General features: G+C 38.2%; 7 protein-coding genes across 8 annotated transcripts; 2 read left to right on the forward strand and 5 right to left on the reverse strand.

The window, feature by feature from the left end:
• Positions 1 to 36,421: 36,421 nt before the first annotated feature.
• Positions 36,422 to 38,345, forward strand: LOC121982102 (cytochrome P450 94A1-like). Its single transcript, XM_042535010.1, has one exon. The coding sequence runs from the start codon at positions 36,538 to 36,540 to the stop codon at positions 38,146 to 38,148; it is 1,611 nt and encodes a 536-aa protein (XP_042390944.1). The 5' UTR covers positions 36,422 to 36,537; the 3' UTR covers positions 38,149 to 38,345.
• Positions 38,346 to 59,539: 21,194 nt separating this feature from the next.
• LOC121982103 (probable prolyl 4-hydroxylase 4) lies at positions 59,540 to 63,765 on the reverse strand. The gene is made up of 7 exons (XM_042535011.1): positions 63,511 to 63,765; positions 63,375 to 63,432; positions 63,188 to 63,292; positions 61,270 to 61,327; positions 60,432 to 60,607; positions 60,155 to 60,224; positions 59,540 to 60,027 (listed from the first exon to the last, which is right to left on the reverse strand). Exons 1-7 carry the CDS (start codon positions 63,735 to 63,737, stop codon positions 59,732 to 59,734), a joined length of 990 nt encoding a protein of 329 aa, XP_042390945.1. The 5' UTR covers positions 63,738 to 63,765; the 3' UTR covers positions 59,540 to 59,731.
• Positions 63,766 to 64,669: 904 nt separating this feature from the next.
• LOC121982104 (uncharacterized protein At4g15545-like) lies at positions 64,670 to 83,126 on the reverse strand. 2 transcript variants are annotated; one of them, XM_042535012.1, is made up of 10 exons: positions 82,973 to 83,126; positions 82,556 to 82,899; positions 82,404 to 82,472; positions 71,134 to 71,190; positions 70,900 to 70,963; positions 70,675 to 70,776; positions 70,390 to 70,596; positions 65,650 to 65,692; positions 65,177 to 65,255; positions 64,670 to 65,084 (listed from the first exon to the last, which is right to left on the reverse strand). In XM_042535012.1, exons 2-10 carry the CDS (start codon positions 82,829 to 82,831, stop codon positions 64,992 to 64,994), a joined length of 990 nt encoding a protein of 329 aa, XP_042390946.1. In that variant the 5' UTR covers positions 82,832 to 82,899; positions 82,973 to 83,126; the 3' UTR covers positions 64,670 to 64,991. The 2 variants fall into 2 exon arrangements, with proteins under 2 accessions (XP_042390946.1, XP_042390947.1); XM_042535013.1 differs by having other exon boundaries at positions 82,977 to 83,111.
• A 1,949-nt stretch (positions 83,127 to 85,075) lies between these two features.
• LOC121980087 lies at positions 85,076 to 99,260 on the reverse strand. Its single transcript, XM_042532055.1, has 6 exons — positions 98,953 to 99,260; positions 88,732 to 88,948; positions 88,233 to 88,320; positions 88,081 to 88,133; positions 85,843 to 86,178; positions 85,076 to 85,576 (listed from the first exon to the last, which is right to left on the reverse strand). The coding sequence occupies exons 1-6, from the start codon at positions 99,258 to 99,260 to the stop codon at positions 85,076 to 85,078; spliced, it is 1,503 nt and encodes a 500-aa protein (XP_042387989.1).
• Positions 99,261 to 105,704: 6,444 nt separating this feature from the next.
• Positions 105,705 to 108,344, reverse strand: LOC121982106. The gene is made up of 4 exons (XM_042535014.1): positions 107,407 to 108,344; positions 106,513 to 106,720; positions 106,245 to 106,374; positions 105,705 to 106,163 (listed from the first exon to the last, which is right to left on the reverse strand). The coding sequence occupies exons 1-4, from the start codon at positions 108,327 to 108,329 to the stop codon at positions 105,922 to 105,924; spliced, it is 1,503 nt and encodes a 500-aa protein (XP_042390948.1). The 5' UTR covers positions 108,330 to 108,344; the 3' UTR covers positions 105,705 to 105,921.
• A 2,379-nt stretch (positions 108,345 to 110,723) lies between these two features.
• LOC121983315 (probable protein phosphatase 2C 35) lies at positions 110,724 to 112,056 on the reverse strand. Its single transcript, XM_042536254.1, has 2 exons — positions 111,059 to 112,056; positions 110,724 to 110,974 (listed from the first exon to the last, which is right to left on the reverse strand). The coding sequence occupies exons 1-2, from the start codon at positions 112,052 to 112,054 to the stop codon at positions 110,804 to 110,806; spliced, it is 1,167 nt and encodes a 388-aa protein (XP_042392188.1). The 5' UTR covers positions 112,055 to 112,056; the 3' UTR covers positions 110,724 to 110,803.
• Positions 112,057 to 114,489: 2,433 nt separating this feature from the next.
• On the forward strand, positions 114,490 to 116,230 carry LOC121982107 (probable galacturonosyltransferase-like 4). The gene has a single exon (XM_042535015.1). The coding sequence runs from the start codon at positions 114,924 to 114,926 to the stop codon at positions 115,977 to 115,979; it is 1,056 nt and encodes a 351-aa protein (XP_042390949.1). The 5' UTR covers positions 114,490 to 114,923; the 3' UTR covers positions 115,980 to 116,230.
• Positions 116,231 to 144,179: the final 27,949 nt, after the last annotated feature.

Raw genomic sequence — 144,179 nt, forward strand, 5'->3', positions numbered from 1 at the left:
GGGGAGGCAAGTGATCCGGTAGTAAGAACAGGGGACCCCGCCCTGTAGAGTCAACGCCACGTGGAAGCCACAGTGGCAGTTGTCCGTCCGGAGAGGCCGAGTCCGACCGGATGATCGGCCGGCTGATGGATTCGAACGCCCGGAGAGGGGTGGGGTCCGATCGGCTTGCCGACCGGACGATATTCGGTTGATGGTTAAAGGCGCCCTGTCGAAATCAGGGTTCCGGCGCTCAGTGGAAAAGGTCGTGGGTCGAGCGGACCTCACGCTCGGCCAAAGCCATAAGGTAACACTGCTAATAGTCCCCATAAAGCACGTGAGGGAGGACCTCCCCAAGTAAACCACCGCATATGTCCGGCCGGATGTTGAGGGAGCTGTCCGCCCGGAAGCCAGATTTGGAGCAAAGGGGAAAAGGACAAGGAACGTCTTTTTCTGACAGCAGGTATGTTTCACGTGTGGGCCATGCTCCAAATCTTGTGACAGGGGATTCCGCTGTCCCATCGAGGACATGCTGGGACTGTAGCAGTATGGGTCAGGTAAACTCACTGACAAGTCCTTACTGGAGTATGGGCCATGGACACGTGTACACCTCGGTAAGTGTACACTCACTTCTTCGCTGCCCTATATAAAGGCCCTCATTCTTCGCCGGAGGTACGCATTCTACCAACTTTGGAGCCACCTTCTTTACTACTTGCTTGCCTGACTTGAGCGTCGGAGGGTCGTCGCCGGGAACCCCTGCCCGGCCCGACTTCTGTGCAGGATCGCCGGAGCTTCGGAGGCCTGCGTCATCGGCTAGGAGAGCGCCACGTGCCCAGCGTCCTTTGGTTCGGCGATTCGGACAGGATCACTTGTAATATAATCAAATTTGTAATGTAATGTAATGTAATGTAATCTTGATTACATTACTACGTTTGATAATGAAATGTATGTAATTTTTGATTATAAAGATGATTACATTCTTTTGTTTGGTGTTCATTATTTTTATAAGGAATGTAATTCGTATTATTATAAAATGACAAAAATATCCGACTTCTACCGGCGGATGCTACATCTTTGTCGGAGCTTGTGGTGGCCGCTACCGCCCATCGTTGGCTGTCGCCGGCCATCGCCGTCGGTCGTCGGCGGTCGCCGATCGCCGGCGCCCCCATGCGCCGATCGTCGGCCGGTCGTCGGCCGGTCGCCGGTCGTCGGCCATCGCCGGTCGTCGCCCGATCGCCGGTCGTCGCCCGATCGCCGGTCGGTCGTCGGTCGTTGACCGCCGGTCATCAGCCGCCTGGGGCGATGGTGGGCAGTGACAGTGGCGACGAGTGAAGATGGGTGACGACAGACTATGGGTATATTTGATATTCAAATTTTTGTTAAAAGATGACCTTGTAATGTAATCGGATTACAATGTGTTTGTTTTGTAATCCAGATTACAAAACTTCATTACATTACAAGTTAAAAATGAAACCAAACAAAATAATCATCCTTGTAATGTAATCTGGATTACATTACATTACAATACAAGTTAAAAATGAAACCAAACAAAATAATCATCTTATAATGTAATCTGGATTACATTACAAGGCAGATTACACCCTACCAAACACAGCCTTAGTGTGTCTGGGATATTTTTTTATTTTACCTCTTATATTTCAAAATATTATATTCTCCCCTTATAACTTACAAAATTAAACTACAAAAATATCTATGATATGACAGTATCTTCTTTCATACCAATTTTAAAAATTTTCGGTAGCACCTACTACATAGGTAAGGTATGTTCAAGATTGAGAATTATTTATTAATCAAGATTAAATTATTGTTAATAAATAAATATAAGAAATAAGAAAGTCATGTGTCTAGGTATCTATATCTTTAATTGACGTTGATATGACACATCCAATCATATAAAATTTTTCCACTTGTTACTGAATAAATTTGAGAATAATAGATGGACCAGAAGACAACACAACATCTTGAGTAGTTCGAGCGTCATCGATATTTATTTGTGCTACATAAAAATTGAACTCATATTGTATGGAAAATTCGTCCATTCATCATCGCATCAAATCCCGAAGGTAATAAATAAATAAATAAACATGTTGCCAGGAGAATTAAAGTCACTATCATAACCTTCTTTTTATCATCATCATCAACCCCAAGACTATAGTACAATAGAAGAGCATCTAATTATCACCCAGATATTCATAATTTGACTCCTAATTATGATATATTTATAGGAATTTTTTCAACAAGTGAGACTTGCAATTAAGGGATGCTGGAATTTAGGCTGTCTGCCACGAATACTTTCCGATTTACCCTAACGGTTAATCCAATCGCCCCAGATTCAATATTACCTGACCTGATTAATCATTTTTTTCTTTACCATCATCATCGTAACTTGAAAAATTCACAATTTGGGTAGTATGAAATGAGTCCCACATGCCTACGTTCGCGACTCCATCGTAATCTCTTGGGTTGCATGAAGTCATCATTATTCCTAATATTGGTACAATTGACTTATAATCAAGATTGATAAACCTCCAGTTGGATTTCGATATTTGATCAATATATTTATTGATACTATAATAACAATCACAATCAAATCTTACCCTACTAGGTAAAATCTGCTATATGAATCATTCTACACTATTAGGTTATATCCCCTACTATATCATCATCTATACTTAAATAAATTTTATCTTATTTTATTATTGCTAACCAAATCTTTTTTTTTATCCTCCTTTTCTTCATTTGATGTGTGTATTTGTCATAGTTTTACATCGTCTAATCGAAGTATTTATTAGTCATCCAAGTACATGTCCATATCATTTTAAACGTATCTCTCGAAATTTTTTCTCAATATATGCAACTCTGATTTTTCTCTCTAATGCTCTCATATCTTATTCTGTTAATCCTTATATGCCCACATATATACCTAAATATCCTTATCTTTGCAACTCTCATTTTCTACTTATGTGCTTGAGTCATAGCCCAACATACAACACTACATAACATAGCAAGTTTAACCACTATTTTATGGAACTTTCATTTAAGTTTTAGAGGTACTTATGATCACATAAAACACTCGACATCCTCCTTCATTTCAACCATCCTGCTTCTATTTTATATAAGACATCTATCTCAATCTCTCCATCGTTTTATAAAAATGATCATAAATACTTAAAGCTCTTAGTTCCAGATAACTCGTCATCTCCTATCTTAATAATTATCTCATTACGTCTAATATATGTAAAATTAAATTTTATATATTTTGTCTTTACTCTACTGAACCTAAAAGATTTCCCCTCTAATATTTTCTACCAAGATTCTATTCTATCATTTACTCCTTTACGTGTCTCATCTATGAAAATAATATACATCACGGTAATGTATTTTGAATATGTAAATATCCCGTGGTAGTTTTGATGTGATCAACCAAGTTAAGTTAGGTCCTGTTATCTTTTAATGTCTTGTGTCTAAGTGTGCAGGAACTTATGAGCACAGGAAGTCGAGCGAAAGACGCAGCTAGTGAGAAGGACGACACGGGAGAGAGCCAAGGGGCTCGGTGCGTCCGAGGTATAAGGCACTGCGGAAGAGTACACTGGTAGATAAGAAGGAAGTGTGCAACGTTTCCTAGGGATGAGAAGCTGAAGCGGAAGGTTGCTTAAGAAGGCCGGAAAATGGATTTGGGTGAGCTCTATCTCATATGGCCGAAATCACCCAAGCAAGTGGAGCACATTGGCGGATGAGAAGGAAGCGCGCGGTGTTTCCAAGGGACCAGAAGACTGAGTGGAAGGTTGCTCGAGAAGGTCGGAAAATGGATTTGAGTGAGCCCTATTCTAGATGGACGAAATCACCCAAGCGAGCGAAGCCGGAGCAGAAGACTTGAACAAAAAGTCAACTCATAGTTGACTTTGGTCTAAGCGCCCGGACCCGTTCGGGTGTCGAGAGCGCCCTCAGTGTGGATCAAGTTTAACATGGTCCAATCTCCCGGACCAAAATAGTTAACGAAAATGCTAGCTGTCACGATCCGTTGTAACAAGGATAAAAGTTTATCCACGTCCAGGAGCCCGAATCAACTTTATAAATACAGCCTTGATCTCAGTAGTTCAAAAACAACACTTGTAATTGATTTCCTTGTTTATTCTACTATTGTGTGAGTGCTTTAACTACTGTAAGAGGATTCTCCGTCTGAAGGAGATTTATACTGGCTTTCAATATCTTGGATTAGCAATCTCCTGATTACAAACCAAGTAAAATCTCTGTGCCTCTTCTTTTCTTGTAATTAGTTTATTTTTGTACAAGTGTCTGTTTATTTTAATCAAGTCATAAAGATCAAGAAAGGTATTCCTGTTTTAAATTGTGCAGGACAATTCACCCCCTCTTGTTGGCCTCTAAGGGTCCAACAAGTGGTATCAGAGAAAGGTCATTTCAAAAGGACTAACAGCCCATTGAAGCACAAGAAATGGTCGGTGCAAGTATCTATCCATTAGTGTTCGAGGGGGAGTTCACGTTTTGGAGACATCGAATGGAGGTATATTTTAAAACCAATTTCAATATTTTACTAACTATCAAGTATGATTTTGATATGCCCAAAAGAGAAGAAGGAAAAGACCTTGAGGAGCATCGATGGACTGAAAATCAGCGCAATAATTTCATAGCAAATGGTAAAGCTGAGTTCCACCTTCTGAGCATTCTGCCTGTCCAAGATCTCAACAAAATCGATAAATATAAGAGTGCAAAAGAACTTTGGGAAAAGTTTTTAAAACTCTACAAAGAACCAAAAGAAGTTGAATCCAACTCCTCGATAGACACCGAGTCATCGTCAAAAGAATCCATGACCGAGGAGAGGAAATTACCGAAACAGCTCTCATAGCTGAATATCTACCTGAAGACAAAGAAAGCTCATCCGAGATGTGCATAGATGAAGGGGGAGAGACTTCGAAAAAAAACAACGATGAAGGGGGAACATCGAACAACGAAATAACAGTAAGTAAGGTATATTCCTGATCCCTTGAAGAACTATTTAATTTTATCAAAATGTCTTCTAAAAATATAGTTAATTTAAAAAAAAATGTAAAATTAAAATTGACTTTAACATATGCATGCAGACTAGAGGATTTTGATAATTTTAAAATAAAAAATAAAAAATTAATAGCATAAATAAATTAATTAAAAAATGACTATGCATGTTCGAATATTCCATGAAATTTCAAAGATCATCGAAGGATTAACTAGTATTTTAGATACCATAAAAGTTAAATTGTAAAAGTAGATAGACAATTAATTTCTAAGAAATTTTTGATAAATCTAGTTGGAAGAACCTATATGGGTTCGAAAATTATGTTTAAATTAATTCTTTTTTTTTTTTGTATATTATACTTTGAATTGATTTAATTTTTTTCTTAGAATTATCAAATAAATTATTTACATAATATCTATTAGAAATTAATTAGAATTTGATTTTTTTTTAAACAAGAGAATTTTATTTAAGTGTGTTTGTTGTTCGAGGGTGCTCGCTCATGTGCCTCTGCTTCTTCATGATAAGTATTAATGCAATAAAGATAATCATAAGATAAATGCAATAGTAATACATGATGTAATTCTTTTTACGAACTTTGCTTATATTTCACAACAAATTGCCATCCTATCAGTCATTTCCGATCAACTCACTAAAATTTGTCCATCACAAGAGGCCAAGGATCAATCCAAACTTTGAAATGATTACAATAAAGATATCCCCTCGAATAGAAATGAAATGCAAAGCTCGAGGAGAAGAAATTATCAAGGAGTTCTATGTTGAAGTTTTCAACTTGGATTATAAGACCTTTGAAGATTTTTGTTTGGCACTTGAGCGCTTGGTCAATAAAGCACATAGAATATTCTTATACACCCTTAACTACTCAATAACTCTCAAATTTTAATATAGATATCATTTTAATGCCCACATTCAGTCCACCTCTATTAGCCATGATCGTAAGCAACCAACGACTATATTAACAATTAACTTGAAATCTGAGCTAGTCCACCTTTCCTACTCTTAACTCTCTAATTTTTATATAGATATTATTTTAATGGCCACGTTCTGTCCACCTCCACTAGCCATGATCGTAAGCAACCAACTATTATATTAATAATTAACTTGAAATCTGAGCTAGTCCACCTTTCCTACTCTTACGGAAAGAGCCGTTATATACTTAGAGCATCTTCAATGGTTAAATCTTTCAATAAATTTTTTTTTATAGTTTCCAATATACCACATCAATGTCACATCACAAATATAAAAAACTTTTAAAATATCTCCAATGATTAAACTTTTCAATGAGCTTTTTTATAATTTTCAATATGCCACATCATGTCACATCACAAGCATAAATATCTACTATATCTCCACAATGAACAAACTTCCATACAATTTTTTGTGTGTGTCCTATATTATAAATCATATATTGTTATTTATTAATTTTTTATTTAATATATCTATATATTTTCCATTTAATATTTTAATTAATTTATGATTTTGATTTTATTTATTTATAATTTTTAATTAATAAATTTATGATTTTAGTTTAATTATAATCATTTCTATATTTTTAACTTATCTCAAATATAGTTATTTTTAAAAGAAAAAAATCATTTTAATTATTATTAACTATTTATGAAATAAAATATTATAATTAAATATTACACCAAATCATTTATTTTTAATTATTTAGATATAATCACTTTCAAGAGAAAAAAATAGATTTAAAAACTCAAATATATTTTTAAATTAAAAATCTCAAACTTCACTTACACAATCATAAAATCTCTTTTTAATTAGATTTTTCAATTTTACAAATCTTTTACAAAATTTGCATCGAAGATTCTCGTCATCAGCGTAAGTTACTTAATTTGTGGGTCCTACATTACAAATCATACATCTTTATTTTTATTTTTTCATTTAATATCTCTATATAATTTTTACTTAATATTTTATTTAATTCTCATCTTTAAATTAATTTATTTGTAATTTTTAATTAATAAATTAATAAACTTATGATTTTTAATTTAATTTAATTTAATTTGTCATTTTTATTTAATATTTAATTAACTTATGAATTTTAATTTAATTATAGTCATTTGTATTTTTTTTAACTTACCAAATATATTTATTTTCAAAAGAAAAGTGTATAATTTAACTATTAAATAAAATATTTAATGATTTAAAAAAAATTAAACATGCAATATTAATTTTTCAATGATTAATAGCTCCATCTTCAAAAGAAAAAAAGCAGGTTTGAAATATCAAACCTGCTCTTAAAATAAAAACCTCAAAGCTTATGTCTTCACTCATTAGAACTTTTTTGTTAAGCTTTTTCAATTTTACAAACCTGTTAAAAAAGCTAGATGCTCTTATATTAGAGTAAATATCTCTCATAATTTACTAAGCATGGGGTCAATCTGAAATGGCCGTTGAGATACAGTTTTACTTTTTGTTCTAACTCGATGAAATTAAATCTGATCTAATTGATTGCTCATGTCTTTAATTGAATTTGATTGAACATTTAAGTTCTACTTGACTATTGCTCAAGTAGAACAAAGTGGGACTGGGCTCGGGGAGTAATCCAATAGTAAGAATTAGCTATTGGATTATTAAAAAAAACCATTATGTTCATTGAACCTTGCATTTAGTCTATGCTTAGTTAATTAAATAATACCATCCAGTTAATTAAATCTTAATCATTCCTCTAAATTTTCTGATCCGCAATCTTTGGTCTCCTCCTGGTCCCTTCCATCATTTGCACATCAGATAACAGTCGAAATCCGGTAAAATTAATTATGATTTCTCCTAGGTTCATCTTCCCACCTAGGTTATAGTTGTTGAGAATATGCCCATAAAACAGATATTTATTATTAATTACTGAATTAAATAAAATAAACATTTATTTTATTGTTTGATTATTTTATGCTTATTTGTATAAAAATGAATATCTGTATAAAATCTATAATATATTGATGTAACTATGCTTTTAGTATATAAGATTGTTATATACAAGAGGATTAAAATCATAGATAATATATTTAAAATGTTCATGGTTTATTAAAGTATGGATCTTTAATTGGAAATCATGAATGCAGTTTGCTGACATTATGAATATGATAGTCTTATCCGGACAATCAGTATAATGACACTAAGCAGAGACATTTTATATAATATGATTATATAGGATAAGAATCAGATGTGATTTAAGTGTCTATGTTTAAGTACCGTTACAAAGACTCGAATCAACATAGCTAAGATGATCATATGTAGATCAATCTAAATCCTGAGTTGTCATAGACTCCTTGTTTGTATTAACAAGTCTCTTGATTTGTTTGTTAAAATCTATTTTAAATAATAGGTGTAACACTTACATTTTGGAGACTCAGTTATACATTCAGCTGGGAATATGATTTATAGATACGGAATCCGTAACTTCCGAAAGGATGCTAAAATGGTTCTCTTGAGTGTTGATTCTAGCACTGAATAGTTTGAGCGCTCTAATTCATAATTAGATTATGAATTAACTATTCACTAGTGAATCAATGGTACTTAAGGTTTTAGATACAAATAGAGAGGTAAAAAGGTAATTTCGCCTAGCTCTATTTGTGAACCATGAACGGAGGGTTGATCGACATGTAATGATTATATCAATAGACTGTTCAAATCTTTTAAGTAAATATGTTCTATAATTCTCAAGAGTGCAATTCCAGATTTTAGTGGAATAATCTCGGAATTAATAAATCAGATAATTAGTTAAAGAGCTTTAATTAATTGTATCTAAATTTATTAGAGCTTGAAATTATGGGTCCATGGTCCCCAAACCATCTTCGTATAATCATGATGGATACTCTTAAATAATTAATTTGATTAATTATTTATTCTCACAAAATTTATTAACTAATAAATTGTTTATTATTTTTACTAAAAGGAGATATTCTATTTGTAATTTAATTACAAATAAAATATAAAAGAGAGAGAAATCAAATATTCAGATATTCTATTTGTAATTTAATTACGAATAAAAAATAAAAGAGAGAAATTAATATTTGCAAATATTATATCTTTTCTCTCCCACTTTATAATATATGTTTTCCCTCTTTCTCTCCCATGTTCATAATACACGTTCCCCTCTCTCTCCTTACTATATCATACATCTCTCTTTCTCTCTCGGAAAAAAAAGGAGATGAGAAAGAATGAAAAAGAGAATTTTTGGTGAAAAATTCTATAGTTCATTTTGTGAGAAAAGTTAAAAGAGTTAACCCACACTTTTGTCCATCCGTTGATTCAAAGAATTGGAGAGGAAGATCGTGGCATTGGAAGAACTCCGGCAACCTGTGAAGAACTCCGGCAACCTACGAATCTTAGGCGGGAACTCAAGGTAAAGATTTTATTTTTGTAGAATTATAAAGAAAATATTATAATGTTTGCATGTTGAATTATAAGAGATTTATAATTAACAAGATCTTTTGTTCGATCTAAACAAAATTGTTTTGTTGTGAAAAATTTTAAAAGACGTTTAATCTATTTTTCACGCCTGCCGTTGCGCATCGAACAATTAAATACCAACATATGGTATCAGAGCCAGGTTATTGAAAAACATTATGATATTTTAATTATATGAATGATCACATGATTTGTTCGATATTTGATTGAATGTCATGTATTATATTTTTTTAATGCATGTTAGTGATTGACTAATTTTATGACTCCGTTTGTTTCTGATTTTATTATTAAGATCAGGCTAAAATTATTTTCTTTGGTTTTATGGATGGGTAGTTTTCTAATTCCACCGTACACTTATTAGCCTAAAAGATCCACTGTTCTAGTATAAAATTGTTTTATTTAAACTAGTTGATATATTTAATAGTTTTGATAATTAATGTAATTATCAAAAGTTAAATATTTCGATTACTTCAGTGGACAAAATTGAATTATCCATTTTTAAATATTTAATAGTTTTGATAATTAATATAACTATCAAAAGTGAGATATAGTTTTGATAATTAATATAATCATCAAACCAGAAGGGATATAATTATTTTATTCGAAATAATTAATTTATTTAATAGTTTTGATAATTAGTGTAATTATCGAAAGTTAAATAATTGGATTCAAAAGTTGATAAAATTAATTCAATTAGTTAATTTTATAATTTGACAAAATAGTTCAAGGTCATGAACTATTAATTAGAGGCAATTAAAGATTACAATTTTATCTCAATTCCATATATTATTCAATGATGTTTTATGTTCATAATAGCAATATGTCATTTAGAATTAGATGGGTCTATTCTGTGCATTATAGCATATCGCATGTTGCATATTGCAAACATCATGTATAATTGTAATTCATAAATTGTTTATGTTACAATTAATTAGAATTATTGAGAATTCTATAGACCTAGGTAATTATGACATGAGATGTCTAATTAATAATATGATTATTAAAATCTAGGATTAGTGGATAATTAGTTATCTAAGAAATTATATAATGAGTAATTATTTATTGGTCTCCCTCGTTGGTCTAGCACCGTGAGAGTTAGAATGGCACCTCTTAACGCTTTGATTTCGTTACCCTACGGGTGGTGTCCATTTTGATTCAATATCAAGGCTAGATTTCTGATGATAGAATTTTTAATGTATTTTAAGTTTGACCTGCCGTTACGGCGGCACTCTTGAGTTAAGTCTAAAATTTGAAACGAAGGTTTTTACTCATAAAGATATGAGATCAAAATTGTTGATTATATCTTTGACCAATTTTTTTTTTCCGGTAGTTAATATGTGTGTGAATAAAAGTTATTTTGGTACACATATGTTAATCAAGAAGAGTCTTGGTTTGACTAAGCAAGCAATGTGACCTTCCCAACGATGGCATCATTCTTCGTGGATAGTTGAATTATCGAAGGAATAGTGTATGGGATTTTTTATTTTATCCTTGCATTCTTACATCATGTTTACTATTCCTAAATATATACATATGGACATTTTTTTTGTCAAACAATTTAATCATGCTATTTATTTGAATTCAACAATAATGTCAATGGGAAATCCAATTATGTCTTTACTCGCAAACAATACTTTGACTGGGGAAAACTTTCCTAAGTGGAAAAGCAATATTAATATCGTGTTGGTCAGTGAGAACAATAGGTTTGTTCTTACAGAGGAATGTCCACCGGTACCACCTGCAAATGTCGCTCGTGCTGTTAGAGAACTGTATGATCGTTGGATTGCGTCCAACAATAAGGCTAAGGCATATATGCTTGCGAGCATGTCTGATGCACTAAGAAGCAAGATGGAGCCCAAAGAATGTTGGGTTTTTCGGGCCGCGAAAACCGCTTTTCGCGTCACGGAAACCCCGAATCACCCAAAGCCGTAGATCCGTGCAAAGAAAAACCGAATGAAATACAAGTACGAGTTTCAAAAACTTTAGATCTACTCCTAGATCTATGTGTTGAGAGCTTTTACCTTTGAAGCGTGCCCTCGCAAAATCCCGATCTCGAGAGTGTCAACGTAGACACTCCTCTAATGATATCCACACGAACAAGGAGTGTCTCTCACACTCAAAGGATGGAGAAGAGAGCCCCAAGTGTGCTAGCACTTTCTAGAGCTCTCGAATGGGATTGGAAAGGAAGAAAAAGAGGATGCAAAAAGAATGTCATACACTTAAGATGTAGTATCCCTCCTTTGTGACCTTCACTCTTCCTTTGCTCTTGGAATTCACTCAACCACCTTCTCCTCTCCATGGAAGTCACGGCAACACACAAGGAGAAGCAAGCATCCAAGGAAGAAGAAGCTAGAAAATGAATGCAAATCAATTGCATTCACACACCATCAAGTGTGTGACCGGCCACACAAATGTAACCCCCTCATTTAATGTGGCAGGCCACATTAAAAGGAATGAGTGTGTAACCTCCATGAGGTGGCACACCATTATGAGGTGGTGATGATGTGGCAAGGATGTGTCATGCCATGTAGGATGAGTCAACCTACATGATGTGGCAATGCATCAAGTCAAACTTGATGTTTCAACTTCCATTTGGTCAAGTCAAAATTGACCAATTTCTTCCTTGTTGAGTTAAATCCAACCTTTGATTCAAGTCAATTTCAATTTAATGAATCTCAATTCATTAATATAAATTGACTCAATGAGTCAAATTTAAATTAGACTCATTCAACAATTGAATCTAATTGAGTCTAACTCAATAAGTCTAATTTGAATCCAATCTTTGGTGCATCATATGAACCTAATCCAATTGGTTCATCATATGAACCTAATCTCCATCCACTTGTTCTTTGTGTGTGACCCAATAGGTTCTTGTAACGTTGGCAATGTTTCTAAACTCCTTTAGAAACATAAGCAATGAGCGGCATCTAGCAATACATCATTGCTACCCAAGTTACAAGAAATGTTGAGATCCAACATCATCTTGTGACTACTAATTGTGACTCCTCACAATATATGACAAGTGTCCTTCTATCCTAGACATCTAGATTGATCAATATGAGGCATAGACCGTGTCATCCTCTAATCAATCTAAATCTTGAACTCCAAGTAGACTCACTCAATCAAATGAGCTCAACATCTAATGTTGACTCATTTGGGCATGGCCATGCACTTAGTGGTCTCACTCTATCAAGAATACTGATGTCGCTCCCGTCATATGGGAGGGATAGATCCCATCTACATCACTCACATCCCTCTGCATAATTCGTTATATACCCAGTAATCGCCTTTATAGTCCACCCAGTTACGGGTGACGTTTGACGAAACCAAAGTACATAACTCCTTATGTAGGGATCCATGGTGACTTCAGGTCTAAGGACTAATAGTCATACTAATAGCCACATGAGAAAGTATATGACACTCATATAACAATCCATGATACTTTCTCATGGCGGGTCATTCAGTATACATTCTCCAATGTATACCCATGTGTCAGCTTGATATCTCTATATCCATGACTTGTGAGATCAAGTTATCGAGCTGACCTACATGCTAGTCTTATTGCATTAACATTGTCCCTGAATGTTAATACTCGACTAGGAATGATTTAGAGTAGTGTTCCCTATATCATCTCACTATCGATTCAACTAATCGATTGATATAGGTATGGACCTTCTACTCAAGGACGCTATTATACTTAGTCTATTTGGCACTAATACAAATAAGTATAATAACCAAACAAATGCCTTTATTAATATACAAGAATATGATACAATGAGTCCATACAATCATCAAATGATTGGCTCTAGGGCTCTAACTAACAAAGAATGTGCTTTTGAGATCATGGAATCTCTGCAAGAAATGTTTAGGCAACAATCTGAGCAAGCTCGTCATGAGGCCACAAGAAAGTACACAAATGCAAGAATGATTCTTGGCACTCATGTTCGTGATCATGTCATGCAGATGACAAATTATTTTTCTGAGGCTGAGATGCATGGGGCTGTAATTGATGAGGGTACACAAGTGAGCATAATTTTGAATTCGCTCTCTAGTGACTTCATCCCGTTCACGAGCAACTATATTATGAATAAGCTGAATTATGGGATGACTCAACTGCTGAATGAACTACAAACCTTTGAAGTTATCTTAGGACTGGTGAAGAACAAGGCTGAAGCAAATATTGTTTATAACCCCAATTCTTCAAAAGGTTTGAAGAAAAAAATGGCTAAAGGTGGTAAATCTGGTGGTAAATTCAAAAAGACAAAGGATGGGTCTAAGAACAACAAAACCAGATGCAAGAAGGCCAAGAAGAAACCTAAATGAAAATGTTTCCACTGCGGTGTAGATGGACACTGGAAAAGGAACTGTCCAAAATACCTCACGGAGTTGAAGGAGAAGAAGAAAGGTAAATTTGATTTACTTGTCTTAGAAGCTTGTTTAGTAGAGGATGACTCCTCCTTCTGGATAGTTGATTCAGAAGCCACTAATCATGTTTGTTCTTCTATGCAACTACTTAGTTCTTTAAGGGAGCTTGCAGATGGGGAGTTGACACTTAGAGTTGGCAATGGGGCATTAGTTTTAGTCAAGGCAGTGGGAGTCACCCGTTTAAATTTTAAAAATAAATATTTAGTGTTGAACGATGTTTATTTTATTCCTGGATTTTGTAGGAATTTAATTTCTATTTCAAAATTGCATGAACAATTATTTGGTATTTCCTTTTATGAAAATGGAATTTCTATTTCAAGAAATGGTCTTGAAATTTGTCATGCAGGAATGAAAAACGGGTTATATGTCCTTAAGCCTTGTGAAAATTTATCATTAAATACTGAACTATTCAAAGTAGCTTATCCAAAATCTAACAAAAGGCAAAAGCTTACAAATAGTGATGAAACATATCTATGGCACCTTAGGTTAGGTCATATCAATTTAGATAAGCTAAATAGACTAACAAAGGATGGTCCTTTGAGGGAGTTAATTGTTAACACTCTACCAGTTTGTGAATCTTGTCTAGAAGGGAAAATGACTAAAAGACCTTTCTTTTCGAAGGGCGAAAGGGCCAAAGAACCACTTGAGTTAGTGCATACTGATGTGTGTAGACCATTGAATGTCCACGCACGAGGAGGTTATCATTATTTCGTCACATTTATAGATAATTATTCGAGATATGGATATGTTTACCTAATGCAAAGGAAATCAAAAACTTTTGGAAAGTTTAAGGAGTTTCTAGCTGAAGCTGAAAAACAATTAGGTAAATCACTAAAAATACTTTGATCAGATCGAGGAGGTGAGTACCTTGATACCGAGTTCAAGAATCACCTAATTGAGAAAGGGATTATATCCCATCTCTCGGCTCCTAGAACTCTGCAACAAAATGGTGTTGTCGAAAGAAGGAATCGAACTTTGTTAGATATGGTTAGATCCATGATGAGTTATGCCTCGCTACCTACATCTTTTTGGGGATACGCTTTACAAACAGCGGTCTATATTTTGAATGTGGTACCATCAAAATCAGTCCCTAAGACCCCAATAGAAATGTGGAATGAGCGTAAACCTAGTTTGCGCCATTTTAGAATTTGGGGATGTCCAGCACATGTACTAAAAGGGAAATCTGGAAAATTGGAACCATGAACAGAAGTGTGTTTGTTTGTTGGCTACCCAAAAGGCACGAGAGGAGGTTTGTTTTTAAGCCCACAAGAAAAGAAAGTATTTGTATCAACACATGCTACTTTCCTTGAGAACGACTATATGACAAACTTCAAACCTCGAAGTAAAGTTGTACTCGAGGAATTGCTAAATGATCAGATCATTTCACAACCGATGATTGTTGAAGATAATAGGAAAGAAAAAGAAACCACTATTCCTAATCAGGAAAGTTTGGTACCTAGACGAAGTGGGAGAGTTGTTAGAACTCCTGCCCGCTACAGACAGGACGGTGAAACAAATATTGTTGTAGTTGATACCAATGATGATGATCCATCATCATATCAACATGCAATGAATGATCTTGATAAGGAAAAATGGCAAGAAGCCATGAACCAAGAAATAGAGTCAATGTACTCTAATTCGGTCTGGGAACTTGTAGATCCACCTGAAGATGTCAGGCCCATAGGATGTAAATGGATCTTCAAGAAAAAGAGAGGTGTGAATGGAGAAGTAGAGACTTTCAAAGCTAGACTAGTGGCAAAGGGTTATACCCAAAAGGAAGGAGTTGATTATGAAGAAACTTTCTCTCCGGTTGCCATGATAAAGTCTATCCGCATTCTCTTGTCCATTACCACTTGTCTTGACTATGAGATTTGGCAAATGGATGTCAAGACAGCTTTTTTGAATGGTCATCTTGAAGAAATTATCTATAGGGTGCAACCAGAAGGGTTCGTAGTTAAAGATCATGAGAAGAAAGTTTGCAAGCTACAAAGGTCCATTTACGGACTTAAGCAAGCATCTAGATCATGGAATCTTAGGTTTGATGAGATTATTAAGACCTATGGATTCCAACAAAATATTGATGAACCTTGTGTTTACAAGCTCATCAATGCTAAAAGTGTGGTTTTCTTAGCCCTTTACGTAGATGACATTTTACTCATTGGGAATGATATAAAAGTGTTATCTCATGTAAAGACTTGGTTGACTGAGCAATTCCAAATGAAAGATTTGGGAGAAGCAAGTTATGTTCTTGGGATCCAAATTATTCGGGATAGGAAGAATAAACTCCTAGCATTATCTCAAGCAACTTATATTAATAAGGTGCTCACACGTTTTTCGATGCAAAATTCCAAGAAAGGTCTCTTACCAACCCGACATGGAATTACTCTTTCGAAGGCACAATGTCCCAAAACATTGCAAGAGGAAGAGCATATGAGACGTATCCCATATGCATCAACAGTGGGGAGCCTTATGTATGCTATGTTGTGCACTAGGCCTGATATTTGCTATGCATTGGGAATGGTTAGTCGGTACCAGTCAAACCCAGGATTAGATCATTGGGTTGTAGTAAAACATATTCTCAAGTACTTGCGAAGAATAAGAGACTATATGCTTGTCTATTCAGGAGGAGTACTGAATCCCTTGGGATATACTGATTCTGATTTCCAGTCAGATAAGGACTCTCGAAAGTTGACGTCTGGATCAATATTTATTCTTGGTGGAGGAGCAATTGTTTGGAGAAGCATTAAACAATCCAGCATAGCAGATTCTACCATGGAGGCGGAATATATAGCAACTTGTGAAGCCGCTAAGGAATCAGTTTGGCTGAAAAAGTTCTACTCTGATCTGGAAATAGTTCCAGATATGGATAAACCATTAACCCTATATTGTGACAATAGTGGGGCTGTGGCAAATTCAAAAGAACCACGGAGTCATAAAAGAAGCAAGCACATAGAAAGAAAGTATCATCTCCTTAGGGAGATTGTACGTCGAGGAGATGTCGACGTTATGAATATAGCGTCGAAAGAGAACCTTGCAGATCCGTTCACCAAGGCATTACCTGAAAAAATGTTCATAGGTCACTTAGAGGGAATGGGTCTTAGAGATATGTCTCATCTGTTTTAGGTCAAGTGGGAGTTTGTTGGGAATATGCCCATAAAACAGATATTTATTATTAATTGCTGAATTAAATAAAAGAAACATTTATTTTATTGTTTGATTGTTTTATGCTTATTTGTATAAAAATAAATATCTGTATAAAATCCATAATATATTGATGTAACTATGATTTTAGTATATAAGATTGTTATATACAAGAGGATTAAAATCATAGATAATATATTTAAAATGTCCATGGTTGATTAAAGTATGGATCTTAATTGGAAATCATGAATGCAGTTTGTTGACATTATGAATATGATAGTCTTATCCGGACAATCAGTGTAATGACACTAAGCAGAGGCATTTTATATAATATGATTATATAGGACAAGGACCAGATGTGATTTAAGTGTTTATGTTTAAGTACCGTTAAACTCGAATCAACATCGCTAAGATGATCATATGTAGATCAATCTAAATCCTGAGTTGTCATAGACTCCTTGTTTGTATTAACAAGTCTCTTGATTTGTTTGTTAAAATCTATTTTAAATAATAGGTGTAACACTTACATTTTGGAGACTCAGTTATACATTCAGCTGGGAATATGATTTATAGATACGGAATCCGTAACTTCCGAAAAGATGCTAAAATGGTTCTCTTGAGTGTTGATTCTAGCACTGAATAGTTTGAGCGCTCTAATTCATAATTAGATTATGAATTAACTATTCACTAGTGAATCAATGGTACTTAAGGTTTTAGATACAAATAGAGAGGTAAAAAGGTAATTTCGCCTAGCTTTATTTGTGAACCATGAACGGAGGGTTGATCGACATGTAATGATTATATCAATGAGCTGTTCAAATCTTTTGAGTAAATATGTTCCATAATTCTCAAGAGTACAATTCCGGATTTTAGTGGAATAATCTCGGAATTAATAATTAGATAATTAGTTAAAGAGCTTTAATTAATTGTATCTAAATTTATTGGAGCTTCAAATTATGGGTCCATGGTCCCCAAACCATCTTCGTATAATCATGATGGATACTCTTAAATAATTAATTTGATTAATTATTTATTCTCACAAAATTTATTAACTAATAAATTGTTTATTATTTTTACTAAAATGAGATATTCTATTTGTAATTTGATTACGAATAAAATATAAAAAGGAGAGAAATCAAATATTCAGATATTCTATTTGTAATTTAATTACGAATAAAATATAAAAGAGAGAAATTAATATTTGCGAATATTATATCTTTTCTCTCCCACTTTATAATACATGTTTCCCTCTTTCTCTCCCATGTTCATAATACACGTTTCCCTCTCTCTCCTTACTATATTATACATCTCTCTTTCTCTCTCGGAAAAAAAAGGAGATGAGAAAGAATGAAAAAGAGAATTTTTGGTGAAAAATTCTATAGTTCATTTTGTGAGAAAAGTTAAAAGAGTTAGTCCACACTTTTGTCCATCCGTTGATTCAAAGAATTGGAGAGGAAGATCGTGGCATTGGAAGAACTCCGACAACTTGTGAAGAACTCCGGTGACCTGCGAATCTTAGGCGGGAACTCAAGGTAAAGATTATATTTTTGTAGAATTATAAAGAAAATATTATAATGTTTGCATGTTGAATTATAAGAGATTTTATAATTAACAAGATCTTTCGTTCGATCTAAACAAAATTGTTTTGTTGTGAAAAATTTTAAAAGACGTTTAATCTATTTTTCACACCTTCCGTTGCGCATCAAACAATTAAATACCAACAATAGTTTAGGTCGAGTCAGGCGACCGGAGGCCACCAGCAGTTGGACAGACTGTATGGCGCTGACTAGTGGGAGGCCCGTCCACCGGCGACGGCCTCTGACTCGATCCAAACTATAACCTAGATGAGAAGATGAATCCAGGGGAGATCACAGTTAATTTTAACTAGATTCCGATCATAATCCGACATGCAAATGATGAAAATGATCAGAAAAAAAATCAGGAATTATGAACCAGAAAATCTAAACTCCCTTCACTAATTAGCTTTACATTCCTATAAGCCCACCATGAAGTCTTAGGGTTGAATGAGTTTATACTACTACTCAGAACGTGTTGTCCCTTGTTTAACTGCTTTACATAAGTCACTAGGTAGTTTGTTTATACTTAACTAAATACATCATCCCGGATGATATTGCTCAAAAATAAAAATCAATCAAGATAATTTTACACTCATTATGAAATAACTTTACTCTCATAATCTTTCAACTTTACACTCATTATGAAATAACTTTACTCTCATAATCTTTCATAGCTTCCATACCTCTAAGTCTTCAACCTCACGTGGACTATCCTCATTCTTGAGTTAACCTCATTTCAAGCCTTCACTTCATTGGATGTGTAACGACCACCCTTCTTACTACTACTACTACTCTCTAAGAGTGACCGTTACTTATCTACTACTCTACTTAACCGGTTTATTAAAAATCACATGGAAAACCCTACCGAAAAATTTCGACAGAATCTCCCCTGTACCGGTGACCATTTTCCATAATACAAGCATAATATACTCAGCCACAGGCGGCTGGAAATATATCTCAATTAACCACGCAGTTTAATAATTCAAATCATGCAGATAATGAAAAACTGAAAACATACTTCTTACTACATAATTTTCTTATCAACTTAATAAGAAATTAAACTAAACAAATTCTTAAACTAAATGAGTTCTTTAGCTAAGTCCCAAGGACCTCCATAGTCCACCCATCACACACTCCTCTTGCATCTCCTTGTCGCCTTCCTTCATTGTATCTTTTCTTTCCCTTTATCTGCAGTAGGAGGAAATGCAGTCTATAAGCATAAAGCTTAGTGAGTGCTATCTACTCACAAAAACTCGATATGCATGTATATAAATAAGAACATGCTAAATCTGAATGCTAACATATAAAACTACTCATGCTCATATATAGCAAAGGAAATCATGCTAACTGAAATACTAAACATGTATAGTTTATCATGCTCATAAACTAATAAAAGAAGCATACTAAACATGTAAAACTACTAAACATGTAAAACTACTAAACATGTAAAGCTAAACATGTAAAGCTAAACATGCTCATAAGAATAAAACTATAACAGCATGCTGAAAGCAAATAAAACTAAACATGCTGAATAATCTAATAGCAAGAAACAAATAAAACTACTACTGAATGCTTCAAACAACAAGAAACTAAACTTTCTAATTCTAAACATATTTGAAGCTTGTTTCATTTGTTTCAAAACTTATACTTTAATACTTCAAAATAATAATAAACTTCTTTTGGGCCCGGCATTGTACCACTTTGCGCGCATTCTTAGTAAGAATCGAGGTAGCTAATCCCGAAACTACTAAGATACTTCTAGGCCTTGTGCCTAGGGGCATCTTGGAGCCCATCCCTTGGACCTTGTGTCCGGTACATGCCCTTTAAAAGTAAAATACTTATTATCTTAATTACTTCTTCTTTAAATGCCTTGGCATTTTAATAAGCACCTTGTGTGCCAAAAATCCCTAAAGTCTTGACTTTGGGATCTACTTAAGGCCTTAGCCTTTTTCTTTCTTTTCTTTATCTTTCTTATACTTGTTAATACTTCTAACAGAATACTTCTTTAAAGAGAAACTGAAATGTTTAAGCAAATTCTATCTTTGAAATGCTTAAACCAAAAAAAAACTGCCTACTATGCTAATAAAATTCTGCATATTAAGCTTAATAAAAATCTGTCCTAAAATTGAAGTTCTGCATGCAATACTTATCAAAATCTGCAAGCAATGCTTTTGAAAATCTACTTGTTAAAAATCTGCATACTATACTTATAAAAATCTACATGCTATACTTATAAAAATCTGCTTATTAAAAGTCTGCATACTATACTCAACAAATCTGCTCATGCACATCTATTAGCAAAGGAAAAGAAATCTGCTCATGCTCGAATATTAGCAAAATGGTAAACTGATCATGCTTAATTATTAGCAAATGGATAATTGCTCATGCTTTACTAACAACAAGGGAAAAATCTAAACGGCATAGAAAACTTTTAAAACATGTTGTGATAAGAGCAAAGAAAGTTAATCTAATCTTACTAATCATGCTACAAAATAGAGCAAAAAGAAAACTAATTTGATCTTGCTAAATGACACAAACGTAACGAAAATGCTAATGTTTGCATGCTGGAACTTACGGCTGTTCATGCTCTTGAAATGCCAAGAACTGAATCTGTTCATTAATAAGGAACATAAGGAGACATGCTTGAAGATGTAATTAATCAGGCTCTTCAATGGCAAAGAAATTCAAGCACAAAACATAACTCAAAGAACTAAAACAGCACGCCAAATGAATGCCTAGTGTTGTCTTGAATCTAATCCGAAGGCTTTTAAGTAAAGATTTCTCTCACAGCAGTATCATAATTCTAAGTGCTACACTTAGGTTCAAAACTGAACAGCAAGGGCTGTTCTTGCCCACTAACAAACTAACAGATCCAAGGATCTCCTAGAACAAACAAAGCCTCTTTAAACATACTACAACAGAACATAAAGGAGCAAATAAAACTCGAAATTACTAGCAGATTCTGTATAGCTTATTCCGAAAACAAAGAAGGATACTAAAGCCCTAAGAATCATCTTGTACAACATGTTCCGGAATGTTAAAGAATCTGTTCATGCTCGGCAAGGAAAAGAAGAAGGCAAAAATCGCGGAACAACTCCTACTGCAGGTGAGTAGCAACTCACCTTGCTTCTTTAACTTACAACCGACGAAGATGAAGGTTCTAGGGTTCGGATAACTTGAGTTTTCGGCTTCTTCTTGCGCCCACAGATCCTCCTCGACGATGGTGATCGCACACAGTTGAGGACCCGCCGGAAAGTCCCTTCGCCGGCGCCGAAGACAAAGCTAGGGCTTCGTTTTCGCCCAAGCACAGAACGGCGCCGCTCTGTCGCGTGAGAAACAGAGAAGAAGAGGAGAAAGTTAGGTCACGGGAGAAAATAAAACTCCCTTTATAACTAGGATATTCGATTACTAACTATACCTTAAATCAATTTGTTCTCATATCTAGTTAACAAATCGAGCACAGCTCGGTTGGTCGGGCCGAGTTTTGCTTGGGCCGAAGAGCTGGGTTAGAACCCCAGCTTCTACCAACATATTTTTCTTTTCTTTTCTTTTATTTTTTAAAACTTCTTCCTCTGGATAAAAATACCAAACGAACTCCAAAAATTGCATAAAAATACTCTAAAAATTTCTAAAAATCTCTAGAATATTTTAAAAGCATTTCCAAATATTTTTAAGGATATTTAGAACTCAAAATAAGGAAAATTGGGTCGTTACAGGATGCCCCAAATTCCCATAGCTTATTATTTTTTGCTCACCTATGCAAACAAAATTAGTGCTTATTTGTCCAAGTTCTATTCCTAAACCAAATAATAATAATAAAAAATAAATAACAATAATATAATAAATTTTGAGAAAATGGACATTCATTCACTTTGTGAGTTTAATAGCAGCAAAGATGCTCACTGCCACTTGGATGGAGCTTCGATCGACTGCTTCGCCTCTTCCTCTTCTCCCTCTCCATCCTCTATGCTTCTTCTTCGTCTTCAATCGCTCCACTTCCGACAACGTCCCAGCGTACCCTCCCGGCTTCGAGCTGTACCCTCTCCTCGGCCACCTCTCACAGTTCGTCAAGAATCGTCACCGTCTTCCCGATTGGTTCGCCGAGTGCCTCGCGGCTAGGCTCTCCAATTCCTATTAGGAAATAATTATTATAAGTAAATAGTTATTTATTTTCTAATTATTAGGAAATAATTATTATTAGAAAATAGTTATTTATTTTCTAGTTATTAGAGAAAAATAATTATTATTAGGAAATACTTATTATTTTTCTAATTTATGTATTTTTCTATTTTCACTTGTAATGGTATTTATATATATCATAGCTATTATTAATAATATGTGTGAATTCTATTGTCAATATGATATCAGAGTTCTCAGCTTAACAGCAACCTTTTTTCTCTTCTCTTTCTTTCTTTCTTCTCTCCACAATACCTACCAGCCGCCTTCTACAATATTTGTCGCCGATGACATCAACCGCCGGCTCCAACCGCCTTCTATAATGGCTGCCGCCGACGACATCACCCACCGGCTATCTCTCACAAATACTCCTTATTCTCCTACCTCTCTTGTGGTTCTCAACATCGATGTGATGGCACCGTTGAAACTCACCACCTCTAATTATTTTGCCTGGCGCTTGCAGTTCATGTCTCTTCTATTTGGATATGACTTACTAGGTTTTGTTGATGGCTCACATCCCTGCCCCCCTACGCAGATAACGCCTACAGATGTCACGCTCCCTCAAGCAAATCCTGATAATATTATCTAGCTCTGCTAGGATCAACTTCTCCTCAACGCTATTATAGGGAGTGATGCTTCTTCTGTTGACGTCATAGTATGTAAACTTCATGAAAAATTTACGATTAAGGATCTTGGGGCTCTTTCCCTCTATGCGGTATTGAAATTCGTCCAACCTCAAATGGTCTTCTGTTATCTTAGCAAAAGTATGTCACTGATCTTCTCTCCAAATACAACATGCTTGATTCCAAGTCGGTCTCCACTCCTATTGCTGCTGGCTCTCGTCTTACTTTGCATGATGGGTCTTCATCTTTTGATACGACTAAGTTCCAACAAATAGTTGGAGGCTTACAATATCTCCGTATGACTCGTCCTGATATTTCCTTTGCGGTCAATAAACTTTCACAGTTTATGGATGCTCCTTCAAAGACGCATTGGGGTGCTGTGAAGCGTCTACTTCGGTATCTCAATAGTACTAGGGATCTTGGCATTCGTCTTCTTACGAATACACCTTTTACTCTTCATGGTTTCTCCGATACAGATTGGGTAGGAGATCCAGATGATCGGTGTTCTACGGGTGCATTTATTATTTTCTCTAGGTGCTAATCTGTTTCCTAGAAATATACCAAACAACGTACGATTGCATGCTCTTCGACTGAAGCTGAATATCGTGTCTTTGCCTCTACAACAACTGAGATCTAATGGATTAAGTCACTTTTGACAAATCTGCTCCTTCCGGTTACCACGCCTGTTGTGTTTTTTACTAATAATTTGGGTGCCACGTATCTTTCAGTTTATCCTGTTTTTCACTCTCGGATGAAGCATCTAGCTATTAACTATCATTTTGTTCGTGATCTGGTGCAGACCTCCGAACTACGAGTTACTCATATTCATGCTGATGATCAGTTGGCTGATGCACTTACAAAATCGCTTTCTCGACTTCGGTTGTTTGCTATTTGCAGCAAGATTGATGTCATTTCTGGGACACTATCTTGAGAGGGTGTATTAGGAAATAATTATTATAAGTAAATACTTATTTATTTTCTAATTATTAGGAAATAATTATTATTAAAAAATTGTTATTTGTTTCCTAGTTATTAGAGAATAATTATTATTAGGAAATACTTATTGTTTTTCTAATTTATGTATTTTTCTATTTTCACTTGTAATGGTATTTTTATATATCATATGCTATTATTAATAATATGTGTAAATTCTATCGTCAATATGATATTAGAGCTCTAAGCTTAACAGCAACCTTTTTTTTTCTTTTCTTTCTTTCTTTCTTTTCTCCACAATACCTACCAGCCGCCTTCTACAATATTTGTCGTCGATGACATCAACCGCCGGCTCCAACCGCCTTCTATAATGGTTGCCGCTGACGACATCACCCGACGGCTATCTCTCACAAATACTCATGATTCTCCTGCCTCTCTTGTGGTTCTCAACGTCGATGCTAAGGCACCGTTGAAACTCACCACCTCTAATTATATATTTTGCCTGGCGCTTGCAGTTCATGTCTCTTCTATTTGGATATGACTTACTAGGTTTTGTTGATGGCTCACATCCCTGCCCCCCTACGCAGATAACGCCTACAGATGTCACGCTCCCTCAAGTGAATCCTAATAATATTATCTAGCTCTGCCAAGATCAACTTCTCCTCAACGCTATTAGAGGGAGTAATGCTTCTTCTATTGACGTCATAGTATGTAAACTTCATGAAAAATTTACGATTAAGGATCTTGGGACTCTTTCCCTCTTATGCGGTATTGAAATTCGCCCAACTTCAAATGGTCTTCTGTTATCTTAGCAAAAGTATGTCACTGATCTTCTCTCCAAATACAACATGCTTGATTCCAAGTCGGTCTCCACTCCTATTGCTGCTGGCTCTCGTCTTACTTTGCATGATGGGTCTTCATCTTTTGATACGACTAAGTTCCGACAAATAGTTGGAGGCTTACAATATCTCCGTATGACTCGTCCTGATATTTCCTTTGCGGTCAATAAACTTTCACAGTTTATGGATGCTCCTTCAAAGACGCATTGGGGTGCTGTGAAGCGTCTACTTCGGTATCTCAATAGTACTAGGGATCTTGGCATTCGTCTTCTTACGAATACACCTTTTACTCTTCATGGTTTCTCCGATACAGATTGGGTAGGAGATCCAGATGATCGGTGTTCTACGGGTGCATTTATTATTTTCTCTAGGTGCTAATCTGTTTCCTAGAAATATACCAAACAACGTACGATTGCATGCTCTTCGACTGAGGCTGAATATCGTGTCTTTGCCTCTACAACAACTGAGATCTAATGGATTAAGTCACTTTTGACAAATCTGCTCCTTCCGGTTACCACGCCTGTTGTGTTTTTTACTAATAATTTGGGTGCCACGTATCTTTCAGTTTATCCTGTTTTTCACTCTCGGATGAAGCATCTAGCTATTAACTATCATTTTGTTCGTGATCTGGTGCAGACCTCCGAACTACGAGTTACTCATATTCATGCTGATGATCAGTTGGCTGATGCACTTACAAAATCGCTTTCTCGACTTCGGTTGTTTGCTATTTGCAGCAAGATTGATGTCATTTCTGGGACACTATCTTGAGAGGGTGTATTAGGAAATAATTATTATTAAAAAATAGTTATTTGTTTCCTAGTTATTAGAGAATAATTATTATTAGGAAATACTTATTGTTTTTCTAATTTATGTATTTTTTTATTTTCACTTGTAATGGTATTTTTATATATCATATGCTATTATTAATAATATGTGTAAATTCTATCGTCAATATGATATTAGAGCTCTAAGCTTAACAACAACCTTTTTTTTTTCTTCTCTTTCTTTCTTTCTTTTCTCCACAATACCTACCAGCCGCCTTCTACAATATTTGTGAAGCGTCAAAGACGCATTGGGGTGTTGTAAATTAATCTTTCTTTCTTTCTTTCTTTCACAGATTATGCATGCTCCTTCAAAGACGCATTGGGGTGTTGTGAAGCGTCTACTTCGGTATCTCAATAGCACTAGGGATCTTGGCATTTGTCTTCTTACGGATACACCTTTTACTCTTCATGGTTTCTCCGATGCAGGTTGGGTAGGAGATCCAGATGATCGGTGTTCTTTGGGTGCATTTATTATTTTCTCTAGGTGCTAATCTGTTTCCTAGAAATATACCAAACAACGTACGATTGCATGCTCTTCGACTGAGGCTGAATATCGTGTCTTTGCCTCTACAACAACTGAGATCTAATGGATTAAGTCACTTTTGACAGATCTGCTTCTTCCGGTTACCACGCCTGTTGTGCTTTTTACTAATGATTTGGGTGTCACGTATCTTTCAGTTTATCCTGTTTTTCACTCTCGGATGAAGCATCTAGCTATTAACTATCATTTTGTTCGTGATCTGGTGCATACCTCCGAACTACGAGTTACTCATATTCATGCTGATGATCAGTTGGCTGATGCACTTACAAAATCGCTTTCTCGACTTCGGTTGTTTGCTATTTGCAGCAAGATTGATGTCATTTCTGGGACACTATCTTGAGAGGGTGTATTAGGAAATAATTATTATAAGTAAATACTTATTTATTTTCTAATTATTAGGAAATAATTATTATTAAAAAATTGTTATTTGTTTCCTAGTTATTAGAGAATAATTATTATTAGGAAATACTTATTGTTTTTCTAATTTATGTATTTTTCTATTTTCCCTTGTAATGTTATTTTTATATATCATATGCTATCATTAATAATATGTGTAAATTCTATCGTCAATATGATATTAGAGCTCTAAGTTTAACAGCAACCTTTTTTTTCTTCTCTTTCTTTCTTTCTTTTCTTCACAATACCTACCAGCCGCCTTCTACAATGGTTGTCGTCGACGACATCAACCGCCGGCTCCAACCACCTTCTATAATGGTTGCCGCCGACGACATCACCCGACGGCTATCTCTCACAAATACTCATGATTCTCCTGCCTCTCTTGTGGTTCTCAACGTCGATGCTAAGGCACCGTTGAAACTCACCACCTCTAATTATATATTTTGCCTGGCGCTTGCAGTTCATGTCTCTTCTATTTGGATATGACTTACTAGGTTTTGTTGATGGCTCACATCCCCGCCCCCCTACGTAGATAACGCCTACAGATGTCACGCTCCCTCAAGCGAATCCTAATAATATTATCTAGCTCTGCCAAGATCAACTTCTCCTCAACGCTATTATAGGGAGTGATGCTTCTTTTGTTGACGTCATAGTATGTAAACTTCATGAAAAATTTACGATTAAGGATCTTGGGGCTCTTTCCCTCTTATGCGGTATTGAAATTCGCCCAACTTCAAATGGTCTTCTGTTATCTTAGCAAAAGTATGTCACTGATTTTCTCTCCAAATACAACATGCTTGATTCCAAGCCGGTCTCCACTCCTATTGCTGCTGACTCTCGTCTTACTTTGCATGATGGGTCTTCATCTTTTGATACGACTAAGTTCCGACAAGTAGTTGGAGGCTTACAATATCTCCGTATGACTCGTCCTGATATTTCCTTTGCGGTCAATAAACTTTCACAGTTTATGCATGCTCTTTCAAAGACGCATTGGGGTGATGTGAAGCGTCTACTTCGGTATCTCAATAGTACTAGGGATCTTGGCATTCGTCTTCTTACGGATACATCTTTTATTCTTCATGGGTTCTTCGATGCAGATTGAGTAGGAGATTCAGATGATCGGTGTTCTACGAGTGCATTTATTATTTTTCTAGGTGCTAATCTGTTTCCTAGAAATATACCAAACAACGCACGATTGCATGCTCTTCGACTGAAGCTGAATATCGTGTCATTGCCTCTGTAGCAACTGAGATCTAATGGATTAAGTCACTTTTGACAAATTTGCTTCTTTCGGTTACCACGCATGTTGTGCTTTTTACTTATAATTTGGGTGTCACGTATCTTTCAGTTTATCTTGTTTTTCACTCTCGGATGGAGCATCTGGCTATTGACTATCATTTTGTTCGTGATCTGGTGCAAACCTCCGAACTACGAGTTACTCATATTCACGTTGACGATCAGTTTGCTGATACACTTACAAAATCGCTTTCTCTACCTCGGTTGTTTGCTATTGCAACAGGATTGGTGTCATTTTTGGGATATCATCTTAAGAGGGTGTATTAGGAAATAATTATTATAAGTAAATACTTATTTATTTTCTAATTATTAGGGAATAATTATTATTAGAAAATAGTTATTTGTTTTTTAGTTATTAGAGAATAATTATTATTAGGAAATACTTATTATTTTCTTAATTTATGTATTTTTTTTCTATTTTTACTTGTAATGATAATTATATATACTATATATTATTATGTGTGAATTTTATCGTCAATAATTCCTTCATCCTCTGTCGCCCAGACAGCGTCCGCGACCACATGACAGCCAACCCCGTCCATGTAGAGCACATCCTCTGCGACCGCTTCGAGCTCTACCCTAAAGGACCCCGCTTCATTTCTTTACTCCATGACTTCCTCGGTGACGACATCTTCAATTCCAACGGAGAAGCGTGGCGCCTCCAACACAAGACTACCAGCTTCGAGTTTAACAACAAATCACTCAGCTCCTTCGTCCTCATATCGTCCACGACGAGCTTCTCGCCCGTCTTCTACCCCGCCTCAACCAAGTCGCCACACAAGGTCCTCGACCTCCAGGATCTCCTGGAGCACTTCTCGTTCGACAACATATGCAAGGTCGCCTTCAACCAAGACCCTGCTTGTCTCTCCCCCGACATCGCAGTCGCTGCGCAGGACCCCTTCTCCTCCCGCTTTGCGTGCGCCTTCAACGATGCATCCGACAAGCTCCAGTCGGTTCTGATATGTCGAAGAAGCTGTTCGGTGTGGGTTTAGAGCGGCGTCTCAAAGAGATGATTACTACCATGCACGAGTTCGCCATGAAAATTATCCGAGCGAAGAAGAAAGAGAAGCAGACATACTTTGTTTCGAAGCCATCTTCTTTATTCAAAGCAGATGATTTGCTATCCCATTTTGTGGCCAACGAGGACCACTCTGAAGACTTCCTTCGAGACATCGTCGTCAGCTTTATGCTCGCAGGGAAGGACACCACCTCCTCCGCCCTCACCTGGTTCTTCTGGCTCCTTTCCTCGCACCCCAAGGTGGAGGCCAAGATCCTGGCCGAGATCAAGTCCATCCACGCGCGGCGCCACTCCTTTGACGACGATGCGTTCAGCTTCGAGGATCTCCGCGAGATGAACTACCTGCATGCCTCCATCACGGAGTCAATGCAGTTGTACGCTCCAGTGCCCTTCAACTCACTTCACTGCCTGGCCGACGACGTGCTCCCGGACGGGACAGCGGTGAAGAAGGGGTGGTTCGTGTCCTACGCATCGTACTCGATGGGTCGGATGGAGGCCCTATGGGGGTCGAATTTCGATGAGTTCAAGCCGGAAAGGTCGTTGGAGGCGGAGACAGGTACGTTCTGGCCAGAGAGTCCTTTCAAGTACCCAGTGTTCCAGGGGGGCCGCAGATGTGCCTGGGGAAGGAGTAAAAGAGATAAAACAGAATTATCAAAATTGACCGGATCAAATTACCAAATCAAATCATATTAGTATTTGAATTGTTCTAATAATTCTGTTATAATTATTAGAATAATTCTCAGAATTATTCTTAGAATAATTCTGTTATTTATTAATTGGTCAATTGACCAAGTACGTTTAAACATTATATATTGTATTGTCCTTAGGGCAAATATTAATGAACAACAAGATTTATTATTGCCACCACCTCTTCCTATTATTCTTCTATCATGGTATCAGAGCCTTTGCTCTTCTTCCTCTTCATAGCACCACCACCTCATATTATTATTCTTTTTCCCTCAAGGCAACAATTTCTCTCATGACAATTCACTTTTCTTATCTCTCTCCTATCTCTTATTTTTTAATTAATCCTTCTTTTTCTTTTTTGTTTTCTTTTGCTCTCGTTGAGGATTTCTCTTCTTCTTTCGTTTTCTTCAATTCCACCGTCTTCTATCAGCAAGGAGGAATAATTGAAACAGATACATGAAGGTATTATTTATAGACGGCAGCAACTTCTTCTTTCCTTCAGTGCCGCCGCTGCTCACCGAGGGAACACAGTGCCGCTGCAACTTCCGTCTCTGCCCAGTAAGCCTTTGGTAGGGGATCTCTGTTCTCTCAGCATCCCAGAAGAGAAGCTCCGACTATCTATTTCCTGCTTGTCCTGGTTTTCTGCCACAAGAAGCTCCGACTGTTCACATTGGCCACAACGCATATTTGTTCTCTTCTTCACCACAGATAAGTTTGCATTACACAGCTCATTCCTTTTATAATGTCAGAACTTTCTTCTCCATCTTCCACCACAGAAACAAATTTTGCGACACAATTCTCTTCCTTACCCCTAAATGCCATGTCTTATTTACCCATCAAACTCACCAATGATAATTATATGCTTTGGAAGATGCAATTTATTTCGCTACTTCGTGTTCATGATTTACTCGGAATCATTGATGGCACTTCTCTTAAACCGCAAGAAGATGATTCAGGCTATACTATATGGAATAAGAAGGATCAACTAATTATGACATGACTAATTTCAACAATTAGTGAGCCTATACTTCCTGCGATTGTAGGGCTTGTCAGCTCTCGTCAAATATGGGAAACTCTTGCTCGAACCTTTGCTTCACAGTCTCAAGCACGTGTTCTTCAACTTCACATGCAATTACAATCAGTGCACCGAGGAGACAAATCCATCAATGAATATATGCAATCAATTAGAACCATTGTCAATAATTTAGCTGCGATTGGCAATCCAATTTCAGATCCAGATTTATTAATACATGTTCTTGCAGGATTGGGGCCTCAATATGATAGCTTTATTCCTAGCATAACTACTCGCATCGATCAAGTGTCACTTGATACCCTTCATGGCTTGCTCTCTTCACATGAGATACTTCTACAATTACAATCTCAAAGGGTTTCAGATTCTATTGCTCTTACGGCATGCAAGCCTGATAGTACTATCCACCAAGGAAATCAAGGAGGTCGAGGACAAGGACAAGGACGAGGACAAGGTCGAGGACGAGGTCAAGGACAAGGACGAGGTCAAGGCCGAGGACGAGGACGAGGACGTTGTCAAATTTGTTTCAAGATTGGTCACTTTGCTCATCAATGTTATAAGAGATATGATCCAAATTTTACTGGAGGTTTTGCATCCACATCTCAAGCATCAACCTCAACTTCATCATATCACCCAGGGGCATTTTCTCTTGCAAGCAATCCTTATGTACCTACGACAAATTCTTCAGTCTCAGGATGGCATCCAGATTCTGGAGCAACTCATCATGTTACATCAGATTATGACATTCTTACAGAGGCCTCCTCCTATCATGGTCCTGATACTGTACAAGTAGGCAACGGTTCAGGTTTGCAAATTGCTCACCTTGGAAACACATTTTTTCATTCATCTGGTCGACTCTTTTCCATGCGCAATACACTTCATGTTCCTTCCATCACTAAAAATTTACTTTCAGTCCGTCAATTTGCTCTTGATAATAATGTGTTTTTTGAATTTCACCCTCACTATTGTCTTGTGAAGGATCCCACAACCAAAACCACCCTATTCAAAGGAGAAATTAGAGATGGTCTCTACTATCTTCAACCTACATCCGCCAAAGCTCTAGTTGGAGAACGCACAAATAAAACCTCCTGGCATGCAAGACTTAGTCATCCATCTCTACGTCTTGTTCAAGGAATCATTAATCGGTTTGGCCTACCGACATCTTTATCATTCTCATCTCATTCTTGTGAAGCATGTTTGAAAGCAAAAAGTCATAAATTGCCCTTTGTTTCTTCTTCTCATGTGTCTAGTTTTCCTTTAGAACTTATTCACTCTGATGTTTGGGGCTCTGCTCCTATTTTGTCAAATCAAGGTTTTCTCTATTATGTGATTTTTATTGATGACTTTAGCAAGTTTACTTGGATATTTTTCATGAAACAGAAATCTGATCTTTTTGATATCTTTTGTCAATTCCAAAGACACGTAGAACGTTTCTTTGACCGAAAAATACTTTCTCTCCACTCTGATTGGGGTGGAGAATATCAAGTGCTTCATCGTTATCTGGGCTCTTTGGGCATTCTTCATCGAGTCTCATGTCCTCACACTCCCGAACAAAATGGCTCTGCAGAAAGGAAACATCGCCATATAATCGAAACTGCCTTAACTCTTCTCAATCATACATCAGTTCCACTCAAATTTTTGGGATGACGCGGTTCAAACTGCTGTTTATCTTATTAATCGTTTACCTACTCCATTGCTTCACCATAAAAGCCCTATGGAAAAACTCCATAATCAGTCTCCTGACTATACCTTCTTACGTATCTTCGGTTGTGCATGTTATCCATGGCTACGACCTTACTCCAAACATAAACTTGATCCTCGTTCTCAACAGTGTGTTTTCCTTGGTTATAGTAATTTGTACCATGGGTACCGTTGTCTACATATACCGACAGGGTGCATATATATATCTCGGCATGTTGTTTTTGATGAATCTCTGTTTCCTTTTACAGCCACAACAACAACTCCATCCTCAAGCAGTGGTACCTTCTTACCACCACCTAATATCCCGTCTGAATTACCACAGGTTGCTCGTCTAATTAAACACACTGGAAATGTGAGAAGAGATGGCATCCTGGGTTCTGCTCCAGAATTCTCTACAAATTCTCCTAGATCACCAGAATTGACTCGAGTGGCTACTCCATTAAGACCAGGGCATACTGATGAGAGGAATAATGCTGTGGAACCTATTCCGTGTCCAATCTCGGAAACCTCGCCAGCTATGGATAATATACTCTCTAGCTCTGGATCATCAAATAATACAAGTCCATCATCAGAATCACCATGTCAAACTACTTCCTCTTCCTCATCAACAAGTGATTCGAATGATGGTCGTCCTTGTCGCATGCTTCCCTTAAGTGACATATATGCACGATGCCCTCAAATAACAACTCGACATCCTCTTCCTCGAGCTTTATTGGTTTCTTCAAAGTCTATTGAACCGACTTGTTTTACACAGGCAAACAAGGATCCAAATTGGCGTAATGCAATGGCTATAGAATTTGATGCACTTCTTCGCAATGGAACATGGAATCTAGTTCCGCATACTCCCTCCATGAATGTGGTGGGCTCTAAATGGGTATTTCGTCTTAAGCATCGAGCTGATGGTTCTCTTGAACGACACAAAGCTTGACTCGTAGCCAAAGGATTTAGTCAACAACCAGGTATTGACTTCAATGATACTTTTAGCCCAGTCATCAAAATTACATCTGTCAGACTATTGTTATCAATAGCTGTTAGTTCTAATTGGCCCGTACGACAATTAGACATTTCAAATGCGTTTCTCCATGGTCATCTTGAGGAAACTATTTTCATGGAGCAACCGCCTGGGTTCATTCATCCACAATTTCCATCTCATGTTTGTCAAATCAAGAAATCCTTATACGGTCTTCGACAAGCTCCTCGTGCATGGTTTCATCGATTATCTAATTGGTTACAAACTCAAGGATTTTTTGGATCGAAGACTGACTCGTCTTTATTTTACAAAAATCATGATGGATTTATGATATTTTTTCTTATTTATGTGGATGACATTCTGATAACCGGCAATGATCACAAGGGTATCACAACTTTATTAAGTCTTCTAAATCAAGAGTTTTCTACTCGAGATTTGGGTATTGCTCGTTTTTTTCTTAGTATTGAGCTTATTCCACATGAGGATGACTATCTTCTCTCTCAGAGCAAATACATTACTGGACTTCTTCAAAGAGCCAAAATGGATGGAGCACGTCCGGTCTCTACACCAATTGCTATAAACAACTTTCCAACTTCATCCTCTCCTGCTCTATCTGATCCACAAATTTATCGAAGTATTGTTGGGGTCTTACAATATGTCACTATTACACGCCCTGATATTACTTTTGCGGTAAATCGTGCTTGTCAATTCATGCATGCTCCAACTGAACAAAATTGGGATAATGTAAAAAGAATATTTCGCTATCTCAAAGGTACTATTCTACATGGTCTTCTTTTATATCGACAATCGTCTCGAGATTTACATGCATATAGTGATGCGGATTGGGCAAGTTCTCCTGAAGATAGACGCTCTACTAGTGGATATGCAATATTTCTTGAACGAAATCTTATCTCATGGAATTCAAAAAAGCAACCTACGGTATCTCGTTCAGCCTGAGGTAGAATATAAAGCTATAGCAAATACAACGTCAGAAATTATTTGGCATCAATCACTTCTCTCCGAACTTCATCTTGCATCAAATATTGCACCAAAAATTTGGTGCGACAATATTGGAGCAACATATCTCACAGCAAATCCAATCTTTCATGCTCGTACAAAACATGTGGAAATTGATTTTCATTTTATTCGTGAACGTGTGACAACTCAGCAGTTATCCGTCTCTTATATTTCTACTGAAGATCAAATCGCTGATATCTTTACCAAGTCACTATCCAGACAACGCTTCAACAAGTTAGCAAGCAAACTCAACATCAGAGATCTCCCGTTGAGTTTGTCGGGGGGTAAAAGAGATAAAACAGAATTATCAAAATTGACCGGATCAAATTACCAAATCAAATCATATTAGTATTTGAATTGTTCTAATAATTCTGTTATAATTATTAGAATAATTCTCAGAATTATTCTTAGAATAATTCTGTTATTTATTAATTGGTCAATTGACCAAGTATGTTTGAACATTATATATTGTATTGTCCTTAGGGCAAATATTAATGAACAACAAGATTTATTATTGCCACCACCTCTTCCTATTATTCTTCTATCAAGGAGATGGCGTACATACAGATGAAGTCATTCGCGGCATGCGTGCTGGAGAGGTTCGTATTGACAGTGGCGAGGGAAAAGGAGGCGTTGCCGCGGTAGAAAATGGTGACGCTGTCGCTGAAAATGAAGCGTAAATCTTAGTTCAAGCTGGTGCGCGTGATGGGAGGGAGAACTCCTAATTGCTGGGTAAATCTTAGTTATTCTCATTGATTATTTCTGGAGTGATCGGTTCTTTTCTATAGAATTTTTCTACCAATCATCAAGGTAAATCGGGAAGTGTATGCGGTAGTTAATCCAGAAGTTCAACATCTTTTGATCACGTCCCTCATTTAGAGAAATTTTTTTTACAAATATGTCATAGTTAAAATTTGAATCATGAATATTCGGATAATAATCTAGATGTCATATTGCAGCATCATGCCTCGAGGACACTGGATAAATAGTAAAAGATTGCAGTTCGAGTGATTTAAATAGAAGTTATAGAAAATAATGATAATGAAGATATAGAAAAAATGATGATGAAAATTATAATGAATGAATCAATTTACTAGGGAGACGCCTTTTTATATATAAAAAAATCAATATAGGGCAAAATAGACGTATTTTCTTTACTTTTGCCCTTTTAATTTTCTCCTCCCTCCGCTCAATTTCAATAGCTAAAAGGGCAATAGTTATGTTTGACCCAAGTTTTTCTTTCTCTGAGTACTTAATAATTCCTCTACTGTATTTTATTCCCCTCCTAAATCATTAGTCAAACATAACTAAATCCTTACCAATATAGGGCAAAATAAAACTGATTGTTTTAATTGGACAACAAGTTTCACGTGCCAATTCTCGGATAACAAGCCAAACATAATTAAATCCTTACCAACTACAGAAAAGAATATAACATTTAGTCAAACACAAATCCGACATAACTTCATTTGCAACCTTCCTTTGTTGATTCAAGGAATTTTTTGACCGTGAAATTTGTTATTTTATTTTTAGTTTTATAAAAGTAGAAAAACTAAAAAAAAATTATAAAGTATAAACTTTTATATTCTCCCATAAACTATGTTTGATTTTTCTCAAAAATAAGAAAAAAAGTAATGACATTTTTAGAAAAAATAAGTAAAACTAGAAGAAAAATAGTGGGATATCTTTAACAAGCAAACAAAAAGAGCGCTTATTTGTCCAAGTTCCCTTCCTAATAAATAACAATAACAATAATATAATAAATTTTGAGAAATGGGTTTCAATTTCTTTAAAGCCGACGCGTTGTCGGTCCTCTGCGTTATCACCAGCATCTTTCTCCTGGATCGTTCATTCACTTTGCGAGATTAATTGCAGCAAAGCTCACGATCATGTTCATTGCAACGTTGATGGAGCTTCGATTCCTACCGCCTCAATCCCAATCCATTCTCCTCTTCCTCTTCTCCCTCTCCATCCTCTACTTCTTCTTCTTCATCTTCCGTCGCTCCACTCCCGACGGCGTCCCGGCGTACCCTCCCGGCCTCGAGCCGTATCCTCTCCTCGGCCACCTCCCCCAGTTCGTCAAGAACCGTCGCCGCCTTCTCGATTGGTTCGCAGAGTGCATCGCGGCTACGCCCTCCAATTCCTTCGTCCTCTGCCGCCCTGGCGGCGTCCGTGGCCTCATGACAGCCAACCCCGTCCATGTAGAGCACATCCTCCGCGGCCGCTTCGAGCTCTACCCCAAGGGACCCCGCGTCACCTCCTTACTCCATGACTTCCTCGGCGACGGCATCTTCAATTCCGACGGCGAATCGTGGCGCCTCCAGCGTAAGACTGCCAGCTTCGAGTTCAACACTAAGTCGCTCCGCTCCTTCGTACTACGCGTCGTCCGCGACGAGCTCCTCGCCCGCCTCCTACCCCGCCTCAACCAAGCCGCAGCACAAGGCGTTGTCCTCGACCTCCAGGATCTCCTGGAGCGCTTCGCGTTCGACAACATCTGCAAGGTCGCCTTCAACCAAGACCCCGCCTGTCTCTCCCCCGACACCGCCACCGCAGCGCAGGACCCCTTCTCCTCCCGCTTTGCGAGCGCCTTCAACGACGCCTCCGACATCACCTCCGGCCGGTTCCGATACGCCGTGCCGAAATTCTGGATGGTGAAGAAGCTGTTCGGCGTGGGTTCAGAGCGCCGTCTCAAAGAGGCGATTACTACCGTGCACGAGTTCGCCGTGAAAACTATTCGAGCAAAGACGAAAGAGAAGCAGACATACTCTGTTTCGAAGCCATCTTCTCTGTTCAAAGCAGATGATTTGCTATCCCGCTTCGTGGCCAACGAGGACCACTCCGAAGACTTCCTTCGAGACATCGTCGTCAGCTTTATGCTCGCAGGGAAGGACACCACCTCCTCCGCCCTCACCTGGTTCTTCTGGCTCCTTTCCTCGCACCCCGAGGTGGAGGCCAAGATCCTGGCCGAGATCAAGTCCATCCGCGCGCGCCGCCACTCCTCTGACGACGATGAGTTCGGCTTCGAGGATCTCCGCGAGATGAACTACCTGCATGCCTCCATCACGGAGTCGATGCGGTTGTACCCTCCGGTGCCCTTGAACTCGCTTCACTGCCTGGACGACGACGTGTTCCCGGACGGGACGGCGGTGAAAAAGGGGTGGTTCGTGTCCTACTCGTCGTATTCGATGGGGAGGATGGAGGCCTTATGGGGGTCGGATTTCGAGGAGTTCAAGCCCGAAAGGTGGTTGGAGGCGGAGACTGGGTCGTTCCGGCCGGAGAGCCCTTTCAAGTACCCAGTGTTCCACGGGGGGCCGCGGATGTGCCTAGGGAAGGAGATGGCGTACATCCAGATGAAGTCAATCGCGGCGTGCGTGCTGGAGAGGTTCGTGGTGACGGTGGCGAGGGAAAAGGAGGCGCCGCCGCCGGAGAAAATGGCGACTCTGACGCTAAAAATGAAGGGCGGCCTGCCGGTGCACGTGATGGGTAGGCAGAACTGCTAGCGCTGATTGCGTGGTGGGGATTGCCTGCATACCCATCATAATTTATTATGATCCTAATACGATTATTATAAATAATATTTAATAACAGTTTTATATCATATTTTATATTATTTTATATTTATTATTATAAACTAGCATGAAAACACCAATGTATTGTAAGGTTGTACCAATAGATCTAAATATTAATAATTATTGAATATCTTCCATTCCGATATAACTAATTATGTGTTAAAATAACTTACTTACCCTAAACGCCCCTCACTATCAACTTTACGGTGAGACGAAGGGAATAAATTATGATGATTGAACATATATATATATATATATATAATTATGATGTTTTAATTGCTAGTTTCTTATTGTTAATGCTAATTGACCTTCAATTAGGCATCTTTTCACATTGCGTATCGAAGGGATGTTTCACCAAGGTTGATAATTAATATAAGTGTTGCTCAAAACTATACTATAAAAATTTAGCTTATGTTTAATTTAATAGTACATTTCTCCCCAAAACTATAGGTCAAATGGTTTATTTTCACATTACCAAATAACCCATATAGTAAAATGAAAGGCACCATGCCTATTCAAGGTAGGGATGCTAGTGGGTAAGATTTGGATCAGATTGTATCTTTCATCTTTATTCATATTTATTAATTCATTCTAATTTCATCATATATTCAACTTTTATTTTCAATCCCATATCCGTTTATCGTACCTAAATATTTTATTACCACCTATAGTTGTATTTCTTCAAATTTGAATTATTCAATGAAGCTACAAAATTTTAAAATAAACTATTGCGTTGCGTGTGTAATATAATAATATATAAATTATTTGGGTTTTTAAAAATTAATTATTTGGGTAAGATTCGTCAGACCCATACAATAGTGACGCTAGAGAATCCTGTAACGGATTTCCCTATCTAAAAAATTATTTTAATTTAATATTATACTTGTCTTAGTAAAAAAAACTAAGAAAAGTTTATTTTTTAAAATCGTCGACCTAAAATATTTATAGAAGTTTCTTTAATCATAGTATTTTCAATTCTAAGATATGGGACTAAAGAAAACTATATTTTTTTATATAAAACAACCAAAGAAAATTAATGATGAGAAAAATTCATAATAATACGCTGTAGCTGAGTCTCGAACTCTAGATTACTAATTGTTTCACTTGTGGAATTACTAATAAACCTTGGAATTATTTTTAGTGTAAATAGAAAAAAGGACATTAACGTAAATGTATTTTAGGCTTCACCAAAGTTAGTTAGTAAAGAGGAGAGATTTTTAATAAAATAGTAAGATTATATCTATAATCATAATAATAAGAAAGAAATTAGCTTTTTTTTTATTTTTATTTTCTATTTCGGTTGCAACGACATTACGTAATTAGTGGGTCTAGGATATATTTTTTTATTTTGCCTCTTATATTTCAAAATATTATATTTTTCCCTTCTAATTTACAAAATTAAACTACAAAAATCTTAATCTTAAAGCAATATCTTCTTTCATTCAAAATTTAAAATTTTCGGTAGCACCTATTACATGTGTAACGTAAGTTCAAGATACAGAATGACCTCCCCCACATGCAATCATCACAGTGCATGGTAAAGTCATTCCTAATCTAGGGTATCTTGAATGGTTAAAATTTTTAATAAAATTTTTTATAGTTTTCAATATGCCACATCAATACTTATAAAAAGCTCTTAAGCCATCTCCAATGATTAAATTTTTCAATTAAATTTTTTATAATTTTTAATATGTCACATCATGCCACATCATAAATATAAATACCTTCTATTATCTCCACAATAAAAAAAACTCCATACAATTTTTTTTGTATGTCCTACATTATAAATTATAAATTTTTATTTATTAATTTTTCATTAATATGTCTATATAATTTTTATTTAATTTTTAATTAATTTATGATTTTGATTTAACTTATTTATAATTAATAAATTTATGATTTTAATTTAATTAAATTTATGATTTTAATTTAATTAAATTTATAATTTTAAATTAATTAATTAATGATTTTATCATTTCTATATTTTTTTAACTTATCTCAAATATATTTATTTTCAAAAGAAAAAAAATACCACTTTAATTATTATTAACTATTTATGAAATAAAACATTATAATTAAATGTTACATCAAATAATTTATTTTTAATTATTTGAAAATAATCATGCACATTAATTATCAATTTCATTTTCAAGAGAAAAAAAATAGATTTATTCAAACCTGTTCTTGAATTAAAAACCTTAAATCTTAACTACATAATTATAAAAAAAAAAAATTGATAAAATTTTTTAATTTTATAAACCTTTCATAAATCTTACATTGGAGATACTTTTAGGAATTTATCTCTCTACAATTGTGTCGTTCCCAGGCAACCTATGACTTTTGGCCACTAAAATACAAAATTATTTATTAATAAAGATTGAATTATTAATAAGTATGTTTATTCATGCTTTGAGACCTTCGATGGATGAGCCTTCGAGATCTTCGATGGGTGAGCCTTCAATAAGATGAAAGCGATGTTGATCAGAGTCGCTAATGTTATGTTTAATCTAGAGTGTGAATAAGGAAAAGAAAGAATCAACGATAGAAAGTTATCTTTGGAAGAAGAGAAAAGAAAGGATGAAGAAATCTTTTCCTTTCCACACTTGTTTACCTTGATAGAGGAAGGTGAATACTTGTGATGTAATTTTGTAAATAAAAAAGGGTACATGCGTCATTTTTTTGGTACATAGTATAATTTTGTGAGTTAAAAAGACTACATGCATCATTTTTTTTGTATATGATGTAATTTTGTGAATGTAAAAGAGGTACATGCGCATTTTTTTTTCCATCCACTGTTTTCCATCCGATTTTGAGTTGATCGATTTTGGCTCCAAAATTATCCGCTGATGGATTACATTACTTTTTCTTAGAAAAATTTTAATGAAGTAAACAACGAAAATTTTTCCACCATGGAAATTTTTTCTTAATTTTACTTTCCACTCTCCCAAATAAACAGAGCCTAAATCCCGGAGGGGAGAGATCTCCCAGAGAATGTCTTAGAAGGAAATAAATGGAGAGAAGAGGTAAGAATAATAGTCATGGGTGGCCGATGTTGCCATTTCGATAATCATGTAAATTTCGACGGAGAATAAATATGCAAACCTACCTTTGTTTGCCTTTGTGGACCTTTTTTATAATACTGTCATCATGTATCTCTCTCCTTTATATTAATGATGTATTAATCATGAACATGTATCATATTATAATAAGGGGAGTGTCATATCGTATCTACTAACATCATACAGATCAAGATACAACTTTCATATGCTCTGACAATCCACATGTTATGTTAGTACATGTATCATTTTTCATGATGGGCTGGCCTTGAGGCCCTTGAGCTATAAGATAATTGAGCATGAGATTGAGGGTCTATTAAATAGGAGAACGTTGAATTATTAAGGCTAAATGGAAATGGACAAGGCAATATGCCTCGTCGGTACAAGAGGTGAGCCCCTGGTCAACCTTACCACCCGGGAATAATAAAGCTCCTCCAGTCGGAGGGATCAATCAGGGATAGGGATAGTGGGGCACACCCTATCGAAGAGGGGTGAAGTGTGTTTGATCAGTGAGGATGATTTGGGAGAAATAGAGGTCGCCCGATTGATGAGACCGACTGAGGTGGGGCAGAGAGCGTCCAATTAGTAGAATCGACCAGAGAGAGGCGGAGAGCATCTGGTAGGTAGAACCGATCGGAAATAAATGGAGCCCTCCAATAGGGGTCCCAAAGGGTTACCTGAGCGAGTTTGTCCTTCATTAATTGTTGAGATTTTCGAACCGTAAAAATCACTTTTTTCGTTGCAGAAACCTCGAAATCTCATGCCACCAGATCCGTACGAATATTAAATTTTACATGTACAAGTTTTCTAATCCTAGATCTACACTAGATATACATGGTAAAGAAGTTATACCTTTGATGCGAAGCCCTTCGCTTATCCCGCTCGTCCAAGGTTCGCCGGATCTCAAGGGTGTCAAGTGAACACCCCTCTATGTGTATCTACACGAACAAAAGGTGGAAAAAAACACCTAGAGTGTGCTAGCACTCTTGGATGTTTCCGCCAAGGAGGAGAGGGAGAGAAGAAGAATCAAGAAAGAATAATGATGATCGATAATAAAATAAGAGTAAAAAAAATGACTTAAGTATTTTCATCTAATGAAAATACTTAATGCTCATTAACACCATTAATGAGCCTCATTAATGAGCCTTAATGAGTATTTAATGAATATTCATTTTTTATTAAATGGTCATTTTGAAACTCATTCGAAATTTGAATCTAAAATTCAAATTGAATTCCATTTATCATTAAATTCAAAATTCAATGAATATCATCATTAAGCCTCACTTGAGTCTAACTCAAGTCTAGCCTCACTTGAGTCTAACTCAAGTCTAACTCAATCGAGTCTTACTCAATTAATCAAATTTGGATTACTCTTAATCCAATTTGGTTCATCACATGAACCTAATCCTCTTGGTTCATCATATGAACCGAATTTCCATCTAATTGCCCTTTGTGTGTGACCATATAGGTTCTTGTAACGTTGGCAATGCTCCTAAACGCATTTAGAAGCATAAGTAACGAGCGGTATCTAGCAACACATCATTACTACCCAAGTTACAAAAATGTTGAGATCCAACATCATCTTTGTGACTACTAATTGTGACTCTTCACAATATATGACAAGTGCCCCTCTATCCTCGACATCTAGGTTGATCAATTTGAGGCATAGACGGTGTCATCCTCTGATCAATCTAAATCTTGAACTCCAAGTAGACTCACTATAATCAAATGAGCTCAATATCTCATATTGACTCATTTGGGCATGGTCATGCACTTAGTGGTCTCACTCTATCAAGAATAACGATGTCACTCCCGTTATATAGGAGGGATAGATCTCATCTACTTCACTCACATCCCTCCACATAATTTGTTACATACCCAATAATCGTCTTTATAGTCCACCCAGTTACGGGTGACGTTTGACGAAGCCAAAGTATGCAACTCCTTATGTAGGGAACCATGGTAACTTTAGGTCCAAAGACTAATAGTCATACTAATAATCACATGAGAAAGTATATGACACTCATATAACAATCCATGATACTTTCTCATGGCGGGTCATTCAGTATACATTCTCTAATGCATACCCATATGTCAATTTGATATCTCTATATCCATGACTTGTGAGATCAAGTCATCGAGTTGACCTACATGCTAGTCTCGTCGCATTAACATTGTCCCTGAATGTTAATACTTGACTAGGAATGATTAAGAGTAGTGTTCACTACAAAAAAATTGGACATTAGGACCAAAATATTAGCAGCGGTTGATGAAGCGGTTGTAAAAGCATACCCAATAGAATCGGTTAAGTGTAACCGCTCTTAAAACCGCTTCAATTGAGTTTTTTTGAAGCGGTTGGTAAACCGTTGCTATTGGACACGTATATAACCGGTTATTAGAACCGTTTCTATAAGTTTCTTTTAGAAGCGGTTCTAAACCGCTTCTAAAGGTTACATACGACCGCTTCTAAAGGGTACATACGAGATTAATAAAAAAAACATGCTCGCATCTCATATTATTTTCACAATTTCAACAAACCTTTCTTTTTCAGCTACCCTCTTTGTTCCAGCGACCTTCTCTTTTCTATCGACCATCTATGTTCCAACGATCCTTTCTATTCTAGCAACCCATCAGATTAATTATACCCTAACATCATCCTTCGACATCCACATCATAAATCACCTTTGATTTTATTTCTCGAGGTAATTTCTTGGTTTAGTTTTCATATGGTAACAATGTTTTTATATGTTAATGGTGATAAAAATTATAATCAATTAGGGTTTAATTTGTGTTGGCCGGTAGATTTGTAAATTTTTCCAATAAATCCCTTTAATTTAATTTGTCTTTTTCTACAAATTATCCGTATTATTTTTCATTAAATATTGAAATATGTTGATAGAATATAATTTGGTGGTTCTATTGAAGGTTGCTATTGAAGGTTGGAGCAAATGTCTTTTGTCGCTTGAAGCAAATGTCTTTTGTCGTTTGGAGCACATGCCTTTTGTTGTTTGGAGCACATGTCTTTTGATGTTTTTTTGGTGGAGAAAACTTGTTATTGAAGGTTGTATATATTTTGGAGATTGAAAAAAATATTGTGTTTTTGTTATAGTGTGGAGTTAAATGTTATATGTTATGAATATTTTGAAATGAAATACAAATTGTATGCGTTGATTTGGTAATCCAATTTATATTTATGTGTTATGGAAATAAATTAGGTGATCCGGTGGTAAGAATCCGGAACCCCATAACGAGGGGTCAACGCCACGGGGAGGTCAAAGGGCCCAGTCGCCCGCCGGAGAAGGACGAGCCGACCGGATTTGGAAGAAAGGGACATCTGGTAGTAAAAGGCACCCTGGTAGGGACCAGGGTTCCGACGCTCACTGAAACAGTACATAATGACCGAGCGGAGGGACGTGCCGCCCGGCCGACGCAGGGAATTAAGGCCGTCCGGACGCCGTTCTTCGCCCGGTCGGCCGGACGGACGTCCCGGCCGGGCGGTGGGTAAAGGAAGGGAACACCCTCTGACAGCCGTCAAGTCGCATGGCTACGTCATACTCCTAGTCTGGTAATGGGGTGTCCTGTTGTCCCATCGAAGACATGCTCGGACTGTAGCAGTATGGTGTCAGGTAAGCTCTCTGACAAGTGCATACCGAAGTATGGGTTGCTGACACGTCTACACCTCGGTGAACGTGCATTAGTTCTCTCCTCGCTCTATAAATAGAGCCTCTCACTTCGCCGCAGGTACGCACAAGAAACATCTCTGAAGCCCCCCTTTTACACTGTTTGCTTGCCTGACTTGAGCGTCGGAGGGTCGCCGCCGGGAACCTTTCCTTGCCCGACTTCTGTGCAGGTTCGCCGGAGCTTCGCGTGACCCGACGGAGGCCTACGCCATCGACTAGAAGCGCGCCACGTGCCCAGCGTCCTTTGGTTCGGCGATTCGGATAGGATCAATTTGGCGCCGTCTGTGGGAACGCTCCTGCATCCGATCGGAAACAATGGACGAGGCTGGACGACAACACATGGTGACGCTTTCAAACGAGGAACTCGACGCTCTGATCGAGACAAGGACCGCCAAGCTCGTGGTGCAAAAACAGAAAGCCGCATCCGAGCGGCCGGAGCAGCAAGCAACATCAGCATCTGGTGGTCGAGCGGAAGCACCACCTGCCACTGTCGCATTTCATCGGGCTCTGTTCCGCACCCCTGAAGCCGTACCAACTCACAGAGATAGGGGATCTTCTTCGGATGAAATGCCTAGACGAGATGACAGGAAGGGGAAAGCCCCCCGAGCGGATCAATCGCCAATTTTCAGAGGCTATTCTACGAGACCCTCTGCCCAAGCACTACATGCCTCCGACGATCGGCGAGTATAATGGGACAACCGACCCGGATGATCACCTGGGTAAGTTTGATAATACGGCAACCCTCCATCAATACACAGATGGAGTAAAGTGCCGAGTTTTTCTCACCACTCTCTCGGGATTGGCTCAACGGTGGTTCCGGAGGCTGCCGGACGGATCCATCACAAGCTTCAAGGACTTCCGGACGGCCTTCCTCCACCACTTCGCCAGCAGTCGGCGCTATCAAAAAACGAGCGTGAGCCTGTTCGCCATCAAGCAAGAGGCCCGGGAATCGCTTCGAGCTTACATCCAGCGATTCAACCAAGTAGCGATGGACATTCCAGCGGCCACTTCGGAAACCATGATGAACGCCTTCACAGAAGGCCTAGTGGATGGAGATTTCTTCCGATCGCTCATCCGAAAGCCGCCCCGGGATTATGATCACATGCTACATCGGGCTAACGAGTACATCAACGTGGAAGAAGCACAGGCAGCCAGGAAAAAAGAAACTCCAGCCGAACGGCCCCCTTAGTCCGAGCGGAAACAACATACCGCTCATCAGCTGCCCAGAGGACCAAGGGCTGAAGCAATCCGATCCCCCCACGTCAGGTCACATGTGCAAGAGGTAGCCACTGCTCGGCCCAAGCCAAAAAAGAGATGGACCCCAATGTTCTGCTCCTTCCACCGGACAGATACGCACAACACAAGGGATTGTCGAAGTCTTCCCTTCGTGGCTCATCCTGTGCCACGTAATGCTGGACGACGGTCTCCCTCAGTCGACAGGCGACAGAGAACTCAGGAAGCCGACCGGACGCGAGCTGACAGGCCACGGCAACAGAATCCCGATCGACATCGTTCTCCAAGGCAAGAGAATCGTCGAGCGTCCAAAGAACGGTCTCGACCATCCGTTCGGGAAGAGGAAAATAGAAGCAATACTTCCCGAGGCGATATCAACGTCATTGCTGGCGGGCCGACCGGAGGAGACTCCAACTGAGCTAGAAAGGCAAGCGCCCGGCAGCTCCAGATTCACGCAATCGGCTGTAGCCGAGGACGAGCGGAAGGACCCGAAATTAGTTTTGGGCCCGGGGACTTGGAAGGAGTTGAAGTACCCCACGACGATGCGCTGCTCATCAAAGCGGTAATAGCCAATTACACTATTCACCGCTTGTTTGTTGACACAGGGAGCTCAGTCAACATCATATTCAAGAGGGCTTTCGATCAGCTGCAAATTGATCGAGCCGAGCTGCTACCCATGACGACTCCGCTCTACGGGTTCACGGGTAACGAAGTTCAGCCGGTCGGCCAGATCCGGCTGGCTACCTCGCTGGGAGAAGAGCTGCTCAGGAGGACAAGAACAATAAACTTCGTGGTGGTTGACTCTCCCTCGTCCTACAACGTCATTTTGGGACGACCGGCGCTCAGCGAATTCCGGGCGGTCGTCTCAACCTTTCACCAGAGGATCAAGTTCCCCGTAGAGGACAAAGTAGGAGAAGTACGGGGAGATCAACTAGCAGCTCGGCGATGCTACATCGAAATGGTCCAAGCAGAGGCCTGTTCCGCTCGGAAGGCGCCCCGGGTCGAGGTAAACGCCATCACCGAAAAGCCACCCACTTTAATTTATGAGGAAAAAGAGGAAGTGCAAATTCATCCAACCCGGTCGGAGGCCACAACCTTTATTGCGTCCGATCTGGGGGAGAAGCAGAAAGAGGAGCTGATCCAATGCCTCAGAAGAAATCATGATGTCTTCGTCTGGTCGACACATGCGCTGCCCGGAATTTCGCCGAGCATCGCGCAGCACGAATTACATGTCCGACCGGACGCTCGGCCGGTCAAGCAAAGAAAAAGAGATTTCAGCACCGAGCAGAATGCCATCATCCGGGCGGAGGTGGAAAAGCTTCTGGAAGCCGGCCATATACGCGAGGTGCAGTTCCCGAGCTGGCTGGCGAACGTAGTATTAGTCTCCAAGCCGGGCAACAAATGGAGAGTGTGCATAGATTTTCGGGATCTTAACAAGGCTTGCCCGAAAGATTTTTATCCTCTGCCCCGGATAGATCAGTTGGTGGACTCTACGGCCGGCTACGAATTGATCTGTATGCTCGACGCCTACCAGGGCTATCACCAAGTGCCGCTCACCAGTGAAGATCAAGAAAAAGTCAGCTTCGTGACGGCCGACGGCACTTATTGCTATAATGTGATGCCGTTCGGATTGAAGAATGCTGGAGCCACATATCAGCGCTTGATGAATAAGATATTCAGAGAGCAGATCGGGCGGAACCTAGAAGTTTATGTGGACGACATTCTAATTAAGTCCGTCCGAGCGGCTGACCTCTTCAAGGACATGGAAGAAACCTTCCGAACGCTGCGCAGGTATGGAGTCAAGCTGAATCCTCAGAAGTGCCTGCTCGGAGCGAAAGGAGGACGTTTCTTGGGATACATAGTGACCGAGCGGGGCATCGAAGCCAATCCCAGCAAGGTGAAAGCTCTACAAGATATGCCACCTCCAAGAAATACAAGGGAAGTGCAGCGTTTGACCGGTCGGATAATCGCTCTGTCCAGATTCATCTCCAAAACCGCCGACCGGAGCCTCCCTTTCTTCAAAATTTTACGCAATGCCACTAAGTTTCAATGGGATAAAGAATGCGATCGGGCGTTCGAAGACTTGAAGATGTATCTGAACTCTCTCCCGGTATTAGCCAAACCGACGGCGGGTGAGCCACTTTATATGTATTTGTCTTCAACCGAGCATGCGATCGGCTCAGCTTTAGTAAGGTCGAGCGGAGAAGAGCCTGTATATTTTCTTAGTCACATTTTAAAAGATGCTGAATCTCGCTATACTGGGCTCGAAAAGCTAGCATTCGCTCTGGTCCTCGCCGCTCGGCGCCTTCGCCCATACTTCCTAGCGCACACAATCGTTGTCAAAACCAATAGCCCGCTCGGACGTGTGCTACTAAATCCAGAGGCATCCGGACGGCTCATCAAATGGACGACAGAAATGAGTGAATTTGACATCCAATATCAGCCCCGCTCGGCTATCAAAGCTCAATCCTTGGCCAATTTTGTGACTGAGGTGCAGAGGCCGGAGCCGGAAGCTATGTGGAGAATATATGTAGATGGATCATCCACTCGGCTTGGAAGTGGGATCGGAATATTACTGCTCTCTCCTCAAGAAGAAAAGATGCACTTATCCGTCCGGCTGGATTACAAAGCTACCAACAATGAGGCAGAGTATGAGGCCCTCATAGCTGGCTTGCAGGCTGCCCGGCATGTGGGAGCCGGTCGGGTAATCCTCCACTCGGATTCACAATTGGCTGCTCAGCAGCTCTCTGGCACCTTCGAAATCAATAGCGCTCGGCTTAAGCTCTACGCTGAAGCCTTTGAGAAGCTCAAAACTGATTTTAAAGAAGTTGTTGTCCATAAGATACCCAGAGCAGAAAATCAAGCAGCCGATGAACTGGCCAAGCTCGCGAGCTCAATAACGCCGGTCACCATTCAGCAGCCAATTGAAAAAGTACTGTTGGTGGCGCACGTCGACCGAATGGAGGGCCTTACATTTCCAAGCGATTGGCGGACACCCATCATAGAATTCCTTCGCTCGGGCGCCGCACCATCCAATGCGTACGAAGCCCGGTTGCTAAGAAGGAGGGCCGGTCGGTTCACACTTATCGGCGATCAGCTTTACAAGAAAGCTTTCTCGCGCCCGTTGTTGAAATGCGTGAGCTCGGAGAACTCGGCTTACATCCTCCAGGAAGTGCATCAAGGATCATGCGGGGGGCATCCGGGCGAACGCTCGTTAGCCAAGAAGATCCTCTTGGCCGGGTATTTTTGGCCAACTTTGCAAGCAGACGCCGCTCAGACAGTATCTACATGCCTTTCGTGCCAGAAATATCACAACTTCTCCCACCGACCGGCCGAAGAAATGAAGGCATCCACCGTTTCATGCCCGTTCGATCAATGGGGAATGGATATTGTCGGTCTATTTCCGATGGCGACCGGGCAGAGGAAATTTTTGCTAGTGGCGGTCGACTATTTTTCCAAGTGGGTGGAAGCCGAACCGCTGGCGAAGATCACCGAGCAGATGATCAAAAAATTCATCTGGCAACACATCATCTGTCGGTTCGGCATCCCTCGCCGATTGGTTTCCGACAATGGGCGGCAATTCACTGGCAAGGTGCTAGAGAACTGGTGCAAAAGTTACAGCATCGAGCAACATTTCACGTCCGTGGCCTATCCCCAGAGCAATGGTCAAGCCGAAGTAGCCAATCGGGAAATTCTTCGTATTCTGCGCGCTCGGCTCGACCATTTAGGAGGGAGTTGGTCGGATGAAGTGCCGGGCGTCTTGTGGGCCATCCGAACGACGCCGAAGACGGACGCCACACCGTTCCATTTGGTGTATGGCGGCGAGGCATTTCGGTTGAAGTCGGCGTTGAGTCCGTCGGATCGAGCTATGATGATGGGAACGCCGAGCGGAGGAACATGGGCTGGATTTGGTCGAAGAGGAGCGAGCTAGGGCGTCCGTGTGACTGCGGATGAAGCAGAACTACAACCGCCGAGTAATCCCCGGATCATTCCGATCTCGTCTGGAAGAAAGTCAAGCCTGTCGGCGACGTCGGCAAGCTTGAAGCTCCTGGGCGGGTTTCAAGGTTATAGAAAACTTGGAGGCTACTACTTGGAGGATGAGGACGGACGGCGAATCGACCGTGGAGTGCAAATCATCTCCACCCTATCGAAATTGATGAAAGATCGATTGTAATTTATTCTGGTGTATATGCTAGTCGCCTATGTACTTGTAATACAGGAAGCAAAAAGATGAGAACACATTGAGCATTCTCTGTCGAACGGATTACTGCGTGAAGACCCCTTGCCGTTCGGCCTGGGCATATAACTTATCCGAGCCAAGCGCTCGAATAGCGAGGCCCCCGAGCCGATCGGTCGGGAGATTTATATCCGAGCTGGGAGCTCGAGAACGTAGCCGATGGCAAGAGGGTTATATATTTAAACTCTCAGTTGTTGTACTCAGTTGATGCCATAAATATTATAAAGCGCGGGATATGATACGAAGGCCAAGGTCGCTCGGCCTGGTAAGGAGTTAGCCTTGAAAGGCCGACGAGCCCCGTCGTTAAAGATTGAGAGCCGCACCGACCGGCTATAAATATCCGCGCCGTCGAGCTCCGACGTTAAATATCGAGAGACGAGCCGGCGTCTATAAACGTCCGAGCGGAAGGCCGACGAGCCCCATCGTTAAAGATCGAGAGCCGCGCCGAATATCCGCGCCGTCGAGCTCCGACGTTAAATATCGAGAGACGAGCCGGCGTCTATAAACGTCCGAGCGGAAGGCCGACGAGCCCCGTCGTTAAAGATCGAGAGCCGCGCCGACCGACTATAAATATCTGCGCCGTCGAGCTCCGACGTTAAATATCGAGAGACGAGCCGGCGTCTATAAACGTCCGAGCGGAAGGCCGATGAGCCCCGTCGTTAAAGATCGAGAGCCGCGCCGACCGGCTATAAATATCCGCCGTCGAGCTCCGGCGTTAAATATCGAGACGAGCCGGCGTCTATAAACGTCCGAGCGGAAGGCCGATGAGCCCGTCGTTAAAGATCGAGAGCCGCGCCGGCTATAAATATCCGCCGTCGAGCTCCGGCGTTAAATATCGAGAGGAGCCGGCGTCTATAAACGTCCGAGCGGAAGGCCGACGAGCCCCGTCGTTAAAGATCGAGAGCCGCGCCGATCGGCTATAAATATCCGCGCCGTCGAGCTCCAACGTTAAATATCGAGAGACGAGCCGGCGTCTATAAATCCGCCGAGCCCCGTCATTAAAGATCGAGAGCCGCGCCGACCGGCTATAAATATCCGCGCCGTCAAGCTCCGACGTTAAATATCGAGAGACGAGCCGGCGTCTATAAACGTCCGAGCAGAATACCGATGAGCCCCGTCGTTAAAGATCGAGAGCCGCGCCGACCGGCTATAAATATCCGCGCCGTCGAGCTCCGACGTTAAATATTGAGAGACGAGCCGGCGTCTCTAAACGTCCGAGCGGCTCGCATGCGAAAATCCAGCGAAAACCTCTTTGAGGTGAGGCGCGAAGCAAAAGATGGTTAATCGGAATGGAGAAGGCAAACAAGCGACGTCTGCGCGCTGAGCGACTGCTCAGTCGCATGATGAAAGACATTAAAGACAGTTCATGTCTGGCATAGCGAGGTTCCGAGCTGAAGAGTTTTAAAGAAGGAAAAATTTCTCGCTAAAATAAAAAGTGAAAGGAACAGAAGATTATCTATTATGCAAGCCAAAAAAGTCATTACAGAGATAAGCCGGGCCGAGCGGCGGGAATACAAAAAAGTTTATAAAAACGCTCTTCACACATCAAAATCGAAAAGAGCGTCGGGGATGGTGTCCATCACGCTCGCTAGATCCTCGGGGGGGGATGGTCAGCTCGGCAGGCAGGTGACCTTTGGTCTTCAGATAGCCCACCGCCACCTTGATCACCTCCTCGAACGTGAGGGATATCTTGTCGGTGAACTTCTCTCCGAAGTCTTCCGAGCGGAGGAACGCCTTCCTCACTTCGTCCGAGCGGGCCGACTCCCCCTCTTTGTATTCCTTGAGCGTGGCGTGAGCAGCGTCACTGGCGGCTTGGAGCTCTTTCAAGTCTCCATCGAATCTTTGGAGATCCGCCGAGCGGCTCTCCTTCTCGGTGGTCAGCAAGGCGTCCAAGTCTTTGATGCGTTGCTCCAGCCCCCTGATCTCCACCTTCATCCGGTCCATATCATCGATGGCCTCGAGCTTCCGGGTGGTCGCCGTCTTGATATCTTTATCTCGTTGCTTGATCATCGCTTCAAGTCGGACGACCTTGCTCGCCAAATCGTTAGCCCTTTTCCGTTCGGCGTCCAGTAGTTTTTTGGCCTTCTCCAGAGCGGCCGTCGACTGCCCGTTGCCCCCCGCAGCTTTTTTCAACTCGTCCTCCAGTTCGGCCAATCGATCGCTAATAGCGATCTGCTCCACCCAGTTCTGCCAGCAAATGTGCGCAGGTTGAAAACATAATTCGAATATGCCAACCAAGAAAAAGAGAACATACCCCGGTGGCCTGTTGTAGGTTGCTGTCACCGAGCTGTCCGGGAGTCATCTTGGCTATTCGACGCCGAGCATCTATCCAAGCTTGTGCAAGAGGGCCCGTCAGAGTAATCTGCTGCTCGGGGACCACTGGCCGATCAGCAGCAGCCATGTACGCCTCTGAGGGGAGGCGCAGAACGGTCTTTATTAAATTCGAGCCGCTCGGCTCGCTCTGGGAAGCACCGGCCTTGCCGGTGGACGAGGAAGGAAGCTCGCCCAAACGCCTGATACGGCGCAAAGTTCTTGAAGGGCTGGAGGGCGGCACCTCCAAGCTGGCCCTCCGAGAACCCTGAGGGGTCGGGGTACTCTCGAGGGAAACCGTACCGGACAGCACCGGTACATCCGTGCCCCGCTCGGGTTGTGGCTCGTCAAAGGTAGAGGCAGGTGCGGAATCCGGTCGTCGACGTTTCCGAGTGCGTAGCGGCACATCATCGGCCGAGCGGTCCTCCACCACAGCTTCGGTAGGAGGTTCTATGCCGCCCGCGGCCTCATCAGGAGGAGCGGGGACGTCTGAAGCTTCAGGGACAGTTGGTGTCCCCGCACCTTCTTCGCCGGCCGGATCAGCCGGAGCAAGGCCCCGTTCGACGGCCTCCTTGCTCGTCACCGCCTCAATCTGAGCGGCCTTCAATTTGAGCCTCTCGGTAGCTTTGGCGCGCCACATGACTTCAGCTGCAGAAGCAGAAAATAAATCAGTTAGAACATAATAAAGGGGGAGATAAGGGAACTTACTCATGCTACAGGGCAGACCGGCTGGGGTAGAAGACAAGCCGAATATATGCATTACTCCCGGAAGGAGCATCTTGTCAATATGATAGCACTGACCGACTAGCCGTTCGGCTGCATAGAGATAGTCCGCGTCGCCTCTAAACTTGTCGAGCTCCGGTTGCGCGGGCATAGCTGTCTGCCACTTGGTGCGGAAAGTTGGCCGCTCGGGAAAACGTATATAGAAAAAATGCTCCTTCTAGTGTTTGTTGGAGCTCGGCATATGATCAAAAAGGACGAAGCCTATCCTAGACTGGAAAACAAAGGTACCCCACTCGGCTTGCTTGGGGTAGTAGAAGTAGTGGAAAATTTTTGGGGTTAAGGGGATGCCGTTCAGTTTGAACAAAACTATCACTCCGCTCAGCAGCCTAATAGAGTTAGGAACCACTTGGCCGAGCGGAATGCGAAAATAGTTGCAAACTTCTAAGAAAAACTTAGGGGGTGGAAAACGCAGTCCGGCCAGAAATTGGTCTCGGAAGAAAAGAACAGTGCCGGACGGCGGTTCATGAGGCCGATCGGCCGGCGTGGCTAGCACTATTTGATGGTCGGTCGGCAGGTCGTAAGTCCGAACGAGATGCAATGCGTCTTCCTCGTCAAAACGGCTCTCCATGGTCGTATACCACAGACCCGGAGCGCCGCCGGCCGACTGCGAGGTGCTGGTCATGATCGAAAGACAAGAATGCGGGATAAAAAAGGAGGGTTCAAGCAGAGAATGGAGGGAAACCAACTGAAGGGGACGAATAACAGAAAGAAGAAAACGTCGAGAGCAAGAAAAAGGGTCTTACAAGCGAGGGAGATAGTCAGAAGAAGCCGTATGGTCGCCGGAAAGCCTGAGCACAAGGTTGCCGGCGAAAGAAGGAGCAGCAGGGTGTCTGGAAATGAGGAGGATGAAATGCGGCGAGGAACATGGGTCGGGAGCTTTATATGGACGGCCGCCATTATTGTCCACCATCCGATCCAGGTCACGGATACCCAGATCATCATCCAGTCGTTCATTTCGAACGGCGGCTATCCCATCGGAAGTGACGCCACCGCCATACACTGACAAGCACACGATCGCCACGTGTCAACGGGATATTGGCCGCATTTAATGAGCTCCCCTTATCGTGCGCAGTGCACGTGATAAATAGTGGGGGGGGGGAGTATTGGACATGGATTCCGAGAGAAGCACAAGGCACGGACAAGACACTGCCGAACAGATGAGCATCCTTATGCCCGGCCGAGCGGACTAATGCAAGGGTCATGGCTCAGTCAGATCGGCAGTCCAGTCAGTCGGACCTCGCCTCCTTCGACTAGACTCGAGGGGGAGGCAAGTGATCCGGTGGTAAGAGTCCGGAACCCCATAACGAGGGGTCAACGCCACGGGGAGGTCAAAGGGCCCAGTCGCCCGCCGGAGAAGGACGAGCCGACCGGATTTGGAAGAAAGGGACATCTGGTAGTAAAAGGCACCCTGGTAGGGACCAGGGTTCCGACGCTCAATGAAACAGTACATAATGACCGAGCGGAGGGACGTGCCGCCCGGCCGACGTAGGGAATTAAGGCCGTCCGGACGCCGTTCTTCGCCCGGTCGGCCGGACGGACGTCCCAGCCGGGCGGTGGGTAAAGGAAGGGAACACCCTCTGACAGCCGTCAAGTCGCATGGCTACGTCATACTCCTAGTCTGGTAACGGGGTGTCCTGTTGTCCCATCGAAGACATGCTCGGACTGTAGCAGTATGGTGTCAGGTAAGCTCTCTGACAAGTGCATACCGAAGTATGGGTTGCTGACACGTCTACACCTCGGTGAACGTGCATTAGTTCTCTCCTCGCTCTATAAATAGAGCCTCTTACTTCGCCGCAGGTACGCGCAAGAAACATCTCTGAAGCCCCCCTTTTACACTGTTTGCTTGCCTGACTTGAGCGTCGGAGGGTCGCCGCCGGGAACCTTTCCCGGCCCGACTTCTGTGCAGGTTTGCCGGAGCTTCGCGTGACCCGACGGAGGCCTACGCCATCGACTAGAAGCGCGCCACGTGCCCAGCGTCCTTTGGTTCGGCGATTCGGACAGGATCATTAGGTTTGTGAAATAAAATATGAATTTTGTCAATTGATTTAATTTGAGCATTTGAAAATAAGATTTTGTCTATAAAATTGGTAATTCAATAATAGCAGCGGTTTTAACCGTTCCTATAGTTAGACCTCTAGAATAGGTTACAACCGCTTATAAAGGGCAGTTTTTTATATTGAAAAATTTTATAGAGGCGGTCATTAACCACTTCTATAGGTATGTATCAGGATCGGTTATTAACCGCTTCTATAGGTATCCATTAGGATCGGTCATTCACCGCTTCTATAGGTATGCTTTAGGATTGGTCAGTAACCGCTTCTATAGGTATTCATCAGGATCGGTCATTAACCGCTTCTATAGGTACCCATCAGAATCGGCTCTTAGTCCTGAACCACCGGTTAGCTGTACCGCATCTGTTGGCTTTAGCGTCGCCAACATCCGCAACGGTTTTGAACCGGTGCAATAGATTTAGAAGCGGTTGAAAACCGTTGCTATAGGTATCTTAAAACCGCTTCTAAAAGTTTATTTTTTTGTAGTGGTTCTCTATATTATCTCACTATCGATTCAACCAATCGATTGATATAGATAAGAATATTTTACTCAAGGACGCTATCATACTTAGTTATTGAGCATCAATACAAGTAAGTATAATAACCAAAACAAATGTCTTTATATACATAGGAATATGATACAATGAGTTCATACAACAATCATCACATGATTGACTCTAGAGCTCTAACTAACATTAACTTATCTTGACTTTGACCTCCGATCGAGGCCCAGAGGGCTACCTGAGCGGGTTTGCCCTTCCTTGACTTATCTTGACTTTGACCCTCATCCAGGCATGATATTTGACCCTGGATGCATGACACGTGGGACCTTTCCATTGTAAGATTATATTTATTTATTTATTTATAATTTTTATGGTAATTTGATCTTTTTCCCTTTTTATATTTAGGGTTTAGTGTTTCTTAACTTAACTATATAACACTTTATATTCTATATTTCTAAGAATCAATTTTGGATTCAATAATATGGTTAGTTTTTTCTTTTTCTTAATTTTACATGGTATCAAAGTGGTTCTCTTTCTTTGACCTAATTTTTCTATCATCCCTTGTTATTACTTCCTGTTGTTGTTGCCATCTTCTATTACTGCAGCCGATTTCTGTGTCGATGCCTTGTGTTGTCGATTTTAGCGTTGACACTCTTTTCTATCAATTTCGACGCTGACGCCCTGTGTTGCTAATTTTGATGCTGACGCTCTTTTCTACCGATTACCGTGTGATGCCCTATGCTGCTAATTTCGACGCTGGCACTCTTTTTTGTCGATTTCGGCGCAGACGCCCTTTGCTATTAATTTCAGTGCCAACATCTTTTTCTACCAATTTCGGTGCCGACACCCTATGATATCGATTTCTACGCCGACATCCTTTTCTACCTCGAATTTTTTGTGTGACAACGGGTCGTCCTGACCCCAATTTTTACAGATTATACAGATGTGTATCTTTACAGTTTGGTTATTTTGAGCATTATTCGTTCAATCATCATGTCTGGTCGTACAGATGTTTCATGGAAATCTTATCTGTATATGTTGGAACAATTTCAACAGTTCCTTCACAACCCTCTGTCATGTTAGCTTCTTCTCATATAGGTTTGTCATCATCTAGTATTTCAGGTATATCTTCATCCTCGTAGGTTTTGGACTCTGGTGCCTCCCATCATATGTCATCTAGTTTATCATCTTTTATTTTTTTTTCTCTAAGTTCATCTATATCTATTGTGGCAGCTGATAGTACTCTTATGTCATTAGTAAATATTGGTTCAATTGTTACATCTTGTTTATCTCTTACTAATGTTTATTATATTCCGAGTCTTACTTTAAATTTTGTTTCTGTTAGTCAATTATAAAGTCTAGATAGCTAGTCTTTTTTTTCTTCATCTAATTGTTATGTTCAGAACCCACAATTTCAGAGGTTGATTGAGACAAGTCGTAGGTAAGGAGAACTCTATGTTTTAGAGCAACTCAAAGTACCAGAAGTTGTAACTTTGAATGTGGATTTATCATATTTTTCATTTGAACCATTTATCTTGTGATTTTTATTTGTAGCACTCTTGTTTAGGTCATATTTCAACGTCTAATTTGCAATCTTTAGCTTCTACAAGAATATTAGGACCTTTAAAAAGTTTTGATATTTATGATTCTAGTAGTTATAAACTGTTGGACCCCGTGGTAGTTTTGATGTGGTCAACCAAGTTAGTTAGGTCTTGCGTTTTGTCTGAACCCTGTGTCTGAGTGTGCAGGAACTTAGGAGTACAGGAAGTCGAGCGGAAGACGCAGCTAGCGAGAAGGATGGCACGGGAAGGGAGCTGACGGGCTCAGTGCGTCCAAAGGACAAGAGATCTGCGGAAGAGTACTCCGGTGGAGCGAGAAGAACGTGCACGGCGTTCGAGGGACGAGAAGCCGGACGAAAGTCTGCTCGAGGAGAAGGCCGGGAACTAGGTTCGGGTGAGCCCTATTCCAGATGGCCGCAATCACCCAAGGAACCGAATCGGAGCAAGTCAACTGGGAGTTGACTTGTCAACGGTTCGGTCGACCGAACCTATTGATCGGTCGACCGAACCCTTCATTAACTGAAGCCAACCGCAGCATACACGTCGAATGCCACGTCAGAAGCTGACCGTTGGTGAAGCTGATCGGTCGACCGAACATCCTGATCGGTCGACTGAACCGAAGCTAATCCAGAGACCAAGTCGAGCAGTTTGATCAGGTCAACTCAGCTGGAGACCGCTGGCCGATCGGTCGACCGAACAAAAGGATCGGTCGACCGAACCTAGCTCGATCCACAGAGACTACACCTGGACGGAAAGCTGGGCAGGTACAGCAGGTTCGGTCGACCGATCCCTCTCGAGTTAAAACCTGATCCCGAAGATCAGGTCATCCGATAAGCTCTAGAACCCCTATATAAAGGTGGCTCTCGGGCAGCTTTAAAGAACAACGAATTCATACGAAAAAGCAACTCTGTAATTTCTGTTTAAGCAACTAGTGAACTTTCAAAGTGTAAAAGGTTGCTCCGCCTTCAGAGAAGGAGTTTTCTTACTGCGCCTTTCATCGCCCTGGATTAACAACCCTCTTGGTTGTAACCAGATTAAAACTCTGAGTTTTATTTCTTTTCTGTCATTTTGTTTTGTTATTAAGTGTTGCTTTATTTTAAGAGTTGAAAATTTTTGAGGAGGGTTATTTTTACTCGCAGGCAATTCACCCCCCTTTTGTCGATCCCCGCTGCACCATCAAAATAAATTGGCCAAATTTTCTGTCTTATCATTTTCTAAAAGTCTTTATTTTTCTTCTGCTTTATTTGATCTATAAGTCAAGGAAGGTATTTTTTTTTACAAGATAATTCATCCTCTTTTACCAACCATCAGGGACCAACAGATCTAGCCAAGTGAATAATTTTGATCAGTCTACTGACCTTTTAGGTTGGTTGGATCAATTAGACCAAGTTGATAGATTTGGCTCAACCAATCAAATTAGACAAATTAATTAAGAGATAAAATGGAATGAGATTAGTAGACTTAATTGAAACATATTGAATGGAATGTAGAAGAAAGTATATTAAATAGATAAGACAAGTTAAACTAATAAAAAAAAAGATGAACAAATGAGTCAAATATCAAATAAATTATTATACTAATTATACATTTTATTATTGCGACTAAACGACTAAATGAATTGGATCATTTTTTATTCTATTTTAAATTCTATTCCAATTTTATTTTGTTCTTTGTTACTTACTAATGAACCCCTTCTAAGAGGATGATCACCCGCCATTACCTAAGAATATCTACTGGAAATATATTTGACAGAAATATAAAAATGCAATTTTTATCCTTATCGTCAAAAGGTGCTCCTCAATGTATTGGATTTACTAGCTTTGAAAAAGAGAGAAGTTAAAATAGAATAAAAAGAGGCATGAGCATAACCATGTCCACTGATTTACAACATTAATATATAACTAATAAAATTACTATAAAATTTTCCTTCGTATTTCCAAAATTGACAAATATATTTTGTGAGAGCTCGATGCTCCAATGAAAAATACAGAGTACAAACAGAATTTGGGAACATATGAATGAGCAACAAAACTCTCGGTAAGCATGAAAAGTTGTTCAAAGACTGGACCAAAACAAAGATGAAAAGATAAGAAATAGGAATTCTAACAAACATTGCAGCTCATCCTGCAAAAGCCAGGCAATTCTGATGTTCCGACCATGTACTCCGGATTCTTTGTGCATTCTCCAAGCGCAGCCCACCTCGCGCAGTTGTTGTTCTCGTCAGTGCAATTTCCTTGGCTAGTGATGATTTTGTCAAAGGAGGCCACATGAATCCATTTTGTAGCTGACCATTTCTCGCCTTCTATTACGGGACATCCTGCATGGAGGCTAAGTGGATCGGTAGTAGCATCTGGATGAAGGCTGAAGAATAGAAGCGCATCCCCTCTCTTTGGCTTAACTAAAAGGCCAATCAGATGCAAAAACAAAAATCACTATTATTCACAATAAACAAGGTAATGCTCATTAAATCTTCATTACAGAGAAGAACAAAATATGAACGATTACACTATATCCTAAGCCATCACCTGCAACCCCTCGCCGTCCACACTCTGATAAGTCATCATCCTTAACATGTGCTCCACGTTGCGACAGCTCCTACTAGGCACAAAATAAAAGTCAGCACTAGCATAGCATGCAACTTATGTACACCAGTCAGGCAGCCAAGGAATAAAGGATTCAGTCGATTAGATTGACCACTTTGTTGGCTCATATAAGAGGAAATAGTCACATCTTGCCACAATATAATATCATGCTAACCAAAGTAGTAAAACCTAGCAAAGAGAAACGTAGCTGGCAACTAACCTGAGCTGAAGGAAACACAGTTTCCCCACCTTTGGCCACATCTGAGAGATACATGAGTACAGTAGCTATTCGATGACCACCACGAACAATATTAACTTTGTCCGAAAAGTAATCAAAATGGGGTTCATACTTCTGTCCCTGTTCATACCGTAAAACTTGTATGTCCTCTCCATTTTCTGGAATTCATCAAACAACTAATTAGTTAATCTTTCTTTAAAGTATAGAAATAGATAAAATCAACTTTGTATACAATGATCACATTGTCAATCACCCAACAGTAAGGTCTTCAAGTCATTACTTCCTATATGGTAGAATCCAAACAATTACAGAAAGAAATGGCAGATGTTTCCATGACAAGTCTGCTGATCTATAAGGAAAACCCTTCCTTACTTCTTCCCAGAAAAGACTAATCAAATGAACTCCCAGTTCTTATTTGGCAGCAGCAAAGAGCAACCTTGTGATTCCACTGACTGTTGGGTTTTACAAAACAAGAACTATTAAATCTATTAAATAATTATGGTCTTCACACTCAACAGAAATATTTTACTAGGCATGGCTCCTTTAGGGAGTCCTTTAAAATGAGAACACAGAAATGCAAATAACAAATTATCAATAAAAATTATTACTGCCTTTAATGTGCACAAGTGAAAAAGGACCAATAATAAAAAATGACAGGACAATCTCAAGAAGATTAATAGCATTAAAAATAAAAATTGACACAGAATACATGGAGTGGAGCTATAATAACAGATGTTTTTCCTGAGACATAAACTATTTTTATTTAATTTTATTTTTGAGGAAATACTTAACACTATCTTAAACCAAGTAGAAGGCAAACCTTTAGGAAGAAATGTCCATGCTGCAATTTTATCCTCTATACCTGAAACGATTGGATCCTGCAAAGGATTCATGTTAGTCACAACAAGCATCAACTACATTAAAACTTATCATCTCTTTTATCTTTTTTTCCCATTGTTTCCTTTTCTAACATCCATCCAATTTTCCACTTTGGTTGAAAATTCTACTTCTATAGATAATAGCAATCTAAACTCCTATATTTTCCATTCTTTCCAATCTGAGATTTACCCATCCATTCCATGAAGCATCACTAGGAAAGTGAGGTAAAAAAAATGCAATTGAACTACTTTTGATTTTCTTCACAGGAGCTTATTCCAATCATGTAAAAGCAGTAAGATACAATATCTTCATAGAGGAAGGAATTTGCATAGTAGGGTAATACCCTTAAAGCATTGTTTAATGTTTTGATTAACTCTTAACTTGAGCAAATAGAAATAACATCTATGTACCATACCTTTCATTGCTCAAAATAGTTCAGATGGATGCATAATAGTAAAACAAAAAGTTTATATATCCAAAGGCAAAGTTTTTGTTCTTTTTTTCCATGTACATCTGTAATTTGTATGAATGCAAGGAATGATGCAAATTTTGTATGCTAGTCCATCCCACTATGACATGATCGATGTGTGTTTATTATATTATGAAATTGTCACAAATCTTGTGTAAGTTCAACAGGATATTCTAATACACTTGTCTGGTGACAAGGGAAAAAATCCAAACTAATGCACTTTGGCTTGTATCCATTATCCCTTAATCTTCCTAATATTAGCCATTTTAGACAAATAAATATATTGATTGGGACTTTGGGATAAGTCATCATCAATAAATGCAAATATTTTGAATTTGATCACTCAAGTTTGAAGTTTTGATAATTTTATAGCCCATCATTTTTCTTTTTGAAAAAAAAAACTCAATTTATCCCTTGAAGTTTATATTTTAGATTCAATTTAATCCAATTTTCCTGAATTGCACAGTTTGTGATGATCAAGTGCAAGTCACATCCATATTCAATTTAATTTAAATAGACCAAATGGTATTATTAAATTTGTTGAGAGCAAACTATGTTTTAGTTTCAACCTGTTTCAGTTGCCCAAATTGTATCAAGTTTTTGAGGAAGAGCAAGTTAGTGTTCCTTTTAAATTCAGGTCCTAATTGATTATAGGGTCAAACTTCATGGGTAAATTTGAAATTACAATAAATGCTAACGTGATATCCAAGTGTGTGCCAAGACTGAATTCCTACCTTCGCACATTTATTTCACCTAATTGATTGTTGTGATGTTCTGCTTTGTTTGCACCATTTTTTCTATTTGGATTCCAGTAATGAATAAGTTTCTGATTTAACTTGCATACTAGACCATTAATATATAAATTTCCAAGTAACTTATGCCGTTGACATAAATAACTACCTAATAAACTTACAAGTTTTGTTTGATATTTTTTATTCTTACTACTTTGAAAATGTGTGTAGACAAAATTCAAACGCCTTGAATACTTTAATGTATAGAGAAGGCCTGCAAATAGTGCTCCCCAGTTTCCAAGGGTCGGACAATATCAAGCAAGAAAGGCCAGGATCGGAATGGAGCCACATTGGTGGGTTGGCATGTCCTAGAATATGAATTTACTACCACCAATTTAGATTTAAGTTTTTTAGCTAAAAATCTACTACCAAATTGGTGGGTTGGCATGTTTAAAGTTGGAACTGGCAAGTTGTGCATTTGGGATAATGGAATATGGAGCCAAGATGCGTCTACTACATTCTTTTTGCATTTAGCATTTGAACCATGTAGTTCAAATATCAAGCTGAGCCACTCCCCAGCAGGTTAGGTTATAACACGAACATAGCAAGAGAGTAACACGAGCACAATCCAATTCCTCGAGTGCTAATAGATTTCACACCTTTCCCTTTCTGATGAACATCCCGGAGCTAGTGCGGACTTCGCTCAACGTGCTTTTCCCTGACAAATTATCCGCCACCGCCGACCTCTTGAGCTCCGATCTCGCCTGGACAACAGGAAACCGATTCAGATGTCAGATCCGAACCAAAAGAAACACTAAAAAGACACATGAAAATTGAGCTACTCACGAGAGATATCAGGTGATCGCACTCTTCCTCGGTCAAGAAGCCTTCGTATACGAAAGCTCTGCCAAGCACGGATTTACTCTAAAATGGCGTAGATTCAACAGGGAAATGAGTGAAGAAATGGGGATTGAGCACTGACCTGGGCTTCCACGAGAGCATCCTGGATTTGGAGGGGTTGACGACGAGATCGGAGGAGGAATGCTGGAGGAGGAGCAGGAAGAAGAAAAGAGGGGAGAGAGATGAAACCATGTCCTTTCTTCCGTATTGGATTCTCTGTCGACGAAAGAGGGGAGAGAGGGCGAGAAATGGGACGGTGGAGGAAGCAGATCTGGTCTTCGGATCATGGGGTAGTTGTGGAACCGCCATCGTATTTCTTCATCCAACGGACTACTATTTTTCTTCTTTTTTTTTCCTAATAAAAGAAAAGGAGACTGTTATTGCCCTTTTATCGCATTCCTCTTTTCTAAAATTAATTTTATATTATTTTTTTATTAATCATGCATTATCTTTATTTTTACATTTAATTAAGTTTTAATCAAATCTTAAAATACCTTATATACTTATTTTAATTTGTATTAAGGATTCTAAATTTTTTGATACTTTAAAAGAGATTTAAGGATATTTTAGTAAATAAGGGTTGAACAATAAAAAATAGGAATTTGTTAGATAACTGTGAGCAAAATTAATTTTGAATCATTTAGAAACTTTGAGACATTATCAAAAACCATTCACTTTTCGAATATAAGAAGATTTTTTATTTTTTAACTATGTTCTTTGTCGGATATACTGGTACAAGCCGGTATGATATCATTTCCATGTTTCATATTCTATTTCTTTACTTTCTTCCATTTTCTATAACGTGAAAATACCTCAAGATCGACTTCTAAGTCAGTGTCATGTTCCGGATTTATTAGGCGAATCAGGAGAGAAGACAAACATACTCCACTTCCTCAGCTTGCAAAATTATATGAATGTATATATATGATTTCTGCCTCTAATTTATATCCTTGAATACCTAAATAGGCAAATTAAGTAACATGCTAAATAAATCGATTCAAACTAAAGAATTCTGTATAACTTAGCAGTTAAAACACTAAGGCTAATGCTCAACTGGCCGAGTTGCTAAAGCCAATGACAAGTTCTATTATTATTATTATTATTATTATTATTATTATTATTATTATTATTATTGTTGAGTGACAGCATTATGAATCTTTTGCACATACAAGTCAAACTTGCTATTCTTTCCAATGTTACATATGCCATCAGTTGTCATTTCAAACAGGGGAGCCTGGAAGGAGTTTAAACTTTAATTATTTGAATTATATCACACTATGATTACCTTTACATTAGGCAAACTTCAAGTCATACTTCAGAAAACAAGTAGACGAATTGAGGGCATTATTGGTTGTAGCGAACGTCCATTATTGCTTTTATTGCTTGGATGCGAGAAACAATAATAAGAACAAGGTGATTGCGTGGTACAAACTTTGTTTCCTGGATAGAGATATGAAAGAAGTCGCCAAGATACTTAAGCTGGACATCCGTCTTCAGCCAAACTAAGGCCTAACTTCCATGTACATTCCAAAGAAATAGGTAGTACTCGGCATTGCTTTGTTTTCAGTGGAGATTACGGGTGATCAGGCCCTCGAATATGGTATAGAGATCCTTGTTGTCTGGGCCAAAAATCTCCCCAGCCTTTCGTAGCGTTTCCTGGAAAGCAATTGAAATAAGTTTTGCAGTGGGCTGACAATGGAAAATTTGTAAGATGACTGACTGGGAGAGGCTTGTGGCAATCAGAATACCTCTCTCGACTGCTTGTGAGCATTCAATTCTTTGACATTGGACAGGAATGCACTGAACTGCTCGTAGGACAAACGATTCCTACATACATGTTCACAAGCCATCATAATCAAATATATACAATGAGCTATGGTCAAAACTGCTACTTCAAACTGTTGAGTCAGTCCCTCCTGTTGAACACATTGATTCGACAATAACAATTGGCACGACTACCATGTAACTCGAATACATATTTATGTTTAAGGGGAAAAAACAATATATGTTCTGCTAAAAATGCAAAAAAAGTTCAGTTGGTGTTTTAAAAATAGTTATATGCGCCACTTAATAACATATAAAAACAAAAAAGACATCTTGAAGACAGACATTAGTAGGAAAAAACTGTCAGTGGAATACCCTTTTATAGCTATAATAAGATATTTGTTGTCAGATCCGGAAAGCGGAACTAATGTACGAAAAACTAGAGCCTTTTACATACCGCACTTGACGAAAAAATTCTTTTCCATCAACCCGAGTTCGCCCTGAAACAAACCAGGATCTTGAATCAATGAGGAGAAAACATATTACAACATTTCTCCATCAAACTAATATTAATGCAGTGCATTCCCGGTCTACTATAAATTACAAAAAATATCATAATTATTTACCAGACATTGCAGAAAATTATTTGCCTCTTCAGCTCTGAATTTTTCTCATTCCATGTTTGAATTTTAGCGAGAACTCACAAAAAGAGGAAAAGGAGTCTTCATTGCTCGCTTAAATCCCACATTGAATCTTTCAGTCTAACCGTAAGTCTAGATATACCACTAGCTTGAGAAACACACATTCAACATTAGTGTCATTTGCTAGAGACCTGGCACTTCACCCATCACTCAATTTTATTTGATCATCATCAATCAAGAGATAAAGTAACCTCTACCAATTAGTGATAGCTCCAAATTTCCCTTTTATCGAATTTATGTTAATTCAGTAAAATATGATTAGTTATTTAAAGATGTAATAGATATAATCTATAAAGTTTCAGTAACCATATCAAATGCTAATTTGATATTATAGATAATTATGATGATATCTTATATGCTATCATTCTGATTTTATCAGTTTATTATTTATTATGTATCTACGGTATTATTAATAATTAGTGTCTAATGATATACAAGATATTCTTCTTATGATTTTTGAACATCATTTGCAATGTCATATATATAGCAATTTTTATTTTTATTTTTTATTTTTCCAATTGACTCTGATTTCATTAATTCCGCCCGTGGCGAACCAATCATAGCCGATTCCAAGCCCGGATAAAGGAGAAGGGTTGTGTTAAGTTGTCGCTCGTGACTAACTCTTGCATATTTAGTACTACACCCGAGTTCTGGAAATGTAGCGGTCCTTGGGTCCGATTGTAATGTCTCGACAAAGACCGTTACATCTCCAGAACTCGGGTGTAGTGCTAAATATGCAAGAGTTCATATTGCAGGGTCCAACTATAATGTATCAGCAAAGATCGCTATATTTCCATAAGAACTTGGGTGTAGTGTTAAATAGGTAAGAGATCTCACACCATAGGTTGGATAAGAACAAATATGATAGGAAAACTAATAATCTAAGATTTAGAACATGGAACATAGAAATCCTCACTGGTAAATCAATGGAAGTAGTAGATAATTAGTATTTTTTTACAAGAGACAAAATGGGTAGGCGAGAAGGCAAAACTAATAGAGAACTCGGGTTTTAAGTTATGGTACACAGGAAAGAGTAAAGCAAGAAATGGTGTGGGTATTGTTGTAGATAGTTCGTTAAAGTATAAAATTATATGAGTAGTTAGAAAAGGGGATCGAATTATAGCCCTTCAGATAATAGTGGCGAAAAAAACTATGAACATAATTAACATATATGCATCGCAAGTAGAATTAGATAAAGCTACCAAATCAAGATTTTGGGGCGACTTAGATGAAATATTACAAAAGATTCCATCAAATTAAATGATTTTAATAAGAGATTATCTAAATGGGCATGTCAGAGTGAAAAATGAGGAATATGAGAAGGAACATGGAGGTTATAGGTTTGGAATGAATAATAAAGAAGGAAAAAATTATATTAAGTTTTGCGATAGCATATCACCTTATATTAGTTAATACATTATTTAAGAAAAGGAAGGGGAGCCTTGGCGCAACGGTAAAGTTGTTGCCATGTGACCAAAAGGTCACGGGTTCGAATCCTGGAAACAGCCTCTTGCAAAAAGCAGGGTAAGGCTGCGTACAATGGATCCTTCCCTGGGACCCCGCATGGCGGGAGCTTCGTGCACCGGGCTGCCCTTTTTTTTTTTTTACATTATTTAAGAAAAGAAAAGAACACTTAGTCACATTCAAAAGTGAGAATAATAAATCACAAATTGACTTTCTTATAGTTAGGAAGAAGGATAGAAAGATTTGTAAAGATTGCAAGGTCATTCCTGGAGAAAGCTTAACTACCCAGCATAGGTTAGTAGTGTTAGATAGACGTCTCAAGCATAATATCAATAAAAAGAAAATATATATGACTCCTAGAATTAAGGAGTGGAAGTTAAAGGATTAGAAGCAAAATATATTTAAGGAGAAAGTAAGAGGTAGGAGTACAAGTATTAGGTGAAATATATGGTGACTCTAATATGACATGAGATAAGATGGTATCAAAGTTGAAAATAGTAGCTAACAGTGTACTCGGTGAGTCAAAGGAATATGCACTACTAAGTAAGGAATCTTGGCAGTGGAATGAGAAAGTACAAGAGAAAGTGGAGGAAAAATGAATAGCTTATCAGGAATTATATATTTGTAAGAATGAGGAAAACTTAAAAAAATATATAATAGCTAAGAAAGAAGCTAAGAGAGTAGTGAATGAAGCAAAGAATGAAATTTTTGAACGATTATATCAAAAATTGGATGCAAAAGAAGGGGAAAGAAACATTTATAGAATAGCTAAAGTGAGAAAATGGAAGACAAGGCATCTTATCCAAAAAAAATGTATTAAAATGAATGTAATAAGGTACTAGTAAACGATGGAGAAATAAAAGAGCGATGGAAGAAGTATTTTCATCAACTTTTAATGAAGGTTTAGGTGACCAACTTAACTTAGGTAATTTAAGTAAGGCAAATGAGCATAGAAATTTAAATTTTTATCATAGAATTTAAACTTCAGAAGTAGAACTAATTTTAAATGGGATATATAATGAAAAAGTCATTGGACCAGATGATATTTCGATAAAGGTATGAAAGTACATAGGGAAACAAGGTATTAAATGACTTACAAAATTATTTAACATGATATTGAAAACGAAAAAAAGTTTGATCAATGGAGGATAAGTACTCTAGTTCCCTTGTAAAAAAACATGGGAGACATACAAAATTGTGCAAACTATAGGAGTATTAAATTAATGAGTCATACCATGAAACTTTGAGAAAAAGTAATAGAAAAAATATTAAAGAAAAAGACCACGGTGACCAAAAAATCAATTTGGGTTCATGCTTGGAAGGTCGACAATAGAAGTTATACATCTTCTTAGACAATTAATTGAAAAATATCGGGAGCAAAAACAAAATCTACACATGGTATTCATTGACTTAGAAAAAACTTATGATAGAGTCCCAACAGAAATTACATGGAGAATTCTATAAAAGAGAGGTGTTAACGTAACATATATTGAACTAATTAAGAATATGTACGAGAATGTAACGATTAGAGTAAAGACTTCAGGTAGAGTAACTGAAACATTTCCAATAAAGATATGGTTATGTCAAGGATGGGCTCTAAGTCCCTATATTTTTACACTAATTATGGACGAACTCACTAGTGCATGTTGTTTGCAAATGATATTATTTTAGTAGATGAAACACGTGAAGGAGTAAATGCTAAATTAGAATCTTTGCGGGAAATACTAAAAGGGAAAGGTTTTAGACTTAGTAGAATAAAGATATAATATATGGAATTTAAGTTTAGCAATATTAGACATAATGAGACGATTATTAAGATAGGAGATGACGAGTTACCCGGAACCGAGAACTTTAGATATTAGGATCATTTTTACAAAATGATGGAGGATTAAGAGAGATGTCTTACATATAATATAATTATGATGGTTGAAATAAAGGAGAGTGTCGAGTGTTTTATATGAACATAAAGTACCTCTAAAACTTAAATAAAAATTCTAAAAAATCGTAGTTAGACCTGCTATGTTATATAAAGCTGAATATTGGACTATAACTCGAGCACATTAGCAAAAAATGAGTTACAGAGATGAGGATGTTAAGGTGGATGTGTGAACATACGAAAATAGACAAAATAAAAACTAAGAGCATTAGAGAGAAAGTCAGAGTTGCATCTATTGAGAGAAAACTCCGAGAGACACGTTTAAGATAGTATGGGCATGTACCAATAAATGTTCCAGTTAGGCGATGTGAAAGTATAACAAACACGCATATCAAACGAGGAAGACCAAAAAAGACTTGGTTAGCAATAATAAAATAAGATAAAATTTATTTAAATATAGATGATGATATAGTAGGAGATAGAGCTCAATAACGTAAAAGGATCCATATAGCCAACCTCATCTAGTGGGATAAGGTTTGGTTGTTGTTGTACTCTAATTTCATTGATCCTAATGATATGATACCAACATGGTACTTGGATAGTTTGCTATTTGATCCTTATATGGAGACCTATTTTGACAACCATGGTTCTAACTTCCAAATATAATGAAAAATATTGAACTAAGTATGGTCAAAGCTAGATTGCCATCATCACTTCAGGTTATAAATGACACTTAAATTTCAGAACGGGTAAGGTAATTATCTTATCATTAGGTGAATGAGAACATATTTTTTAATAATGAACACTAATAAAATATATAGATATTGGCCCTAGTCTAATGCAGTTCCTAAATATGTATTCAAGAACATCAACATCTCAGTATATTACTTTAAAAACTGACATCTCGATATGTTCCATCTCCATTAAAAATTTCTCCATCAATGAAACCATGCTATAATATCACTACATGCATTAAAAGTGGGCATGCTGATATTTTTTTATATTCAAATTTTATAGGATATCAATACTATGTTGCAGATCAATAACTTCTCCCTGAAGCAAAGAAACTTCGCAACTTATGGTGGCAAGTAGCATATGCAAAAAGCCTACACAAGTTCTGTACAATGATGAATCTTCAAGAAATTCAAAAACCTACCTGTTTGAGACACAGGATCAAAAGGAGAGCTCACTGAGCTTTGGTGACTTGCTGGCAAGGAAGAAAATACTGATGACCTATCATCAAACATGTTCCTTGTGGTAGCAACTGAGATGGAGTGCCGCCTCGGGGGTGAACCTGGAGGAGTAAGTCTTGGTGTGCCACCAAGTGATGATAAAAAACTAGCTGGTCTGCTCTCTTTAGATCCTGAAATGAGGAGAACAAGGAAAGTATGATAGCAATTCTGATGTGTTTCAAAGTGCTGCATGCATAGTATCTGCATACCATCTACTTCAGCAGAACCACCATGCTCTATAGCAGAATTTCCAGATACAGATAATTGGTTTTGGAGGGAAGACCTATTTGGGGTTAAAACAGTATCCTCATCTGAAATGTGTATCCCAGATCTTAGTCTACAAGTAGACCATGGAATTGATTTTTGAAAATACTAGTATATAAATAATGAAAAATATGCAAATTTTTTGTGACAATTACGACATCTGATAATACCATCAATATTAGAGAAACTAGCTGTTTCTGAAATCTTTGGCGCTACTCTGGCAACAATTCCTTGCTACACAGAAGGAAAGTAATCAAAGCAACTGCTTAGTGGCTACAAGTGGTATGCACTTATGACAAGGAAAATTTAAAAAGGACTAGATATAATATTTCTATTACCAAATACCAATAAAGTATTCATGAAATAAGTGACCAAATCAAGATTTTGAGAATACAAAAATTTACCGGACTGTCATCTTCTTCTTGAAGTGATTGCATGAGTGTCTTCTTGAAAATTTCCAACTACACAAACCAAAATTCAAGAGACTAATGAGAATAAATATACAACGCCAAAGAAAAAGTTGTGATAAGCGGTGGTCAATGATGTACATATAATAATGTGATTTTAGCATGAACTACTCACAAATTATTCATGTGATAGGATAAAAACTTAGATGGTGATGATTATATGTTCACAATAGAAAAATATGCTCTCTGATATAGAGCATGATTATGCTAATCCAGAAGGGAATTTTTCAAACCCTTTATTACGGGATGAAACATATTACCACAGGCAAAGCAGAAGTGAAGTCTGACCCAGTGGTAGATTGTGCTATATTTCTTACAATGTCATCCAAGCATTTGAGCCAATATGCATATAGCTTATTGATCATATGTGAAAACTCGACAATGCTTCATAATTATTAGTGCATTTTCATATTTGTCAATACATTTAATAAATCAAATTGCAGAATATCTATGCTAAAGCATTCTGAACATCAATACAACTTTAGTTTAAGAGCACAAAATGGAATTGACTAATAGCCACTAGGCCATATTTGTCCCAACTATTTTGGTTCCCTATATAAATCTTATCCCTCCATTTAGTTTTATGCAATACTATCTCATTACTTATAGAAAATATAACAAAATAATATGAGAAAACTGAAGGATTTCTAGCATAAGTTCATATTCAGAAGTCAATTTTTTCCTTTTTTATTTTTGCATGATTATTATGAAATTTATAGGATTAAAGAAGGGAACAGATCTTTTTAGATGGGTTCGTGTTAACCTTATCATGCTATGATGCCATTAGAAATTATATATTTATCAATTTAATATTCATGATAGCCTTAGATGGCGTCGGAGATAAGGTAATACGAATGCCTCAATGATACTTCAAGGATCTTAGTTTATTGCTAAATTGGTGAGAAATAAATAATCCTCAGATATAATGTCATTAATACCAATGAGTTGATGTGAAAAGGAAAGATTGACTACATTGTTACCAAGAGAGAGTTGAATCTGATTCAAAATGTCAAGGGACTTAGGTGGGAGGCCTCTTGGCATCTAAGCATCCTTAATAAGTCTCACTTAGTAATAATGTGGGGATAAAAGGTAATTCATCGTCCCCTTCTCAATTCCTTCTTCAATATATATTTCAACATGCCCCTTTAGAATCATTAGAAAAGGTGAGGCCGTTAACTTTGATATCATGTTAAAACTAATCCAACCAAAAATGTCAAGGCTTAGAAAGGAACCTCTTCATATTTAGGCATGCCTATTAAATCACACTTAGCAATGTAAAACTAAGAGGTGGAGTTCCATCCTCCTCCTTGCTTCCTTACTCCCTTTAATGTATTTTAACAATCAAATTCCTAAAATCATTTAATTGATAGTAAGATTAATATGTGGCTATCTTCATAGATAACATACTCATTATCACGGGAAAAAAACCAAATGTAATATGTGATTGAACATAACTCACTAGTTGGCACCGGGCAGGATAGCGATTATCCTATGGGCTGACGAGAAAAGGGAAATTGAGGAGAAGACAAGAAGAACTTTCTAAAAGGAAACTTTTATTAAAATTAGAGGGTTGGTTCCTCTATATTTAAATACGATTATGATATACACCACAACCTAAGACTTAAATAAAGAAAGAAATTACAATTAACAGAAAGAAATTACAATTAACATATCTTAATTCCAATCTTGTAAAGAAAGGAAATAGATTTCTACCCAAAAAGGAAAATAATTAACTTAACGATCTTAACTCAAATCAAGACGCGGATCAAGACAAATCCTCTTTAAAAAATACCAAGAATACGTAAATTACCCTAAATATCTAAAAAATAAAAATTACCAAAACTAACAAAAAACACTGAAAAGGATTTAAATGGTGGAATTTGGGGTTAAAAATTTAGCAGTTACGATTTCACCAATAACAAGCGTAGGTTTTTAAATTCTACACGTGTGGCGACAGACAGAGCCTGATTTCGAGTCACGAGTCAAAAGTTATGACCATTTGAAGTTTGAAGGCTTAAATTGGGCTTCATCATGGGTTGGGCATGCATCAGTCTCCCTGGCTTGAAAAGAACTTGCCCTCGAGTTCAGATTAACTTCATCAGTAACCGTCGAATAAGGAGTTAGGTGCTTCACATTGAAGACATCAGAAGTCTTCATATGACTAGAAAGGCGCAATCTATAGGCATTGTCGTTAATCTTCTGCAATATCTCGCATGATTCGATCTTTCTATCACTTAGCTTATTATACTCTCCAACAAGGAAACGATCACGAGTCAATACAACTCAGACAAATCTCCAATCTTAAAAAGTACCTGTCGACAATAACTATCGACCCGAGCCTTATACTTGGCATTGCTTTCCATAATTGTTAGTTTCACCTGCTCATGAATACCTTGAAGATGCTCTGCCATCTCATCTACTTTAGGATTAATTCGTCCTACACGTGGAACAGGGGCTAAATCTAGAACACCTAATGGATTCCGGTCATAGACAATCTCAGAAGGACTTAATCCCGTGGCCTTGTTTCTCGATCTGTTGTAGGCAAACTCTGCTTGGGGTAATGTCAAGTTTCACTGCTTTGGTTTAGTTCCTGTAAGGCATCTTAAAAGATTGCCTAGGTTCTTATTTACCACCTCGGTTTGTCCATTTGTCTGAAGGTGGTAAGCACTGCTAAAGTTTAATTGTGTGCCTAATTTCCCCCATAAGCTCTTCCAGAAGTGGCTGATGAATTTGGTATCTCGATTTGAAGTCATGGACCAAGGAACGCCATGTAAATGCACGATCTCCTTGAAGTAAAGATAGGCAATTCGAGCAATATCCATAGTCTTCCTGCAAGCTACGAAATGTGCCATCTTTAAGAATCTGTCAACGACAACAAGAATTGAATCTAAGGCTCGTTAGGTGCGGGGCAATCCCAATACAAAATTCATGCTGACATCGAGCCAAAGAGTTTCAGGAACGAGTAGGGGAGTGTACAAGCCCGCATTTGTTAGAACCCCCTTAGACCGCTGGCATACAGAACATTTGTCAACAAAGTGAGCCACATCGCTGGTCAACTTGGGCCAATAAAAATTGGCAGAGATAAGAGCCAACGTTTTATCACGTCCGAAGTGCCCCACATAATAAAGCTCGCTCATAATCTGCTGCCTTAGAGAGCAGTCTGAAATGCACAAATACAACCCACAAAACAAATAACCATTATGCAAAATAAAATCATGTCGGTAACCATCATGTACCTCTTAGAATATCCTTCCGAATGATGGGTCGGCTGTGTACATATCTAGAAAAACCCAAAGCCTGCAATGTTGGTACTCATGGTGATGAGTAATGAAGAACGTTGACTCAAGGCATCTGCAGCACGGTTCAGACTTCCAGCTTGGTGCCTTAGTGTAAAAGTAAACTCTTGTAAGTAAGTCACTCACTTGACATGTTGCCTGCTCAACTTGTGTTGATCATTGATGTACTTTAGTGCTTCATGATTAGTAAACAGGATGAATTCCTTCCGTACTAGGTAGTGTCGAGCTTCAAGGACTGCACAATGGCATAGAACTCCAAGTCATAGGTAGAATAATTTTTCTTAGACTCGGAAAGCTTCTCGCTAAAGAAAGCAACTGGTCGCCCAAACTCCCAACCCCCACCTCACCCCACCCACCCCCAATACCTATGCCGGATGCATCACAGTTGACCTCGAATAATCTGTCAAAATTAGGAAGGGCCAGAACTGGTGCTTCGATCACCCTTTATTTGACTAGTTGAAAGTTAACCTCTGCTTCTTCAGACCACTTGAAATCCTTTCCCTTAAGACACTCGATGATAAGAGCAATCAGAGTGCTAAAATTTCTGATGAATCGGCGGTAGAAAGAAGCTAAGCCATGGAAGCTTCTAACATCGTGCAAGGTCCTCGGTTAAGGTCACTCCAGGACTACATCTATCTTTGTTTAGTCTGCATGTACACCATCAGTAGATACAATAAAGTCGAGGAAAGTTATCCATGTAGTAAAGAACGAGCACTTCTTCTTGTTTACAAATAAACACTCCATGTTCAGCTTTTCGAAGACAGCACGGAGATAATCAAAGTGTGATACCCATGTCGGGCTGTAAACGAGGATGTCGTCAAAGTATACCACCACAAACTTTCCTATAAAGGACCGCAAGACCTGATGCATAAACCTCGTGAAGGTGCTGGGTGCATTGGATCGTCCAAAAGGTATAACCATCCACTCATATAATCCATGTTGCATCTTGAAGACCGTCTTCCATTCATCACCCGGTCTTATTCTGATTTGGTGATATCCGCTTTTAAGATCAATTTTTTAGAAGACCTTAGAACCAAATAACTGATCCAACATGTCGTCTAAGCGGGGAATTAGAAACATGTACTTCCCTGTAATCTTGTTGATAGCTCTGCTATCAACACACATATGCCACGAGCCATCTTTCTTCGATACTAGTAGGGCAGGAACTACACAGGGGCTCATACTCTATCGGATGTGTCCCTTTTCCAACAACTCCTCCACCTAATGCTACAATTCTTCTACTTCCTTAGGGCTAAGCCGATAAGTTGGTTGATTAGGCAAACCCAACCCCGGAACAAGGTCAATCTGATGTTGGATATCTCGCATAGGCAGTAACTCAGAAGGAAGATCCTTTGGCATCAGCTCATCAAAATCCACTTGTAGCTATTGTACTTCAGCTGGTAACTCCGTGTCCATGGTAGGAGCAATGCTTTGGCACGATAGCAAAGCATATACAACTTCATGCTCCACTTCATCTAAAAACCTGGATATAGAAAGCAAATTAGTATTTTTAGCTATCGGAATTGGAGTAGTTCCTTCCCGCCACGGCGCCAACACAATTCTTTTTCCCTTGATGTTAAGGATATAGGTATTCTTATGCCCATCATGAACAGCACTGCAATCATATTGCCAAGGTCGCCCTAATAAAACATGACATATGTCCATAACCATCATATCACACTAAGCACTATTAAAGTATTTGCCAATTGAATAGAAAAAGAGACATCGTTGGTCTACTGTTACCTCACTTTCTTTATTCAACTAAGATAACTTGTAGGGTTTAGGATGACGATCTGTCTTCAGTTGTAATTTCAGATATATGTTCTCACAACTACCATTGTCGATAATCATCTTGCAGACTTTATTCGCGATGGTTCAGGTAGTATGAAAAATATTGGTTCTCAACCAATCATCCCCCTCACCCTTAGGAGTCCGCAAACTCTTACGAATGACCAAGAACGACCAGTCTCATGGCCATCGTCATACATCACTTCGTCTGATGCTTCATACATCAGATCGCCCATTGCTGTTGTATCTTCTATCACATCTTCCTCGATCAACAAGTTTTTGCCCTTTGGATCAATAGAAGAGGGCTTCCTGCATTGGTGTGTCATATGTCCTTGTTCACCACATTGATAACATTTGATAGAGGCTTTAGAGTAGACCTGTGGTGACCGCTGTGGTGCCCACTGCGATGATTGTTGTGGTGGTTGCTGCTATGAAGGCAAGAATTTTGAGGGCGAGTTGGCCGACTATTTTGGTCTCTTCTCCCCACTGGTTTCCGATTTTGTTGCATTTTACCCGCTAGGGCACGCTGAAAAGCCTCTGACACCGTCGAGAGTGAATGAACACTAAGGGCATCTTGCAAGGTCAAGCGCAGACCCCCTAAGTAACGTGCCACCTTCTGCTTCTCCGTAGGTCGTTTTAGGCCATCAGTTGGGAAAAAAAAAAATTTGTATATTTGTTGACCGATCTCGTACCCTGTCTTAATGAGTGAAGCCATTGGAATAGAGTTTAGATGTAGCCATGTAGGCGAAGGGAAGGAAGTGTTCTGTCGTGTTTTCCTTCATATCTTCCCAGTCAATTATTTGGGATTTACCTTATTTGTCTCGAGAGTGCCGCATTTGTTCCCATCATGCTGATGCTCGCCCTTTTAGTCTGATGGCAATTAACTTCACCTTCATCCGATCTAGAACTCACTTGTAGTCGAAGATCTGCTCTACTTCGTTGATCCAGTCAATGAAGTCCTCTGCTCGCAATGAACCAAAAAATTCGGGCAAATCCTGAAATTCGAAGTCTCCAGCAGATTCCTCTCGTCCACGATGTTCCTAAGGAGAGTCCCGCCGGTGATATAGGTTCTCGAAGGAAGACTCAGATCCACGATCTAAAATTTCACAATCTTCAAGATCTCGTGTTGCCATACGCTGGTTAAATCGGCAATTTGCCTTCATAAATCCACAATCGTCATTATGTCCTAGATGCGATCACAGGGCTTAGCTTCCTCCGTCGAAGCCTGCCTGTTGTGGCGACTGCGACTACGACCACGACGACTCGCTATTGGATCTGACGATGACCTTCTCGTGCTCTGATACCAACTAGCGCCAAGCAGGATAACGATTATCATGTGGGCTGACGAGAAAAGGGAAATTGAGGAGAAGATTAGAAGAAGAACCTTCTAAAAGGAAACTTTTATTAAAATTAGAGGGTTGGTTCCTCTACATCTAAACAGGACTCTTATATAGACCACAACCTAAGACTTAAATAAGGAAAGAAATTACAATTGACATATCTTAATTCCAATCTTGTAAAAAAAGAAAATAGACTTTTACCCAAAAAGGAAAGTAATTAACTTAATGATCATAACTCAAATCAAGACACGGCTCAAGACAAATTCTCTCTAAAAAAATACCATGAATACATAAATTACCCTAAATACCCAAAAAAATAAAATAAATTACCAAAAATAGAAGAAAAAAAAAACCCTGAAAAGGGTTTAAACAGCGAAATTTGGGGCTGAAAATTTGGCAGTTACGATTTTACCAATAACAAATGTAGATTTTTAAATTTTGCACGCGTGGCAACAGACAAAGCCTAGTTCCGAGTCTCAAGTCAAAAGTTACGACCGTTTGAAGTTTGAAAACTCAAATTAAGCTTCATAATAGGTTGGGTCTGTATCACTAGTAGATGGGGAAAAGTAACACAACTATGCTTAAGTAAATCAATATGACTTGCACATTAATAAATATGTCATGGTCGGTCCTAAGTCTGGATAAAGGAGGAGGGTTGCGTTTTAAAACTTTGATAAATGTTCTATTAATAGATTCATTAAACTATTGTGATAATGCTAGGTTGTTCCTGGAAGGAACGCGTTGCAGGGTCCGACTGTAACGTCTCGACAAGAACCACTACATCTCCAGAACTCGGGTGTAGAGTTCGCGTTGCAAGGTCCGACTGTAATGTATCAGCAAGGACTCTACATCTCCATGAGAACTTTGGTGTAATGTTAAATAGGCAAGAGTTCTCACACCATATGTTGGATAAGAACAAATATGATAGGAAAACTAATAGTCTAAGATTTGGAACATGGAACATAGAAACCCTCCCTGGTAAATCAATGGAGGTAGTAAATATGATGATTAGAAGAAAAATTAGTATTTTGTGTGGACAAGAGACGAAATAGGTAGGCGAGAAGACAAAGATGATAAAGTACTCGAATTTTAAGTTATAATACAAAGGAAAGAGTAAAGCAAGAAATGATATGGGTATTGTTCTAAATAGTTCGTTAAAGCATAAAGTTGTATGAGTAGTTAGAAAAGGGGATCGAATTATAGCGCTTCAGATAATAATAGCGAAAGAAACTATGAACATAATTAGCGTATATGCACCGTAAGTAGGATTAGATGAAGCTACCAAAATAAGATTTTGGGACGACTTAGATGAAGTATTACAAAAGATTTCGTCAAATTAAATGATTTTAATAAGAGGTGATCTAAATGGGCATGTCAGAATGAAAAATAAGAAATATGAGAAGGAACATAACGGTTATGGGTTTGGAAGGGAAAACTATATTAGGTTTTGTGATAGTATATGACCTTCTATTAGCTAATGCATTGTTTAAGAAAAGAGAAGAACACTTTGTCACGTTCAAAAGTGGAAATAATAAATCAAAAATTAACTTTCTTATAGTTAGGAAAAAGGATAGAAAGATTTATAAAGATTACAAGGTCATTCATGGAGAAAGTTTAACTGCCCAGCATAGATTAGTACTGTTGGATATACGTGTCAAACATAATATCAATAAAAATATATATGACTCCTAGAATTAAGGGGTGGAAGTTAAAGGATTGGAAGCAAAATATATTTAAGGACAAGGTAGAAGTACGAGTATTAGGTGAAATATATGGTGACTCTAATACGACATGGGATAAGATAATATCAAACTTAAAAATAATAGCCAAGAGTGTACTCGGTGAGTCAAAGGGGCATGCACCACTAAATAAGGAATCTTGATGGTGGAATGAGAAAATACAAGAGAAAGTGAAATAAAAACGAATAGTTTATAAGGAATTATATATTTGTAAGAACGAGAAAAATTTTAAAAAATATACAATAGCCAAGAAAGGGCTAAGAAAGTAGTGAATAAAGCAAAGAATGAAACTTTTGAACGATTATATCAAAAATTGGATAGATAAGGGGAAAGAGACATTTATAGAATAACTAAAGTGAGAGAAAGGAAGGCTAAAGATGAATGTAATAGGGTACTAGTAAACGATTGAGAAATAAAAGAGTGGTGGAAGAGGTATTTTATTAACTTTTTAATGAAGGTTTAGGTGACTAACTTAAGTATAGAAATTTAAATTTTTATCGCAGAATTCAGACTTTAGAAGTAGAATAAGCTTTAAATGAGAAGTACAATGGAAAAGTCATTGGACAAGATGATATTCCGATAAAGATATGAAAGTGTCTAGAGAAACAAGGTATTGAATGAATTATAAAAGTATTTAACATGATACTGAAAATAAAAAAAAAATGTCTGATAAATGGAGGATAAGTATTATAGTTCCCTTGTATAAGAATAAGGGAGATGTACAAAATTGTGCAAACTATAAGGGTATTAAAGTAATGAGTCATACCATGAAACTTTGGGGAAAAGTAATAGAATAAAGATTAAGGAAGGAGACCACCGTGATCGAAAATCAATTTGGGTTCATGCATGTAAGGTCGACAATAGAAGCTATATATCTTCTTAGACAACTAATTGAAAAATATCGAGAGCAAAAACAAGATCTTCATTGCCTTAGAAAAAGCTTATGATAGAGTCAGAAATTATATAAAGAATTTTAGAAAAGAGAAGTACTAACGTAACATATATTGAACTAATTAAGAACATATATGAGAATATAATGATTAGAGTAAAGACTTCAGGCGGAATAACTGAAGTATTTCTAATAAAGATAGGGTTACGTCAAGGATCAGCTCTAAGTCTCTATCTTTTTACACTAATTACGGACGAACTCACTATATACATCCAAGATAGTACCGTGGTGCATGTTATTTGCAGATGATATTGTTTGGCAGATAAAACATGCAAAGGAGTAAATACTAAACTAGAATATTGGCATGAAATACTAGAAGGGAAAGGTTTTAGGCGTAGTAGAATAAAGATAGAATATATGAAATTTAAATTTAGAAATATTAGACGTAATGAGACAATTCTTAAGATAAGAGATGATGAGTTGTCCAGAACCGAGAGCTTTAAATATCTAGGATCATTTTTGCAAAATGATGGAGGGATTGAGAAAGATATCTTACATAGAATTCAAACAGGATGGTTGAAATGAAGGAGAGAGTCGGATGTTTTATGTGCCGTAAAGTACTTCTAAAATTTAAAGAAAAACTCTACAAATTCACAATTAGACCTGATATGTTATATGGAGCTGAATGTTGGACGACTCGAGCACATGAGCAGAAGATGAGAGTTGCAAAGATGAGGATGTTAAGTTAGATGTGTGAACATACGAGAATGGATAGAATAAGAAATGAGAGCATTAGAGAGAAAGTTGAAGTTACATCTATTGGGGGAAAACTCCGAGAGACACGTTTAAGTTTGTACGGGCATGTAATTAGACGGCCAATAAATGCTCCAGTTAAGCGATGTGAAACTATGACAAATACACATATCAAAAAAAGGAATACCAAAAAAAGATTTGGTTAGCAATAATAAAATAAGATAAAATTTATTTAAGTATAGATGATGATATAGTAGGAGATATAGCTCAATGGCGTAAAAAGACCCATATAGCCGACCCCAGCTAGTGGGATAAAGGCTTGGTTGTTGTTGTATCATGTAGCAAGTGGAAAAAGAGGAAATATCACAACTATAAAAGGAGTGAAGGTAATGAAAGTTTTGAGTAGAGAATTACGAACCTACCGAACAATATTAGTGTGTTCCCCATTGATTAATTACCATTAAACTAATTGAGATTATTTTCTATGTACTCTCACCAAATAAAGAGAGAGCAAAGTAGTACACAAGAATCCTTTGTCCTACAGATGCTACAGTTGGATTCCCAGTGAAATCTCAGTCTTTGGGAATAAACCATGCCTCATTGTTCCTCAACTGGTTATCGCTCCAGTTATACAAACATTTGACTAGGTCAAGTATCTCCAGTGTATTGAAATCATAGATACTGTAAATCAATCTCATATACTATGATAAAAGTCACCTACATGACACAAGTAGGAAAAAATCTGCATAAGCACACATGATCACTGACAGAGCAGAACAAAAGAACAAATAATAAATGAGAAGAATTAGAAACAAACACACAAAACAAGAATTGAAATACATGAAGCAGTGAAAAGAATAAGTTTCTGAATCAAAGTTGATCGAGAATAAAACCATTCCTGAACAACTAACAACAAAAAATCTAGATCAAACACTTTGGACTGAATTTAAGAGTTTTGCTATGACCCAAAAGTTAGGTCAGGACTGAAGACTTCTCAGTAGTGAAAATTGCAGCCATCAACAGCATAAACTTAGTAATGAAATAAATGTATCAAGCATCTTGATGTTTTTGGGTGATAACTAATAAATGTATCTTGCAATTGTCTACATAAGATAAATAGTCGAGACTAAATTTAAGACCAAAAACTGAAATATATGAGATTTCAATTGAGTCAAAAGATTGTTTTTCTCATTAAGAAAAAAAAAATTGACTACTCTCCTAATGAGATGTTTAAGATTGGATAGTGATTCTCCAACATCCCCTATCTAATTCTTCTTTCTCTAACCGAACTCATTTTCATCGAAGCAAAATGCTCATGCCGTGATTAATAGCAAGACAATATCAATGTCAACCTTTCATAGTCAAGGAAAAAAATATATTAAATGGATGATCAATACCCTACCCTGGACACATCTCGGTTGAGCTTCTTTACAGTGTTGGAGAGAGAAGCGTTATCATTCAAGAGCGTCTCCTGCGAAGACCGAAGCCCATGAAAACCATCCAAAAAACTACAAAAGAGGGACCATCGCCAAGAGGGGGAGGGAAAGGTCTAACCTTTTCGTCCTGGGCGTGGGCGAGCCGTTCGGAGAGCTCGGAGAGGGAAGCCTCGAGCGTCTCGAGCTTGGCGCGGAGCTCTGCGACGAGGTCATCGCGCTCGGAGAGCCGGAGGCGGAGGACGGAGACCTCGGACTCAAGTCCCGAGATGCGGGAGGCTAGGGCGATGGAGGTGATCTTGCGGGCCACGTCTAGCAGCTCGAAGGGGTCGGCAGGCAGCGCCGACAGCACTTCCTCGGGCAGATCGAAGTCGGGCGGCGCGGCCGCCCCTGCCATATGATTTCCTCAGTCCTTTTCTCCTCAATTCTCCTCCTCGATTCTCGTTCCCAAGTCGTTCGTATCAGCTGGAACCGATTGAAACAACTCAATAATTGGCACAAATTCCAGAACAAGATGGAGAAAAAGAAGATTTTTAACACTCGATAATTAAGATAAAAGTTGTGGAGACGATTTGCGCGGATGGATATCTTGTATTCTTGCGGGATTGAGTGCATGGCAGGGAAGGTATGGATTGGTATCGGATTGGGTGGAAGGGGATTGTATGGCTCCGGACCAATTTGGCATCCAGAAGTTGATATTTCATAGTTGAAAATTATATTTTTTTCAACAAATTAACTAAATTTTTAAAATTATTAAATCCCGTATCCTAATCTATTTTTACTTTATATTTACTTGTGCCTACTCCCAATTCAGAAAGATATGGAATTAGGTGTTATATATTTATTTATATTTTTTTTATTATATTTATATTCTTAAAATAATTTTTAAAATTCAAACATATTTAAAAAATTTAATTTATATTTAAAAAATAATTAATCTCAATATGACATATGAAATGATGTTTGTAAATATAAATATAATCAAGAGAAATAAATAAATTATGTCATTTGAGTTCTCTAGTTGAATCTAACGATTTCAATCAAAAATTAATTCATGAACTTAAAGAAATCAGAATAATATAAAATCAAATTTTATATGTTTGTATAATTCTTCTCATTATATTTATATCCTTATATATTATTTCCATATGTGATATTGAGAGTGATAATTTTTTAAACACGAATCATATTTTTTTAATTGAGTGTTATAATGTAGCAACAGTAATCTGAATAGATTTAAAAATGAAATTGGATTTAATTTGATAATTTTAAATTTTACCTATATGATTTGGTATTTGATAATTTTAACTATGATTAAGTAGTTTACCGTATATTTCAGATTTGAATTCCAAAACTACGTTAACGTATGATTTTGCAATTTTAATACAAGAAATATGATTAATTTCTTTAATCACCTTATTCGAGAAGGAAATTAGTACATACGATAAATTAATTAGAATTATTTAATTGTGTTTGGAACAATCCCCAACTAGCCTAGATTCTACCAGATAGATTCCAAATCCCATTTCGGGTTATATTATGCAATTCTCAATAGGATTTTTATATTTGTTACAATTGTCTTCTCTAACGTAATAATCAGAGGTTGATTCTCAAAAACTGATGATTTAGATTTACATTATTATATATCTGACGCCTGTGCACCTACATGTACCTCCCTCTATATCCGTTGAATTGACACTAGTGGGCATTAATGTAGCGGATCTACATTTATATTTGTTACAATTGTCCCAGGTTGGTATCGAATTGTCACTCAGGTATTCACAATTCGATTCTCAACTAGATATATTTATAAGGTTTTTTCTCTAAATGGGGTGCGCAATCCAAATGAGACCCATAACCACAAACTACTGGACTTCTGGGTTGTCTGCCACGAGCACTTCTCAATTTATCTTAGCGGGTCGACGAAAATTTTTTATAAAATCAAACCAATCCCAAATTTAATGTTGTCTGGTTCCATATTTTTTTTATATTTGCTATAATTTTCAATAGAAACAAGAAAGCTATTGATACGGGTTATGATGAGTGGACTTAGAAGGTAATGTGACGGTCAAAGTTCAGGTGAGGAGACGGTCAAAGTCAATGTAAGGTGACAGTCATACTCTTAAAGGAGTAAAATCCCTTCATCCGATTTTGATTTAATCACCTAGTGCTAAGCTTTTCAGATTCCACCAGACCGAGTTATAATCCGGTCGGGGAAAGATAATCAACCCTTAAGCTAAACGAATCGAGGAGTCTAGGATCTCAAGGGCGGCCAGATCTTAAGATAATCAAACTTAAGGTCGTTTGGCCATACATATCAGTCGGAATAACTGACTCACGTCGTAGCATATCAATCATAAGTAACAATGTGCATGTGCATCCGTCCAGTCTCAAGGTCATATGAGTATACATACCCAGTGGCGGATCTAGACAAATATTTAAAGGGGTGCTCAAAAAAGAGACTAAAAATATTTTTTACTATCAAATAAATATATCAAAAGATAAAAGTACTGAATTAATAATGTTAATGATACAGATATAAAAACATGTGCATACCAATAAAGTAATTATTTTTTGATACTTGAATATCAGATCCGGACATACAAACAAGAGGAGGCAATTGTACCCTACGAGTGTTCATCTATTGAAAATGTTGTAAAATTTGTTCATTTTCAATTGTGGCAAAAATATCCTTCTCGATGTATACTATCAAACTGTCATTCATCCACTCATCCCCCATCCTATTACGAAAATCAGTCTTGATAATTTTCATAGCAGAAAAAACCCTTTCAACAGAAGCAGTTGCAACTGGTAAAACCAATGCTAACTCGATCAAACGATAAACCAATGAAAAAACTGTATTATTGCCCGTTTCAACCATCTTTTTAGCAAGACTTCCCAAATCTTCAATCATAGAAAATTCACCTCGCACATTTTGAATGTAAGTCTCAAGTTGGTCCTCAAGTATTACACGATCAGTCAATGAAAAGTCCTCCGGATAAAGTTCAGCAAGGCGGAGTAGCTTACTAATATTAAATTGAGAAAAAGAGTCCTTTGGATCTAAGCAAACAATGCAAGTAAGTACCTCCGTACTTGATTCTGAAAACCGATTATTCATCTCTTGAACCATCATATCAAGAACCTAATATTGTAACAATAAAAAAAATGAATAAAAAACATTATTAGAAAATTAAAATTTAATAAAATAATTAGAAATAATACCTTACAAAAAATTTCAACACGATAGTGATGAATATTAGTAATCATTTGTCCATTACGTCTGCTGCGACCACGAGTTCTCATATTTTCTTCCATATTCGGTATTGGGATCATATGGTTACTACAAAATTTGTTGACGGCATCCAAAAAATTCTCCTATCCTTCCTCTCTCAATTTTTGTAATCGAACTTTCATTGTCTTGATCAAACTGATAGCTAGTACAATGTTTTGATCCTTTTGTTGTAAGGCAAGTGACAATTCATTTGTGATTCCCAATAAAGATTTCATCAAATGCATCACAAACACAAATTCATAACTCTCCATCTTATCAATCAAACTGGCGGCGATATTATTATTATCATCATTAGTGCCATCATCATACATATTTTCAAGCACTTGTAAAACAGAAGTCCATGTAGACATCAAACGGATAATAGTCATGTAATGTGAACCCCAATGAGTATCCCCTGGTCGTTTTAAACTGATCTCCTGATTTTTTCCTTTACCACTAACAATATCTCCTTTCTGCAAACATTCTACAAGTTTATCATGTTCAAGTTATCTATGTTAGTTAGAGTCCCAGAGCCAATCATTTGATGATTGTATTATGGATTTATTGTATCATATTCTTATATATAAATAAAGGCATTTGTTTTTGGTTATTATACTTACTTGTATTGGTGCCAAATAAACTAAGTATAATAGCGTCCTTGAGTAGAAGGTTCTCACCTATATCAATCGGTTAGTTGAACCGATAGTGAGATGATATAGGGAACACTACTCTTAATCATTCCTAGTCTAGTGTTAACATTCAGGGACAATGTTAATGCAATAAGACTAGCATGTAGGTCAACTCGATGACTTGATCTCATAAGTCATGGATATAGAGATATCAAGTTGACACATGGGTATGCATTGGAGAATGTATACTGAATGACCCGCCTTGAGAAAGTATCATGGATCGTTATATGAGTGTCATATACTTTCTCATGTGGCTATTTGTATAACTACTAGTCCTTAGACCTGAAGTCACCATGGTTCCCTACATAAGGAGTTATGTACTTTGGTTTCGTCAAACGTCGCCCATAACTGGATGGACTATAAAGGCGATTATTGGGTATGTAACGAATTATGTAGAGGGATGTGAGTGATGTAGATGGGATCTATCCCTCCTATATGACGGGAGCGACATCGATATTCTTGATAGAGTGAGACCACGAAGTGCATGACCATGCCCAAATGAGTCAATATGAGATATTGAGCTCATTTTATTTAGTGAGTCTACTTGGAGTTCAAGATTTAGATTGATTAGAGGATGACACGGTCTATGCCTCACATTGATCAATCTAGATGTCTTGGATAGAAGGACACTTGTCATATATTGTGAGGAGTCACAATTAGTAGTCACAAGGTAATGTTGGATCTCAACATTCTTGTAACTTGGGTAGTAATGATGTGTTGCTAGATATCGCTCATTACTTATGCTTCTAAATGGGTTTAGGGGCATTGCCAACGTTACAAGAACCTATAGATCCACACTAAGGACAATTAGACGGAGATTAGGTTCATATGATGAACCAAGAGGATTAGATTCATGTGATGAATCAAATTGGATTAAGAGTAATCCTAATTGGGCTAGTTGAGTTGGACTCAAGTTGATTCATGTGTTCAATGAGTCTAATTTAGATTATGACTCATTGAATCAATTTAATTAAATGAATTAGATTCATTATATTAAATTGGCTTGAATTAAATGGTTGGATTAAATCAACCATGAGAGAGATTAAGTCAAGTTTGACTTGACTTGAGAGGAAGATAAAGAGTCAAGTTTGACTTGACTTTGTGTCACCTCATTGGTGAGTTGGCATTGAGTGGGCCAATGATGATGCTCCACATCATCATGGTTACTTAAGTAGGATGCCACCTCATGGGAGGTACCAAGAGTTGTGACTCTTGGCATTCCATGGAGGTTACAACACCTCTTAATGTGGTCGGCCACATGAATTGCATTAGTGAGTTTTCATTTTGAGTAATTCTCAGTAATTCCATCATCTTCTTCCTCAAGCTCTCCCACTCCTTTCTTGGCCGAACACCATAGGTGCTAGCACACCTTTGTTTGGTCCCCTCCACCTAATTTTGTTCGTGTGGATACTTGTAGAGGGTTGTCTACTTTAACAATCTTGAGATCCGGCAAACCGTTGGACTAGCGGGATAGCAAAGGGCATCACATTGAGGGTAACACTCTTATCTAGTGTAGATCTAGACTTTAGAAACTCGTACTCGTATTTTGTTTTATTTTTCCTTCGCACGGATCTGGTGGCGGGGGTTTCGGGGTTTCCGCGACGCGAAAAAGCGGTTTTCGCAGCTCGAAAAATCCAACAGTCTAAACTTATCTTTTCTTTTGCATGAAGCTCCAGTAATATTCACAATCATAGTAACATATTGGAAGAAATCACTCACAATTCGATTGCTTTTAGCACCTGCAACAACAACTAGTTGAAGTTGGTGAGTAAAACAATGGACATACCTTGCAGATGAATTTTCCTTCAATATGAGAGCCTTCAATCCATTATACTCACCTCGCATATTTGAAGCTCCGTCATATCCTTGACCTCTTAATCTTGATAATGACAACTTATGTTTTGCAAACAATTCATCAATAGCCTTCTTCAACGAAATAGCAGAAGTATCAGACACATGTACAATAGCAAGAAATCTTTCAATAACACATCCATGTTAGTTCACGTATCTTAAAACAACTCTCATTTGCTCTTTGACTGAAATGTCTCGACACTCATCAACCATAAGAGAAAATATATTGTCTTTCATATCATTAAGAATGAAATTTGTGACTTCAGCAGCACAAGCCCGTGTTAAATCCTTTTGAACTGTTGGAGATTTCATTTGGTTGTTTCTAGGGGCATTTTCATTCATTGTCTTAGCAACCTCGTCATTTCTTTGGGTATACCACTCAATCAATTCAAGAAAGTTACCTTTATTTGAGGAACTCAATGACTCGTCATGTACATGGAAAGACAAACCTTGTTTCAAAAGAAAGCGTGTAACATCCAAAGTTACCGTTAATCGAGTGCTATATGCAATCTCCATTCCACGTCCCTGTGCTTGTAGCAAATGTGACACACTTTGTCGTTGATTTTGAAAAGCCTCAAGTTGTGTTCTTGCATCATTGTGAGCACTAGCTACACCACCAACATGCGTATTAAATAATTCCATTGCTTTTCTCCAATTATGCATCCCTGAATTAGTAAATGCCTCATCTCCAACTCGACATCCTCTATGAGAATTTTTAAAGAGATAGCACCAAAAACAAAAAACTGCATCTTTTGATATACTTCTATGTTCTTTACCAAATTGCCTTTGGGGATAACTATGACCAAATGATTGACAAGGTCCTCTAATCAAATATTCTCTTCGAATCTGATCTCTAATTGAAACATCAAATTCATTTATTGGTTTGCGTAGCCCAGGGTCACTAACAAAATCATCCTGGTTGAATTCAACACGGGAATATTTTTTCTTGCTATTTTCTTCCATAGAATTCTTAGAAGACTCAACACTTCATTTTAAAATTTTCTCCATAACCTATATCAATTCATCAAAATTATTGATTTATGCAATCAACATAACAATTGAACACTACCAAGTATAAATCATGAAATTAGGAATAAGATGAAATAAGGAACAAGACTCACCTAAAATTGAAGGGATTTTGCTTGCTGTGGAGGAACGGCGGCGGAGCACAGTGGTAGCGGCGTCAACGGAACAGGCGAAGTGCCTACAACATTCAAATGGTGCATTCAAAATTAGAAGTTCTATGTTGTCCAACAACATTTCACAAGTTGCTTATTCAACCGACAATATAATACACAGTTAAAAGTCGAATCAGGGATAATCGAGTTAGAAACACCAAAGAAGCATGAGATTTTTCTTAGTTGACCTGGTCATTCTTGTCTTCTTCATTAGTTAAAAAAATTACATCCAAAGCTCAACACCAATGAAGTAGGAGAAAAACAGAGTTCATATCATCATATGCAATTATCAAATGAAGCAGCTAGAATCAGGTGGATAATCGACTTACCTACAAGGACACAATCAGAAGAATAGACTTTGATCTTTTTAGATGAATGAATGTTAAAGATCTGAAAGTCAAAAAGATTGCATCTCAAGAGTATTCCCAGTGGAGTCAACTTTACTTCAGTGTATGTTTTTGCTTTGTTCTACTCGTGATGATGAAATATTAAAACAATGGGAATAGTAGATGTTCAAGATTGTGCTAGATGCGATTTTATTGTCACGAGGAAGATGGTACTCGAAGGATTATGAAACTCATGTTGAATCTAATTAACATATGTAGTTAACATTCAGATGAACCTAGCAAGATTTAAACTTACTGCACCGACGGATGCAAAAGGGCGCGAGGGGGTGAAGAAGAAAGGGTGCTCGGCGGCTTGTCTTTGGTTTTAAGAAGAAAGGCTGAAAGGGTGCTCGGCCTCAGCGGAAAAAGAAGTCGGCTACTGGAAAAAGGTTAGGGCAGGGATCGGGCAATGAGAAGGAGGAAAGTTATTTTTAATGTTACTTTTGAAAAGAGTCCAATAAATTTTAAAAATTACAAGAAGGTCCTTTAATTTTTTTTTTAATAATCACTTCACTTATTTCCAGAATCAAGGGGGGTGTAGAAGCACCCCCTCGCGCTCCCTTGGATCTGCCGGTGTACATACCCTAGTCATATAAAAATCCGGTCGAGCAAGGACATGACGTAGTTCGACTCAATATATCAATCAAGCTTATCAAAACATAGCTGCCTCTCTCAGTAGCCCATTATAAGCTGAAGCGAGAAAAGGACGATCGGACCTGTAGCATCTATCCTCACATTATCACACAAGCAAGATTTTAGCAAAGCAGATGTTATCAGAAGGACTTCTAAAGAGCATGGGGCACTATATTATTTCTCAAGCATATTTCTAATGTGACTAAGATATTATAACACCATCAAACGAATATCTCAAAACTGTGCAGAATATAATAGAGAGGCTTAATGACAGATCAAGATACATGCAGGACAATATACGGCAAAGCATATAATACAAAATGCAATCGAACAGTCCAATAGAAGCTGTCAGCTTAAAGACCGGCTGAGATATATTTAATAGATTACATCATTTTAACAAAGTGGTTGACTTAAAGACCGTCCAAGACCTATACAGTCAACAACACCATCCTAACAGGGCAGCCGACTTAAGAACCGGCCAGATTATATTCAGTTGACAACAGCATCTTAACAAAATGGCGAGTTGAAGGATCGATCGAACCATATTCAACAAACAGTATCCTGACAACTTGTCATAATATATAACAACTTTGCGTCAAAGGATATTCTTCTAGAAGCTTCTTTAAGAACCATCGTGTCTCCCATCAGCAGACCAGCAATAACAGTATATTCCTTCGACAACCCCAACAATAAAAGAAGTTGTAAACAGTCACTGACACATTATGATGAATTACTTAACAAACTTTGACACATTTCATCACCTCATAATCGCGGAGGTTATGTGAGGTGGTATATTATAAGGGAGTCATCTCCGTGATAAAGGTACGCTCACTGCAAGGTTCTAAAATTCGCTAGGCGCTAGTCGGGTGGCAGACCAGCGTCTAGGCCGCCTAGGCAAGGACTAGGTGCCGCTAGGTGGATTCCTCGGTATCCCTTGTTTTATGTGGATTGTGGACAATGTCATATGCAAATGTAAATGTTGTCTTAAACAATTTCATAGCAATGGAGATCTAACTATGTATGCTGAAATAGATGCATAATTTCCAATACCAAAAAATGAAAACTATAAAAGAAAACTAATAGTTTTGTGCAAAAAAAATATGACTCAGTAAATACAAGTAAAAGAAACAGTTGAACAGTAGAACATGCAGTAAATTATCATAATCATGTAGTAAACAGTAAAACATATATCCAACTTGAATTTTAAAACCTTGCTATAAGCTAAAACAACTTTAGTGGTGGAAAACATTAGAAAATAGTAGCAATAGTTCAATTCAAGATTATATCATTGTTAATCAGTAACCACTAAGCAAAATATAATTATTGAATAACATAAATTATGTCTTAACAAAATGAGTTCAAAATTACACAACTAATAATATCTCATAGACTCATATTTATTCTACTTCTTGTTCTCCATAATTTTCAATAACTTGTTCTTCATCGGACACAAACTCAATATCATTATTGTGATCCTCCTCTTCTTCTTCGGATGCAAAATCATCTTCATAAAGTTCTCTCACTCTAGAGCTTCTTCGGGGTTGTAGATTTTCATCTACTCCACTTGTTTCATCAACCATTTGCTAAGTAAGCCCAGAACCTAGTTCAATTTCATCATCTTCCCCACCATCTACAATCTAACCTTGTGCATATGAAGCATCTTTTGCAAGAAGAATATCGACATTCCTTTCTTCTTTTTTTTTTGTTCAACAATCTAGCATTAAATTGGACAAATACTAGATTGTTCAACTTGTTGGCATCCAACCTATTTCTTTTCTTTGTATGAATCTAAAAAAAAAGAGAAAGTAAATATTATAGTTAGTACCTGAATATAGAGTATAGACATTAAAAATTATAACCGATTTAATTAAAGACTAAAAGTTTAAAACTTACTCCTTCAAATGTACTTCAATTTCTTTCACACCCAAATGAACTTATAGTTAAGGAAAGTATCCTTAATGTCACCCTTAGCAAGTTAGGTGTGTGAGCACCACATGTACTCCACCATGCACATGGATTAAATGTATCATCATTTTTTTCACATGTTTTTGCTGCCAATGTTTTTCCAAATAACCCAGTCTTATCTCTATATTTTGAAAATTTCTTGTTAATAATTATATCTTGTAGATCTAACTCGTTGGCATCTAAAGTTTCCATGCATTCAAAAATCCCCATTGCGACCTCCTCATAAAGAGCAATAGAACTATCTTTATAGCAAAAATAAGGATTCAACAAAAAAGTAGTGGTATGCAATGATGTATCAAGTCTATCCTTCATTTTTTTACTCAATAATGACTATGATAAGCTGATAATTTGATTTCACGTTGTTTAGAGCCACCTTGATATCTTCTTTAGCTTGAAGAAGCTCCCCATATAGAAACTCCATCGATGGCTTTCTATCTCCATCTACCAATCGAAAAACTCTTACCAAAGGAGCAAATATTTTCAAATAAAGTGTCACACCATTCCAAAAACTCATGCTCATCACTGCAAAGTAAGTCAATTTTCCTTTGTTTGTTTTTGACCATTTACATTTTTCCCACATATCACTTATAAAAATGACCCTTAAACTAGCTTTTTTTTTCAATCAAACTTTGCAATGTGAGAAAATTTGATGCAAATCTGGTAACTTCTGGTCGGACTATGTCTCTCTTCTTCGTGAAACTTCTCATCAATGACAAAGTCTTATGGTGAGCATAGATGAAAAAGGTAAAAGACTTGGATTGCTCAATAACCTTTTTATATCGTGGGAGTTTGCCAATACTTTCCAGCATGAGATTAACCGTGTGAGTTATACATGAACTCCAAAAAATCCTAGGTCGTTTTTTTCTCATCAATTTAGCTGCAACCATATTGTTGGTGACATGTTAGGACCTTCGGACGCGGCTAGAGAGGGGGGGGTGTGAATAGCCGACCCCAAATTCACGTTTCTTCCTACAATTTGAGTTAGCGCAGCGGAAATAAAAAGTAGAAATGAAAATGGAGAAGATCAAACCTCAAACGCGACGATATAACGAGGTTCGGAGATGATACTCCTACTCTTCGGCGTGTCCGTAAGGTGGACGAATCCTATCAATCCGTCGGTGGATGAGACCCCGGAGAACCGGCTAATAAAAACTCCTTCTGGGTGGAGAAACCTCGCCACAATCTCTCTTGCAACAGCAATATCAGCGTACAAGAAATACAGCAAGAAGCCAAGAACAATATGAATGTAAAAACACTAGTTTGCTTGCCTTCTTGTCGACTGTTGATGAAGCAGCAACTTCACGGAGGCCAACCACAGTAGCAACTAGCAGTTGGAGACCCAACCGAGGGAAGTTCACACGAAGCTTCAGTAATGGAGAGCTCAACAAAGCTCAGATCGCAAGGAACAAGAAGGAGCCAGCAGAAGTAGCAGTCCCAACAGTAGAGGCCCTCTTATATGAACCTGCGAAGAAGAAGACACAGACAGAAATCTAGCCGCTGTGTCTCAACGGCTAGACCTGGACCGATCAGGCTCCACCCTGATCGGTCCAGGATGGATCTGATCGGTCAGGGGACCGATCAGGCCCTAGGCTGATCGGTCCCCAGACCGATCAGCGAGTTGGTTGCGAGCCTTGATCGGTCTGTGGACCGATCAGGCCATTCCTTCTCCCAATCTGTTTGGTTACTGATCGGTCACCAGATCGATCAGATGACCCAGTGTATCACTGGATCGGTCAGCAGACCGATCCAATTTCCCAGCCTTAAACCTAAAGCCTTCCTGATCTAGAGAACGAGCTACCGAGCCCTCTCCGACTTCCACGTCCGGTCCAGAGAACGAGCTACCGAGCCCTCTCTGACCTAGTCCAGAGAACGAGCTACCGAGCCCTCTCTGACCTAGTCCGGAGAACGAGCTACCGAGCCCTCTCCGACTCCATCCAGTCCAGAGAACGAGCTACCGAGCCCTCGCGATCGTAGAAGGGTGGAATCGTGACGTCTTCTCCAAGTTGATCCATTCTCTAACTCGTGCTCCCCCGGGTGTTAATCCGACGAAGAGCGACCTCGCTCTGATACCATTTGTTAGGACCTTCGGACGCGGCTAGAGAGGGGGGTGTGAATAGCCGACCCCAAATTCACGTTTCTTCCTACAATTTGAGTTAGCGCAGCGGAAATAAAAGATAGAAACGAAAATGGAGAAGATCAAACCTCAAACGCGACGATATAACGAGGTTCAGAGATGATACTCCTACTCCTCGGCGTGTCCGTAAGGTGGACGAATCCTATCAATCCGTCGGTGGATGAGACCCCGGAGAATCGGCTAATAAAAACTCCTTCTTGGTGGAGAAACCTCGCCACAATCTCTCTTGCAACAGCAAGATCAGTGTACAAGAAATACAGCAAGACGCCAAGAATAATATGAATGTAAAACACTAGTGTTTTCTCCGATCGTTGGGAAAGCTAAGACAAGCCATGTCCAACAAACAAAGATCAGTTGGAGTCCAGCCGAGGGAAGCTCACACGAAGCTTCAGTAATGGAGAGCTCAGCAAAGCTCTGATCGCAAGGAACAAGAAAGAGCAAGAGCCAGAAATTCGCTATACTGTAGAGGCCCTTGATTTATATGAACCTGCGAAGAAGAAGAAAGAAGAAATCTAGCCGTTGTGTCTCAACGGCTAGACCTGGACCGATCAGGGACCGATCAGGCTCCACCCTGATCGGTCCAGGATGGATCTGATCGGTCAGGGGACTGATCAGGCCCTAGGCTGATCGGTCAGGGGACCGATCAGGCCCTAGGCTGATCGGTCCCCAGACCGATCCCAACTCTCACAGAGAGTTGGTTGCGATCCCTGATCGGTCTGTGGACCGATCAGGCCCTAGGCTGATCGGTCCCCAGACCAATCCCAACTCTCACAGAGAGTTGGTTGCCAAAGCCCTGATTGGTCTGTGGATCGATCAGGCCATTCCTTCTCCCAATCTGTTTGGTTACTGATCGGTCACCAGATCGATCAGATGACCCAGTGTATCACTGAATCGGTCAGCAGACCGATCCAATTTCCCAGCCTTAAACCTTAAAGCCTTCCTGATATAGAGAACGAGCTACCGAGCCCTCTCTGACCTAGTCCGGAGAACGAGCTACCGAGCCCTCTCCGACTTCCACGTCCGGTCCAGAGAACGAGCTACCGAGCCCTCTCCGACTTCCACGTCCGATCCAGAGAACGAGCTACCGAGCCATCTCTGACCTAGTCCGGAGAACGAGCTATCGAGCCCTCTCCGACTTCCACGTCAGGTCCAGAGAATGAGCTACCGAGCCCTCTCTGACCTAGTCCAGAGAACGAGCTACCGAGCCCTCTCCGACTTCGTCCGGTCTAGAGAACGAGCTACCGAGCCCTCTCTGACCTAGTCCGAAGAACGAGCTACCGAGCCCTCTCCGACTTCCCATGCCAAGCTTCCATACTTGGACTTTTCCCCGTGCCAAGCTCTCTGCTTGGACTTTTCTCGTGCCAAGCTCCCTGCTTGGACTTTTCCGTGCCAAGCTCCCTGCTTGGACTTTTCCGTGCCAAGTCTCCATACTTGGACTTTTCCCGTGCCAAGCTCCCTGCTTGGACTTTTCCGTGCCAAGTCTCTATACTTGGACTTTTCCCGAATCAGGTCAACACAAGTCGGGTCAACCAGGTCAACCTTGACCAAAGGTTGCACCCACAATCCCCCAAGTTCCTATTCTTGTCAACCATCAAAATATAACTTCTCTATTCTTGTCAAACATCAAAATATACCTCGAGTCAGGTTAACTCGAGTCGGGTCACCCAGGTCAACCTTGACCTAAGGTTGCACCAACAATTATCTGTTACAATCTGAATAATATTCTGAGCTCCTACTTGTTCAACACACTTGTCAACATACTCAAAAATAAGTTCAGCTGTATGTGCCTCATCTGAAGACTCCTTAGACTCTAAAAATGTAGTACCCTCCTTGCAATTAACACACAAATTTAAGATGCTTCTTCTTTTTCTATCACTCCATGCATCTGTCATGATCGAGCATCCATTCTTTGCTCCTTCTTCTTCATGTTTCTTCAGTAATTGTTTTGTTCTTTCAACTTTGGCTTTCAACAATGCCTCCCTAAGTTGATATTGAGTTGGAGGCTTGAATCCTGGTCCAAATTGACTCACTGCCTCCATTAGTTGCTTGAAGCTATCATTATCAACAACATTGAATGAGATTCCATTTTCATAAACTCATCTCCCAACATATTGTTGAACTTGTTGAGTTCTCTCTTTGAAAAGAGTCTCATTTATATTTTTTTGGCGAAGCACTTTACTTCCACCGGAGCCTGCATTTTCTGGAGCAATTGCCAATGCATATCTATCCATAGTGTCAAGTGGAAGAGGTTTTTTAATTCCACCAATCCCTTCAATTTCAAGACCTTCTTCATCTAAAGAAATACCCACCTCTGCTCTACAACTTTGTTCTTCCATTATTTTGTTCTTCTTTCTATTCCTCCCTTCTAAAATAGCCTATTTACACTTATTTTTGTCTTCTTGAGATGTTTTTTGACAACCATATCACTAAAAAAAACACTTGTAAAGGAGCGGTTGTTTAGGAGTGGTTTTAATACCGCTCTTGAAACTCGACCAACTAAATCGGTTTGAACTAAACCATTTCTATTATCTGGCCTTTTAGGAACAATTATGAAACCACTCTTATTGCATAGCTTTAGTATCGATTCGAAAGAACCGCTACTATAAACCGCTCTTAATGATACAACTATTAGAAACAATATTAAAATTGTCGATATTAGCTACTTTTAGTAGCGGTTCTGAGTAAAATGTTGCTACTAATTATTTCTATTGCTCCAACTTCTAGGAGCAATCTTCAAACCGCTCATATTGGATTCTTGGAACAAAAGCTTGTGTAAAGTGTTATTATAAACCATTGTTATTGCTCTAGTGGTTTAGAATTGATTTTTAAACTGCATCTATTACATAGTTTTGGCGTTGATTTGCATAAACCACTCTTATTGATAAACTTTTAGAAACAATATTGAAACTGGCAATTTTGGATACTTTTGGCAACCATTCTGTGTCTAACATTGCTACTAACTATTTCTATTAAAATAACTTCTAAGAGCAATTTACAAACTGTTCACATACATTCGGATACCCTGTACACTCAGTCAGGCACTGGAGTCAGATATGGGAGTTAGGTAGCATAAAATTACTCTCTCAAACTACCTCTATTTCTTATAACAATATCCTAAAATATTCATTTCTTTATTCAATAGAATCACCTTAACCATGTGATCATTGTTAACTTAGAATTTTTATGATCTTTATTTATAGGATAAAAATCAAATTTAAATAAATTTTTTAATAAAACTTATTAAAAATAAGAAAAATTTAAATTTGATTTTTTATTTTTCAAATTTTAATTTAAATTTTCTTAATAAGAGTATTTATATAAAAAATTTGACCATGTACCTAGTATTTGAAAACGGTACAAATTATTTAATATTTAATATAGTTATAGATATTTATACATTTATATTATTTTTCTTTTATTCAAATTAAATTAATCATATATGACTAAAATATTATTTTAATATATAAAACGCAATGCAAACAAAAACAAAAAGGGAGGGGTGTTTTCTTAAAATTTAAAAATATATTATATGATCATTTAATTTTTATTGATGATTTTATGCTCTTTTCAATTTTCACATAGATGAAAAAATATTTTCTCAAAATTAATTAAAATTACACCGTGTTTCAAATTTATTTAATTTTATAGTATTTTTTATTTGTACATTATATATTATAGGAAACATATAATTTAAATTTTAATTGCATGCCCGCTTAGAATTGGAATTATAGTAAGTGGATTGATTTTAATACTAAATTTTAATTAATTAAAACCTAAGTTTTAATTAACTATACATCTATTATTCTGTTAGTTATTCTGTCACGCGACGCCTTGCCAAGCAACCACGGCGTTGCCTTTTCCTTTCTTCCATTCTTCCTCTCCTTCGTGAGTGCACTCGTCGGCATTATCCTGTCGAAGCCACCACGCAATCATGTCCTGCTACGGTCAGCCACCTGCTCGTCGGCATATGACAAGTTGAGGCTCACCACTCGACATATGCCTTTAAAATTACATTTTTTTTAAATGGGAAGGAGGCCTATTAAATTGTAATAGTTAAAATATCTCTATATTAATAAGGGTCAAAATCAATTTGCTCCTTATGATTTTTAAGGATCTAACACTCTATCTACGTGGCAATAGTGTATTGGATAAAACAAGTGTCATGGATCAATTATGATTTTAATATTATTTACCATTGGATTAAAGTCAATCCAATGGTTGAATATTGCATCGCTCAAATTAGAAATGTCCTTTCTTTCCTATTTAAATGCACACCTCTTTTCATGGCGCGTCTCTTTCTTTTCTACTTAAACACACACCCCTTTTCATCACACACCCTTTTCATCACATCCAACCCTAATCTCACATTCTTCTACTAACGCATGCCCCTTTTCATCGCATCTAATCTCACATTCTTCTACATATACATAATGGTGTTTCAGACGAAGCAGATGGTGCGAAGTCTACTGGCAGCAAGGTGCCTAGGAAGTCAGATCCCGCGACTAGTGGCGTAAAGAAGCCACACCACTTCTTTCCAGGCATGGTGGTGTTGAGGGAGAGATCCGAAAGTACCAGAATAGCACGGAGTGGCTGATCCGGAAGTTGTCGTTCTGGCAACTGGTGCATGAGATCGCGTAGGACTTCAAGAGCAGATGCTACAATTCCAACCGCCCTATGAAGCTGAACATTGACAACTTCCTGCACCAGCCATGCCTCCATGCCACAACCTGCAAGACCTCATTGGTGAGCTTTGCTTTCTCCTTCAAATTTTAACTCAATCACTAGCAATTAATCTTGCTAAAACTATGACTCCACTACTCTATCTCGTGCGGGGGAAAAGATCCATGTCCTTGTCGGGTCGGGATCGGTAATGCAAGTGATGACATACACGACGTTGCAATGGTCGAGGATGAGCTCTTTGATGACCTCTCCGATGACGACATGCAAGCAGGGGAGAAGGAGGCGGTTGAACATAGAATAGGTGAGGGCACTGGAGAGGAGCTTCGAGCTATAGGGAAACAAACTGGAGTCAAAGAGGAAACTGCAGTTGGCTACAACGATTGGGCTACATCTAAGGCAAGTGGTCATTTGGTTCCAGAACAAGAGGGATGCATCTCTGAAGAATATACAATTAGATTATTTTCTTTAATGAGTTGAAAATTATTTTTACACCTATTGGGCTCTAGTTGAAAATTATTTATACATCTAATGAGTTTTAGAGCTAGAGTGATTTGAATTGTTTCTAAATTTTAATTTTAACAATGTTTTGAAGTACTCTTATACTTATGGCATTTATGTGTGGTTTGAAATTACTCTTAAATTTCAAGAATCAACCTTGTTTCGAAAGTGTTCTTTAACCACGTTTGAAGTGTCCTTATACCCATGATATTTAAGAGTGGTTTGAACTCACTCCTAAATTTTTAGCATCAATAGTGTTTCAAAATTTCTTTTATATATATGGTGTATAGGACGGTTTAAAATTGTTCTTATATATAATGTGTTCTATAATGGTTTGAACTGTTCCTAAATTTCAAATTTTAATAGCATTTTGATGTGCTCCTATACTTGCATTTAGGAGCGTTTAAAACCACTCCTTAATGTCTAGCATTAATAGCGTTTCAAAATCACTCTTATATCTATGACATACAGAAGTCGTTTAAAATCATTCTAACACCTAAAGAGTTTAAGAGTGATTTGAACTGCTCCTATATTTATAGCTATAGAAGTTGTTTGAAATCGTTGTTATGTGTACAGCGTGTAAGATCGATTTCAAATCGTACCTATAAAGTATAATAAGAGCGATTTTTTAATTTTTATCAACGGTTACAAAAATCGCTTCTATAGGATATAGGGGCGGCAATAAGAGGAGTGGTTTTCAAACCGTTGGTAAAAGTGTAGGAGTGGTTGAACACCGCTCTTTAAAGTCAAAAAAAGCATCCCTATATGGGTGTTTTTTTTTTTTTACAGTTGATACATTTCTAGGTATATTTCCAATGCGCTCCTTTATCTAGGGATGTAAATGAATCAAACGATTCGCGAGCTATTCGGAGATCGATTCGGTAAAAAGCTCGTTCGAGTTCGTTCGTTTATCTTATCGAACCGAGCTTGAGCTTGATTTCGAGCTCGATAGTTTTATCAAGCCGAGCTCGAGCTTAAGGATATTCGGCTCGTGAGTTCGCGAACATGTTCGTTTATAGGCTCGCGAGCCAAAAAAATGAGTCTTAAAATGAGCCTTAAACCGAGCCAAAAAAACGAGCTCTAAAACGAGCCTTAAAACGAGTTTTAAACCGAGCCAAAAAAACGAGCTCTAAAACGAGCCAAACAAACGAGCTCTAAAATGAGCCTTAAAATGAGCTTTAAAATGAGCCAAAAAAAAAGCCAAAAATGAGCTCTAAACGAGCCCGAAAATGAGTCCGAAAACGAGCCTGAGCTCGCTTAACGAGTTAGGCTCGTTAACTTTGATAATCGAGCTAATAACGAGTCGAGCTCGAGCCTTGTGATAAAAGCTCAATTCGAGCTCGAGCCGAGCTCGTGCCCAATATAACTTAAACGAGCCGAGCTCGAGCCTAATCCTGTTCGGCTCAGTTCGTCTCGTTTACATCCATACCTTTATCCTATACACTCCCCTTGACATTATTTTTTCACATAACTTGCATTTAATTTTATCGAGGTTCTTAGGATCAATCAATATCCCAAACTCCCATCCGATGTCATTTGACTTTCTTCTAAGAATCCCAGATTCGGATTGAGTGACAGATGCTATCGAAGATGAATTACTTGCCATTATAATAACAGATAACCTGAAAAAATTATATATAACAACATAACATGATAATAAAATTTAATTATAGTATTATACCATACAATACAAAATAATGAAATATAATATTAACAAGTCTGATAATATTTTTTTATATATCTTAATCTAATTAATAAAATTTATTAGATATTTGTTTTAAAAAATAAATTTTAAATAAAATTTTTATGTTTTAAAATCTACTTTATATATAAATTACTAATATTTATTGGAATGTTTAAAATTTTAATTTAATTTTTATATTTTTAAAACTGATTTATATAAATTAATAATATTTATTAGAATTTTTAAAATTTAAATATAATTTTAATATTTATAAATCTGATTAATATAAATTAATAATATATAAAATTTATAAATATGATTTATATAAATTAATAATATGTATAATAATTTTTTAAATTTTAAATATTTTTTTTATATTTTTAAATCTGATAAATAATAATAAATATTATTTATTAGAATTTTTTAAATATAATTTTTTAAATCTGTTATATAAATTAATATTTAATAATATTTATTAAAAAAATAAATATATTATTTATATATATAATCAGATTTATATAAATTAATTTGTTATTAGAATTTTATATATAATTTTATATATTTAAATTTGTTTTATATAAATTAATAATATTTATTATAAAAAAATTAAATTTTAAATATATTTAATTGGGATCATAATTTAATTAGGCTTTATGAATTTATTATTGAAATTATCCCAATTAGGAATTGTTTTAATTTATTAAATCTAAAAAAAATACAAAATAGAAAAAAAAAAAAAAAAAAAACGTGCTATCGCGCGAACGCCACAGGACGCCACCGGTGCCTCGTGGGAGGCCTTCGGTGCGTCCGGCAAAGTCCGGTGTTGTTTTTAGTGACGCTGGTAGCGTCGCGGAAAGCTTTCGGCACAGTCGAAAGCATCACGACGCTATCGACATTGCTAGAAGTAACGTCGGACTTCGCCGAACGCGTTCGACAATGCTTCCGGTGGCGTCTGACGCCCTGTGACACGTCCGGCGTTGCCGGAGAGTTGCCGCAACAACAAATCATGAGAAATAAAAAAAATTAACAGAAACAAAAAATAAAAACTTACCGGAAGCAAGCCGCGATGAGAGAAGACGAAGCGCCTCGACAAATCCGATTTAGTATTAAAAAACCTAAAATATGTCAAAAATACCTAGGCCCGCCAAGCCCGCCGAAATCCGCCGAAGCTCGCGATGGCCGCCGAAGCCTGTCGAGGATCGCCTAGGTAGCCCAACCGCCTAGGTCATCCGCCTGGTTGGTTTCTGGCACGGCCTACAACCGTACAATGCCTAAGCGGCCGCCTAGGGCATTTTTTCAAACACTGGCTCACTGACATCTGCCACTCTACTCTCGCGCATACATTCTGGCTGTTTTTCATCCATTCCTTGGGACGATGATTGACTTGAGTGTCAGATGGTGTTCACCACAGACTCGTCCTTGGTCTTTAGGTGATGACATTTTGTTGGTTCGTCTTCTTATGCGTAGAATCGAAAAAGAAGCTTATTTTGGAAGAAAAAATCTTCTGACGATCAATCATCCAATCCATCATACCCGGCACGTCATCTCTATATGTCACAGATGGGATCGACTATGAATTGTTTCACTATGCTTACTTCATAAATTAGGACATATTTTGTGGCACATGTAGAGATTGTGAAAGATATCATATATGAAAAATATCTTTAATTCTCCCTATATTTTCTATCAAGTATCATTTTGTCCCCTTATATTTTAAAAATAACATTTATTGCCTTTGACCAAAGTTAAATGTAATTTTTAAAAAAAGTTAATTATATCCCTATCTTTTTGATTTTTTTTATAATTTTAAAAGAAAAAAATTATATTAAATTTATTGATAATTTACGTCTACTTTTATTTCTTTTGTTGATATATCAACTAATTCCTAATTAATATTTTTTAACATATGTTAATTTACTAATTAAAATCAATATTGTATGTGACCTCTAATAATATATAAAGGTTAATAAATAATTATATGAATAAAATAAAATTAAGTATTTTAAAATGTATATTTTCGTTGTCCCGGTTGCGCAGCCTTCAAATACAATGTATAATAATTATTTTCTTTACTTTTCTCTAAATTTAAAATTTTAGATCTGCCTCTATCCATCATTATATAAGGTTATGTGAAAATAGGCGAAGACAATAATTCTTTTTTAAGACAAATGTAAATTTTCTTCATCTTCTTTGAGCTCTTTTTCTTTCTCATGCATGCACGCAAGGTTCATATCTCAGTTTATCATTAACTTGGGCGTCAAAGAGGGTAACACTAACAATAACAATATTTAGCTATCAAGTTTTGCTTTGTAGAACACTTACAGCGGATGCACCGACAAATTAACATCAATCACAGATTCGAGCGAGTAACAAAGGACACAATCACTAGATGCTTCTATATTTTTTTTATCCTTTTATGTATATTTTTCTCTCTGTACATATAATCGATCCAACTAATTAATAATTAAAGAATCAACTCCCGAAAATATATAATTATTTTTCCACGTCAATTCAATATATTTTTTTCCTTTTGATATTATTAAAATATATATATATATATTAACAACATAAGTACTTTAATCGAAGATTAAGTGTTATTTTTAAAATAAAGATATTTTTCTCTATATGGTAAAAGACTTTATTATAAATGACTTGTCTAAATTTTATATGCTATTTTATTATATCATATAGAATTAATTCCTTGTGTACTTTTGGCATTTTAATTTTACTGACGCCTTCGTGCTCCGGTCTGGCGTAGACAGTAAGTCCGACATACCATAATTAGAACGCTAAAACGGGAAACCGAAACACGTCGCCGATCGCAAGCCCATGCTTCCATCTTCCATCCTGGTCCACCCTTAACTGACTTGTTTACCACTACCCACGATCACCCACCTTCCTGTGATTGCATGAATCCACCTAACTCTCACTCGCACCCATACAAAGGCTCGTAACGAGAACCAGTGGGAATACGGGTGTAGATGTAATTATAGAAAAGGAGAAAATAAATGAATTTGCTAATTAAAATTTCCATTTAATTATCTCGATCCATCGCCCATCCTTTTCCCTTCGCTTCTGCCCTACCGATCGCGCTCTGTCTCCGTTTTCGTTTTCGGTAAGGGAAAAAAAAAAAGGAGAGCGAAGTAATGGCGCTACAAGGAAATAAAAAGGGGAATTAGAAAGCGATGCTGTACTTGTGTAGGGCAGCGCTTACTTTTCTAAGGCTCTCTGGTATCGATGTCGAAGATGGCCGGCGCAACGATCCTCGCCGCCGATGCCGGAATATTCCCCACGAATATCTCGACGGGCTCCGAATCGTCGTCGGCGATCTGTTGCAGTCGCCGAATGTGGTAATGTCCTCTGCCGTCAGGAAGCCTCCGCGGGAGAGGGTGGACGCAGGATCCCGCGGCCTCCACGATATCGTCTACGACGAAGGGCTGCGCATGTGCACGGAGGATCTTGGATCGGAGAGCGGCGATGGGAGGATGGAAGCGGAGGAGACCGAGGCGCCGGGATCGAGGAGCGGGACTCTACCATGGCGAGGGTTGAAGGAAGCTAGGAAGAAGCCACGGCCGCGGCCCCCGATCCCACCGCCGCTTCCCTGGTTGGCTAACGGGCGGACTCGGTTTTTAAGAGCGGTGAGAGAAGGCGGGCGGATCCGGATGACAGAGGTCTTGATCGAGCCGCCGGTGGAGGTCCTCCGCGCCACCCGCGAGGGTGGACGCCTCCGTTTGGATCTCGTTATCCTATCTGAAAGCGAAGAAAAGAACTTCGCCGGCTGCAAACCGGTTGATGAAGTGCGAAACGGAGTTACAAAAATCGCGGAGGAGGAAGAAGAAGAAGATCAAGATGGCGATGACGACGCAGAAGAAGATGCTAAGACAGAAAAGACTACAGAAGAAGTGGAAGCGGAGGTAAGATCGCCGACGGCGATGGTGGCGATACAGACGAGGAGCGGCGAGGAGCGGAGGTGTCAGGATATGTTGAGCGGTTACGGCGTCCCGACGTGGTGGAATCACCGCAGCTTGATGACAGCGTGAACCGCGCAGGTGCGTCACAACGGCGTCGCACGTGCGTGTGGCGTCACTTTCTTGTTCTTAGTTTGTTTATACTTTATAGCCCCTCTCAGTGTTTCTGGAATAACGGTTCGGTTTTCCAAAAGCGTAGGTCTGGAGGAGGAGGAGGAGGTTAATAATGATCGTCGCAGTTGCCAACATGCGTGTTAAGGGTTCGTAGAAGGTGAAAGGTTATTGATTTTTTTGCAGAAATATTCAGTTTTTATATTTCCAGATTTCTTCAAATTGGCAAATGGCAATCCCAATCTTCTTAATAGTGAATTCTTTCTTCACAAAAACATCAATTTTGGCAGCATTTCTTGGAAGCATAGCGATAGTTCTCTATGAGTTATGCCTGCCTTACAATTTTCACACTCCGGCATCTCAGTTCATCACTCAACAGCATGAATGGAAACCTGTGTCAAAATCTATAGACAAAATAAAAACAGCATCACATATTAGTCTACCAGATCCCTTTATTAGACGAAGAGGAGTCGATCTTTACAACTTTCGGTTGCTTCTCTTGGTGCCCATCATTGTTTGGATCAGTCTGGGATATTACAATGTCAACCTTCACAATGTGGTGGTCTGAAGTCCCTTTTGACGAAAGGACGCCATAAGAGCCAGGGACAAATTTGTAGGGTGAGTTTGGTGATGCAAGGATGTAATCAACTCTTGTCCCATATTTACATGTCCCTTGCACATCTTCAATTATAATTAGAGAACACGGCAGTTAGCTTCTAAAACGACAAGAATTTGATCTGAGATCAGTATGTTTTTCTTTACCTTGGCCCTTGACCACTACGACAACTGCTTCACATTCCCCTGCAAAGTTCTTGGCATCCAAGTAATGTTTCCCTGTCAAATACTTCATCACCTCAACTTTTGGTGTTGGCTTCCCCATCTCTTCATAATACTACAGATACCAATTCAAACAACTTCAGATGGATTTTTGTAAGTTGATACACTTATTTACCTTCTCTGCATCTGGTTCATAATTATATTTTTTGATTATTCAATTGATCAAATACGATTCACAAACTAACATCTTTACCTTTACAATATCAGCCCATCTTTCCGAAGAGTAGTCTGTTTCATCAAGAGAATTGAGGCAACCAGCCAAAATGTGAGGCCCTTCAGTTGATCTTAGTATCGTATTTATTTGTTTCATCCTCCAATTCTCATCGAGGTGATCGAGATGGGTGCATAGGAAATTTATATCTCCTGCTTTCGGGACCTCGATTGTGGCTTTCAGCACATTCCTATCACAAGACAAGTTAGCCTTAAAAAATTTGTTTTCTTGGGCCATTTAAAATCTATTTCCTTTCTACTGGAAAACTATAGCGAAATTTTCACTAATTCAGAGTTTGAATATTATCAAAATACCACCGGATTTATTATTTTTATTGTTTTTCCTTGACAATCTTTACAATTTCAACATTGTTAAACGACTCACTAGATCTTATAAGGGTCAATTGACTGAGATCTGTTAACTGAAGAGGCAATTCTTTAAATTCCTTAAATTTTAGAATATCGTTGAGTAGATTATCTAAAAATGTGAAGAGTCAGAGCAAAGTCAAACATGTTTTCTCATTATGATACTCTTGAGACAATCTAGTACAACCAGAAGTAAAATTTTGGTCCAGACAGGGTGAGCTACTTGACCGGTTACTGACGTCAAGAATGTACTTACTGAATGACGTCAGGACTGTTTCCTTTTTTTCCTTCACAAAATTATTTCCAAAAATTTTAAAATAATCATCAATTTTTTTACATTTCTTCTTTAGATAATTTTAATGTTAGCATAAAGATTGGCTCAAGATTTGATCAGATTATGAAGGGGATGTTAATGGATTGCATCGCAATTTGATCAGAGAGCCTCAATGGATGAAATTGCTAAGAAACAAGACAAAAAAAGCCCCCTTTTGTAGAAGATGACGTAGAGTACCTGAAATCTCTATCATCCAACATTTTCTGCACCTTCCACCGCTTGATCGGCCACTTGGAGAGTATGGCGTCGCCGTATTCCGGTGCCCAGCTCTCGGCGAACACATACTTCATCCCCAGTCCCTCGGCCAGTTCCGACAGCGGCCGCATCCCCTTCTCCTCTTCCGCCTTCACGTTCTGCAGCCCAATTATGTCGGCCCCCACCTCCCTCAGCACATCCAGTATACTCCTGTTGCTCCCACCGCCACGGAAGGAACTCGAACCGCCAGCGGGGCCATCGGAAGCAGGGGCCTTCCCTTTCCACGCGTGGCTTGCGCCCTCGCCCACGGCGGGATTCAGTTGCCGGGAGCTCAGCTTCTTGCTTCTCTCCACGGAGATCTCGTTGTCGGGGAGATTGATGGACACCCTCAGCTTGGCTTTCGCCATGCTCGGCTGCTTTAGTATGCCTCGCGGCCGGTCGTTGGCGGACTTGCAGCGGAGGTCGAGCTCCTCCTGCAACGACGCCGACACGACCGGCGCCATCGAGAACATGGCGGCGTTGAACGTGGCCAGCCGAATTGGACCTAGCGTCGGCTCGGAGATGTCATGGCGGGACTGATGGGGTCGGCGGCGGCGGAGTGGCCACCGGAGGTTGTAGCAGAGACGGCGGAGCTTTAAAGTTGCCATTTTTAGCATGGAGACGAGGTGATCCGGGCAGGGGAAAGATGGTGGTCCTCTTCCTCTTCCGATCGATGACATGGTCGTCGAAGTAAAGGACGAAGAAATCAAGAAACGGAGTTGGATTTGCTCTGTTTGTTTCACAGTGTGCTTGTAGTTTTTTGGGGAAATGGGCAGCCGCACTCTAGTAAGATAGAGAAAGACTAGAGATAATCGGAGATCACCCACCTGCCCCCAAAGAGGGAGAGGGTCCCACTCTGGGCCCATCGGCACTGGCAGCTGGACAGATGGTGTTGAGGCCACTTTTCATTTTTCTTTTCAAAGGCAGAAAACAACTGGCTGGCTCAACCACTCCAATAGCCTCCAACCTTGCAATGCATGCAGCCATGGAAATTGCAGCCAGGATCCTTCCTAACCTTCTCCTTCTCTTGTATTTCTTTATTGCAGTTACTCGCAATCTTTGGATTAACTTCACACTCTCTTGCGGTTGAACGCCTCATTCAAAGAGAGAGAGAGAGACGAGTAACAATAAAAATGTCAAGGCATGCCTCAGCAGTGGGATCAAAAACTGAGGTTGCAGATTGATTTGGGTTAGTTGTTAACTGGATTTTAATATTGGAATACCTCGACGAATATGACAATCATGACACTCCAAAGCAATCATATCTGACAATAGCAGAGAATCAACATTTCCTTTTCCTTTTCAAAATGGCCACAAACAGCTACCGAAAAGAACAACCTAGAGAGAGAGGGTAGGGAAGGAAAACAAAAGATGTAAAAGAAGGAAAAAGGGGGAAAGCCTGCAGAAAAGTAGGAAAGGAAACAAGCACCGAAGTCAGTGACAACAGAGCTCAATATCAGCAAGTTATCTAACAAAGCTACGTTCAGAATCCATGATGTTTAGTTTTTATGGCTATAAGATTCCTGCTTACCCAATGTCACCAAGGTTAGTTTTCTTATGCAGGTTTGAGATGTGAGTATCATAAAACTCTCAGCAACATTCTGGCTATTTCTCATGTAGTATGTAGCCATGAGAATTACAGACCTCTGCTATAGAAAGTGAGGACCTAGTTTCAGATGATTGCATAAAACTTTTAAGGTCAGGAACTGATAGGATGTTCTTTAGTTAATGGTTTAAAGAGTTTATGCTTGCTGTGGCCCTACTGAAATGAAAGATTTTTGACGAAGCTAAACGCGTTTTCTTTTCGAGTTCCTCCCCTTTAATTTGTCACCTTTTGTTATCAAGTTTGGAAAGTGAAAGCATCAAAAAAGAAGCATAGACATCATGGTGGACCATTGTTTCATTGATGGAACAATTACAGTCATTTCTCATTTGCATGCCCCATATCCAAGAAGTTCTCATGTACCTCTCAAGTTGTTACTCTGAAAATGAACTTAAAATCTTTCAACCATGAAAAAAAAAAATCTAATCTCAGTTAATTAATAATAAAAATATCATAAGAATTTGGTTTGAGTTTGAGTACTTAATTCATGAATGACATCAGTGGTGAGAACATTGAGTGGTAAGTCTACCTCAGCTTTGTTTTAGTCAGTAGAAGTTGGAGAAACATCTATATATTTAGATATATAAAAATGCACAAGTTAAAGCAATTAGATACATTTAGGCTCTTTTAGTCAATGTACTTGTCTGTGGTTGTCAAATTTTCGTCGACTGATTCCTACGAAAATGTGAAAGGTATTAATGATCTTGTGATGACTGAATTATGGAATGACATCAATGCCATAGAAAAAACTTCTGTTTGCTTTATCTAAATTTATAAATGGATTATTACCTATATCACCTTTTACTATGATTCATTTCATTTACGATTGATTTATTTAATTCAAATTTATTTTTATATATAATTAAAATAATACAATTTTAACAAATTAAGCATTTTGCTAGAATGATTATAGGAACTCTAATGCATTCTTTTTAAAATGTATTAAAATTTAGCCTTCATTACAAAATTGATGAATGATGTCAAATATCAATAAAATTTCTTAGGGTCTATTAAGGTGGATGTCACAATTTGATTGCCAACATCACCAACTCAAAATAGGTGTACAATTTAGGAGGGAAGAGGACTGCTAAACCTCTAAAACAATTAGCTCTTTTCCCTTACTCATTTTGGAGTCACCTATGACTAAGAGCTCTTTAATGACAAATCCCAGTTAGTCTCATAAGAGCTCTTTAATAGGATAACAAGGAAGGAAGATATGAGAGAGTTTTTTTTCCACATTGAGTTCCAAGGAGAGATGGAACTTGCCTTCTCACGCAAGCCCGATCCGATAAGGATCTTTCACGGGTATTGGGTTGAAGTCCAAGTACTAATTTAGTAAAAGCCCTTAGGATTTTTATCCACTTAGTACTTGAGTTTGGACAAATTTATACTCTTTTTAACTGTGATTTTACACATTTCAACTAGCTCATACATTACTTATAAGAAAATGAAGAACTAGCAAAAAAGGGGCATTCATTCATCCTTCCTGCCAAAAGAAAAAGGTGTCTTAGAATAAAAGATGTTTTAAAAAAGAAAAATAAATGAAAAAGAGAGATGATAGTTGATGATTCAAAGTAAACTAAACTAAACTGAAACAGACAGACAGAAGAAACAAACAGGAGGAATAATTCCTGAAGCAAGAACACTCCAAAAAGTTGGAACATCATTAAGAATCCTTCATTGACTTTTGCTACTGAACTAGGAGTTGAAGAAAAGAAGGCGCATTGGCTTTTGGTATCAAGCTACTGACTCACTGGGAATGCAAGGGAAACTGATCTCGGACAAATCTTCGATCTGCACGACGATGATTGTTATATCATCGGTCCGATAGTCTTTCTCTAACCACAACTTGTACGATTCAGCAGCAACCGCCGAGCAAGCGTTCCTCAGATCCACGAAACTAGAAACCTGGAAGGACGAGACATTTTCGTCGGATCAGAGAAGGAAGATTTGTGTAAAAATGGCGGGAGTGGCCAAGGAATCCGCCATTACCATGTCGACTACAGCTTGACTGGAGAGGAACTGGAAAACCCCATCGCTGGCTATTACAAAGAACGCATGGTCGTCCGTGATGTTCACCTCCTTCACCTCCGGCACGGCGACCACGCCGACACTCTCTGCTGTTGCATCCCCCACGCTCCTGGTGAAGGCCGTCCCCGGATACTTCCCGTCCTGCACCCACACCCTCGGCGGGTCGGGGTCCTTCTCGTCCCAGCACTCCACGTTCGGATCCTTCACGCCGTCTATTTGATCGATCGTCAACACCCGCGCGCCACACCGCTTCACCCTCTCGCATTCGTCCCGCCGGAATGGGGTCTGGTCGCTCGACAGCTCCTCTGCGACCACACGCTCATCTTTCCTGACTCCCGACACCGCCCGGGAATCCCCCACGTTGGCCACGAACAGCGTGTCGCCACGCACCAGCACCGCGATCGCCGTCGTGCCGCTGTTACTGTCGTCGATCGCGCTCTCGCGCAGAGCGCGATTCGTGGCGGCGAAGGCCGAGTTAAAGGCTTCTACGGGGTTCTCCGGCAGTCGCGCATCGGCGGCGAGGAAGTCCGGGAGCTTGTCGCGGACGAACTCGGAGCACTGCGCGCCGAACTTGCCGTGGCCGTCGAAGACGCCGAAGAGGTGGAGCTCGGGGTCGCCCTGCAGGCGCAGCTTCACGCAGAAGCTGTCCTCGTTGGTTCTATCCGGCTCGTCGGGGTAGTAACCGCGCTGCGTGAGGGTGGAGAAGTGCAGGCGGAGGCCGGCGGAGGGAACATCGGCGGCGCTAAGCGATGCGCCGGTGAGAACGTGGGAAAGGCCGCAGCGACCGCGGAGCTGCGAGGGGGCGATTTCGTTATCCCCGAAGGAGTCGTCGCCGGCGGCAGCGGTGCAAGAGGCTTGACAGTGGCTGCAGCTAACGCAGCAAAGGCAGTCGAAACTGCAGCTAAAGCAGAAGAACTTCTTGAAGCGCCCAAAGCACTTCCCGTGAACACAACCCATTGAACCTCAAATCTTATCTTTCAGAAAATTGCATTAAGAAGAAGAGAGAAATGAACAGAGAGAAATGAACAGAGGAAGCAAAGAAGAAAAGAATGAACAATTGCACAAGTATTGAATCAGCAAAAGATTAGGAAGGCAATAGACCACGCAGGGAGGAAGGAATCAGTAAGGATCAAGTTACTGATCTAGTGGAAGCAGAAGCAGAAGCATGTGGGACAAAGATGAGCCTGAAAGTACTGACGTCGAATTGGGAAACAGAGATTATGAAAGAAAAAAAAAACTATGAGGAGTGATGAAGGGAGTGAGCAATCTGTTCTTCACGGGTGCAGTGCAAGTGCGAGAAGGAACTGAATAGTCGCACAAGCAGCTGCAGTTGCTGCTGCTTGACGTTGAAGACGACTCTCGTCATTCGCTGTTAATGCCGATTGGAAAGCATCCCGCTAGCAAACAGTTGGTCAACGTTTTTATGGCTAAGTCGTGTGGATCTGCAGTGGAGTGCTAACTCGACAAAGAGAACGAAGGGGTTTGGTCGAGTTGGCCTAAGAAACTCGACCTATTTGATATGATCCTAAAAAAATCCATTCAATTTCAAACTCTTTGAATATTATAAACAAAATTATGGAATTTAATAAAAAAAAATCTATAGTTTCCTCCATCATTATTTATTTTGATTACTTTGAGGATTTACCATAACGAGAGCATCTCCAATCGTTAAAGTTTTAAATGAGTTTTCTTTAGAATTTTAACATGCCACATCAACATTGTAAAAATTCATTGAAACATTCCCAATCGTTAAAACTTTGAGTGAGTTTTTTTTTTTGTAATTCTCTCCACATGTAGTTGCATGACTCCATACATATTACATCAATTTCAATACAAATCTACTATTCTCTCCATAATTTTTTAAAAAAACTTACGTACAATTTTTTCATTTAATATCTTTATATAGTTTTCATTTGATATTTTAATTAATTATAATCTTTAATTTAATTTATTTATAATTAACAATTAATTAATTAATTAATTTTTAATTTTTAATTTTTAATTTAATATAATTTATTATTTTATTTAATATTTAATTATTTTATATATTTAATTTAATTATAGTCATTTGTATTTTTTTTAACTTATCTAAAATATATTTATTTTTTTAAAAAAAATATAATTTTAATTATTACTCATTATTTATAAACTGAAACATTATAATTAGTCCATCAAATAATTTATTTTAAAATATTTAAAAAAGATCAATCATATATATTAATATCACCTTCAAGAGAAACTCCAAATCTTACCTACATAATCATAAAAAAAAATTTAATAAGATTTTTCAATTTTATAAACTTTTGATAAAACTTGTATTGGAAATGCTCTGATGGAGAAAAAAGTTTTAAAGAATTTAGACAAGAAAAGAAGAAAGACCAAGTGACTTCACCTAACCTTTTCGATATTTTTTTAATGTTAATTATTATAAATATGTCTAAAAAATTTTGAAATGATGTGCTCAGATAACTTAATTCGAGGGGTATTTTTTTCATCTGGTCGAACATTCACACCTTTACTATCTGCCTTTATTCGTTGATACAAGTGTTCTCTGGGCATTTGAAGTTAGCGTAATTAATTTTTATTATATTTTATTTATTGATACACTTTATTTGTTATTTGTTGGAATGTAAGAAATTTTTCTAATAATAATCAAGTACTTTGATAACACTTTGTTTCACTTTGGGTAGATTTATTTAGTCTAAGACTTCGACAATGATTAATCCTTCACAAATGCTTAATTAGTCATCGAAGATGATCACTTCATTTGTTATGATAAAAATTTATTGTAAAAACTATCACAAAGAACCTTGTTTCAGATTAATTACTTTATAACAAAAATTTTAAGTTGATTTTTGCAACAAAGTTTATAATAAAAATTTTGATTTTCCAATTTCAAAATTATTTAATTATGGTAGAGTAGAGCTTTTGCAATGACAATGCCATTGCAAATTGTCTTCGCATGTGTCATATATGAAATAGAATATGTTAAAAATTATATAGTTAATGTCATTGCAAATTGTCTTCACATGTGACATATATGCAATAGAATATGTTAAAAAAAATATAGTCAATGTCATCGTAGATTTTTAAAAAATAAAAAAAATGCTAAATATATTTACCCATTTTAATAAGACATCATACAATCCTAAATACAAATAAATAGATAACACAATCGCATGAAATATAACATAAAAAAACCAACACATACATAATTATTTGTTACTTATACATTACTGCAGACATTCGAACCACCTGGCCGTTAATTAGGCGCGGTGAAAAGGGGGAAAAAAAAAAACGGTGAAAGCGGAGGCACGCGGAGTTGCGGAGACGACGCGTAATGGAGCTCCGCGTTTCCTTTTTGTCCCCCCTTATTTACCTCATTTACACACACTTGACCAGGACTCCCATTGCGCCTTCTCCCCCTTTCCGATTCCGAGGCTTCCTCCTCCTCCCTCCGTCCCTCGTTCTTTCGCTCGCCGCTTTCTTCCCCGAAGAGTCGTCCTTGGACTAGTCCTGTTTCTTTCTGACTTCGCCACGCGCGTTCCGTTCCGCCGCCAAAAATAGCCGCTCGCGTACCTGACAACTTAATTCCTCTAGCTAGCTCTCTAAATCTCCCTTTCTTGGCGCGTCGTCCATGGCCGCAAAGCTCAAAATATATCCCCCGAGCTTCGCTCCCTCCCTCCCGTTCATTGCCATCGGCTCTCCTACCCTGCAGCTCATCCTACGCCACCCGCCTTTAACATATCCTCCCCCCGTGGATTCTCCTCCTCCCCCTCCTTTACCTCCTCCTAACCTGACTTAGCTTCCTTCATCGCGCGGCAGGATGACGACCACCTCCATCCGCCGCGGCGTAATTATTGTACTCTCCTCCCTCCTCCTCCTCCTCCTCCTCCCTTCCGCCTCCTCCTCCTTCCGCGTCGACGTCATCCGCCGCCCCACTCCCACCCCCTCCTCCGCCACCCCTGCCTTCCGGGAGGCCCCCGCCTTCCGCAACGGCGACGACTGCCCCGCCTCGCTCCGCGTAGATGTCGCCATGACCCTCGATGCCAACTACCTCCGCGGCACCATGGCGGCTGTCCTCTCCATGCTCCAGCACACCTCCTGCCCGGAGAGCGTCACCTTCCACTTCCTCGCCGCCCGCCCAGAGCTCGACGTCCTCGCCGCCATACGCGCCGCCTTCCCCTACCTCGACTTCCGCGTCTACCGCTTCGACTCCGCGCGCGTGCGAGGTCGCATCTCCCGTTCCATCCGCCACGCTCTCGACCAGCCCCTCAACTACGCCCGTATCTACCTCGCCCACATCCTCCCCGCCGACGTCCGCCGAGTAATCTACCTTGACTCCGACGTCATCGTCGTCGACGACATCCGACGCCTGTGGCAGGTCGATCTCGAGGGCCGCGTCGTGGCCGCGCCAGAGTACTGCCACGCCAACTTCACCAAGTACTTCACCGACAACTTCTGGGCCGACCGAGAACTCGCCGGCACGTTCCGTGGCCGCCGCCCGTGCTACTTCAACACCGGCGTGATGGTGATGGAAGTGGAGCTGTGGCGAACAGGGGGATACACTGAGATGGTGGAGCAGTGGATGGGCGTGCAGAAACAGAGGAGGATCTACCAGTTGGGTTCGTTGCCCCCCTTTCTGCTGGTCTTGGCGGGAAAGATCAAGGCGGTGGACCACCGGTGGAACCAGCACGGCCTCGGCGGAGACAATCTGGAGGGCAAGTGCCGGAGCCTGCACCCGGGTCCCATCAGCCTTCTCCATTGGAGTGGCAAGGGGAAGCCATGGCTGAGATTGGATTCCCGGAAACCCTGCGCCGTCGACTACCTTTGGGCTCCTTACGATCTCTACCGGTCCTCGTCGCCGGCCCTGGAAGGGTAGCTAATTAGATTGCACGGGGGGACGAAGACCGATCGAGTCGGAGAGAGGGAGAGAATTGGCTTGCAAATTAATTTTAACTAGGAGAGTTATATAAAACATATTGGGGTGACCCACAAGATTAAAAAAAAAACAAACAAACAAACAAAGGACGGGAGCAGTAATTTCAATATTATTATCCATTTATGAAATTTTTTAGCTGCCTTAGCTGAATAGGAAGAGAAAAATATTTAACTATTTCTTTTATATTTAAATTTGGTTGTGTTTGCAGTTTACTTCGGCTTTCAATTGAAATAGAAGCAGATGTAGAAATATTATCAGGGTAAAGAGTTAGATATTATATATATATATATATATATATATATATATATATATATATATATATATATATATATATATATATATATAACAAAAATTTAAATATAATAATAAAATCTAAATAATATTTTTTAATTTTAAAACCCACTTGACATATTCCGAAAATAATTAATAATAATTTTATTTAACAGGCCATTCATTTAACATGCTACGAAATATATCCTTTTCACTATAAATAATTAAATTATCATTCAAATATTCATTTAATCATTTGAACTGTCTTTTTAGAAATATCATCAAGCCCTTATAACTCTAAAGCTTCAACATTCACACGTATATCCATCACAAAATTCTGAAGTGACAAAAGCTCAATAGGTGAAATATCTTTTAATTAAAATTGAGTCAATTTAACCCATCTTTGTTTGTCAAATGCAACAAATGAATTTAATGGATTTAGGCATGCCACACAAAGCAACAATTATGTATTTACCTCACTGAATCAGAAATTCAGCTCTTGTGATTACATATTGATAACTGTGTTAAATAATAATATGAATTTGTTACTTTTTCAGCTTTTCGCTATGATCTTCTCTCACCAACATATAAATCATTTATATTCGGAGTGTCAATATGAAACTTCTGATAAAAATTGAAAACTTCTTCAAATAATAAACTCCATCCATCATCCTGTATTCCTTGAATTTTTTTCTTACATATACCAACTAACAACATAGCTTGCCCGATATCTTGGTTCCTTTCATTGCAGTGCTAGGGACAACTTATTTGTTATTCCTAATATTGATTCCATCAAATGTAAATTAAACACAAATTTAAATGATAGTATATCTTTTACCAAGTGCAATGCTTCAGCTCTTTGATCCGAATGTAATCCATCATCCACAATCTCATCAAGCACATCAATTGCGGAGCCAAACATTTGAATCAAACTAAGCAGAGGATTATAATGTGATCCCCAACGTGTATCACTTGGCCGAATGAGTGTGTTCTCTTGGTTCAGCCTTGACCCTTGGTGATTTCTTCATTTTCCAAGGCTTGTACGATTCTAGCAGCATGTTTCTCTCGTAAAGCATCATGGCACTTAAAAGAGCCTCCAACCATATTAACAATATTACAAAGCACGTTAATTGCCACATAAGGTCTTGGGGTCGATTCTCAAAGTTGGCAAGGCGTAAATCCTTGCACTTTGTGTAAACTCTCTCCACCTATCACTTGCCTTCTCAGTCACCGTGATTTATTTTCTCTATGTTGACCTTGGACGGGCTGGCGGGGGCGCTGAAGACGAGCGTATTTGTCTTTTGTCACAAATATTACAAAGCACGTGAAAAAGTAAGGCAATATTAATATGATTCTTTGCCACAACTATAAGAGCAAGTTGGTATTGATGAGCAAAACAACAAACATAATACACACATTCATTTTCCTTTAAGAGAAGAGCTTTTAGTCCATTGATTTCCCCTTGCATATTACTTGTCTAATCATATCTTTGTCCACGTATCCTAGATACACTTAATCCATGTGCCAATAACAAATCTACAATAAGGGCTCATTTAAGTGCTAGAGTAGTTATACTACCTACATGCTTAAAGCCCAACAGACGTTCAACCACACATCCTTTGCTATCTACAAATCTCAAAACAACGGCAACCTGCTCCTTCACTGACACATCATGGGACTCATCAAGTAAAATGGAGAAAGGATTATCACCAAGCTCTTTTAATTTCACATTAGTTGTTTTGAATGCACAAGCTCTAACGATATTCTTTTGAATGTTGTGACATATTAACTTATCATTCCCATGAGCATTATCAAATGCAACTCTTCTCACTTCCTCATTATGATGCGCGAGAAATTTTAGAAGATTGAGAAAGTTTCCTTGATTGATTGAATTTTGAGATTCATCATACCCACAAAAAGGAAGTTCATGTGCCAAAATTCATCTTGGGAAACTTCCGTAGGGTTGGACCGATCATTCCAGGTTCAACATTACCTGACTTGGTTAATCACTTTTTTTATACTAAAAGCCATCTAATGCAATCAATTACTGTAGTTAGCTAATTTAGTCTGCTTTGCTCAAATGATGTAGCTAAATTAGTTTCAATATGTTCCTTTTGATTGAGTAAATCCTGACATTTACTCAAAGCTTTCCATGACCACTGTTATGACCTCTATCATGCTTATGAAGTTTATCTTTATTTTTCCAATCTCTAAAACCCCCACTGACAAAAGTATCATTACTTCCTTGGTGACCCAATTTATTCTTGAAAAGATAAAAATAAAATTACCTCCTTGGTGACCTAATTTATTCTTGAAAAGATAAAAATAAAGACAGAATGTTGCATCTTTTTCTATGTTATATTCCAACCATTTAAATTCATCAAACCACGCACGATTAAATCTTCTCAAATTTCCTTGGATTAATGTTTGTGGAAATTCATGTTCGCGAGGTTGGAAAAGCGCCATCTAAATAGTATGTTCTCCGGACTCTTTCACGAATATTTGGATCAAAATCAATAATCTTGAGTCTCTTTCCCGGATCTAACTGAAGTTCAAGTAAATCAAATTTGACACGATTTTTTTTTGGAAGAATCATTACCTTTTGAGCATACATCTTTTTCCCCTTTTCTTTTAAAATATTTAAACATATCTACCAAAATAATTTTTTTAAAAAATCAATCAATTGAAGAGATAAACAATAAAACTTAATAACTATAATCAACAAATATATAACAAAATCTTAAAGCAACAAAAAAATCTCTATAATAAAAAATTAGGGTTCGAATTTATATACCTGATTACTTGTTGTAGAATAAAATTTCAACTGATGTGTTCTCAATGGAATATAAGTCTTCCAAGGAATCACAAACCAAGGGAATACTCTAAACAAAGGCTCCAAAGAGAATGCAAATTAAGGTTCAGAACATACAGTGTGATGGTAACCCATATTTGATAGCTAGACTTTCTGGAGAGAGAGGTTACTCAACAAACATCGTTACGTTGGTTCTCAATATTCCCCTCTTTCTTTAATTGCTCTCCTCCGCACACCATACACGATGGGCATATGCAATTCCATCTTGTGATGCCCTCGCCAACGACCTGGAATTGAGCAAAGAGAACATCGGATATTAATTATATCGAGCGGACCTAGAGCGAGAGGTGTACACGAAGAGAAGGCTCTGCATGGGCATGCCCACCCTTATATAACAGCAAGGCGCGCGTTATATTATGTATAGGGTTTTGGAGAATATTTTATATTATAATTTATGTGTAATTTATAAAAATTTTAAAATATAAATATATTATAATAATTTTATATTAAATATTAAGGGGTGGGGGGAGCTGCACCCCTTGCCTTTTAATGGATCCACACCCCTGATAGAAGAACATCAAATTATAAATTAACCTCAACCCATTTAATTATGTAATTGCCAAGGGATCGCAAAATAGTCAAAGTGTGTTATTATTTTCTTTCTGGCATTTTATTTAATTGCATATATAGGTTTAGGGTATCTAATTTGGTATCTAATTTTCCATAATATTAAAATCATACAATATATTATTATCATACCTCTCATTCTTCTTTTCCATCCAAAAATTCACTATTCTCAATTTATGTTATTGAATTCAGATATGAGTGTGTAAATATATTAAGAAAACTTCGAAGATCTCTAGATTTATCAATCAATTTTATCGGAAATCATCTAATGAATTTAAAGAACTCTGAATCACTTCAAATCAAAACTAATATACTCCTAGAAGCATCCTTAATTAGATTTGTCAATTTGGGTTGAGTGGATTGAGTTATAATTTTATCAACTCATTTAAAGGTGGGTCAAGGTGGGCCAACTTGCCTGGGTCCGCGGCCTGTGCGGATCGACCCACGATGGGCTTGGGTTAACCCACACGTTGAGGAAATGCTGAAGCAGTCGCTCATGCACCTTGAACAATCATCGTTAAACTCTTTGGCGCTTCTCTCGTGTTCATCAAAGCTAAGATCTAACTTATTGTTCTTTTACAATATATTGATGCAATTGTGGTTACTATATTGGTTTATTTATTTTTACGGTAAGCTTTCTTAACTTATATTTTTTTTTTTGAGTAATAGGTGTTAAATTCATTTTGCTTCATAAACATTTTCTTTTTACTGGATGAGCAACCCACGGGTCAAAACAAGATGTTGCGAACTTTTTTTATTTTATTTTAATTTTTTGGTGGACCCGTGGGTTTGCCCGCCTAACCTGCAACCAACCTTGAGTTGTGATGGAGATTTTCCAATCCACCAAGATAAGGATCTGCCCGCCAAATGGTCGACCTGTCTCACCTCGTCAAATGGTCAGCCCACCCACGTGTTAGCCTATCAGACGACTCTATTCTTAATGTATCTATGTCATCATATTTGAATTCAACAGAGTAAATTGAGAATTGTGAATATTTAAACTAGTAAAAACTTGATAAAATTTGTCATGAATATTATTATATGGTGAAGGACAATGATGTTAGATATTATTATTATTATTATTATTATGCTTTTATATTTATTAGATATTAAGGATATATTAGTCTTTTTCTTGTTCTTGGTTTTTAACCTAACTATATAAACATATTTTTATGTAAACTTTCATAATTTTTTATGTACATAATAAAACACGCCTTAGTTTTCTCTCTTTTGATTTTTATATAGTGTCTGAGCCTTCATCTTCATAGTTTTGATTGTCTGATTGAAGAATTATTAATCACATCCACAATTTTCACAGACTTAACTCTATGGTGAGTTTGCTTGGGGTGGAGGGGGGCACCCCCACTTAGGGTTCAAGGCGAGGCCTACAAAAAAATTTTGTTGGTGCATCCGTACAAATTTTACAACAACTTGGTTTTGTATACTGTTTGATTATCCATGAGCATTATCCATTCTATTACCATAATTAGTCATACAGATGATTTACTTCAATTGATTAATATCCAACTAGATGGAAAAAATTATTCATATTGGGGATGTGTTATGAAAAATTTCTTGCGAGAAAAATCTATGTGAGGATATGATCCAGATGTGTGAGTTAAACCTACTGACAACAAAGATGTTGATTATGCAAAGTTGTTAGATGTTTGGGAGACTGATGTCGAGCGTCTGTCACTTACTAAGATCAAATTAATAATTTATAATCAACCAAACTCCTTAACCTACACTAAATTAGTATAGTAGAGGATTGGGTCGTCTCTCACGTGGAACTAATGACAGGATATTCGTTTTCAGACCTAATCAAACCAAGGAGTTTTATTTTGGGATTGTTCTCTAAACCTAATGTAATAGATGAAATCCTAACTAACCAACAATGATGAACCTATAGCGCAGTGGCACTCTACACTACAAGTATCACCTTTTACAAAATAACCATGCATAAATAAAATTAACCAACAAACCTAGCTAACTATCGAAGACTAACCTGCACCGTGTTATCACACTATGATACAAGCATCATCATCAATATGCATAACATGAAACATAACAAAGAACTCAAACATGCATAAATAAATCTAAGCAAAGTGCAATAATAAACAAGCAAACTGTTGGAACCCCAAGATTGTTTTGATGTGATCAACAAGTTATGTCTTGTGGTATTTTAACCTTGTGTCTAAGTGTGCAGGAGCTTAGGAGCACAGGGAGTCGAGCAAAAGATGCAGTTAGCGAGAAGGACGACATGGAAGGGAACCGACGGACTCGGTGCGTCTGAGGTACGAGGCGCTGCGGAAGAGTACGCGGACGGACGAGAAGGAGGTGCACGACGTTTCCGAGGGACGAGAAGTCGGAGCGGAAGGTTGCTCGAGAAGGTCGAAATTGGGTTCGGGTGAGTCTTATTTCGGTTAGCTGAAATCACCCAAGAGAGCAGAGCTGGAGCGAAATACCCAGACCGAGGCGAGCAGCACCGAAGTAGAGGGCCCGGACCAAAAGTCAACTTGGTTGACTTTAGTGGTCCGGGCGCCCGGGTTGGATTTTGACTAGGATCACGTCAAACGCGATCCGCTGCAAAGGGGATAAAATTTTATCCCCTCTCAGGCGCCTGGACCCCTTCCAGGCGCCCCGACCAAGGCTATAAATATAGCCTTGGTCCAGAAGCTTCAAATCAACTCAAGAATTCTGTATTCCAACACTTGTGCACTTCCTTGTTAGTTTAGCTTCTATTTTTTACGCTTTCACTGCTATAAGAGGCTTCTCCGTCTGAAGGAGATACTAGTGCAACACTTTTCTTGGATTAACAACCTCCATGGTTGTAACCAAGTAAAAAATCCTTTGCCTCTTCTTTTATTTTCTGTTTAGTTAATTTATTTATGCAAGTGTTCTGTTGAAAGTTCGAGAAGTGTTGTTTTAAATTTTTGCAGGGATATTCAACCTCCCTTCTAGCCGGTCGACGTGATCCAACACAAACATGCATAAAAAATAACTACAAAATCAAACAACAAATAAAACCTAATTAACCAATCCAATTCTCCATAATCAAACTTGAGAATTATTCCGCCTGTCATAAACAGAAACACCAAGGAAGAACTCCACTATCACTCAAAAATCTCTTGAATCGGAGGACGATGACATTGTTGTTCATAGGTATAGACAATGATGGTGGAAGCGCAACTTCCTCGAAGCGAACCACTCTTCGGAAGCCAACTGGATGAACAGTGATTCCGACCATGGGAAGGGGTTGTTGGAACTCTAAGTTATTGATGCCTTCTTCACCGTGTCCAGCATAACAACTTGGAGTTTCTGTGCTAGTCCGAAGGGATGGCTAACCGAAAACACAGGGAACACATAGATGGGAAGATGCCACCAGCACATCCCTAAAACTCTACCTTCTTCACCGTGTCCGATAGAGCAACTTGAGTGCCTATGATGGAATGAGATGTGGAAGTTGGAGAAGAGCAGGAACTTGCTGTCTGACGAGAATCTGCCGCCTTCTTCACCATGTCCAGTAGGAGACTCGTGCAAAGGGGAATGAGGTGGATGAAAGGCCGCACTAAAATGACCACTCTGGTGATGCATGAGGATCACCATTAATGCAACTCTATTGAAGCCGCCGTCAGAACTCGTCATCTTTGATTGGGGAAGAAGTTGGAAAAGGGTGCATTAGAGTTAGGAGGAAGAAGAGAAATAACGCACAATAATCCCTAGCCCGAGCCTGATGTTTGTTGATCTGCATTCATCCTTTAAAGGTCCACTTGAACTGGCCGGTTCACTTGAACCGGTTGGAACCAATTGAACCAAAATCTCTCCTCTTAATTGCAATTGAACCAGACTCCATTTAAGCTTCAATTAAATTGACTGGTTCAGCTAAACCGACTAGGGTCGAACTAAATTGAACCACTGAACCAATTCAAACTAGTTCATTTACATTAGAATTTTAGGGTTTCTTCATTTGGGCTTTTAAATTAGATTCTTCTTCTCTTGTTCTCCTCTAACCATTTGGCAATTGGACCAAACCGTGATTGGACCAAATCGGTGTTCCTCCTCTTAATTGTTGTCGCCTTCAATTCCTGTAAAATACAATATGATTAAATAATATCCATAATATCCCTCAAATGAATAGGAATTGAAATGAAGACTATAAAAATATCCAAACTCATGGAACATGCTATGAATATATACTTGGATACATAAGAGCAAGAAAATACCAATAAATAACACTAAAATAACCTGTCCAAATGCTGGTTATCAAATCCCCACACTTATTCTTTCTCGTCTCAAGCAAGTAAATAAAACAAGAAAGATAACTAAAGAAATTTCCCTAGCAATTCTCAATCATGTTTAGAAAATTAGGAAAGAAAGTTATTTAAGATTGTCAAATTCAAATGATCCAAGTATTCATGGATTCAATTCATACATTGATTAACGAATATGATAATTTCAATCCATACTAGATAAACTGAGAATGATAACAAATTAAACCTCACAAAACAAATGATGGTGGCTCTCCTCTCATAATCATACAATAATGGAGCTCACTCAAATTACTCATGGTTCATGCATTACCATATGCTTGTTTTTCTTCTAATCTTCACCATTATCATCTACATAAGAGTATACAATAAAACAATGAAGGCTTATTTGAAATGAAGGAAAACATGAATAAAAGTAAATAATAGTGTGTAAGCAAAGAAATGAGGAAGATAAAGCAAAGTAATGGTGGAAGACATGGACGTAATGGAATGCTACATAGATGAGTATAAGAAAACAATGCCCCAAAAGTATCTCATCAAAACTTCCAAGCTATCCTTTCACAAGTCCAATAAACATGTAGACAGCCTCTACTATAACTTTTCAATAAAAAATTCTACTTATGATATACAATCATATCTTAATGTTGCTAAAGTAAAAATTGTCACTTACAAAAATTCTACCACAAATGAGTATAAATAGCACGATATGTCAAAAGTCAAATTTTCAATTTTCCTTTTCTATTTTTTTTTGTTTCTGCTCACTTTACTTTTTTTTTTCTTTTCACTTTGTTTTTTTTCTATTTTTTTCGTTTATGTTTCTCTCTCTCTCTCTCTCTCTCTCTCTCTTAACCTATCATGCAATACCTTAAAAATCATTACTAATAACTCAGCTAAAATGATAAAAAGCATGGTTCACCTATGGTGATCAAGCATGACTTATCTATGTTTCCTCTAAATTTTGCTAAGCTAGTCCCCTTCCCCACACTTAAACTTTTGTCCGTCCCAGGCAACACACTCATCATGTATATCCAAGATATTCACATCTAAAAGAAGAATAAAGGGAAATAAATGGATGAAAAAAAAGAATGAAATGCCCAAAGATAAGAGAATTATTCAAGCAACATGTGATAACAAAAGGAATGAATAAAAGTAAGTGAAATTACCTTCATAAAAATTATACAATCCTATGATAATGTGGTCTTGAAAGAATTAAGCAAGTCCTAAAGTAACATTAACTATAACTGCATCACACATAAATGGAAATAATAGGCTTAAAAATCCTCACTAGGCATATCCAAATTATCATCTCAATCTATTAATATAGAATCCATCACCAAGTTGTAATCACATGTAATCCAATAATGACAATAAATCTCCAAACTCGATAATTAAATTTAACTAGCTTTCATAATTTCTAAGATTAAAAATAATTCATAAGGAATTTATTATGAAATCCTACAAGCAAACTAAAAATGAACTATCAAGCAAAAGCAAACAAAACACAGAAATATATACAAGCAGAAAGAAAATGAAAAAGTGAAAGTGAGATGGAACAAACTCCCCTGAATTTTTGGTGGTCTGAGTCGATTCAGTTCCAGAAGTCAATCTGAAAGTGGAATGGTTGTAGGTGAAGTGAGGCTCACTCCCTTCACCATTATCTCCTTAAAAATTTTCTCCAGTGGTCGAAGAAGGTTCAGTTAGAGTGTCCACTCCAAAATTTTCATTATTGCATAAAATGTTAAGGCCTTCTTCAATTGGTAAAATGCATCATTACATGATTGACTGGAAATGAAATGTCTGTAAAAATCTTGTGCACTACAAAGAGGATACAATTCCTGCATGCATACTATGTAATATGGACTAGAAATAATATTAATATTAACAAAGCATGAATTAAGAGATGTGCCACATTCAATAGAATCAAAAAGAATTACCTCCACGAAATTTTCTAAAAATTCAGAAGAAATATTGACCTTACCCTACTGAAAGATACCTAGAGGATCTAAAATAGTGAATGTGACATTCTCTTGGACAAGTAAATGTTTTGGCTCTAGATCATGTACAATCAGCGGAAGTAATTCTTGGGCCGTCCCTACACTTCCATCGTCACTAAGTGCAATAACAATAGGTTTAACTGGCTCGAGTGGTAGTGTGATCAAAGGAAGTGATTCTTGGGACTTTGTCTCTATAGCACAAGTCCCTACACCTCCATCATCATCAACAACACATGCAACATCAAGAATATTTGGAACAATAATATCAGAATCAACTACAATATCATGATATAAAAAACTAGAAGAGTCATGTAGAGTAGCTGAAACAAAGTCAAGAATATCACAAACTCTACAATCTATCTCCTCAGAAATTGATACGGTATGTTGATCTGATAACAACTGTAACTGTGTCGATAAATGTGTTCTTTCCTAGAACTGTGTTTCTTGATATTCCCAAAATTATTGTGAATGCTCCCTAAAATCCAGCTTAGATTGTTGATACTAAAAATAAGGGTGGTAATATTGGGGCCACTTCGAAATCCCTTATTGTGTGTTCCCATACCTGAATCCTGATAATGAATTATACCTATCCTGTTGATGAACCTGATAATACCGAGGATCACGCTGATGATACTGGATCTTGATGGGAATACATTGGCAAAGGAATAAACATCTTTGGCAATCGTTAGTCTAGTCCCATATGTTGGATCGAGATGCACATGAGAAGGGGGGGGTTGAATTACATGGTTCTAAAAAATTTTTCTTTTTAAAAACTAAGTAAAAGTGCAGGGAAATAACGAGAAAATACGAAAATTCGGAGTGTTCGGTAAATTCTACTCCAAGACCTAGATCCCGTGGACCTATCGATGGGTAATCTACTAATGACTTCTTCCAAAACCACTGGAAGAGAGGATCGAGTATAAAAAGAATAGGAACAAAGGTAACATGCTATACTTTCTCTTTTGCAATAATTAAGTACAGAATTAAACTTTTTTACCCAACACTTTCGAAGATGATCGGATCATGCTCAATGTTGGACAACTTCTCAGTAGCAATCAAGCATAGAAATGTCGTAATAAAGTAGCAGTAGGAAGCTGGGGCAGTCGAAACGTTAAACGAACGCGTAGAAGATCATAGAAGAAATATGTTAAAAGCCCTGGTTGAGATGCTCTTTTATTGAGCGTTGAAGGCGCCTTCCATAGCACTGAAGGCGCCTTCAATCCCAAAACTTTATCCCACAACTTCATCTTCTTATCGTTGCTAAAGTCTTCTACGTTATCCAATTGAAGGAGTCTTTCAAGCTCCCGAAGGCACCTTCCATGAACAGTACTTAAGGCACCTTTCATCGTCTGGAAGGCGCCTCGAGGACTGTTTACCCGAGGCCTTTTATGCTCCCTTTCCTCTACAAAATGTGTTAGTCCAATACAAAAATATTTAACCTACACAATAATGTTAGCATAATAATAATATAATTAATTTATAACTTAAACCCTGTTCTCCAGACTAATCTAGTTAGGGTCTTAATTTAGATTTCTGAGATGGACCTAAATTAGATCGACGCCTACAGTCCCCTCAACTAAAATACGTCCTCACTAAGTCACTTTCCTCCAGTGATTTGCCTCTACTTACCAAGTGTTAAGTTATCTCTTGACATCCATTCTGATGCACCAGGTCTTCCTGCTAGGATTGCATATCCTGACTTCGCCAATCGAGAATCAAACATCCCAAACCTTCTGTCAGAATCACACATATGGATTTCCACCCATTAGGAATTGAATATCTCAACCTCCTGTCAGAATCCCACATCAGCGCTTCCCACCTGATGTCTGATCCTCTTGATCCGTCAAGTTAGATAACCCTGTGCACTTAGTAACAAGGTTAAATTGTAACGACCCGACTCCTGGGTACTAAGCTGTGAGCCGGATCGCTACATTAACTATTGAAACTACTGTGCTGTACTGTGCGGAAGACTAGGTAAAATAAAATTTTACCAAACTATTGTAGTTGCCTCTGTTAACTCTGGGAGAGTGAGATTTCATATCCAACCACCTTCTAGATATTCATAGCTATACTGAGGAGGAGGTGAAACTGGAGCTTTGGATCGGTCCGTGGAGCGATCCACTGACACCCACGCGAACACTGGCTAGATCGGTTTGCAGACCGATCCAGCTACTCACTGATCGGTCGGCGGACCGATCAGTGGCTCACTGGTCGCGCACAGGAACGCTGGCTGGATCGGTCTGCAGACCGATCCAGCTGCTCACTGATCGGTCGGCTGACCGATCAGTGACCGCTGATTTCGTCCCGAACTCTCTGTTCGCGGATGGAACGGTCGGCTGACCGATCCTGGGAGATACAGTAGGCTACTGTATCCATCTGGATCGGTCGGCTGACCGATCCAGGAGAATAAACGGCACTGGATCGGTCTGCTGACCGATCCAGGCTCTGATAGTCTGAAACGAAATCAGAATTTCTGATTTCCAGCACTGATTCGTGCCAAGAATCACATACACAAGCTCTAGATACATGAAAAAAACACTCTAGCATGTAAATACTAACATTCTAACATGATAAACTAAACAAGGCATAGTTTACTAAGCTATAACACCTAGTAACAAGACTAAGTCATAAAACTAGACATGTTAAGTACTAAAACTGAAATAAAAGCGTGTAGATCCCAAGGATCTTTATTCCAAACCCCTTGCACACACACATCATCGTAGCATCGCCCTCCAGCCTCCGCTAATCCACTTTTCTTTTACCTGTATCTGCAATATAAGAAAAGTAGTACCTGTAAGCTAAAGAGCTTAGTAAGAAACCATCTACCTCACAAAAACATGCAACGATACAAATATGATTTTAAATCATGCTGTTTAAAATATATGCTGGATATACTGAATAAACTAGCATGGCATGGCATATAGGCATACAAAAGCATAAACTGGAACTGAAACATGGCATAGCATATAGATTGAACAGGCTTTAAACTGGACATGGCATACTTATAAGCTGAGCATGAAACTGAACTAGTCATGCATATATCTAAATCTGTACATGAACTCAAATCATGTAAACTGAACCTGAACTGAACTGAAAGCTAAATTAGTGTTCTCATCACTGGCTTCAAATTTGAAAACTATACATATAATAGATGAAAATACTAACATGCTGCTGGGGCCCTGACATCTGTACTTACTGTGCGCGCATCCGTACGAGACCCGGGATTGCAAGTTCTGAATCCAGCAGGGTTACTAGGTTATCTGAACCTAGGGACGACTGTGGGAGTCCAGCCCATGGATATCTGATCCAAATACAGTGCCAACTGAATAAAAGTAAAATACTGTTTTATTTTACTTTGCTGTTCTAGGTTATCTGAACCTAGAGCTAGGTTATCTGAACCTAGAGGCTACTGTGGGAGCCCACCCAATGGATATATGATCCATATAGCTGTAATAACTGATAATAAACTGAGTAAAATGTTTCTAATACGTTTTACATGCTGTTAGGACGCCTATTGGTGCATCCTTCTGAACTAGGCATTCTACCGAATGCTTGGTGTGCACTGAGAGCACACCCTATAACTGAAAACTGTAAAACTACTAAACTAACGCCAAAACTAACAAGCGAGAGCAATTATACTGCAGGTGAGGGGTTTCTTACCTCGTGTGCAAAGATTCTTACAAATCTAAGCGTTAGGTTTCCGGAGACGAAGACCTTCTCGACGAGCTGCTCGCGTCTACGCGTTCCTCTCGCGGAGGGGAACGTCCTTGTATCGAAGATCTCGCCGGAAGGTGCTCTCGTGACCCTTAGGGAAGGAACCCTAGGTTCCTTTTTGCTTGTGCTTGGGGGCGCCGAGAGAAGAGAGGAACCGAGAGGAAGAGAGGCGTGAGGGCTTCGGTGGAGAGGGATTTTGCCGAACCAAACTTCTCAAATAAACCAAACCCTCTTTAAGTTTTTAATTTATATTAAGTGGTTTAATGAACCCAACTCTAATATAAATATATTTGGTTCTCCTTTCTTTCAGCACGGCCCTGCTGGGTTCACCGGTTACTAAACTTATCCGTAAACCATGGGTCTCGGGTTCGATTCCCGCCTAAGCTATTTTGCGGTTCTATTTATTTTTGCTGCTTCCGCTACTCGGAAAAATTCCGGAAAAAATATCTAAAAATTCCAGAAAAATCATAGAAAAATTCTAAAATAAATTCGGGAATTTTTAGAATTTTTCGGGCTTTACATAAATCAACAACACATTTAACTTTAATCTACTTGCCATTCATCAAAACTCATGTTTGATCATTGGTGCCAACTGTACCAACACCATACTGTTAATAATTTACAGCCATAATCTCGATAAGTTCTCTGGCCTGAGTAGGTATCTTGTTAACAAGAGCTCATCTACTAGCTGCATCAACCATACTTCTGTCCATAGGACACAATCCCTAATAGAAGTATTGAATTAGTAGTTAATTGCTAATATGGTGCTGAGAGCAACTAGCAACAAGTCCTTTAAATCTCTCCTAATATTCTTGCAACGGTTCTCCTATAAATTGTTGAATTATGCAAATACTCCTCTAAATAGCTGCGATCTTAGAAGCAGGAAAGAACCTCGTCAAAAATAATTTCTTCATCTTAAACTAGCTGGTGATAGAGTTGGATAAAAGACAATACAACCAATCTTTTGCTGAATCTGCCAGTGAGAATGAAAATGCTCTCAGTCTGATAACTTCTTCTGATACACCATATGGGTTTAATGTAGAGCATACCATATCCAATTATTGTAAATGTTTATTGTGTTCGTGCAATTTGAACTAATGATCTAACTCAGGTTTTGATGAATTACAAATGGTTTAAAATTTGAGTGTTTGTAGTCTAATTGCTTTACCAAGTGTGTAGGAGTTGATGAATTTGAAGGACTTGACACCAGATTAAAATCTAGCTAGGTCTACGAGACACGATAACTAGTGTGAAGTCTAGATAGGTTCGCAGAATCTGATATCTGGCGAGAAGTTTGGTTAGGTTTGCGGGACCTAACAACCAGTCGAAGTCAAATTAGGTCTGTAGACCTGACAACTTACGGGAAGACCTAGTAGGTCAAAGACAAGTCAAGTAACTATAGTTGGTGAGTAAGAGGTAAACTACTGGAGGAGAGATCTAGTGAGGATGCATTCTCAGTTGAGGGAACTATGGGCGTCGGTTCATCTTAGGTCTATTTGAGAAACCTAAGCTGAGACCTTGACTAGATCTTGATCACGGGGAGACAGGGTCTAATTACTACTCCTATCTTATTATGTTGTACTAACTTTATTTTGTAGAATAAATATATTTTTTATTTACTTAGACTAATTCTTTTTTATAGGAAGGAGAAGTACGAAAAAGGGAAGTCCGGGCGTCCGGAGCTAGTTCGGGCGCCTGGACCAACACACCCGGTAGGTGCCTGGCCAAGCACCCGGGTGCCGGGCGCCCTGGAGTTGGTCCAGGTGTTTGAGTGGTCCAGGCGCCCGGACCATAAATTTCATCCCGAAGCTGAGTTGGAGCGTAATGACTGGTTGAACCCACGTCAACGGTCTAGACACCCGGAGGGGGTTCAAACACTCGGAAGCGGATAAACTTGACAGATCAAGTTTCGATGAGAGCTCACCACGTCAGCACTGTCCAAGCGCCTGAGAGGGACTCCAAGTTCCCAGAATGGGCTTATATAAAGGCCTTCAACAAACAACTTCAGAACAATATCTACTACAGGTTTCATTCTTACATGTTGCCCTGAAAAGGCTCCGAAGTTCGAAGAACGAAAAATTTTAATTTCCTTTCTGTTTGTCAGTAACAATTAATTTCAGCTCTGGTATTCTATCTTTGTAGCTCATTATTCGAGCTGACAGTGATTACTCAACGAAAGTGATCAACGATCGTGAGCCTTGGAGTATGAGTCGTCATAGGTTCCGAACCAAGTAAAACTTGATTTTGTTAGTATTATTTTTTGTTTTCTTTATTCTGTTATGTAACTTATTTGAAATCATGATTTTTGACGAATGTTATTCACCCCCCCTCCCTCTAGCATCTTAACGATCCAACATATTGGGATCCTCACCAGGAAGTCCATAAAATTTCAGTAATAGATGAATAATTTGCCATAACTTAAAGTATGTCTCCAAATCAGAATATCGAATGCAGAAGGAATCATCTGATAAATCTGGTGCTCAAAGCTCTCTGAGAGTCTTTTCAGTTTTGTTCTCCATAATATTTATCAAATATGAGGTCCTGATCACACTGAAACTATTGATGACATACAGAGATTTTCTGGTCTTACCTGAAATATTTATGCAAATAAAATTAAAAGACATAGAAAAATGTACAAGATAGATTGCGTGCATACAAGAGATAAAATAATTAAGCCCTAACAATATTTTTGAACTTTTGCAACCACTAAAGAAACAGAAATAAGAGGGAAAAAAGTTGAAAAATGAAATAAAAAATATTAAAAAACTAAAAAGGTGGTCTAAATGATGAAATTGACTAAAATAGGTCTTTATTCACGGTATAGGTATAGTATTCCTCCCCTCACTCCTTTCCTTCAACCTGCAAAGTTCAAAAACAAAAGGGAGATATTGACAATTACATCGAAAGAAAAATAAAATAATAAAGCAGAAAAATAAGAACAAGATAAAGATAAAACTAGTATATAATCTAAAAATAAACGGGCACCATTAAGTTCTCCGACAATGATTTCAAAATTTAATGTCAAGCTTCTGTCACTCGCTCAGATCAAATTAATAATTTTAAATCAATCGAACCCCTTAACCTACACTAAGCTAATATAGTAGAGGACCGGGTCATCTCTCACGTGAAACTAATGACAAGACATTCATTTTTAAACCTAATCAAACCAAGGGGTTTTGTTTGGGGAATTGTTCTCTAAACCTAATGCAATAGATGAAATCCTAATTAACCAACAATGATGAACCTATAGCGCAGTGTCACTCTATGCTACAAGTATAACCTTCTACAGAATAAATATACATAAATAAAATTAACCAACAAACCTAGCTAACTATCGAAGACTACCCTACACTACATTGTCACACTACAATACAAGCATCATCATTAATACACATAACATGAAACATAACAAAGAACTCAAACATGTATAAATAAATCTAAGCAAAGTGCAATAATAAATAAGCAAACATATATAAAAAAGTAACTATAAAATCAAACATGAACAATAAATAAAACTTAATTAACCAATCAAATTCTCCACAATTAAACTCAAGAATTGTTCTGCCTGTTACAACCAAAACCATCGAGGAAGAACTGTTGGCGCAGCGAGACCGGCAAGAGGGGTGAATTGCTTGTGAAAAAGTAAAAACAAAAAACTTCTTTCTCGATCCTTTAATTAGATTAGACTAGAAAAGTAATAATAATAATTTAATTGAACAACTAAATAAAGAAAAGTAAGAGGATAATACTATTTACTTGGTTACAATCTAGGTGGTTGTTAATCCAAGGTGTTAAAGAAAGCTTCATTAGAATTCTCCTTTGTTGCATGCGGAGAAGCCTCTTACAGAAGTTGACAGCTCAAAAGAAAGACTAGGAAAGTGTACAATACTTGTTGTTCAAGTTGTTGAATATTTCCTAGCTCCAGTGGCCTTTTTATAGCTCCTGGAAAATTCTATCCATGAGTGGAAGGTGCCTTCAGAAGGGTTCAAAGCGCCTTCAAGTGGATAATGTTTTATCCACAACTCAACGACAACAAACAGTTACTTTAGACTGGTACTGTTCATTGAAGGCGCCTTCAAGGGCCTTTGAAGGTACCTTCGTACTGTTCATAGAAGGTGTCTTCTAAGCCTTTGAAGGTGCTTTCGACACTGTTCATCCGAAAATGGTTAGCTTCCCTTGTTAACCATTTTTGCTTTGCTCGCTTGGGTGATGCTTCGGCCATCCAGAATTGAGCTCACCCGAACCCAAATCTGACCTTTTCCTTGAGCAGCCTTCCTCCCCAACTTCTCATCCCTCGGACCATTGCACACGTTCTTCTTATCTGTCGGTGCACTATTCCATAGCATCTCGTCCTTTGGATACACTGAGCCCGTCGACTCCTTTCCCGTATCATCCTTCTCGCTAGCTGCATATTCTGCTTGCATTCTTGTATTCCTAAGCTCCTGCATACTTAGACATAAAGATCAAACACAACATGATCTAACTAAACTTAGTTGACCACATTAAAATTACCCTTAGTTGACCTACAAGAACTCTGTTGTCACTTGAAAATCTCTTGAATCAGAGGATGATGATGCTACTAGTCAAAGGTACAAACAGCGACGGTGGAAGTGCAACTTCCTCAAAGCAAACCACTCTTCGGAAGTCGACTGGATGAACATTGATTCCGACCATGGGAGGGGGTTGCTGGAACTTTGAGTTACTGATGCCTTCTTCATAGTGTCCAGCAGAGCAACTTGGAGTTCCTGTGCTAGTTCGAAGGGATGGCTGACCAGAAACATAGGGAACATATAGATGGGAAGATGCCACCAGCACAGCCCTGAAACTCTACCTTCTTCACCGTGTCCGGCAGAGCAACTTGAGTGCTAATGATGGAATAAGATGTGGAAGTTAGAGAAGAGAAGGAATTCACCGCCTAACGGGAACCTGCCGCCTTCTTCACCATGTTCGGCAGGAGACTCATGCGAATGGGAATGAGGTGGATAAAAGGCCGCACCAAAATGACCACTTTGGTGATGCCGGAGGATCACCGTTGATGCAACTCCGCTGAAGCTGCCACCACCGAAATCGTCATCTTCGATTGGGGAAGAAGTTGGAAAAGGGGGCATCGAAGTTGGGAGGAAGAAGAGAAATAGTGCACAGTAATCCCTAGCCCGAGCCCGATGTTTGCTAATCTGCATTCGTCCTTTAAAGCTCCACTTGAACCGACCAGTTCACTAGAACTGGCCATTTCACTTGAACCGACCGGTTCACTTGAATCGGTTGGAACCAACCGAACCAAAATCTCTCCTCTTAATTGCAATTGAACCGGACTACATTTAAGCTTCAATTAAATTGACCAGTTTGGTTGAACTGACTGACGTTGAACCAAATTAAACCACTGAACCAATTCGAACTGGTTCAATTACAATACGATTTTAGTGTTTCTTCATTTTGGCTTTTAAATTGGCTTCTTCTTCTCTTGTTCTCCTCTAACCATTTGGCAATTGAACTAAACCATGATTTGATCAAACTGGTGTTCCTCCTCTTAATTGTTGTCTTCCTCAATTCCTATAAAATGCAATATAATTAAATAATATCCATAATATCCCTCAAATGAATAGGAATTAAAATAAAGACTACAAAATATCTAAACTCATGGAACACACTACAAATATATACTTGGATACAAAGGAGAAGGAGAATATCAATAAATAATACTAAAATAACCTGTCCAAATGTAAGTTATCAGAGACCGATAATGTGAAGATTATTACATAGATCAATGATTCTGTTATACACTCTATTGGTGCTCAGTTGGGCAAGTATGAGACTACCAAAGTGGGTTGAGATTATCTAACAAGATTATACACATAATCTAATTTTAACAAACAAAATCAATTGGAAGTGGATATTTGCGTGCTTTGGAAGAAAGATATGGAGGTCCAAGATTTTTATTTTTCCATATCAGAACTATAGGACCAGTTGGCACTCACAGAATCTTTAGAATTGTGAGCATTCCTAGGTTATGTCACTCATAGAGAAGAACAACATCTGGTCTAGTTCTTGATAGCTCTTCTTAATGATTTTGAAGGATTGTATGGGACAATTTTGCATCGTAGTTCTCTCTCTTTCGTTGATTCAGTGGTACATGAATTGTTAGCTACGAAGATTCACCCTAAGTCTCAAGTTGATAAAGGAACTATTGTGCCATTTACGTCATCTATTTTTGTAGCACCACAGTGGCCTCCGCCTCAACCAAAATAGGTCGACTTAGAAGGTTTCTAGTGATGAATGTACTTATTTCAAAGACAAGGGACACCAAAAGTCTCAATGTCAATTATTATTGAACAAAAGTAAACCACCGCCGCAGCAGAAATGACCACTACAGTAACAGTATCAACATCAATGACCTCAATAGCCACCATTGCTACGTCATAATGTTTCATGGAAACCTGGTAATCAACCACAACATTTGTCATATTGACTACCTCAGTCTAGTAATGCAGTGGTTGCCCCCTCTTTAGGTCCGTATACACTTGAGCAGTTTCAACAGTTCTTTACTTCATAGCCCTCTGTCATATTAGTTTCCTCTCATATAGGTTTGTCATCGTCTGGTATTTTAGGTATCTCTTTATCCTTGTGAGTTTTAAAATATGGTGTCTCCCATCATATATCGTATAATTTATCATCTCTTGTTTCTTTTTTCTCGCTGTTCATCTATATCTATTGTGACTACTGATGATATTCCTATGACATTAACAGGTGTTGGTTCAATTATTATATCTTGTTTATCTTTTACTTATGTTTATTATATTATGAGTCTTACTTTAAATCTTATTTCTGTTAGTCAATTATGTGAGTCTAAATACTTAATTTCTTTCTTTTCATCCAATTATTATATTCAGGATCCACGATCTTAGAGGTTGATTAGGATAGGTCATAGACAAGAAAGACTTTATGTTTTGGATTAACTCATAGTATCAGATGTTGTAGCTTCGAGTATAAATTTATCATCTTTTGGTTTAAGTCATTCATCTTCTAATTTTTATTTATGACATTCTCGTTTAGGTTATTTTTCAACATCTCATTTACAGTTTTTAGCTTCTACAAGAGTATTATGACCTTTAAAAAGGAGGAGTCAAGGTATTATGTTTCATTTATTGATGATTGCACTCGTTACTTTTGGGTGAATCTTGTGAAACACAAGTCTGATTATCTTATCATTTTCAATAATTTTAGAGCTCTTGTGAAAACTTAATATTCTAGTGTCATAAAGTGCTTCCATTGTGATTTAAGGGGTGAATACACTTTGAATGATTTTTCATGTTTATTTTCTTTTGATGGTATTATTTATCAAAACTCGTGAACAAATACTTCTAAACAGAATGGTGTGACTGAACAGAAACATAGATATCTTGTTGAAATAATACATTCATTTTTATTGTCTGTTAGTGTTCGTAGTTCCTTTTGGAGGGGAAGCAACCCTTACCGCTACTCACGTGAATAATAGAATTCTAACCATGCATAATTCATACTTGTCACCTTTTGAAAAATTATATGGGCTTCCTCCCACCTATTCCTTTTTGCACGTTTTTGGTTGTATTTACTTCATCCTTCGTCCGCATGTCGAGTGTAATAAATTAGTTCCTTGGTCTGTTCTGTTTATATTTTTGGGTTATGATAGGCCAAAAAGGATATCGTTGCTTTGATTCCGTTAGTTAAAAATTATATGTCTCTTGTCATGTTGTGTTTCTTCAGCATATTTCATTCTTTTCTATTCTTGCTAGTTTGCATTGATCCTTTCAATATTTACACTGAGGAAGCTTCACCCACATCCCCTACTGGTAGCTTAACTGAATTTGGTACTTTGGTTCCTGAGACATCTACTTCATGTTCTCCTCCTTCTGCCACTACCCAATCATCTCCTGAGATTACGGATGATCCTTCTCTCCACTGTCATTAACCCACTCATATTTTTAAGTCTACTAAACTACTAGATTTTGCTTACTCTTGTTAGTCTCGTTCTTTTGCGTCATTAATTGCATTTGTTCACTATCTTTTTGAGCTTGTATCCTATAATGAAGTCGTTCGTAATCCACTTTGGCAAAATGCTGTGACTAAGAAACTAACTGCTCTGCATCACACTCATATATGAGATTTAGTATCGTTGTCACCAGGAAAACACACCATTGGTTCTCATTAGGTATATATGATCAAAACTAAATTTGATGAATCTATCAAACAATACAAAACTTGTCTCATTGCTAAAGGTTATACTAAGGAATATGACATGGATTATAAGGAAACATTTGCCCCTGTTGCAAAAATAATAATTGTTCGTACTTTGATTATTGTTGCTTCTGTTTGTCAATTGAAAATATCTTAGATGGATATTAAGAATGCATTTCTAAATGGTCATATTCATGAAGAAGTTTATATGACACATTATTCTAGTATTTCACACTAACCTAGTGAAGTTTGCAAACTTTGTAAAGTACTTTATGGTGTTAAACAAACACCTCGTGCTTGGTTTGAGAAGTTCTCTATAGTGATTACTTTCCTTTGTTTCATTCTAGTAATCATGATTTAACATTGTTTGCCAAATGTATATAGGTCATATTCTTTTATTGTTTATATGTTGATGACATAATTATTATTGGTGATGATTATGATGGAATTGTTTCCTTGAAGTCATAGTTGACTCATTATTTTACTATAAAATACTTGGTATACTACTATATTTTCTGGGCATTAAGGTTGGATATTCCCTAAAATATTATATTTTATCCTAGTCAAAGTATAAAAGTATATGTATGATCTGTTTGAGCATGCACATCTAACTAATAATAGAGTCATTGATACTCTTATTGAAACTAATACTTGGTATTCTTTATCTGATGGTCCACCTTTGTCGGATCTTAGTTTGTACTAAACTATTGTTGGGAGCTTGGTTTATTTCACCATGACTCATCTAGATATTGCGTATGTTATTCATGTGGTTAGTTAGTTTGTCACTACACCAATTATAATTCATTAGACTATTGTTCTTCGTATTCTCAAGTATCTTCAAGACACTCAATTTCAAAGTCTTTTATTTTCTTCTACTTCATCTCTAGAGTTGCATGCATACTTTAATGCTGATTGGGATGGTAATCCTATAAATCGCAAATCTACCACTAACTTCTATATTCTTCTTGATGATTCCCTAATTTTTTAGAAGAGTAAGAAATAAGATATTATTTTTAGATCTTCTACAGAAGTCGAGTATCGTGTCATAGTCTCAACTACTTGTGAGATAATTTGGTTGCGTTGATTGCTTGCGGATATGAGTATCTCTTCATCAACTTACTCCGTTATATTATGATAATCGAAGTGTTATTCAAATTGCGCACAATCAGTTTTTCATTAGCAGACGAAACATATTAAAATTGATTGTTACATTACTCGTCATCATCTTTAACTTAGCACCATCACATTGTCACTAAACAAACAAGCTTGAACATATATGTGTTTAACTCGTTAATGTTCGTAAACAACATTTGTGAACAACGTTCGTGAACTATGTTTATTAATAAAACTCTTATCAATATGTTAAATAAATGAAAAAAACTTTTAAAATAAATAAACAAATTTAAATTATTAAACTCAATAATCAATCAAACAAATATAAGTTTCAAACAATCAAATAATTTGAATTGAGAGTTCGATAATATCTAAATGAATCAAGTCAAGCTTCAATTGAAAGCTCGAGAACATCTAAACAAACCAAGATCAAGCCAAGTTCAAACCCATCAATAAACCAAACTATGTTTGTGTTGGTTGCTACTCGGAAAACCTAGAGGTTCCACTGTACAAAAATTTTGTACAAAGGTCTGAACCTTTTCCTAGCTACCATGTGTTCTTTTAAATTAAATTTTGGATCGCCTGCGGAACTTAACACGTTTGATCCAAAACTTAATATATTCGTTCTTTTAGGTTTTGACTTGGGTCTCCTGCGGAACTTAACACGTTCGACCCAAATCACCTTAAGTTATTAATTCCATTAAATATTAATTTCCATAATTGGTTCCCAGTACTGACGTGGCGAGACACATGACCTTCTTGGATATGGGAGCAACCACCACCGACTAGACAAAACCTTTTATGGAAAGCTAATATTTAATTTCCTAAAATAACTTTAGGTTAACCGAAAAGAACAATCAAATCACAAAAAAAAAAAAATAAAAGAACACAACATCGAAAAACATATTCGAAATACTAGAATCGCATGCCTCTTGTATTTGGTATTATTTCCAAAAATAACTAGTATGATGCGGAAAGAAAAAATACTAGTTATACCTTTTAGAATGACCTCTTGATCTTCTACCGTATTCCTCTTCTAACCTCGGACGTTGTGTGTGCAACGATCTTCCGAGATGAGAACCACCAAGCACCTTCTTCTTCCTTGCAAATTTCGGCCATCAAAACTTCTTCTAGGATGAAGAGGTTCGGCCACCACCACCATGCTCCAAGGGATGCTAGAAAAAAGGCTTCTTTTCTCTCCTTCTTCTCCTTCTTAGATCCGGCCACCAAAGCTATCTCCACCATGAGAAAGTTTCGGCCACACAAAGGAGAGGAGAGAAAACAAAGGGTCGGCCACACCCAAGGAAGAAAAGAGGAAGAAAAATAGAATAGAGTCGTTAGCCTTGAAGCCTCCTCTACCTCCTCTTTTATAATCCTTGGTCTTGGCAAATAAGGAAAATTTAATAAAAACTTCCTTAATTCTTTTGTCAATGAAAAAGAAAATTTATTTAATTAAAACAATTTTTCCTTTTCAAATTTCAATGGTCGGCCACAACAATAAACTTCCAAGCAAATAAAATTTTAAACACCAATTAAAACTTCCTTATTTGCTTCCGGAAATTTATAAAATTTCTCCAATAATTTTATCCCTTCATGATTGGTTTATAAAAAGGAAATTTAATAAATTAAAATCTTTCTTTTAACATGTGGATAAAAAGAAAGTTATCTCTAAAAATTTAAATCTCTTTTAATCTACAAATAAGGAAAGATATCAAATCTTTTCTTAATCTTTTGTAGAAACTTATAAAAGAGAATATTTAATTTTAAACTCTCTTTTAAATCATGAACATGGTTAAAAAGGAAAGTTTTCTTAAAATTTAAAATCCTCCTTTAAACAACAAATAAGGAAAGATTTCAAATTTTAAACTCTCTTTTAAACATGTAGATGATTTACAAATAAGGAAAGTTTTTACCAAAAATTAAAATCATCCTTTTAAACTACAAATAAGGAAAGAGATTAATCTCTTCTCTTAATCTTTTGTAGAAAGCTATAAAAGGAAATTTTTAATTTTTAAACTCTCTTTAAAATCATGATATCCACATAAGAAATAATTTTAATAAAATCCTTTTAATATTCTAGTGGTCGGCCACCTAAGCTTGGGACCCAAGCTTTGGCCGGCCACCAACTGGCTCATCCACTTAGTCTTGGCGGCCCTAGCTTGGGTTCCAAGCTAGCTTGGCCGGCCCCATTGGATGGGTAAGAAGGTGGGTATGCGGTGGGTATAAATCTCTATATACTAGAGGCTACGATAGGGACCGAGAGGAGGAATTGGTTTTGGTCTCCCGATGAAATTAAGCATCCCGTGTTCGCCCCGAACACACAACTTAATTTCATCAATAATAATTCATTCCACTAAAGAACTATTATTGAACTACCGCACCAATCCCAAATTATATTTTGGGCTCCTTCTTATTATGAGTGTGTTAGTCTCCCTGTGTTTAAGATAACAAATGTCCACTAATTAAGTAAGTTACTGACAACTCGCTTAATTAATATCTAGCTCCAAGAGTAGTACCACTCAACTTCATCGTCATGTCGGACTAAGTCCACCTGCAGGGTTTAACATGACAATCCTTATGAGCTCCTCTTGGGGACATTCTCAACCTAGATCACTAGGACACAATTTCTTTCTATAATCAACAACACACACTATAAGTGATATCATTTCCCAATTTATCGGGCTTATTGATTTATCGAACTAAATCTCACCCATTGATAAATTAAAGAAATAAATATCAAATATATGTGCTTGCTATTACATTAGGATTAAGAGCACACACTTCCATAATAACTGAGGTCTTTGTTCCTTTATAAAGTCAGTATAAAAGGAACGACTTCAAATGGTCCTACTCAATACACTCTAAGTGTACTAGTGTAATTATATAGTTAAGATAAACTAATACCTAATTACACTATGACCTTCCAATGGTTTGTTCCTTTCCATCTTGGTCGTGAGCTACTGTTTATAATTTATAAGGAACCGATAACATGATCTTCTGTATGTGACACCACACACCATGTTATCTACAATATAAATTAATTGAGCAACTACATTTATCATAAATGTAGACATTTGACCAATGTGATTCTTATTTCTAGATAAATGTTTATACCAAAAGCTAGGCTTTTAGTATACACTCTAACAATCTCCCACTTATACTAAAAGATTAAGCTGTCATATCTGCTGTCATACATCTGATTCCCATGCCTTTCAAAAAGCTCTTGCCTTAAGGACCTTAGGTTATCATCTGATGCAATCTAGGAGGCAACAACTTCTCCTCGTTATACAATTTCTTGTATTGGGTAGTACTTGCGCTCTATTGTGTTTACTTGCCTTATAGACTCATGGTTTCTTCGAGTTTGTTACTGCACCATTATTATTACAATAAATTGTAATAATCTTTGGACAAACTAGAAATCATATCTAAGTCTATCTTGAGGTAATTAAGTCATTCAGCTTTTATGGCTACCTCAGAGGCTTGCCATATACTCAGTTTATATGGTGGAGTCCAGAAAAACACCTATGCTTATCACTCTTCCATAGTTATGACTTTTCCTCCTAAAGTAAACACAAAACCTCGAGGTCGACTTATTATTGTCCCTATCCGATTGGAAGTCAAAATCCGTGTAACCCACAGGGACCAAATTAACTGCCTTGTAAGCTAGCATATAATCTCTAGCGCCTCTAAGGTACTTTAATATATGCTTTACTGCAATCCAATGTCCTTGTCTAGGGTTACTTTGATATCTGCTAACTATGCCCTTGGCAAAACAGATTTCTGATCTCGTGCATAGCATACATTAGGTTGTCTAACTGCCGAAGCATAAAGAACTGCCTACATGTCCTCAATCTCCTTTGATGTCATTGGAGACATCTATTTAGATAAAGACACTCCATGCTTAAAAGGTAAGAAACCTTTCGAGGAGTTTTGCATGCTTAAAACGAGCAAGGATTTTCCGATGTATCAAGCTTGGGATAAGTAAAATATATTTTTTCTTTCGATCCCTTATTATTTTGATCTCAAAAATATATACATTCTCCCAAGTCCTTTATATCGAATTATTTGGACAACCATACCCTTACTTCTGACAATATTTTGATATTGTTTCCAACTACCAAAAATGTTATCTACGTATAGTACAAGAAATACCACCACGCTTCCATCACACCTTTTGTATACACAAGACTTATCCAGTTACTAAATGAATCCAAAGGTCTGGATTACTTTGATAAACTGGATGTTCCAAGACCTTGAAGCTTTGTATCAGTCCATAGACTGATTGAGCTTGCACACAAGATGCTCTTAGCCCTTTGCAATGAACCCTTCTGGTTGCTTTATATGGATGCTTTCTTCAAGACTTCCATTAAGGAATGCTGTCTTGACATCCACTTACCAAATAGATAAAAGAATCCGGATAGACTTAAGCATGGCTACCAGTGAAAAAGTTTCCTTTTTCATCTAGCCTTGCTTTGAAAGTTTCTACCTTCCTGTCTATCCCTCTTTTCCTCTTATAGACCTTTTTATACCCAAAGGCTTTTACACCATTTGGTGGTTCTACAAGCTTCCAGATTTTTTTAGAATACATATATTCTAATTCTGTTATTCATTACTCTTTGCCAAGATGTTGCATCTTTATTTTGAAGTGTTTCGTCATATGTCCGGAGATCAGGTTCATGTCCTCCAGGGATCGAGTCCAAAAACTCTCCCAAAACATGAATTTTTTTAGGTTGCCTAACAACCCTCCCACTACGACAAGGCACTTTCTGCAATTGTGTATCATTTGTGATACGTGTTGTAGTTTCCTTGTGGTATCTCATCTTGTACAGTTGGTACTAGATTAGACATGCCTTTTATTACTTCCTTAAGAACAAATTTTCTTATGGGCACATGGTTTATTACATAGTCCTTTTCTAAAAATCGGTCATTGATGCTAACAATGACCTTCTGATTTTTAAGACTATAAAGCTACTTTCATTTCACTAGGATAACCCACAAACAAGTGAATTCCTGTCCAACTTATCATTGTCTCTCTTCTGCATATGTGCTGGACTACCCGAATCCGAATATGCTTCGAAATAAGCTTACGCCTATTCAGCAATTCTATATGAGTAGAGAGTTCTGACTTTAG

Source organism: Zingiber officinale, chromosome 5A, assembly GCF_018446385.1.
Source record: "Zingiber officinale cultivar Zhangliang chromosome 5A, Zo_v1.1, whole genome shotgun sequence".
NCBI classification, from domain to species: Eukaryota; Viridiplantae; Streptophyta; class Magnoliopsida; order Zingiberales; family Zingiberaceae; genus Zingiber; species Zingiber officinale.

Excerpts from the sequence above, each read along its gene's own strand:
- LOC121982102 (XM_042535010.1), top strand. The coding sequence starts at position 36,538 with ATGTTCATTGCAACGTTGATGGAGCTTCGATTCCTACCGCCTCAATCC.
- LOC121982103 (XM_042535011.1), bottom strand. The coding sequence starts at position 63,737 with ATGGCGGTTCCACAACTACCCCATGATCCGAAGACCAGATCTGCTTCC. Across the intron at positions 63,433-63,510 it reads ATGCTCTCGTGGAAGCCCAG|AGCTTTCGTATACGAAGGCT; the intron begins GTCAGTGCTCAA and ends CGTGCTTGGCAG. Across the intron at positions 61,328-63,187 it reads TGTTCATCAGAAAGGGAAAG|GATCCAATCGTTTCAGGTAT; the intron begins GTGTGAAATCTA and ends AATCCTTTGCAG.
- LOC121982104 (XM_042535012.1), bottom strand. The coding sequence starts at position 82,831 with ATGGCAGGGGCGGCCGCGCCGCCCGACTTCGATCTGCCCGAGGAAGTG. Across the intron at positions 65,256-65,649 it reads GAATTTTTTCGTCAAGTGCG|GAATCGTTTGTCCTACGAGC; the intron begins GTATGTAAAAGG and ends ACATGTATGTAG. Across the intron at positions 65,085-65,176 it reads CTCACAAGCAGTCGAGAGAG|GAAACGCTACGAAAGGCTGG; the intron begins GTATTCTGATTG and ends ATTGCTTTCCAG.
- LOC121980087 (XM_042532055.1), bottom strand. The coding sequence starts at position 99,260 with ATGGAGGCATGGCTGGTGCAGGAAGTTGTCAATGTTCAGCTTCATAGG. Across the intron at positions 88,134-88,232 it reads CGGAGCTTCAAATATGCGAG|GTGCTAAAAGCAATCGAATT; the intron begins GTGAGTATAATG and ends TTGTTGTTGCAG. Across the intron at positions 85,577-85,842 it reads GTTTGATCAAGACAATGAAA|GTTCTTGATATGATGGTTCA; the intron begins GTTCGATTACAA and ends TTACAATATTAG.
- LOC121982106 (XM_042535014.1), bottom strand. The coding sequence starts at position 108,329 with ATGGGCCCAGAGTGGGACCCTCTCCCTCTTTGGGGGCAGGTGGGTGAT. Across the intron at positions 106,721-107,406 it reads TTGGATGATAGAGATTTCAG|GAATGTGCTGAAAGCCACAA; the intron begins GTACTCTACGTC and ends GTCTTGTGATAG. Across the intron at positions 106,375-106,512 it reads GATGGGCTGATATTGTAAAG|TATTATGAAGAGATGGGGAA; the intron begins GTAAAGATGTTA and ends TGGTATCTGTAG.
- LOC121983315 (XM_042536254.1), bottom strand. The coding sequence starts at position 112,054 with ATGGGTTGTGTTCACGGGAAGTGCTTTGGGCGCTTCAAGAAGTTCTTC. Across the intron at positions 110,975-111,058 it reads GTCAAGCTGTAGTCGACATG|GTTTCTAGTTTCGTGGATCT; the intron begins GTAATGGCGGAT and ends TCGTCCTTCCAG.
- LOC121982107 (XM_042535015.1), top strand. The coding sequence starts at position 114,924 with ATGACGACCACCTCCATCCGCCGCGGCGTAATTATTGTACTCTCCTCC.